Source organism: Mytilus galloprovincialis, chromosome 8 (assembly GCF_965363235.1).
Source record: "Mytilus galloprovincialis chromosome 8, xbMytGall1.hap1.1, whole genome shotgun sequence".
Classification (NCBI taxonomy): Eukaryota; Metazoa; Mollusca; class Bivalvia; order Mytilida; family Mytilidae; genus Mytilus; species Mytilus galloprovincialis.
The window spans coordinates 54736899-54847409 of NC_134845.1; the positions used below are offsets into that span (position 1 = coordinate 54736899).

At 31.9% G+C, this 110511-nt stretch overlaps 2 protein-coding genes and 4 long non-coding RNA genes across 7 annotated transcripts; 3 read left to right on the forward strand and 3 right to left on the reverse strand.

The window, feature by feature from the left end:
- Positions 1 to 525: 525 nt before the first annotated feature.
- LOC143043386 (uncharacterized) lies at positions 526 to 4573 on the reverse strand. The gene is made up of 4 exons (XR_012968355.1): positions 4495 to 4573; positions 1509 to 2830; positions 1089 to 1149; positions 526 to 597 (listed from the first exon to the last, which is right to left on the reverse strand). It is a non-coding gene; the product is annotated as an uncharacterized LOC143043386 (long non-coding RNA).
- A 12219-nt stretch (positions 4574 to 16792) lies between these two features.
- LOC143043387 (uncharacterized) lies at positions 16793 to 19377 on the forward strand. The gene is made up of 3 exons (XR_012968357.1): positions 16793 to 16896; positions 17602 to 17729; positions 18707 to 19377. It is a non-coding gene; the product is annotated as an uncharacterized LOC143043387 (long non-coding RNA).
- A 4592-nt stretch (positions 19378 to 23969) lies between these two features.
- LOC143043388 (uncharacterized) lies at positions 23970 to 26563 on the reverse strand. The gene is made up of 2 exons (XR_012968358.1): positions 26376 to 26563; positions 23970 to 25389 (listed from the first exon to the last, which is right to left on the reverse strand). It is a non-coding gene; the product is annotated as an uncharacterized LOC143043388 (long non-coding RNA).
- Positions 26564 to 29612: 3049 nt separating this feature from the next.
- LOC143042226 (uncharacterized) lies at positions 29613 to 49208 on the reverse strand. Its single transcript, XM_076214487.1, has 11 exons — positions 49020 to 49208; positions 47036 to 47179; positions 40227 to 40312; positions 39410 to 39521; positions 38040 to 38162; positions 36961 to 37410; positions 36488 to 36626; positions 34054 to 34190; positions 33407 to 33550; positions 31518 to 31646; positions 29613 to 30379 (listed from the first exon to the last, which is right to left on the reverse strand). The coding sequence occupies exons 1-11, from the start codon at positions 49033 to 49035 to the stop codon at positions 29667 to 29669; spliced, it is 2193 nt and encodes a 730-aa protein (XP_076070602.1). The 5' UTR covers positions 49036 to 49208; the 3' UTR covers positions 29613 to 29666.
- Positions 49209 to 51303: 2095 nt separating this feature from the next.
- Positions 51304 to 84196, forward strand: LOC143042227 (motile sperm domain-containing protein 2-like). 2 transcript variants are annotated; one of them, XM_076214488.1, is made up of 17 exons: positions 51304 to 51337; positions 64092 to 64146; positions 65094 to 65258; positions 65879 to 65965; positions 69213 to 69367; positions 70096 to 70156; positions 71582 to 71620; positions 72632 to 72756; positions 73793 to 73864; positions 76584 to 76661; positions 77279 to 77296; positions 78461 to 78549; positions 79278 to 79377; positions 79897 to 79993; positions 81276 to 81396; positions 82392 to 82485; positions 83856 to 84196. In XM_076214488.1, the coding sequence occupies exons 1-17, from the start codon at positions 51320 to 51322 to the stop codon at positions 84042 to 84044; spliced, it is 1563 nt and encodes a 520-aa protein (XP_076070603.1). In that variant the 5' UTR covers positions 51304 to 51319; the 3' UTR covers positions 84045 to 84196. The 2 variants fall into 2 exon arrangements, with proteins under 2 accessions (XP_076070603.1, XP_076070604.1); XM_076214489.1 differs by lacking the exon at positions 77279 to 77296.
- Positions 84197 to 100162: 15966 nt separating this feature from the next.
- On the forward strand, positions 100163 to 107936 carry LOC143043389 (uncharacterized). Its single transcript, XR_012968359.1, has 3 exons — positions 100163 to 100248; positions 106491 to 107508; positions 107808 to 107936. It is a non-coding gene; the product is annotated as an uncharacterized LOC143043389 (long non-coding RNA).
- The last annotated feature ends 2575 nt before the right edge of the window (positions 107937 to 110511 follow it).

Below are 110511 nucleotides of genomic sequence, written 5' to 3' on the forward strand. Positions count from 1 at the left end.
GAATTCAACGAATAGAATGGAATGGAAGTAATAAAGGTATGGATATAAAGCCGACATGCTCACATAATTGTAGAACAAACGAAATACGTATTTTGTACGAGGGGTTCTTCAATACTATAATACAGTACAAAGGTTACGTTGTAATGTACTATTTTATTATCCATTTGTGTGTTCCTTGTGCTGAGTGTTCTTGTGATTGGTTGTACTGTATTCCTGTATCGTAGTGTTGTTATTTTTTGTGGTATATTTTAACATTGTCATATAAGCTAAACAAACAAGTTCAACCTACCATTTTTTTCTTAAAATTTCCTGCCCCACATGAAGAATATGGCCGTTGCCACAACTCTCATTTTAATATAATTTGATATGTTTTTGACATAATGGTTAATCCTAATCGAAATGTTAAAAATATTTGCTAACTTTCTTTTCATACATAATGTACACACATCTTACCTTTAACATGTCATTATTTAAACCGAATTGTTTTTAAAAAAAATGTTTAGTTTAAATGTTAATTAACACACACTTGTTGGAACCGCTAAGTTATATTGATAGGCGTCAAAGTTTCCGTTTTTCACTATTTCATTCTTCTTTGGCCTGAAATCAATAAATTCGGTCATTTCAACAAGGTTGTTTTCAGAAAATATGATTGATGTTCTTTAACACATTTTATTTTGCATGAATGTATAAACATATACTATTGTATGTCTGTGATATTTTCAAAAATTTAAAACAAAAAAGGATGGCAAATCAAAGTTTCAGACATTTATGAAACTTATATTTTTCAGTGGCTCTAAAGGTTTCAAAATCTATGACATGGCTGAAGTTGATAAAGAAACAGAAAATGAGTAACCAATGAAAGCAATTGTTATTGTTTTTAATTTAGTAAGTTTCATGTTGAATCAGGGAGAGTTAGTATAATATTTGATACTTTCCTTTGCCTTACAAAGGAATAAATTATACTGATAAGTAAAAAGTGTGATCTTTAATCATGTTAATAGCTTCAAATAAGCAATTAAAATATATTTATCATGGTTCCTCACATCCATATACTTTAGATTATAAGTTATTCTTAGATAAACACTTACTTTGTTTCTACAATGAATGAGACAAATGAAGATGGCATCGGATCTTGTGTACATTCATAATCTACAAATAATGAGTAATTAGCATTATGTGATTCAGAGTGTCTTTAATTTTGAATTCGTAAACAACATGATCTAGAACACTCATTCACCGGAGAACAACTTACATGAAAACATATAGTTGTTTGTTAGTACTTCGGTAGTTTTAGCAATTGAAAATTAAAAAAACATTTAACTTCTTCAGGCAGTTATAAGGTGCACGTGTTCCTATATTTACCTTCATAATTATTGTTTAACAATTACGTCTAACACTGAGACCTCAATGATTTCGACATTACAACAATATTCTAATTTGCTAACATGTTCATGTTTTATTTATGTTTGTATAGTTGTCACAAGTGTGGCGAGTATGTTTGAGCTTACCAGCTGACAATCCATTGTTCGTCGGACAGTTGGTTACGTAACATGTGCAATCTTCCTGTTCTGGCATGCAAAACCGAATATTTCTAGGGCGTAATACAAAAGTGTAACCTCGTGTATAATCGCAGCCACATGTGCTATCTTCCTTTGTTGAGCCAGGAGAAAAAAGGAGTTGACCTTCTTCAATACATGATGATTTCACGAAGGCGCATTTGCTCAGTTTTGTCGAAAAAAATTTGAATGGTTGATATCTGTTCACAGTGCAGTTCATATTTCTTCTATTGCCTTTAATTACATACTTTTGACCTGAGAGGGAAAAAATGTTATACAACGTACGTACATGTATGAAATCTGTGTAAGCAATTGTATATAACTTGATTTCAAGAGATACGAGTTTTGTCATTTTGTTTAACAAAATCAGTTGATAGATGTACCATTATAAATCATTCATGTCATATATTCACGCATGCGTTTAAAGGAAGGGTTGTCTATGCATTGTGATGTATTTTGGGGTTAGTTATCCTTTGGCAATGTTTGTATGATAAGTTATCTGTAACATGCATAGGTGAATATATCACACTTTGGAGCAAACTGTTCATGTCCATTTTATCTAACGAATTTTTTGGTTCAATAGTTATCAAAGGTACCAGGATTATAATTAAATACTCCAGACGCGCGTTTCATCTTCATAAGAATCATCAGTGACGCTCAGATCAAAATAGATGTAAAGCCAAACAAGTACAAAGTTGAAGAGCATTGAGGATCCAAAATTCCAAAAAGTTATGCCAAAAACTTTGGTAATCTATTCCTGGGATAAAAAAATCCTTAGCTTTTCGAAAAATTTAAAGTTTTGTAACAGGGGATTTATAAAAATTGATTTTCATGTTAACACCGAAGTGCTGACTACTGGGCTGGTGATACAATACACAGATATACATATTTTCTGCATAGGTCGAATGTGAAAGGATTAGTACAATACTTCAAGAAGGTCAATTTAGATCATGTTGTGTGAATTCAGGTATTTTATAAAGACCATGTACATGTATTTGTTTTGTATTTCTCTAAATGAGTAATTTTCATTTCATTGTACATGTTATTGCAACCTACTTTCAATTTGATGACTATTTATACTTGCCCATTCTGACAAAATCAGATTTATATAAGCACGATTCTCTGTAAGAATCTTGCCGGACATCTTTTAAACAAGAATAATTTTCTTCTGTTATATTACAATACCAATGAGCACGTATCATTCTGTGTGATGCATGTGGACACTTGAAATCATATTCTGTAGCAACAAATGACACCAATATGAAGATAAAGATCTACAATATTAATAAATAAAACGCACATAAATGTATCAGCCATTAACATGATCAAATATTGAAATTATCTGCGACAGTTCATGGTTATTTTTTACAAATGACAAGCCAATGCATATAATGACAATTACTTTTTTAATAAAATTGAAAATGGAAATGGGGAATGTGTCAAAGAGACAACAACCCGACCAAATAAAAAACAACAGCAGAGGGTCACCAACAGGTCTTCAATGTAGCGAGAAATTCCCGCACCCGGAGGCGTCCTTCAGCTGGCCCCTAAACAAATATATACTAGTCCAGTGATAATGAACGCCATACTTATTTCCAAATTGTACACAAGAAACTAAAATTAAAATAATACAAGACTAACAAAGGCCAGGGCTCCTGACTTGGGACAGGCGCAAAAATGCGGCGGGGTTAAACATGTTTGTGAGATCTCAACCCTCCCCCTATACCTCTAACCAATGTAGTAAAGTAAACGCATAACAATACGCACATTAAAATTCAGTTCAATAGAAATCCGAGTCTGATGTCAGAAGATGTAACCAAAGAAAATAAACAAAATGACAAAAATACATAAATAACAACAGACTACTAGCAGTTAACTGACATGCCAGCTCCAGACTTCAATTAAACTGACTGAAAGATTATGATTTCATCATATGAACATCAGGCACAATCCTTCCCGTTAGGGGTTTAGTATCATACCATCATAACATATATGAAAAGAACATAACCCGTGTCATGCCAACAACTGTTTTTTTAAAAAAAATAATGTGTTTAGTTCCGATGCAAAGACCTTATCAGTGACTCAATATTAATGCCAAAATATGCAATCTTTAATGACTTGACAACAGTATCGTAATTATATCCCTTCTTTAAGTTTACTTTAACCAACACTTAAATTTTGTTCGAAGTGGAGGCCAAACAAAGATGTTACATGGTTTCCAACAATGTCGAGATGTTATCGATGAATCGTGAATCGATAGTACCAGAATTTTATACAAAAAAAGGCATTGCAAAGTATTTAAACATATTGAATACTGTATATGGGACAGTAGTGACATTTTTTTAATGTCATTGTAGACGAATGAATAATAAAGGAAAATACAAAAAAATATATGTTATGACAGAAATTAAATTTTGACTTGTGGAACTATGTATATCAAATATTTTAATTTTGATTGCTCAGGATCAATACGATTGACATTTTAGAAAACTAGTAACCAAACTATTTCTACAATAAGCTTTTTTCTCATAAATTAGTGTTTTAATCCTCTTCAGCTTTGTACTAAATTTGGCCTTTTTAACTTTTATTTGAGCGTCACTGGTGAGCCTTTTGAAAACAAAACGAGCGTCTAGCGCAAACACAAAATTGTAAACCTGGTATCACTGATGAGTTTTTTATTCAAATCAATCTGAACAAGTAACTGTCACCTCCTCATTTCATTTCTGTGGACAATATTCATTGTTATTGACAGATAGTGCACTTGCCTTAGATACAATTCTGATAAGGTGATGAATTTAACATGTTTAACCTACATATATTCATATCGCATAATGTAAATTGTAAGTAGTTAAATTATTTATTACACATAATGATTAAGTAGTAAGGTCTTTTTTCATATTTTCTTAGTGAGTGGAATGCTTATTTATGAATATCTTACTGTATGAATCACGAACTTAATTAAATCCATCTGTTATATGATGTTGTTATCCTTTTTCTGTCATTGAAATTGGTTTTTAAGTTTCTGAAATAAACGATTGAATAATTAGTCATATGCATACTAATGATTATAATTAACTCGGGGTCGAATTCCTTCATGCAATTTAAAAAGCTTGCATATATATTTAAACATGGTTCATTGAATCTATTAGTCGTCTATTTAAACTTTTCTGTGTTAACCCTTACACATATCTTGATATGCATATATTAATGTGTATACATCCCAAAGATTCAACTAAGTATTGCCCTATGTATGAGACGTTAGGTAATGATTCGTCAATAAGAACCCATTGATACAAGTGAACAAAGGACATTTAACTGTGTGGAATTCAGAAAAAAAACTGTTTCTCTGTAAACGTCGGTGGCCAATTTATTTCTGAAGTGTGACGACTTGATCAGTACAAAAATATATTTTCATTGAAACATACAAATATAGCCCTAGTATTGTTCCGCTGTACAACCATGAACACTTATTGTCTTACAGTCTGTCGGTATTGATATTCAGTCATTGAGCAAGGTCATGTTTTGTTCTCATACTGTTACAGCGTCTTCACAGGTCAATGTTCACTGATTATTATTTAATTCTTAGAGACCATAAATGTTTCATATGTTTTTTTAGCAAGATTCAGGACCTTGTGTATTTTTTTTTTATTTTTTTTTTGTATTTTTTTTTTTTTTTTTTTTGCGACGATTTTAAGCATCTAGCCTTTTCTACTACTTAAAAAATATAATAGTTTGTTCTCATGCTATTACATAACGTTATCGGGTAAGGAAAAGGATGAATCCTCGAAAGCATTTTTCATAACGTCATATTCGATGTGTGCATATCCAAAAGTCATAAGCATGTAAGTCAGTGATGATATGATATTCGTCGTCAGCTATTTGATTAAATTGTTTGAATTCTTTGTAAACATCTGGTCGTTTAAACTGTTTTAAAAGAGGGGTGAAAGATACCAGAGCAATAACCAAACACATAGATTAAAATTAAACTGACAACGACTTGGTTAAAATATAAAAAGACAAACAGACACATAATAGTAAACACGACACAACATAGACAACTGATGACTGAGCAACAAAAACCCCATCAAAAACTGGTGGTGATCTCTTGTGCTCCGGAAGCAGATCTGCTCCACATGTGGCACCTGTTGTTTTGCTCTTGTTGTAACAAACCCGGTAAATAGTCGAACTTAGTAGGTCACATTTGTGGTGAAAAGGAAAGTGGATTAGTTACGACATTAGGAACATATCCGACATCTTATTTTAAACTGTTATACAGTTTTGAACAGCGGTATACTACTGTTGCCTTTATTTATACCATAACGGTCAACCAACTCGTGATAGTGTCCGTAAAATTTACGAAGGAATGAATTCAAGTATAACAGTCATGTCGTGATGCTCAATAGCTAGATATACGATATTGATATTGTTGATTGTCAAAAGCTGAATGGTCACCGTTAGTTGTTATGTCTACGTCATTTCCATCTGTAATAATAATGCATTTTGTTTATATCTATATAAAAACTTTTTGATACACAAAATTGAAACAAATATAAAGAAAATTTACTCTTTATTTAGTGTTAAAATTGATAATTTGAATTTTTGCGTTACACCACAAACATAGAAAGGATCAAACATGTTCTACGATTAAAAAAAAAAATTAAAAAAAATTGATTTTAATCAAATGATACTGTTTTAATAACTAATTATTCTCTTCTTTTTCTAATATACGACAGTTCCATGGTATGGTTTATAGTGGAATCTGTCATAAGACTTCAATCACTACGTGACCAAAATGTATGCAATGTCAAATCCAACCCATGTTGAGGTAACGGATAAAAAAGTTGATTCTATACTGTACAAAATATTTGGGATATTAAAATCTAATATGACCCTACCCTTAATAGGGACGAATATAAAAGTGCTGGAAACTTAAATATAAACCATGGATACAGGTGCGCCTTCTATCTGGTAGAATGACGGCATAAAGGCGTGAGAAATTGACGATCTTTTCTCATGAAATAAATGATTCCAGAAACGACGTATTGAAATACCGACAAGTTTTATATCCGACATATATATATATCACGTATATCTTATAGTTGGAGTCAAACACTGTAAGCTTATTGTATACTTTATTATTCAGGTCAGATGGATTTCATTCATAAATTGACTGAATTCATAGCGTTCCGTTCTAGGTCAAAATCAACCTTTTAAATGCACATATTTGCCAAATAATGAATTGAAATAATCCATTGTGCTTACCTTTACAAATGTGATATACATTTATCTTAAACTATTTAACAATACTAAATGCCATTGAAGGTTTAAAGTAATGGAAATAAGTTGTAAATGAAAGACGAATACATATTTTATAATTAGTTAAAATCTAACACCAGATTTAATTAATCTATTTAAAATTTTTTCTAGAATGTAAAAGAAAATATACTAATGCTTGTAATTTAGTGGTTATAGTGTGACCTGTTTTTCATGTTTGTTTTTTTTTTTCATCATTTGGTACATAAATCAGGTTGTTAATTTCATCGTTTGAATTGTTTACAAAGTTGACTATGCAGTGAGGAATTTACTCATTTTGAAGGTGGTAAAATTACCTATAATTGGCAAGTTCCGTGTCTTTTGTTTTCTTGTAGAGATTTGTATATTTTTGGAATAAGAGAAAGGAGAACCATAAAGAAGGCATAGTCTGTCTTTGGTAATGACAATAGTCCATACTAACATACGCTTGTATATGCCTGAAAACATCACTTTATTATTGGTGCACCAAAAGCGCTTTTCCTGATGTACATTTCAATTAAAAGCCAAAGATGTATCAGTATTAAAGACGGTAAATAGCTGTATAGCTAAACGGGATTTAACAGAAAAGTCAAATCAATCAGTGCAATCAGAGATCTACTTTACAATTTAATACAGATGTCTGACAAATATCAACTACATTTATCGTATAACGGTCCATGTCTAGCTGTTGTAACATTACAGTTCTATATAGAATACCAGAATATTGACGCGTAACATTGATAGTTGAAGAAACAACTAAATGTTCATATCCTTTACTATCCCGTGTAAATGAAAGATAGAATTTTTTTCAAATCTCGACCAGTCGTTCTAAATTTGTAAATATTCAATAGTTTGAATATTTGTTAAAAATAAAAAGTAATACACTATATATAAACTAAACTTACTAATACACAACTGTATTTAAATACCTGCGATGTGTATTTTATCATTTTAAATATTTAAATATCTTGATTGTATTGTAAAAGTTTATCAATGGAAAGAAAATTACGTTATTTCAATGTGCAAGTTTAATCACGTTACATACAGTCAAAAGTATCAAATTCTTAGTAACTGATGGTTTCAAGATTCTTATTTTTGTATACGAATAACTTTAATATGTGCAGAAAACTAACAAATCGTTACTTCAAATTCAAACTTAGAATTCATATTAAAATTTCCATTATAGTTAATTACACCAACATTTGTATCTTTATTATGTGTTTTACATATTCAGTATGATGCATTCAATTGATATTCTAAATAGTGTTGTTCGTCCAATTAGAAGCAGGGCACATTTTGATTGCTTTTGAATACGTTGGTATTGTACATGTATGAATATTCAAATTACTGGTAGAAATAAGAATAATGGTATAATGCTTAGAGCGATTGTTTAATTTATTTCATATAAAATCGTATCAACACTGACAAACATTAAGTTTGATCTGAATTAAGCTACATTGTAACAGGTAATAATAAAACTATTACTTTATGAATTATAAGTACACACCTTTACACTAAATGCCAAAATGGTATACAATTTGTTTATAAATGTCATAAATCAAGAAATACATTCCAATCGTTGTGCACATAAAATGCGGCAATGTTTAATTCCTTTAAAATAAAAGGGTAGTTTTTACATAAAATAAAATGTTAGTAAAGTAACCATAACAAAATATGTACTTGTCTTACCTTGAGATATACCGGAAGTTAAATGTACTGTTAAATTTGTGTTATTAGATTTTAGGAGAATCCGATATCAATGATTTGGAACTACTTAAATTTCTTTGTAATGAAAATGATCAATTTTCTTCTGAATATCCACACTAAGTTCGTAATAAAATAAAATGATTGTATGTATGGAAGTTTGTAAACGACATTGACTGGCTATGCAGTAATTGCACGGTCGCTAAAGTATTGTATATGTAAACTTATAATAGTTCTTAAATGCTTACACATTTGTTTTAAACTGATAGGCGTGTGAATGGGTGTTACTTTAAATATATATAAAAAAAAAAAAGAATATGTGGTGTGATTGCCAATGAGACTACCCTCAACAAGAGACCAAAATGACACAGAAGTTAACAACTATAGGTCACCGTACGGCCTTCAACAATGAGCAAGGCCCATACCGCAAAGTCAGCTATAAGAGGCCCCGAAATGACAAATTCAAACAATTCAATCGAGAAATATAACGGCCTTATTCATATAAAATAAATGAACGAAAAACAAATATGTAACACATAAACAAAAGACAACCACTGAATTACAGGCTCCTGACTTGGGACAGGCACATACATAATGTGAAGGGGTTACACATGTTAGCAGGATTCCAACCCTCCCCCTAAACTGGGACAGTGGTATAACAGTACAACATAAGAACGAACTATAAAAATCAGTTTATAAAGGCTCAACTCATTAGATAGACAAAAATATAAGTGGACGTGGCCGGGTACTTGTACATCCAAACAAAAAAGGCACTTGTAAAAGATCTGATAGTACTCGCAGTTAACATGGTTAACTGACAGCCAGTTCAAAGCAACTAACAACTAATAAAAAAAATCATGCATCTAAGACTTAATTATCAATCTGTACACATCCAACATTCAATGGATTTAGTATTAAGACGTCATAAACAGTTAGATAAAAACATGACCTTGTGCAATGCCAAGATACAGGTATCGACAGATTGTAGATCCATGATTGTGTATATGTATAAAACATACTAGTAATATTAAGTTTGCTTTTAATTTACTAATAACAAAATCTTTATTTGTACCAATAAAAAAAATTTAATAATCTTATTACAGTGTTGAATTGGTAACCTTTTAGAACAAGGTTATTCAAAGGCGTGAAAAGTTTACAATGATCATTTCTAAATTGCGAAGCCAAGTTAACAACATTTCTGTAAAAATGCGGATGTGCTATCACGTTTGAAATAAGTTTTCTACAGGTACAACAAAACTTCAAAACCAAATCTTTATATGTATGGAAAAATTTAGTAAAGTAGTTTATGGTAACGATATCCCTGATTAATAATTTACCAGTAATACATAGATTTCGTTTGTTAAAATCAAAAACGTCACAACAGACACGGGCATAGCGAACGAGTTGTGAAATATAAATACCGTACATGAAAGATGGTGCGAAAGGAACATCACCATTTAAAAATCGTCCCTTTTGGCGGTAAATTTTAGTGTGGAGTTTCCCGTTTAAAACCAAAATATCTTAATCTAGGAAAGGACAGTTATTACAAATGTACCGTATAAATTTGATTTATTTATAGTAAGTTCCTTGGGGTAAATTTCAGTCGATTTCTTCTTCTTATATTCATTTTTATTCTCAGATACGAATACATCTATACGTACATCCCTGGCTGCCGTTTTATGTTTGAGGCATTCCTTTCGAGAGTAAACTTTAGAAAAACCAAGGTATTATAAAAAACTGGAAATCAACATCAAGTTTAGAAAACCTTTACTTCTTATTGCTTAATTTCATGATTTTAGTTCAACTATTTTTTACTTTGATGTTAAAATCATTTTTTTTCTTCCTAGTTGATTTTTTCATATTCAACCTATTTATTATGATTTTAAGACATATTGTGCAATATAACTTTGCAATTGCAAACACTTGATAGCATGATTAATCCTTTTCATGTTATGTTAACATTAAAACTTAGGAACATGCATAGACGAAGGCAACTAACGTTAACTTAGTCAATGCTTACATGGACTAAGTCTGCTTGAATAATTGAATGTTGTGTTAGTCCATTCAAGCATGGTAGAAGTTAACATTAGTGTCATCGTCCATGCATGCATGGATTAAGTATGTTGTATTAATCCATGAATATGTTTAAATTTTATGACTCTATTAAAAAGAATTATTAAGTTAACAAACTAAAACTGGTCAGGTAATCGCGTAAATTTCAAAAACGAAAGAGACCAGCGTTAATGACAAAGTTACTAGGAAATAGTGCATTTTATATGTTGGGGAAACATATTAAATGAACATTCTAATATGACGTGCGTCTTTCGCTTTGTAAATAAACTCATGCTCTAAATTAAAAAAAATTGTTTGCACATGCGTATATTGCCTATTGCAGAATAATGAATTTTATCAAATTGACATGCATTAAATAATTCGAAATTGACATATGTGATCAAGATACGACAACCCTTCATGATGGCTGTTCAAAACTCTTCCCTCTGAAAAATCACATTGCCAGACGTTTGCTTGTTTTCAAAAAAGGGAGGTTCATGGAAGAGCCTTCACAAACATTCTTCACTTTTACATCGGACATAGAAATTACCTTAATTGTTCTAATCAGAATCGAAATATCGCTCGGGCAAAAATAATCACGAATGTAATGCCTACCCATGTTAAAACTACAATAAAGTATAGCTTGCATCAATTATTTCTTAAATATCAGTTTTATTTGATTTAACATCTAACAGATATCAATTAAAGTTTGTTTTTTTTAAATTGAATTCAACTGTTATCACGGTCATCACTGAGAGTATATATTTATCGCTTAATCATAAACATAATGTACATGTACATAAACATTATCAGATAAGCAGCAGATGAAGCATAAAATGTGCCTCAAAATTTGTTCTATCGGCTCTATATTATAAGAGAAATTATGGGTTAGTGAACTGTGTCTTTTAATTCATTGCATTTCATGATCCGTCACCATTTAAACACTACATTTAGATTGTATCAACCAAGTTCTGAAATATAATGTTAACCAAGTTATGATTCTCGATTACGGTTTTTTAAGTGAATATTTCCCATAATCATAATATTTTCCTGAATATGTAGACAATAATATGTTATTGTTGTGAAACTTGACATATTGATTAGTTTTATGTATTGTTCAAAAGGATGTCCGAATGAATTTAATTATCAACGATTGTTGGGAATAGTGATTATTTCCTGTTAACAGAATACTGATGCTTTGTTCAATATTTGAAATTATTTCCTCATAAAATATAGCGAGTTTGTCAGGCAAGAACTATGATGATTCCATTGCTGATATACATATGTTCTCTCTATTGGTGTCAAGTTATTACAACTGAAGAAGGAAGATGCTATAAAGATTTACGGTAAAAGATTCATGTATTTTGAAAATGCAGGGAACAATTACGAATTGTACTGCGTGCTCCTGTATAGTTATATAGAATCCACCATGGCAAAAAGTGTCAAAATATTAAAACACATGAAACAGTTAGATATTGATATTTAAAGCGTAAGGTTTGTCACACATTTTCATTAGATAAAATTTAACAATTGAGAGTGGAGGAACATCGTTCTACATGAGTTATCAGATCACCCCTAGTTTTTTGGTGGGGTTCGTGTTGTTTATTCTTTAGTTTTCTATGTTGTGTCGTGTGTGCAGTGTTTGTTTGTCTTTTTCATTTTTAGCCATGGCGTTGTCAGTGTGTTTTAGATTTATGAGTTTGACTGTCCCTTTGTTATCTTTCGTCCCTCTTTTATGGTTGTTGAATCTGTTTCTTCAAGGATTTTGATCTTTCCTTTTCAATGATTTACAGACAGTTGTGTTCTTTATATGTGACGTCATCAGGTATGGTCTCCTCTTTCATTACGCCACAATAGGAATTTCAAAACCATGAAAATTTGACATCCTGATTAGAAAATGCAATTACCATGTTAGGAATATGACAGTTGTAATCCATTCGTTTGATGTGTTTGAGCTTTCGATTATGCATTTTGATTCGGGGCTTTCTTTTTAGAAATATTCCTCGGAGTTCAGTATTTTAGTGATTTTAGTTTTTTGCCGAGAATTTTTCACTAGTGAGGAGAACAATTCATTCACAATCAGTAGGGAAATGTGAAAATAGTGAAAAAAAATTTAAAAAAATACATGATTAAGAGCATTAATTTACTAATATATAGCTAGGTAATGAAAGTAACACTCTTTTTATCGTCAATTACCGTAAAATGAAATAAATTTGGTACCCGTGTTTAAAAAAAATAAGTATCTTGTCGTAGGGAGGGAGGAATAAATCCTACTTTGTTAAAAATCAATCTGATTAAAACGAAAAATTATGCAGATTTTATTGACAAAATACTTTTACGGTTGGAGGACGTGTTTTTCAACGGAATACCGGCATTCCTTAATGGAACCAATTGTGTCCCTCTTCTTGCCGACTTGTTTCTTTATAATAATGAGGCTGAATTCATACAGGATGAACAATAAGAATTTAGCAATATCCTTTAACTTTAATTTCCGCTATATAGATGATGTTCTCTCACCAAATAATTCAAAATTTGGTGACTATGTTGAACGCATCTATCCCATCGAACTTAAGATAAAGGACATAACAGATACAATTAGGTCTGCCTCATATCTAGAAATTGACAATGAGGGTCGATTGAAAACAAAACTTTAACGACAAACGAAATGATTTCAGCTTTCCAATGGTGAATTTTCCGTTTCTGTGTAGCAACATTCGAGCAGCGCCTGCATACGGAGTATATATCTCTAAATTGTGACGATATTCTCGCGCTTTTATTTCCTATCATGATTTCCTTGATAGAGGGTTGCTGATCACAAGGAAGCTATAAAACCAAGAGTTTCAAATGGTGAAGTTGAAATCATTCTTTCGTAAACTTTACGGACGCCATCACTAGTTGGTTGACCGTTATAGAATAACCGTTTCACATATGATATCGGATATGTTCATTACGTCGTTAATACAACCCTCTTCCCTTTTCATGAATGTGACTCCGATTTAGATTCCTTACCGGGTTTGTAAAAAATAAGCAACACAACGGTTGCCACATGAGGAGCAGGATCTGCTTACCCCTCTGGAGCACATGAGAGCACATGCACTCAGTTTTTGGTGTGGTTCTTGTTGTTTTAACAGTCTTTTGTTTTTAAGGGGTTTTTTGTGTACTATTGTTTGTCTGTTCGTCATTTTCATTATAAGGTGGTACCTAACACTACAGGGAGATAACTCTGTAATATCAGCTAAACGTTTTAATTACGTTGCGTTGTTAAGGCAATATAAAGCTTCTCAATGATCAAAATTAGTGTTTGTCAAACTGCTATATAACCAGTGTAATTTTTCTGATAAAACGCTTGGTTCAAATTATTTTAATTTTTTATATTTTTGTAAAAGGGTCAAAGTAAATACTTTGTCAAAATTTTATGAAAATTAAACGAGCCAAATTAATTTTAGTGAAAGTGTTGGGTACCACCTTAAGCCATGGCGTTGTTTATTTTCGATTTATGAATTTGACTGTTCCTCTGGTATCTGTTGACCCTCTTTGTAAGAAGTGTTTCAAAAAGACAACATAAAGGGGATATTGTAGCATAAGCCCGTGACTAATCTCACATAAATAAACAAATAAAAAGTGATCCGAATTTGAATGTTGCACATACATATTCTTATCCGCAATATCCGTATATTTATTTGGTTAATTTCCCCCTCTTTTTCGGTAATTGTAAACAATTAATGATTTTTGGATTTCATAACTAGTTGACGTGTAGAAGTAGCGCAACGCTGAGGCTGACAAATTATACTTTAATTGTGGGCATCATATAAAATCACAAATATGATTTCAAGATTTTGACCCTAACATCGGACAATGATTGCAGAAAAGAAATGAATCCCGAAAAGGAGGCAGGCGTGCAACTGCGGCAAACATAGCTTCGGGGATGAGAGAGAACATAAATATTGATAAGGAAACAAAAAAGATTTATCTATGCATCTATATGATAAATTTATCATGATTGTTATAATTTATTATGAATATGCTGTATTTTTATATTCAAACTTAGTAATGGAAAGACAAAATGGCATTGTTGTGATAATCGAGAGGAGAAAGATGGACAATGCACAGGTGAGATGTCTGATATAATTATTTGGTGGTTTAAACTTCTTACAAAGAAACGACCACATTAGTAGCAGAAAATGTTAGGGATTCCAAATATTGAATTATAGATAAAAATAAATGTGAAATATGCAAAAAACAAATGTTTACAAATGTCTTAAAATCAACCGGAAAATTTTGGGGAAATTATACAGCATTATGTAATTGGTGAAAAAAAAACATTTACTTCATTCTATGTGTTTTTATAAAGAATGTTATTCAATTAATATTCCTTTTTTTCAAGACAATACTTATATCTTTGTGTATCTGTTTCTGAAAGATCTTTCATGACATTAACGTTTTATATATTCCTAAAATCGAATATATGGACTTAGATATTTCAAGTAGAAAAATATATGTCAATTTTGTTCATACAATGCCGAAATATAGTTTCTCTGAAATAGCCATTATCAAATCCATGTGGTGACAAAAAGAAGCATCAGATAATATAATTTTTTTTTTTTGTAAAGATTCATACCAAGAGGATAGCCTAATATCTGATTTTTTTTTTTGGCGTATTGAGCAAACATTATTTTTGCTTTTGGAAATACTCAAAGGTACCAGGATTATAATTTAGTACGCCAGACGCGCGGTTCGTCTACATAAGACTCAACAGTGACGCTCAGTTAAACAAAAGTTGTAAAGCCAAACAATTACAAAGTTGAAGAGAATTGAGGACCAAACATTCCAAAATGTTTTACCAAATACGGCTACGGTAATCTATATTGGGATAAGAAAATCCTTAGTTTTTCGAAAAAAAATATAGTTTTGTAACAGAAAATTTTTAAACAAATGACAATATAATTGATATCCATGTCAACACCTAAGTGCTGACTACTGGGCTGGTGATGAAAGTCGGAAGAAAAGGGCAAATCATCCTCAAATAGAATACTAGTGTATAATTTTCTAGACATTATTACAGGTCAAGGGTTGATAGTTGTCCAAATCTTTCCCACTTTCTCCACAATTATATTGTAAACTATAAGTTGCGAGTCACAGCGAACGAGATCAAAAAGCCTTAGAAATTGTGTCGAGCAGCTGATATTTTACAATCTCAATATGCAAATACCCTAATAATCGAATTACGTCTTTTGGAAGTTTCATCTTTGTTTCGCAAGCAAACTGGAAGATGACTTGATAATTTCGGATCAAACTTATCAATGTCGGTTCAATCATTATGAGGTAAGACCGGGACAAAGTTCTATTAAGGCTATACGATATTCCATTTTTGTCATTGTCTATAGACGATTAGTGACCTATAACTGTCATTTCCACGATATTTGAATAGTTTTGTCATTGACATGTATACCATCTTTTTATTCTATATTCCTGTACTTGATGTAAGGCATTATTTTCTTCTTACGTTTACGTGTTAATACAGATTCTATTACATTATCGAGTGAGAAACGATAAACAAGACCGTTAAATTTAATTTTGACTGTCGAGATAAGAGTAATGACGTATTGCAAAAGATTTAGTCCTATGGTTACTATATGATAATTGTCTGCCTATATACACGAAATGTAGACAAACGTAATCTTTCTTTCCAATGACCTGTAAACAAATATGTCTTTCGACCTAGCGTGATCAGACATGGATGCCTTTCTCCATGACGTCACAATTGATTATTCCAAAACACCTAGAAAATTTAATGTCATAATTGAATTTTTACGAATTTATAACGAAGATTAAACGAACCACCAGTTTGACTAACGGAAATAGGCAACATGTTGTTGTGTAAAGTAAAGTAAATGCGTTGTGCATAATTTGTGTTTATTAAACGTCTAGTCATTGATATATAACATGTATAAGTAACATCATAATTACATAAGTGTCAGATAGAGACGTTAACATGTATATATTTGCGCTACATTCCCGACATTTGTAATAATAAGGGTTGAAGGGGTAAGGATTTAAAAAAATATATAATCTTGAATAATTATAACCAATAACAAAGATATCTGAATAAAGCAAAGATTTTATATATCCTTTCATCTTTTTTCGTACAAAATTTTATCCATATGGATGTTGTGATATTTATAGAATGCCTAGATGGATTTAAGTCAGATGAGGGCGAACCCTGTCATCCGTGTATACATGGAAACTATGGTCGTAAATGCGGAGAAGTTTGTAGATGCATGGCTTACCAGATGTAAGTGTCATAACTGCTTCAATACAATATCATAACTTAGTTTAGGGAACGTTTCTTGTTTTTTTATAATTCATGTTTCAAAATAATGTTTTAGAAAATGATTGTTATTCTTAGAATTTTATTTATGGACCTACCTTAACATTTGTTTGGGTTTTTTTTCTTAAACTCCTTTTTATATATCATCGTACCATATAATCTATGACTTGCGAAAGGCATTTATAAAGTTGTTTAATAAATTATGGCCGTATTATCATGCGTTGAAAATAACAAATTTGAAAGAGTTCGAGTTGTGTCGACACAACTTAACTCAATGAGATCAAGCTTGTCCTTAGCTTATCTAAAATATATGTTCAAGTTCCCTTTACCCGAAAGTGACCTACCAAATTCAGACTCTTTACCGGGTTTGTAATAACATGAGCAACACGCCGGGTGGACCATGTGGAAAATGGTCTGCTTCCCCTTACACAGCACCTCAGATCATCCCCAGTTTTAGGTGGGGTTTATGCTGATTAGTCTTTAGTTTTCTAATGTTTTGTAATGTGTATTATTGTTTTCCTTCTTTTTTGCCATGGCGTTGCCTGTTGGTTTTTGATCTATGATTTTGAATGTCCCTATTGTATCTTTCGCCCCTCTTTCCTAGAAAGCAAATTACAAACCCATTTCACCAAAACTGACTGCTGTTTTAATTTTGAGTTTCATTTACAGCTGTAATCATATAAAAGGTTGTTTGAATTACACTGAAAGTGTGACAGTATTATCAAACAATTCAACATACATTGAAACTGGAACTGTGTCTGGAACTGAAACTGAGACTGAGACTAAAAGTATTGAAAGTATGTATGAATTACACACACAAAAATGATATTATTCGGGTATTTGCATAAAGTTTATTTCCTGCATACAAATTTATATTTATGACATGTATAATAATATCAAACTGAACATGTGGTATAAATAACTGTAACCACAATTCCGGATATTTATTACTCTCCTATTGAATATGTGTTAGGTAAATGATAACTAGGAAATACAAATACACACTACTGTCCCTAAATAGAATAGGAGAGGAAATGACTGAAACAAAGGTCAATGGGGAAAACTAAAACACACCTAGTTATATACTTGTACTTTCTCATGTTACTATAGCATGTCTGTTATTATCACACAACAAAAACTTATTAGAAATGTTAGATTTGAAAGACAATAATTCGTCTGTATGTCACACCTGCTTCTCTTCGTTATATTTGTATGTAAGGTGGTTGCTCAGTTACATTCACTTTCAAAAGTTATCGTTAATACATCTGTAATTCTAATAAAAAACAGTTTTATAAATATGTCATTTTCAGTCTTTTGATTTTAATAACAGAATCATTGAAGAAACCTTAATTGGAATATGGTGTAAACACATATATTACCTTTGTTGGTGAAAATAGGTTTTACTAGTCATGTAGCAAGTTTAGCTGTCTTGCCATTTAATTGTTGGAATACGCAATACATTTCATTCAAAGGAGTAGCAGCATTAATTATAATAAAATTTACGAAATTATCTTAAAAATCACGGAATGTATCTCCCTTGTCCATAGTTCTGATTTACTGTCTGGAGTTTTCTTTTAGTCTTTTCCGGTTCTATACGCTTACAATTTTAGATTATACTAGCTTTGACAACCACTGAAAAAAAAACTTTACTTGTTGAATTGTGTAACAGATCTAGTAAAATGAATATTTCTATTTTTGATGTAATGTTGTTGTGTTAAAACACGATGAGTTATGTGTAGATTCGTATTCTTCATAGTACAAGCATTTTTTGTAGGAATTTTCAGTACAGAGATGATGATGGTAATAATAATTTGCACAGGCATTATTACGATTGCTATATTGATATGTATGATATGGTTCCGATATCACGTGACGAAAAAACGTGAATCAAAGGCTTCTCATCATGTCGTGAAAGAAAAAGAAGACGTTTTCATTTCCAATGGTATTTATGATTATATAGAGGAATCTGAAATTCGCGAAATGATGATCAAAACCCCAACTCCAATTGCTGAAAAAGAAAAACGAAAATCAAATGAATCATTCAACAGTACTGACACCAAAGTGCTTCTAGAAGACGGATACTTGAATCCATATCAACCAATTGTACCTGTACACGATAATCACGGGTATTGCGGAAAAGAGATTGCACTGGTAATTTTGTCTGACGGTAACCCGGATGATAATATCAAGGTCAAAGAAACAGATTCAGCGGACAAACATCCTAGCCAAGACTACATACCAATGGATCAGGAACGCCGTAATTGAATTTCCAAACTTTTTTTGTATTATGAAAATGTGAAAGGAGTCCATGCGCCATATAATCATAAATATCATAAGAACATTATATATTTTAGGTCCTACAAATGATTTAAAAAAACAGAGACTTATTTTCAATTATGGGAGATCATGGTTTATTTACAACATGTGATTGGCTTTGGACGATCTTTGAGTAGCATTGCGAGTACTCTTAAATAGGTCATTTCTTTTTGTCTTTGTAATACTTTAATCCATTTAATTTTATTATTACAGTGTGTTACTATATTGTGCAGCTATACTTGTGTCTTAGATTAGGGATATGAATGAGCGGTTCCTATCTTAATGTTTAACAGCACATTGTGTGTGTTCCTGTCCCAAGTTTGTTGTCTGTAATCAAATTGTTGCTGCATTTCAAGTCGTTTAATACTATTTATCAGACAGTTTGCCTCATGTGTACTCGTTTCAACTTTTTGTCATTTCGTCGCTTTCTATATCTGATTATATGGTTTGACTGATGTTAATAGTAAAAGTTGTACTGTGTCATATCATTTCTTAAATGCATACATGTCAATTGTACCCTAGCGGATATTTGTCGTATTGGTAATCATCGCACTGCTTTATATGTATTGCCTAGTTTATAAAGACAAAAGCCCCATACTAATAATAACAGTTGACCCACTTACATTGTAGTATAAGAGAGGGACGAAAGATACCAGAGGGACAGTCAAACTCATAGATTGAAAATAAACTTACAATGTCATGGCTAAAAATAAAAACAGACAAACAGACAAATAATGGTACAGAAGACACAACAAAGAAAACTGATGACTAAGCAACACGAATCCCACCAAAAACTGGGGGTGATATCAGGTGCTTCGGAAGTGTAAGCAGATCCTTCTACACATGAGGCACCCGTCGGGTTGCTTATGTTATTTCAAATCCATGCAATTTGTCTAATCCTGGATTGTTATTCAGACTTGGCTGCTAAATGCTTTCAAGATATCAATTATGTGCATAACATATGTCGGAAAAATGGACAAAACAGAATTTATTGGTTTTTGCATTTATGACTGTCGCCAACATCATTTAAATAATATTTATTTTTTCAAAAACTGTTGATCTTATGTCAGGGGTTTTTATTTATGATTAGGTAATAATTTCCTTCGCTATCAACAGCTAATCTTTTAAAAGTATAGTATTAGTAATGTCAATACCAAAGTATTGATTACTGACCACTGACAGATTGGGGATATGTGTTTCTTTCTTATTTTTTCGTTTATTAACGGACAGTTTATGTCTTTACCGAATCACTAACAACTGAGCTGTTTGTGGATATTCCCATTATTGTCCATATATATATTTTGGTTCTGCTTTTTGAAAAAGTAAAACGTTATTTGTATGTTAATACAATTTGTATACATATTTAACTACTTAGTATTTGAAGTTAATATTTGGTCGTTATCAGATAAACAAATTATAATATGGGCTCCGTCGGATAGAAATCGACCATAGGGAAGTGAATATCAATATATATGATATCATATTTCGGCTTGAAATAAAATATCTCTCAAAAGTTTGTAACAATTTGAAAATTGAGTTTTTATAAGAACCTTATAAAACAAACCAAATTTCATCTTTTTTATTTATCCTAAAACCAATCAAAGTTGTACACATGTACATGTAAATGTGCACTTGCATAAGGTCGGTTTCTTTCCGATGCAGCTCATATGATGCATTTTATCAGTCTTGTGGTTATTTTTTTGTAAAAGCTTATACTGTTGATGTACCCCGGTTACTATTGTTGAGAGAAATCTTTTAAATGGGACGTGTATATTTAAAATAAACATGTATACATTAGTCTTAGATGCATGATTTTGTTTATTAGTTGTAAGTGGCTTTGAACTATCTATCAGTAACTTAGAGTACTCTCAGATCATTACTTAATGTCTTTTGTTGGTGTTGTGATGTTCAAGTATCCGGTCACGCCCACTCTGTGTTTTTGTTTGATGTATTTCTATTTGTATCCATCTGATAAGTTAAGCTTTTTTTCAACTAATTTGGTATTTTTTATTACACCACTGTCACAGTTAGGGTGGGGGTTGTGATCCCGCTAACATGTTAAAACCGCTACATGATTAACGTATATGCCTGTTCCTGGTCAGGAGCCTGTAATTCAGTGGTTATCGTTTGTTGATGTGTTACATATTTGTTATTCGTTCATTGCTTGATACATACATTAGGCCGTTTGTTTTCTCATTTGAATAGGGCGCTTCATGGTTAGTTCGGCCATATTGGATAGGGGCAGATTTTCATAATGGAGGTAACAATAGTGTGAAAAATACGGGAAAAAGTCATTAAAACTAAGCAGTTGCTTGGAAACACACATAGGATTTCGCATACTTTCATACTATTTCCACCTCTTTCTAAAAATGCTGCCCCTATCCAATATGGCCCTATTATTTTACATTTGTCATTTCGGGGCCCTTTAAAGCTGACTATGCGGTATGGGTTTTGCTCATTGTTGAAGACCGTACGATGAATATAGTTGTAAATGTGCGTGTCATTTTGGTTTCTTGTGGAGAGTTGTCTCATTGGTAATCATACCTCATCTTCTTATAATATATACAACAATACATATTACAGTACATATAGAATACTTAAAACGAACCTCATAAAGCATGGAGTGGTCTTATGTACTACAGACAGGTAAGCAAATTCTGTAGCACATGTGTCATCCGTATATGTAATTTTTTTTTCTTTCCGTAAAATGTTTGAAAAAAAATTTATAAATATTTTTAATAAAAATGGAACCTTTATTATAAGATACTAATCGTTAAGGTTATATATTTTGCAAAATTAAATAATAATTAATTAATTGTTTGTCGAGATAACATGTATGATGAAAATGGTGCGAATAATTAAGACAAGGGAAAGGGAAAAAATGTTTTTCTTATTTCCAATATATCTTTTGAAATTTTCCAATAGAGATTAAAGAAAAATCTTGTTTTTCTTTTTTACAGAATTTTTTAAAATCATATTCAAACAACATATACGCTGTATTGCGTTAATGATAAGAAGATGTGACAGCAATTATACACCAGTGCATTTTTGCAAAGTACAGTTAAATTACTTTTTTGTATGATAATTAAGGTAGATATATGGTATACCGCAATCTTGGATTGAACAATCACAGTACTAAATCGGTCTAGCTATTTGCCCCAATCTGCAAATTTGGAGACAGATTTGCAATTTTATTGTTAGGCTGTTTATTTATATAATGAAAACTTTGAGATTTATTGTATTATTCAAAATATTTAAACAAATATCATTTTTGTTTGTTTTTAGAATGATTTTTTTTTAAATGAGCCATCTTTTAAAAAAAAAATATACTGTACTAATAGGTTTTTTTTTAATTTTTAGTTCGGTGACACCATGTTTTCTTTTTATTTTCTTAACACATATAATAAAACCTATCTTCTAACAATTTGTTTCAAAATTCTATCTTATAGACATTTTTTTATACACACAAATGTGGTTTTTCATGAACAATATAACCAAATTTTGGAAACTTTCAACGACTTATAGCTTGAAAAATAGTATGGTTACTCACACTTTTTATTATATTTTTGAAAAATGCATAGTAAGATCTTCATTTTGGCAAATTATAAGAAAATTCTCTAAAAGTCAATACTTATAATATACCGTAATATCAAACCAGAACACCGTTCGGTATAAGGTGTGCTAAAATACTATATTCTTACAAACTTTAATTTAAATAGCTCAGCCTGATCTAGATATATGTAGAGCTAAACTCTGTTTCTTTCTGGATATGTCTGCCGTTCATATCTTAAGCACATTTGTTAGAAAATTTGTGTAGTACGATTTGTTATTTTCGTTTGTATGTACATGCATTTACAGTCACATAAAAAAATTAAAACATATGTTCAAAACATTTCTTGTTTTCTCGTATTTAACGTTTTGGTTTGCCATTTAAAAGAATAATATTTAAATTTTAGTGCTGACCGAGGAACTGTCCAAAATTTGAGTTGTTTTGATAAAATAAAATTGTATATTTCGGTTTATAAAACAGCAATTAACCGACAACAGGCCAAGGACGAAGTATGAACTTCAACAATAGGACAAAATATAAACAATGTAGTGAGCTGAAAATGGTCTCACATTTTGCCATATTGGGAAAAAAAAGAAATTATTTTTTGAGATCTGTTATCGATATAAAATTTCTTAAATTACTACCAAATAACAAAATATGTAAAAGAGGGACGAAAGAAACCAAAGGAAAAGTCAAACTCATAAATCGAAAATAAACTGACAACGCCATGGCTAAATATGAAAAAAAGACAAACTGACAATCAATGGTACACATGACACAACATAAAAAAACTAAAGAATAAGCGATACGAACCCCCCCCCCCCCGAGAAACTAGGGGTGATCTCAGGTGCCCCGGAAGGGTAAGCATATGTAAACTGTACACATGGTTTCCAGATTTGGAAAGTTCCACGCTATTGACATACAGCAATCAAGGTACATCACTTCATACTATTCCCATTGCATTTTTGGAATTCAGTGCATAAACCCAGTGAAATAAGTACGCCAGCTGTCCGAAAATAAACAATGGAAAATAAAATTGTCAGAATCATTATTCTGAAGTGCAAGAATTAATTATTACGAACATATTAAATGAAAGCAAAATAAAACAACAGATATAGTAAAAGTGACTCAATTTTCTATCTTACAGAAAAACAAGATTTATAAAACTTTGTTACTGAATAAAACCCATTAATGTTTCTATTCATTGTCGCGCATGCCCTACATATTACTCCGACAAAACAGGGTTGAGATGAAGTTGGTTTGATTGGTATTTACCTTGTAGATTTATAAGATTTAAATATCAGATTTATAATGTATCCTAAATTATGGAAATATTATTTGTAGAATGTATTAGATATCCGAATGTAAAATAATATTCTGCAGGCAAACTGTAAGTACCCGAAGGTTTCACTAGCCTGTTATTTCGGTATACATTTATAGGCATGAAAATACGAATACATTTAGTTTTAATTAAAATGATAAGTTATGTTCAAGATATGAATACATTGTATAAAGAGATACTCGATTACTAATCTTTGATAAATTAATAAACCTTTTACATAACTATCTACGTTTCATATGATAACTTGGAGGTCAGAAAGAATTTTGTTGATTATTTGGCTTTCATATAATGAATAAAACAAAGATCAACAAAAAACGGACTTATCAATTTCTCATTATGCAGCCACACATCATAACATCCTTGTTTTTTAATAATTCTTCGTAAGAAGCTAATGAAACTTAGATATATCTTAATATCATTTTTCTAATATTCACTAACACATCATAACGACTTTGTTTTGTTATTTCTATTAATGCTGCGCAAAAATCTTGAAAGGTTTAGTCATTTTATTACTCTGAAAAATGTATTGGCAAAATGCCAAGCTGCTTTTTATATATCTTTGGCGTCATTTTAATCATCTGAAATTGATATCACTCTAAACCTTTATACACCTTTTCAATTTAACCATGCATTATTTTGTTCTTTAGTGCACAAGAACCAAGAAATGTATTTAATTTGAGGTATCAGAAAAAATTATAGGTTTCAACTTTGTGGTCTATGAAATATAATGTGAAATGATCATATCCGGATTAAATAAATGTAACGTTTGAAAACTGAAAAGGTATTAAAATCAATCAAAGTTTAAACGATTCACACTGATGTTAAGAAATTATTGTACGATTCGAATTATCTGTGGTCATATCTGCAAGCACATTTTACTGTACTTTAACTATTGAAAAAAATTTATATGGCCGAGGAGCGACTACCAAATTGTCTGCTTCTATCCACAGTTTATCTTTAATCCGTAGTCGAATTGATATTGCAGTTGTTCCAGTAATCCAGTGACCATTGCTTACGAGAGTATAGGAAATGTAATTTCCATTCAATACAACACGGATGTTCTTTTCAGCTATACTTGAAGCTGTTGATACAAATACTAAATATACTCCGCGTTTTTCACATATGAATATTCCAGAGATTTTAAATGCTGAAATGTCGTTTACTCCAACGCTGAAAACAATGTCATTGAATTTTACGACACCGTTTATATAAGTGTTTCCATTGAATGAAGGGCATGCCAATAAAGCAACTGAAATAGGATGAAATAGTTAAAAAAAAAATCAGCAAAATGATTATTTAAAAAAACTCAGATAATGATAAAAAAAAAAGAACAACAAAATGTACTGTAAAATATTTCACCGTCATGGCATGACATGTACATGTAATTTCTGATACAATACCAGTCTATAACTTGCATCAAAGATTGTCCACAAGTATAAATAATTCTTATTATTTTCTATCTGAGCGTTTATAAGCCAGTTATAGCTTTTATTATCTTGTACATCTATCACGCAAACTGCATCATTGCTTGACTTTAAAATTCTTTTGTCAGATTTTATTTTCATTTAAAGATATACTCAAATGACTTAATATCTTTAACACTACCTTTTAATAGAAATATAGATTTTTACATGATATCAGTAAAATATGTGAACGAACAAAAATACTAAGCTCCGAGGAAAATTCGAAACAGAATATCTCCCTATAGTTAATCAAATGACACAATCAAAAGCTTAATCTCATTAAACGAATGAATTACGACTGTCATATTCCTGACTTGGTAAAGACATTTTCTTGTGCAGAAAATGATGGGTTGAACCTAGTTTTTTAGCTAGCTAAACCTCTTTCTTTGTATATTGAATCTTGCAAAAAATCGCTAGCCATACATATATATCAAATCAGAAAATCAGAACCCTCTCATATATGTACTAGCTATCGACTTGATGTGCATGAAATGTCAATCAGACGTTGACCACAAGGGGTCATATTCATTTAAAAGATCAGTAACAGCTTAAAGACATCTTAGCAGAACATGAAGATGACTTACCAATTGACATGGAAAATCAAAACCCATTGTTTTTTTCATTTTTATTAAATTGCACCCCATTCATATTTGACATTTTTTAAATGACCTGTACCCAGAAGAATGTCTATGTTTACATTTAAGGTAAACAGCTCTATACTCAGATTAGTGACTGAAAATTGTATGGTTAATGTATGAGGACCTGTTCTTACCTGTTTCATTTTTTTCTAATGTATCGTTAATTTTTCGTTCCAAGTCATCAATTCTGCTTCCAATCTGTTTATCTATTTCGATAACTGAACGGTGCGAAGATATAGTCATATTGTACAAAGCAAGAAAATCCTGACTACGTGCATGTTCAGTCATGCTTAGAGTTTGTGTTTTACTAAGTATACAGTCTTTACTTAGTAAAACACAAACTCTAAGTAAGTTACTAATATCCTGTAAGGGTTTAATCGTTCCCAAGTGTTTCAAATCGGACAGTTCTTTACTCGTGTTATTACAAAAAATGTACTAACATTCTTAAGCAACAATAATTCGTGATGGAACAAAATGTTTTCGCGTTTCAGATGATTGTAATTATTTTGCAATATATTGTACTTCTGTTCCAAGGTAACATGTTTATGTTGTATAAGAGCAAGTTCCTTTTGTGTCTCGTTCAATTGTTTCACTTCCTCAAGTTGCTGTTCAAGCACATTGATTTTTTTAAGTAATTGCGACGACAAAACTGCAAGATTTGTATCCATATCATGACGTAGTTGGACATTGTTTTGTGAAATCCGTTCCGTTGCCTGTTGACGCCTATTTTTCTCATCAAGAAAAGTAGATGTTTTTAAGTACTGACTTGGTAGTGTTGTCTGTCCAGCGATAGAATGGTTGTTTTCAAGGAGAAATCCATGAATAACTGGTAATACAAGGATAAGAAGAATCAACATTTCTGTTTAATAGAATATGAATGCTTTTGTACTACCCTATGCAGTAAAAAGTATACTTCATGTACTACGAATTAATATTTATTTAAAAGAGATAACATAAGTATGTATCCAAGATATAGAAGAATTCAAGTCGGGAACAATAAAATGCCCTTCTCGAATTGCAGCGGTTTTTTTCTTAAAACATGTAACAAGCCAACCCAAAATATCATGTTATGATGGTGTCTTAGTGTTAAATAAAGAGATAACATAAGAATGTATCCAAGATATAGAAGAATTCAAGTCGGGAACAATAAAATGTCCCTCTCAAATTGCAGCGGTTTTTTTCTTTAAACATGTAACAAGCAAACCAAAAATATCATGTATGATGGTGTCTTCGTGTTAACTAAAGTATGGAGGTTTCAGCTTATAATTTATCTAATTGAAAAATATCATAAATTACGTTTTACAAATGTACATACCATTTCAACTATTTGAATGATTTTGGAATTATGTGATTTGAAATAAAGAATTGTTGTACTACATGTAGTACAATCAAGAGTAGGTCAAATGTTCCACACCTACATTAAGTGTTTCGTTAAGATCACAAGTTTGATAAATGTGTTTATCATATACTTAGCATTAATATGATAGCTTTTGCATATGTGTAATGGGCGGAAGTGCACAAGCCATATCTTCCCACCCGGGCTGATAACCCATATCAAGTGCCTCTCGTGCAAAAAACCCATATCAGTGCCTCTCGTGCAAGTTACTTCCGGTGTTTCCGGTATCGGTTGTTTACTTTTCCATTGTGACGTCAGATGTTTTTTATGACGACGTCAAAATTTACGGGAACTTTTGTGGGGATAGTTTAATACTTACTAACAAATGCCATTGACAATTATGAATCATTTTATAGTACAACAAACATGGAGTAGTAATGATCGTAAAACTCTTCCAAATTTTCAATGTTTCAAAATGCCTCTATAGGAAATGTTACCATAAATATATAAGGAGTATATATGCTGTTGTTGGACAACTATAGTATATTTGATTCATAATTTTAATTTTCTTTATAAAATGTTTGACTGTTTTAGCTATTGCATTAGTTTATTTGCCTTACATAAAACTATTGTCGGAAGTATATGATAAAGCGATTAATACATGGTCTTTTCCATATCAGCCTAGGTATCATCCCTCGACCCATATCAGCACCTTGACTCCGTCTCGGGCTGATATGGGGGTCTCGGGATGATACCCAGGCTGATATGGAAAAGGCCATGTATTAATCTCTATTTAAATCTCTGAATAGTTGATAAACTTAACATTGAAAGGTTCATGTGGCAGTGAGCATGGTGCAGGATATAGTCTTCGACTGGGTTTTTTTTATGGCTGTATGAAATACAGTTTTCTCTGTTACGTAATTTGTTCTTGCTTTTAGTAATTGTGATCGTTTTCTAATACTGTGAAAAACATAGGGCTTTGTATCTTTGTTTTAGTTTGTTAAATTAACTGTTGTGTCAAAATTTACTTAAGTTGAAACGAAATGAATACATTGCTCACTTGCATTTGTATTGATGATTTGTTACTGTTTCTTTCACACACATGCTACACTTCTATTAAAATCACGGATAACACAGATTTATAGACACCTTCATACACTGACATTCGATCAAAAATTAACAACGAAGGTCAACGAAGATCAAAAGGTTATAATGTTAAAACTGTAACAAACAGAGGTATCAAGTCTCTCAGTCAAGTAAACGTTGAATTCATTTTGCTACTATAAGGTCCTTTTCGTTCATATTGCCCTACAAATGTTTACTAGGTTATTATCATTGTCTTTCTAATTGTTTTGAGAGTTCATACGAAAAGCGATTCGAAAGCATGAAATTTATAATGTGCCATTCTCATTTTTTACAGCTATCAGTCCCCGAAGGTATCATCAGCTCAGTAGTCAGTTATCGATATTGACATGATTCATAATTTAAAACAAGAAAACCAACGGTCTAATCTATATAAAAAACGAGAAACGAGAAACACCTATGAACCACAACAACAAAGGAAAACCACTAAACAACAGGCTCCAGACTAAGTATGGGTTGTAAAAAACGGCTTTAAACGTTTGAACTGGCACCAACCTTTACCCTAACCTGCGACCAATAGTGTAATTTTACAAATCGAGAGACCAAATTCAAATATAAATTAAAATTGCTTAAAACGACCAATAAGACATTTGATTTAAAACAAGTATAATTTCCTGAACGAAAAAGTTTGATCTATGACTCAATATAAATACAATATCAAAACGTAGGTGCATATATGACATAAGATGTTTTTAACTGTTTCAGTTGAGCGTTCCTGGTGAAAGTAAATCCAGAAAACCTATTGGGAGGCATGAAAATTATAAAGTGTTGCTGTCATTTATTATGTCAGCTCTATGTTAATGCTTTATCGTTTTCAACTCAACGTTTGCATTTTGAATTTCCGTATTTATCTTCAATTAATGTTATATTTCGAAATTAATTCAAGTCAACAAGCATTTGATACAATTTAATAGCACCAGTTATACATGCAAAACAAGCTGCGTTATCATAAAGCCATAATGAGCGTTTTCATATAAGCTGCAGCGGCCATGGCACTATATGGTTGCCACTCTTTACGACTTCCATCTGCATAATCGGCAATCCCCCGTATGATTAAAAAACTTTCGTTTCTATTACCCTCAAGCGATTCTAATATTGCATCCGTGTCTAAATCATAGGCTTTGATGCCGTAGAGTCGTGCAAACGTTTTACGTAGTTTTCCATCTTTTGCTATATTCATTCCATTAGAAATAGCACCAAACCGGACATTAGTTCGACCTTCAATATAGTTTTTATCACCAGATGGGTGCTGCACTTCTACCACTGTGCCATCTGGATTGGTGTAATATAATCGATCGGTGTTTATAAATGGTCTATGGAAACTTGATTCTTCAGCTTTCAGTCTTTCACTGGCCTCTTCTAAATATATATCCCATGGTCTTTCCGTGTCTGATGACGAATCCGTAACCTTTCTGATTTTCTCTGCTACTTTTTGTAGTGAATCATCTGCACATGCCCAATGTTTCACGCTAAACTTGAATTCGTCAGTTCGCACAGTGTGTTCTACTTTTTGACAGTGTACGTACAAGCAAGACCGTTCCTTTGGCGGCAATGAAACAACAATGTCGCCCAATCTAACATGTTTGCTGGCATCATCGTAATCTGGTACAGATCCACCTACACCGACGAGAAAAACGTGCTGCACTTTGCTAAATGTACCTATAATGTAATAATAATTTGTAATTAAAACTGAACTTATCAAACATTTGGAATCGGTCTACTAACAAAGATTAAAGAAAGAGAACAATTGTTTTACCTTGATTGTTTATGAAAATGTTCGCAGTCGTGGCATAACGCAATAATGTCATATTATACTGATGGACTTAAAATGAATCTATGTAGTCGACATAAAAATGAACAATATACGTATTAATATAAGCTTAGTATAAATGATGAGCTTTTACAAAAACGTTGGTGGGCCTTTCTTCTCACCAACCCAGTGACTGGCTTTTTTGTGATTAATTATAATATCTCTGTTACGTTGATTTTCTGTACATTTCCTGTTGTTCTGAAATGTTGAATTATTAATTAACCCTTCAAATATGTGTTTTATCTAATGGTAAAGACTGCCTTAGTTGTATTTACTTTTTTGGAGTAGCTACTCAAATTGTAGTTCATGGTTTAGTCAAACGTTATGGTCAAATTAACATTTCATCTACATTTCAATACCCATAATAGGAAATACAGTGTACCAAACTTTACACCTGGTCCAATCCATCAACTTTCGCGAGAATCTAACTTAACTTAAAATACTAGAACTGTATCACAAACTGATTACAAATATATTATTAAATCTAAAAGTATGCATATGTAAATTATATGTAAACTATGTAATTCAATGGTTGTCGTTTGTTTATGTGTTACATATTTGTTTTGCGTTCATTTTTTTTATATAAATAAGGCCGTTAGTTTTCTCGTCTAAATTGTTTTACATTGTCATTTCGGGGCTTTTTATAGTTGACTATGCGGTATTGGCTTTGCTCATTGTTGAAGGCCGTACGGTGACCTATAGTTGTTCATGGTCTTTAACTTTTTTGGATTCGAGCGTCACTGATGAGTCTTTTGTAGACGAAACGCGCGTCTGGCGTATGTACAAAATTTAGTCCTGGTATCTATGATGAGTTTATTTATCATTTCTGTGTCAATTTGGTCTCTTGTGGAGAGTTGTCTCATTGGCAATCATACCACATCTTCTTTCTTATATGTACTTATCACAAACATCCTAATACTTGGTATGAATTGTCACATCCAATATCAACATTTCGACACTGACTTATGCAGTAATGTGTAACCATACCAAGAAGTCTTGTCACACTGTTTTCTGTGGATATTTTAGAGTTTTCTGGTGACGATGCGTCCTTTGACAGTTTTGTAGATACAATTTTGTGTCTTCCAATTCTCCCAACTGAATATACTTGTGATTCACCTAAAGACAAAGAGGATCCACATATCAACATTTATATTACTTTCAAGAATTTTCAGAAATTATATTTTTTCTTGTTAACTGATTAATATTTGACATGTTTGAAAAATGTTTGACACAAAATAATTGTAATGTAAATCTTATTTTACTGTGAGAAATACTTTTTAAAGGAGAATATCTCTAGTTATCGTTTTGTCAAAGACGAAATGTATTAAAAAACTAAATCATACATGTTCTGGTCATTTAAAAAAAATGCCTAGTCAATTACACAACATTCAAATACAAATAATGACAAATACGTGCACAACATGTAAAATTCAAATTACTGCCGGTTAAAAAAGTCAAAAGTAAAATAACAAAATAAAACGAACTCCATTGAAAAATCAAAACGGAAAATCAAAAGCTCAAACACATGAAACGAATGGAAAACAACTGTAATATTCCTGACTTGGTACGAGCATTTCATTGTGTAGAATTGCTAGATCAAATTCCTGGCATTATTCGCATACATCTCCATTGTATTGACAACAAAGTGTGGATAATACAAACAGATTTTACACTGTAGGAAAAAATATAAAAGAATAGGGGTACAGCAGTTAACATTGTGTTATAATCTTAATCTCTATAAAAACAAACAAATATGAAAACAAAGAAACACAGAAACATACTAATTGAAATGGCCAGGAAACTGCTAAGTACATGTATAAAGGTGCTGTCAACATTTTATGATTAAAACTTATTTGTTTTGGGTTAAAAAATTAATAAAAGACGCTGACAAAAACTAAAGCTGTTTTTCTGGACTATCGAAGGCAATGAAATCACAGAGACATAGTGTTATTGAAATATCATAAGCATATATATATAACAAACACAACATTGGTAACTTACTTCGAATATATCTCCTGGCTAGCATTTCGAAATCATGTAAAACTTATTATCTAATTGTTATTGAAGATATGATTTATGATAAATGAATCATTTATAAATCTTATTATAAATACTAGTATCCAAGTAAGTACGATTTATGAAATAATGAATTTTATTAACTGTTGGTTACATGTAAACTGTTGGTTAAATGTTGTATTTGATTTATGCTAGGTAAATTTTGTATATGGTATATGGTTATAACAATTTAAAATTAAGATATTAACCCTTTACATCTAAAACAGATTAACATTTGCATTTTCAACAAAATAAGTAGAATTAGTTACTAACTATGATATCAAATTAAAGTCCCAATTATTATTATTTTAATCAAATTAGATCACAATCATTATATTAAATTACAAATAGTTACTTTGACTAAACATTATATAATGGATTCCAATTACAGTCACTGCCGTGATATTGATTCTGGTAAACAATCAATTCCCTTTAATATCTTCCTCCCAATCCTAGCAACTAGTGTTGTTAGCATTATTCAAAGGAATTTTTTTTATTTTAAATTCCTCATTCCTAAAATTTAATTTCTTTATTGTTATTGCCACTATGGACGACAAAAAGAATAACATTTTAAGTTTTCGTTTCTGATTAGACCCTTTTATGTTTTGAGGTTTTACCATGTTAATTTATTCTGATTCCTACATTTTAGTCGCGAGTGCACACACATAGTAAAGTGTAATAAGTTTACCGAGCCGTGCGTAGTGAAACTGGTATTTATCACATGTTACAGAAGATTTAAATGAAAGGAAATATGTCGTTCCTCTATTCTTTGGTTGGAACTAAGGCAAATCCAAATTTAAGGTGAACATTTTAGTATTTACCTTCTGTTTTGTATTTGACAAACGTAGTTTTGTTGTCAATTAATGCATCCACCGCTAGCTTTTCGCAATAGAGTGACGTGATTACAGCTATAGTTGGCTGCTCTTGACTTGTCAGACGAGGAATGTTTTTAACAATCTGTACTTCTGTAAAATGAATATGAGATGTTCGTCAAACGATGAATTTTATACGTTCAACCAAATTAGGATAAAATAAGTTTTCAAAACTGCAACAATTGCTTGACGTATCAATATCAATAAACGTAAAGATATTTAAGAAGATAACTATATCAAAGCATCAAAGATACCGAGCTTATCATTGATACCGAGCGTATCATTTTGAACTTCAGACACACTTCGTCTACAATAAACTCATTAGTGACACCCGAATTAAAACAGTTCGGAGACCTAATTTAAGAGCATTATAAACAACAAATTTAGAAAAAAAAGTAGTGCCAAATTATTTACAGCAACAAAAGTATAACCGGCGGTATGCCATTTCATTTTAACACAAACTATATATTAGTCTGGTGATCTTTTTGGGGGAGAACAGGTAATAGTTTCCATTAGACTTATGTAAAACCGACTTAAAAAACTCACACACATTAAAATGAATAGTGTGATTCTTGATAATAGAAGATATTACTCACCGTCTTTTGCATCTGCTCCCCCACTTTGTATCCTCATCCAAAACCCCTTTTCTACTTCCTTGATAAACCCTTTATTTTGAAGATCATTCAACATTACAGCTGCTGTTGTCGTGTCAGCCAGTTTAACTTTGCATAACCTACAAAATCGAAAAGATTCCGTTTTTTAAAAGGGATTTATATAACTCACTTTTATGGTCACTTTTCAACAGTTTAAGATCGTGTATAGATTTTAAATATTGTGTTGCTTGGTGGCGCCTCCTTTTAATTCTAGACTGTTGAATATACTAAACTATTATACTGGGTAATAGACTGGGCCACATGCCTACCAGTTCATGTTTGCTAAAGTGCTCTGGTGCCTGTAAAAATCATATCTATTACTTGGTTTATTTTACTTGACTCGGCAGGGTTTAAGAAGTCTGCTTATTTTAGACCAGTCAATCTATAAACATGAGTTTTAGGATTAATTCATCAATGAAGTGTTCAGTTATTCGTGCCATATCATAAACTCAGTTCTTTTGAATTTGCGTTTGGTGACATTGATAGGTGATTAGAGTTCAATTATAATTATAATGGCAATCATCCTTATCACACACATCTTTGTAAAGACTGTCCTTATGCAAATTAAAACATAAGCTCCACCAGATCAGTTGAAATAATATTGGTATTACAAGGCAACAAAATATAACTAAGAGAGGGACGAAAAATACCAGAGAGAGAGTCAAACTCACAGATTGAAAATAAACTGACAACGCCATGGCTTTAAATAAAAAGACAAAACAGATAAATAATAGTGCAGAACCACAACATAGAACAATAAAGACTAAACGACACGAACCCCACCAATAACTAAGGGTGATCTCAGGTGCTCCGGAAGGTGCTCCACATGTGGCACCCGTCGTGTTGCTTATGTTATTACAAATCCGGTAAATAGTCTAATTCGGTAGGTCACATTCGTGAAAAGTGAAACGGTATTGTAAATACGACATAAGGAAGATATCCGATATCATCTGTAAAACGGTTATTTCATAACGGTCAACCAACTCGTGATGGCGTTCGTAAAATCTACGAAGGGATGATTTCAAATTCATCATTTGGAACTCTTAGTATAAGAGCGTATTTGTGTGTAGCAATCATCTATCAAGAAACTCATGATAGGAAATACAAGCCCGGGCATATCGTATCAATTAGGAGATATATACTCCATATACAGGCGCTGCTGGAATGCTGCTAAAATATTCAAAAACTAAACCCCAGGACTATAGATTGTTGAAATATATATATGTATATAATGTTTCTCTTACTGTTCTAGTATATAAAAAAATTAAAGTGCAAGAGTTTACGCTGTTCAATATTAGAACGGTTAATCAACTCTCGACACTTCTGGTTTGTTTCAAGTAATAATGAGTAAAACATAAAACCTGGAAAATTCATATTAGATTTACAGCTTTTTCTTCTCTAGTACAACCATTTAAATAGAATAGATATTTGAAGGGAGAACAGTTTCCTTTCGATTCGATAACAGTATTGAAAAGGGATATAGTTACGATACTGTTGTCAGTTCATTTAAGATTGCATATTTTGGCGTTAATATTGATTCACCTATAAGGTCTTTGCATCGGAACTAAACACATTTATTTAAAAACCAGTTGTTGGTATGACACGGGTGATGTTCTTCTCATATATTTTATGATGGTATATGATACTAAACCCCTAACAGTAAGAATTGTGCCTGATGTTCATATAATGAAGACATAATCTTTCAATCAGTTTGATTGAAGTCTGGAGCTGGCATATCAATTTACTGCTAGTAGTCTGTTGTTAAATTTATGTATTATTGTCATTTTGTTTATTTTCTGTGATAACATCTTCTGACATCAGACTCTGACTTCTCTTGAACTGAATTTTAATGTGCGTATTGTTATGCGTTTACTTTTCTACATTGGCTAGAGGTATAAGGAGAGGGTTGAGATCTCATAAACATGTTTAACCCCGCCGCATTGTTGCGCCTGTTGCAAGTCAGAAGCCTCTGGCCTTTGTTAGACTTATATCATTTTTAATTATAGTTTCTTGTGTACAATTTGGAGTTTAGTATGGCGTTCAATATCACTGAACTAGTATGTATATTTGTTTAGGGGGCTGCTGAAGGACGCCTCCGGGTGCGGGAATTTCTCGCTGCATTGAAGACATAGTCGGGTTGTCTCTTTGACACATTCCCCATTTCCATTCTCAATTTTAGAAATTAGACAGTATGAAAAATCGAATTCTTAAATACAATGTGAGAACGATATCTCGCAAAATCTTTATCTAAATAATATATTATTTTCTTTGTTCTATATCATTAAATCATTCGTAAAATGATAAAATATGGGCCAAAGTGATGCATGTTTAGGAAAAGACAATATTTTGATCACAACATTTACGAACAATAACCTACTTGAGTAAATTTGAAACAGGTATTGTATTAGGGTATGAATCTTCCAAACATTGTAATATTCGCTGTTTCTTTGCCAACCATATCAATGATTTCTTCAGTTTCTTTTTTCGCGCTTGTTTGCCAAATTCCTCCTCGGGATCTGTGAAAATAGAAAACAATCCAGTTAACATAGATACAAGTTACTATAATGCTACCACTTGCCTATCCTACCGAAAACATGATTAGATTCAGAAAATTTGACTAACATGCAAACAGACACAGAATAAAAGCATAATTTCGCAGACCTTTGTAATCATTGTTAAAACACATTTTTTAAAATAAGTATTATAGTTCATATGAAAATATAATATAAAAGAAATAACTTCTGTCAATTGTATTGACTTTTTTTATATTTTTGAATGCAACATCCATAAAAAACGATGTTGTATATATGTTAGATTGGCAAAATTATACTTATGATATATATAATGTACCTAATATTTCAGCGAATTCCCACTGTCCTCGTGATACCTTGTCTGTAGAAACACCAAGACAGTTTACATTGAACTGTTTATTCGGCGGAACATACCAGTGTAAAAATCTACCATATCCATATTGCGCACCACGCCCAACTTCGATATGGTTTTCGGCCCAACTTATCCAGAAATATCGGAAATCATCATTTGTTAGAATGTTTAGAGTCAATGCTTCTATTTTCACTTGTCCCATAGCACCTTCTTTGATTGTTGATTTTGTATTGTTTTCAGCGCCAATAGTTATCTCCCATGTTTTACGCTCAAGTTCACTATAAACTGCTGACAGTGCAATGTGTGCATCACCAGCGGCTTTTAACATGAAGGTTATAAATGTTTTATTTTGAATAGGTATTTCTGGGAGTAATTGATAGGTGTAAACTGCTGGGGTGAACACTGTGGTAAAACTTTCTAAAATGAAAAAAAGATATACAAATATAGATTATATAGATATACATGAACTGATCATAGATACCAAGTATAAATATTGTACGCCAGACGCGCGTTTCTTCCTTGTGTCTACAAAAAACTTATCAGTGATGCTCGAATAAAACATTACATTATATCTACACATAGCTAACACATCTGCTAATTTAAAGACATCAACCAGGGGGATCATTTACTGCTCTGACACATTTTTGTTCAGGGGTCACCTCCGACAGGCCTATTTTCTCGCTGTGTTAAAGACCACCGGCGGCATTCGGTTGTGTTTTACTCTTTGGTCGGGACGTTGTATCTTTCGCACATTTTCATTCTCTATTTTATAAATATGCCTCATATATTAATGTAAGTCAAAACTCAGTAACGTCATCAGTAGTGAGTGGTACGTTGTTTTAATTCATATATTAATGTGTTGTTCCTATCATGAAGCGAATTAGAACTTGGCATATGAACACTTTGTGATATATATATATTTTCTTAGGTAGCGGTTTTTCAGGGGGATGTTTAGTTGTTAAATTGTCTTCTAAATCTACTCGTTTTATTACTGGAAATGACCTTATATGGATGTTATGTTTTCTCGTTAAGACATTTCTACTTACTGATTGGAGGTAGAGATTCTTCAGGGGGAGGTTCTGTTGTTTGATTGACTTCTAAATCTACTCGTTTTATTACTGGATAAGACCTCAATACAACCAATGCTTTCTTGATAAAACCAATATAATCTGTAATTTTCATTAGACATAGCAAATGATATTGTGCTAACTACTTTCAAAATTCAAAATCAGCTCCGATTATGTTATTTAGGTGATATGCATTTGTTTGAGATGCAATTGTCTTTTTTTAAGTCTTGCATGACCGTTTTCTGTGGCAATTATTAAATTGTTGTATGAAGTCGTTGATTTGATAATTTAGGAAACCTTGTGCAAATTTCAAATGGAGTGCCAAGTAGAAAATTCTCCTTCCGAATCACAATTTGTAAAAGTAAATTATAGGTCAAAATATGGTCTCCAACACGGAGCCTTGGCTCACACCGAACAGCAAGCTATAAGGGAACCCAAAAATGACAAATGTAAAACCATTTAAACAAAAAAACAAAGGTCTAATATATAGAAAAAAAAAACAAAAATCGAGAAACAATAATGAACCACATCAACAACCGAAAACTACTGAACATCAGATTCCGGACTTAAAGACAGATGAAAATGAATGTAGCAAGTTTAAACGTTATAATAGGTACCAACCTTCACCCTTAGCTGAAACAATATTTGAACATCACAAAATAGAGAGACACAATATGAAATATCAATTGAAAAGGTTTAACTCAATCAAATAAATACAATTTTACACCATAAATATTATCTATAACACAATGTAAATACAAAATCAATAAAGTAAAGGGTTAGATTTGAGTCAATTATAAAAAAAGATCATAACCCTGAAAGAAAAATAAATGTGCATTGTTTTACATTGCGCCAGTCGTCCTAAACATTATGAAATATTTCCCACTGGACAATAAGCAAACACTCATTAAGTATATTGCATCAAAGTCTCTTATCCCATTTCTGATAAAATGGGCATTATATGAAAAAACTCTATTTTCTTTTACTATTTTTTCTTTGGTTATGATTATTGCTGCCACATCACATGTCATATAAATTATGCTATGTTGCTTTACAATAAATTGAAATGTATCTTATATGACAGTGTTAAAATTGTTCAAGCTTTTTTTGTTTTATTCTTTTGGTGTTATCATTTCTTTAGTTTTGTGCATTTTATTTTGGAGCTAGTTGTCATTTTTACACGACACAATAATGTATTGTCATATGTGTATACGTGTATGCAAAATAAAGACATATGTGTTATGTAAACTAGCTTTTTTTTTCCTTCTGGAAGTGTGTATATTTTTTTCAGATCATCATGACTTTTGTTTCAAATACTCAAATCATAACATATTTTCAACTTATTTTACTTTTTGGAAAATTTGTTGGATTCATGAGCTCCTGAAAATAGTCTGTAAAAGTCTTTTTCTTTGTCATTCCATCGGCATTTCCTTGAAACCAGAAACGTAGTGTCCAGTAATCCTGTAAAAGTAAAACAAAAATCAAAAAATAATTCAAACTACATACGTGTACTTTGCATTTATACTTTCTTTTTCTGAAACGGATATATGATGTAAATATTGTATAATATATTAAATAAGCTAAAGTTATACAGTTTCTTAAATAATGATGGCCGGAAATCATAGTTTGCCACTGTAAAACAGAATAGTGGCAAATGTTTTGACTTGCGACATTCAATCTTTAAATCCTTAAGGTTTTTAAAAAAACTAACTTGTGCGTGTCTCTTTTGATGTTTTAAGTTACCATTAAATTAAATATAAAACATTATCGCATCAACTAGAATAAAATAAAAGTATTCTTTTACCAAAACAGTACCTCATAGTTCATATTAGTCGGTTTATTTGATCGAGATTATATAATTGTGTATATGGTTTTCATATTAAGGTGGTACCTAACACTACAGGGAGATAACTCTGTAAAGTCAGCCAAACGTTTTAATTACGTTGTATTGTAAAAGGAATATTAAAGCTTCTCAATGATCAAAATTGGTGTTTGTCAAATTTCTATATAACCAGTGTAATTTTTCTGACAAAACGGTTGATTCAAAATTTTTAAAATTTTTATATTTTTGTTAAAGTGTCAAAGTAAATACTTTGGCAAAATTTTAAGAAAATTAAACGAGCCAAATTAATTTTAGTGAAAGTGTTGGGTACCACCTTAAATTACCTGTATAGCTTCATTGTTGTGGTCTTCGTCTACCATGTAAGCCAAAAACTCTAATCTTCCTTCTGATGCCTCAACAGTATTCAGATCTGTAAAAATCAAGAAACAAGAAATTCAAAATATGTCAATAGGAAATCATTCTAAATAACTCACATTCATTACATGTCAATACTGTGGATTCATTTATCTTCGTTGGTACCAATTTTCGTTGATTATGGAAAACGTACGTGTTCGTGGATATATAATTTTGTGGTTTTGTCGAAGTATGCATACAAGTCTATAGCAAATTTAAAATTTGTTGAATATTAAATTTCGTGGTTCACCTGTACTCACGAAATCCACGAAAATTGGTATCCAACAGTATAGGGCACAATGTCCCGCTCGTACTATCATATTTCCATGTTCCTGACATCTGGGTACTAAATTTAATTTGTATGTTCTAAAGTGTTCACATTATCATAAAAATCTGTACCTAGCTCGAGCTGATGTTATCACACTTTTATGGTCATCTGCCCTAGCGCAAAATGTCAGCGTGATGGGTGGATGCATGAACAAACGAGAGGATGCCTATTGGGAAGCATACTACATTGCTACTGTCGTAAGCCAGTCATAAAAAATCTATGAAAATTTCCCTGATTATGTACATGTATACTAGTATGATACATGCGAATCTTCTGAAATCAAGCTCATAACATAAACAAGTTTATTGTGTTTCTTCCATTTGTTACCTATGATGAATAGTGTTGCCCAAACCCTACCCGAAGGTTGATACAGTGGGTAGGTAGGTAGGCATTATCTTTTTTAATTCGGCAAAACAAAATGAAGTGTCAGATGTTGTTTTGTCTTCATCCCATTAAATTCCATTAAAAAAATACTTGTTCGCATGAGAACGACTAAAGATCTTGAGAAGCCAGGTATTTTTTGGGTAGGTAGGGTTAGGACAATCAAACGTATTCTTTTTAGGACCTTATGTATACTATATGGCAAGTAAATTGGAGTAAAGCAGACTGTTTTTTTCTATACAAAATTTCGCATCTTTTTCTGAATTGTTTTTTCCCTAATCGCCCAAATATCCTGTTAAAATACTACTTTTTACTCTATCTTCTTTCAGTTGCAATCTATAGAATCCCAACCGTACCATGAGTTTTTAAACATCCCGCACAGCCAAGTTTAATAGATACTCTTTTTCGGATGAGTTTTACAGTGTCAGTGGGAGTTAAAACTTCAGGTAATAATATTTCTAAACATTAACCCACTATTCAGTTAAAAGGAAAAACGAAAGTCAGTGATAAAAGACTTTTACAGAACTGATTGTAGCGCATAAATCAGAGAACGTATATTGGACAAAATTAACCAATAGTAAAATATTAATGAATTCCAGCTTAATTGTAAGATGCTGGAAAACCATTAGCGCTCTTGAATAATAAACGAAAACAAGGCTATTATTACAAGAGTAACAAATTAGACATTCATCCACTAAACAATATGTTACTGTCTAGATATATCGATAAGTAAAATACGATTATTATGGATAAGATGTATGATTTTTTAATTAAGATCCCCAAAGGAAGGGCAATATGCATTAAACAAATATGACCCTTCACATTTAGCAAATTTCCTGCATCTACTTGTTATTATTTTACTTTTGTCTGTAATTTATCTATTTGTATATATACTATTTATGCAAATATTTGGTTGCTTAGCTGCAACATGTACCAAGGGCAGTGCTATAGGATTGTGGACTTAAAAGCTTTCGAAAATCTCCACGTAATTGATGCAAAAAAAAATTACATAATATATAACATGTATAAAGCGTAATGCATTTCACTGCAAATAACGTGTTACTAGAATGTTGTATAGCACGAGGAAATAAAGTTTTAATCATTGTTGAAGATATATCGGTGACTCTAAATAATTCACCTTCATGTCGTTTGATATTTGTGTAGGAAGCTGTCTTATTGGCAATCATACAAAATCTTCTTATCAGTGTTATAAACTATCCATAATAAATCCAATTTTTCTTCTTCAAGTAGATTTGCATATTTCTCTAACATTCGAGTCTTAAAGACGATGACATGCAGAAGAAAATCGACCGCCAAAAATCTTATGTTTAGTGGGAATGTTTGTTTGGATGAAATCTTGCATCCTGACAGTGTTATATACATATGGATGTTAATTTTGTGTACAATTCAAAATTTAGATTTATTTCTCACCAGACGTTAAGATGTATCACTCAATCAAAATTGTTCACCAATGGTGTACTAAACCAAATATTTAAGTCTGATAATGTCAGATTGAATAGTACTGTAATAAAAACGAACAAACCTAAGAATTTTGTAGATTTTACATCTTTCAGTCAACAGGAAATATTTCCGAATCTAGGTAAACTCATAAAAAAACATAACTAATGGCTAGTATGCTTGCTCGAGAGACCCCAACTGAAAACCCGTCTTATGGTAACGTAAATAAGTACATGCATTAAGGTCTAGGTGGGGTATACAGAAAGGAGAATGAGCAAAAAGTACAGAGTAAAGTATAGAACTTCAACATAGCGTGGTTTTCAAATATAAAGCATGAAGACTATTGGGCTAATATATATATATAATATAGAAGTGAGGCCCTTTATCCACTTTCACTATTTCCACTTCCTTGTGCATTAGGGCGAGAAGGACAATAACAAATCTTTATTTTAATGCTTAACCCTCATTTGTTTTTATTAAATGCTATGATGTTAAAAATACAGTATACATATATATTATACATTAATGGATTCAAACAAATGCGGTTAAATGCCGAAATTTTTTTTTTACGAAATCACTGATAAGTTTGACATGTTTGATAAATGTAGAGTTTTTAGATAAATATTAGATTGCAATAAATAACTTTATCTAAATTGCTTTTTAATTCTGATTTATTAAAATAACCTGGTCTCCTAAATAGTTAAAACTTGAGCAGCCTTTATTGATTTGTCATGCAAAATGAGAAAAGTTGATATTTTATAAATTCACGTACTAGACTAAGTGTATTTGACTTAAGTCTGTCTTTGGTGTAAGAAAAGAGTAACTCTTTTGTGCATCCACACTAAGTATTGTGTGTGAGGGAGCAGTTGTGCAGTAAATTGTTTGATTCTAAATTTTTGATAACAAAAATGTGCTATAGAAAACTGGTTTCTTATGTCCTTTTCACTATAGTACAAAAGTTAAAAGATTCATTTAAAACACAACTGGATAGAACCTGTATGCAAGTTATTTGAAAAAAATAGCATCATTGGATATAGGTTAAAAAATACATTTTTCTCCAGAAAAAAAAACTGCGTTTGTCGCCACAAAAGATGAATGGTCGGTACTTGAACATTATTTACATAAATGAGAACATCTCACTATGTACATATTTGCTATTTAATCTTTCGTGCAAAATGAAATAATATAAGCATGATAAAATATTTTATTTTATCAAAATACGCCTACAAGAATCAGATACATTTTTTGCAATGGAATGTGTAACCCATGATGTTATCAGAAGGGAACAAAATGTGTATTGTAAAATTTAATGTTCTATCTTTCTTTGTTGTGATGTTACACTATTTTTCAGGTTATGGTGAAGGTTGGCGCCTATTAAAACGTTTAAACCCGCTGCATTTGTTTGCACTGTCTTGTAGGTCCGGAACCTGATGTTCAATGGTTGTCGCTTGTTGTTGTGGTTCATAGGTGTTTCTCCTTTCTTGTTGGTTTTTTTTTTATAGATTAGATCATTTGTTAATTTTTTCTGTTTAAATGGTTTTACAATAGTCATTTTTGGGGCCCTTTATTGCTTGCTGTTCTGTGTGATCTAAGGCTCCGTATTGAAGGTAAAGGCCGTACTTTAGCTTGTAATGGTTTACGTTTACGAAAAGTGATTTGGATGGATACGTGTCTCATTGGAACTCATAACGCATCTTCTAAGATCTCATACCACTGAGCAGATTAGACCAAGTTAAATGGTTTACGCACACCAAACTTATGTGTTATATATATATATATATAGCCATAGCATATATCGTATATTTGTAACAGGAGCATGTTAAGTGATAGTATATCGTATATTTTGTTAAGGGAGCATGTTATTTAAAAGATTGTTGACTCTCTAATTTTTTTAGGGAAAAAAAGGTGTTTCAGAAAGGAAGTGGGTATAATATAAGGGAGCTACCATTTGATTTTTATGGGGGGGGGGGGTGGCTAGGATGAAAAATTTTGTCATGCATTTTTTTTAGCTGTAATCTCTGTCCTGCCTTTTTATTTTTCACTCTATTCGGTCCTGCCTTTTTTTGTTTTTTAGTTTATCCTGACTTTTTTTTACCTAAATTGTCGTCCTGACTTTTTTTTTTGCAAGTGTCACATCCTGCCTTTTTTTTTACTCAAAACTCCTGTCCTGCCTTTTTTTCAAATTTCATCCTAGCAATTTAACTAAAAGATCTATCCTACTTTACTAAACTTCTTTCGGAGACATGTCTGACTGTCTGGGACTAGAGCAGTCAACAGAACAAGGTCTGACTGAATATTTTTACGATAAAATTAAATGTGTACAAATAAAACATTGCATCATGCAGCCATACATAATCCTTGGATTGTAATTTAGAGTATGTTCGACCCACAGTAAGCATGCCATTCTTCCCACTCAAAAGATAAAGTTCTACTTCAAACCGGTCGATATATGCATTCTACATGAGGGTCTGGATTGGGGAGGGGAGTACGTCTTCCTTTTTGTATTCTTCTTTTAATTGTTTTTCAAATGATGTTCTTCTCTTTGTATGTTTTTGCATCTCTTTATTTGGTCCATGCATTTTTTCTTTATTCTTTTGATTCCGCTAATAAGTATTCTATAAATCCCTCGTCAAAAGACGTTTAAAAGTCCAAATTGAATAACATCCCGTACAAGGCAACGAACATTTATAGTGAAAAGTATCATACTTGAAAAAACATAATATATTCGATGCGTTTGACCGGCTTACTATGTAAATACTATTTACTATAGTTTAAAGCTTGCAGTATTTAGGTGTCGAATACGTTGTGTGGGTGTTGTCTCAAATTTATCTTAATCTTTTAACATTTCGCTTAGTTTTTGACATTGATTTTGCATAAAATCTTTTAAATAACGTGAACCTTCGTGTACACATATTTGTGCAATGTCACATATAGATTTAATTGGTTTCTTTTTGGTAGTACTTTAAACGATTAATTTTTTTGTTGCTAAGCAGGAAGTCTTAGAATGGTTTTTGATATTTTTTCTATCTTCCTACGACTTTACTATAACTTAACCAGTCCAAGATGTAAAATTTATAAATATTGAGTATTTAATAACTATCCAAATTATAGTGTCCCATATATTTGTTTATTGGATCTTTATATAAAGGTCTGTTAAAGTCCGATATGATTGCTGTATCTATCTACATATTTTAACATGGTGCATACAACAAGAACTAGTCACTCTAGATCTGTCACACTTTTTATACGTGTATTTTAAACTGTTTATTACAAAAATACATGCAGGTGTATAATATCCAGATTGATGTGACCACTGACCATAAACTACATGAAACCAACCCGTCTTACAGCCGATTGCATTGAGTGTGTATGTAAAGGTAATATCTTTTGTTAGCGTGTTTGCTAGCTGAACTGTGACATCATTATTAGGTAAGGTATACTACGCTCCCTTCGAAGTATGCTAATCGCTAGGTTTCTTAGACTAGTATACTCTAGTAGGAGGGTTGTTTATCTAACATAATAATGACTTCACCGTTCAGCTAACAAGCAAGCTAACCACAGATATTACTTTTACATTCACACTCAATGCAATCGGATGTAAACCAATACGTTAATCAAAAGTTCTTGTTCAGTGAACTGTGATTCAGTTCATTGTATATTGCACACGGGAACAAAGTTTTCAAATCAATGTGACCTCAAACAAAACTCTTTGAGGGGTCCGTAGATCAGTGCCGTAGATGGAATAATGAAAAAAGGTGTCGGTCCGTTCCAACATGCCCTCAACTTCCAGTGGCAGCCCAAATTTCCTACTCTTCGAGACTCCTCGTGGGGTAATTGATTATCTGATTACTTGACCGTTTTTATAGCGATTATTTGAATACCAGACCAGATATTTCATGATATTTGATTATTTGATTATCTTTTATTAAAAAATAATCAATGATTATGTGATTAAATCCTATCATCACGTTATACAAAACAAGAAAGTGTCTATAGTACACGGATACCCAAACTCTAATTTGGCATTAAATTTGAAAGATCATATCATAGGGAACATGTGTACTAAGTTTTAAGTTGATTGGACTTCAACTTCATCAAAAACTACCTTAACAAAACACTTTTAACCTGAAGCGGGACAGACAGACGGAAGAACGAACGGACACACAGACAAACATAATGCCCCTACTACTATCGTAGGTGGGGCCTTACAACATAACGTTAAGATAACAGATACCCATTGACAAAGCTCGAAACAAGGTACAACCCAAACCACAAGTGACTTTACTGTTTAATACATGCACATGCCATCGTGATCTGAGGTCATGTGTTGTTGCTATTTACAAAAGTGATCATATGTAGTATGTTAAGGTCAAACTAGTTCTTGTGTTTAACGGTTCATAACCAGAAAAGTTCATAGCATGTATCAGAGGTAGACATTCAAATTTAGAGTAGGTAGAGCAACAGAAAACACACTATCTGAAAAAAATGATCTAACTACCTACATTGTACACACATATCCCTCTTTTTGGCAGGAAACAGGAAACAAATAAGTATATACAATATAATATTTACCAGTGGCTGCCTTATTAATGAGAATTCCTTTATACGGGCCACCAGCAACGTGATGCACTTTCTTGAAATCAATTTCACTATGATTCACTCTCTCCAACCTCATGATTGCGCTACCATTCCTCTTGGCCGCAGTCATCACTATCTCTACAACAAACATTTGGGGTTTCAGTTTCAAAAGTTAAAGAGGCTTTGCCAACCAACCTTCTCGAATCAAGTACATATAGCTGCTAGCCAAATTGATATTTTGTCTTTATCATACCCAGGTTTATAAGTCTTTTTGGAGACATGTCAACTGAACTACAGATTGTTTCCAATTTATTTAAGGATAACAATATATATAAGTTTACTGATTCGAACGACACTGCTGAGTCTAATTATCCTGCTGTTATGAAATCGTCCAGTTCTACACTCCAATGCCGATTTTTCTTCCCTTCTGAATAGTTTCATTTGCAAGTTTATGAACAGTTCAAAAAGAAGCGATCTTGAACAATGATAATTAACAAATAGTGGCGTATGATACCAAAGGGACATTAAAGTTGATTACTCATAAGTCGAAAATAAACTGACAACGCCATAGCAAAAAAAGTTTAGAAATAAGGTTAAAGCCGGGAAAAAATGATTTCATGATCATCCCTAAAAATAGCAGACGCAATTACAAACCTTTATCCTCATGTATATTCCGCTAAAAAAGGAACAGAAGTAAATCGCCACCCTTATGTTACAGAAAGGATATATCTTATTAATTTCACACAGTTCTTAGCAAAAATAATGATTGGCAAACGTTTGCGTACCATTATTCGATAAAACAAAAATATATGGTTACATGGTTTGAGGCAATTCATAGCTTACGAAGATATTTCGAAACTTCATCTGACGCCAAAAAAATATCTTGACATTCCATGCGTTTTTAATAAATTTAAATCAAACTATATCTATATATAAATGGGATAAAATGCACTACATCTTAAGTTCGCATTTCTTGATATTATAGTATTGAATCAACCACATGCTCGTGTTTTTAATTCTAATCATTGTTGACTTTTAACTTTAAATTTTACGATTTATTTACAAATTTATAGAACATGAAGATGAACCTTCAATAAAACGTACTCGAGACGATAAAATTCAGATAAGTGTTTACATTGAAATGTACAACCCAGTTTAATCGTCTTAGGATAATAAAATTTAAAAAAAAAAACCGGCACATACACTTATTTGTAAACATGAAGAGGACGAGACTCGGAGGGGATATTTCCATTAAGTCTTTTGATAATTTAAATATGTTTAAAGTATCAAAATAACAGTGGCTTAATATAGAAAAAATGAAAATTTTCATTACAACTATTGTAACCGCTAAAAATTAATATGAGTTTTTAAATCTTTTCCAACTTTCGTTCTTAAACACATGGCAACATGCATTTAAAAAACGAAATGGGGATTCCCTTACATCACAGACTGAAATTCTTAAAATATCGATTTATCATAAGTCTCCAAAAAGAATAATACTTTGGAGAACAGAGCGCTGGCTTGTGCGACATTAAACTATAGAATTAAAAAGAAAGATTGCATTCTGATTTTGGTATAAAAGTATGCTAGCATGTTCAATAATTTAGTTCCACATATAGCCAAATTATTTACTATACGTATCTGTAAAATGTATTGGTTGTTGAGACAAATAATACCATACTGCCGAGATTTGTAATGATTTACTTGCATATTCAGTTTTTTGCGCACATTTTTATTTCAAAGATCAACTAACGGAGTTTTAGTTGTTCTTTCCAATACCTGCAAAATTATCAAATATGATATAATTAATATTTCTATAATGAATGAAATCTAGATGCATTTTGACAATGATCGATTGTTATTGTACACAATTACATTAGCTAATTCAATTTCTGTAACTTCTAGATGCTGAAATCGATTTAGCAAATCTCAGAATATAGCATCAGAAAAATTATAACAACTTAAATCTTTCCCCTACCTTCTTCTGCTTCCATGGCTGCCACTTTCAAGCAGACGACAGTTTCTCTAGTGTCACGAGGAATGCCCTCCTACGTATCTTTTGCAATGTACATTTCCCGTATCACACCCTGTTTATTTAGTCCATATAATAGATTTATAGTCCTACCAAAAATGGAATTGACATGTAGGTAGACGCTTTCAAATCTTTATTGATTATGTCTAGTCTAAATATAGAATGTCCACAATATATCTGTTCTAACCTTTCCCGTCCGATTTGATGGATAACGCTGATGTATAAATGAATTCTAAAGCATACGAAGCATCGGAATTTGTGATTGTAAAGGTTAAAACATGCTGTGTCCAATTTGAATTTTGTATGCAACTATAATAGCATTTAAGTTTGTCCGTAGTGTGTAAAATATTCAAATTGTTCATAATTTTTTCAAGTAGATTAAACCTGTATAATGTAACATTTGATCCCTTTGATCATTGATGGTAGTATGATAAATGTATCAATGTAAATGGTCATCCATTTTTGTTATACAAATTACAAGTATTGAATAATTTTTCCTCATCTCAACTATCTAGATACATGTACTCAGTTCACTCGTTGTACATGATTGTGTAGATCTTGAGTCTTTTTTTTTTTTGGTCCATTGAAAATGTAAATTAGGTTTATATACTCTTTGTCTGATTCAAATCCAGTTGGTTTGATAAAATTCATCAAGACAAAATGTTACCAAACTATGAGAATTCGCTATAAACATCAAACCGCAAATAAGGCGCCGTATAACATTTTGGTTTTATGGACATCAAAATAAATATTATATATGGAACTTAAGCATTAGACTTGCAACATGGTCAAGCTACGGACCCCTCAAATAGATTTTTCAATTGTTCTGAAAGGTGCTAGGAGGTATTCATCCCGATTTCCCGCAAAATTATGGCCGTATTCTGATTTTCGCGGATATATAAATAGAGAACCTGAATTCTGAAAATGAAATCATCAATTTCCGAGTCCCAAAAAAATGTAAATTAAGACGTTTAAAAAATGGTCCTTTTGCCGCTCATCTTAACATAACTTGTGAGTGAAATTGTGTTTGGTACTACCATTACACGAGGCATTGGTTTTAACGTATGCGTTGTGACTGCATATAAAAGGACGAAGACTAAATTTTCTTCATTTACGGTACGAGCTTGTCTTTTTCGTAGGCACTCATTCAGTAACGGAACGAACATCAAGTTAATTTCAAAAAGGGGATATGTTTTTTTTCCTGAAAATGTATTCTGATCCCCTAGTTTGATGAAAATATAGTGTGGTCAAGCAGATGACAAAAAAAAAACATTCAGAATCGAGATTTTCACCATACCTTATAGAGTGAGTGACCCATATTCGCCACATAATTCGTTCCTTCCCACTTCCATTCGACCTGCATTCAAATATTTGGAATTTTTATGTAGGTTTCAGAAATTTAACTTTATGAAAAAAATGGTTGGTAAAGGAATTATCTTCTAAACATTGGTTAATTGTTCTAAAAATGGACACAAACTCAAGAGGAAATCAAGTTTTTCGTGTATCATGGTGGACACATTTTCGCCGCAATTTATGATATGACCATCCTAGTATATTATGAAAACAAATGTTTGTAATTACATAAATAAGTTTAAAAGATCATTCCTATACGATTTTTATCACTAATATTTACTGTAAGACTGCGCATAATTGCCATATAAATCTTACATAATAGCAAGAAATTGTTTTAAAACACCTGCGTATTTCTTTATAAGTGCGAAAAACCTTGGAAATGGGCTAGAGGACTAGCAACTGTTCAAACATTACAACAAAACTTTATCATCTATTTAGGCAAGTACTGGATAAAGGCACACACATTTTACAGAAAAAAATGCAAAACGGCGAATTTGTGTCCATGGCGAATATGCGCTCACCACCCTCTAATCCCCCGGTTATAATGTTAAATTTTGAAGAAAAACATATTTTGGTTGAGAGAATGAGGGGGTCGAAAATAAAAAAAAAAAATGAATCCATTTTTGTTATCTGGATTTGTATCATAAAAGGTTCGAGTTCACTTTATGGACGTTCCCAGTTGACTCATTCTCATTAGTTCAGTTTTGGTTGTCTGTTTTGCAGACGGTCCAAGTTATCTCTGGGCCGAGTTAACATCCGTGTAAACAAGAGTTATCGTCCCTGGAGGTCAGCAGCAATCGGAACAACTCGGCCTTTCTGGTTGCACGAAGCTATTGTACTGCGTAGCGAGAATGGCCGAGTAGTTACGATTGGGTCAGCAGACGACAACAACAATGGCGGATGGCGATAAGGTTTAAAAATATTTATTTTAAAATCCTCGCATGATGATAGTTTCATGTTTTTAAAAAACTATTTATGTAGGAAAATGAAAAGAACATTTAGAATTGTAGGGTTGTGAGAAAAAAAGCCGATCATGCTGTGATAATTCACCACGAAATGCATAATAAACAATGTTTCTTATCAACTGATCAGTCCACGGTCCATCAGTGTCATTTCATAACACAAATGACGCGAATCTCACAAAGTCAGATATCAAGCTAAATAAAAACATATGAAACCTATAATATAAAATGATCAAAAACATAAGGATCTCCTGTAGTTGGTGATCACAATACTGGTATACCAGTATTGTCCACAATACTGGTATAAGAGGGTGGTAAAGGGGGGTACTGAACACGGAAACACGTGAAATAAAAATCGCAAAAACGTAGCACGAAAAATAAAAATCGGGAAAAACGAAGCACGATAAATAAGATCGTAAATATGAAGGAAACAAGTGCCAGAAGTTATATCCAGTCGTTCTTGTAGATCATGCAGCCATTAGTAATGAACATTGAAGACCTTGCGGTCACCTTTTAGCGTCCGCTACTTGCATCTTACTTGATAAAAAATTGAATTCATAGACTAGCAATTTGATGGACTTAATACATATTGCAAAAGCAAAATTAGAATAATAACAATATATACATCAATTTCTATAAGTTTACACAAGTTTCAGAAGGTATTATAACATACTGACTTTTTAATCAAATTCGGGACCTGCACTAGAAATTAAGAGCACTGACACGAAACATGGAAAATAAATAAGGGGAAACACGAAGCACGTAAATCGAGCCAAACACGAGAACACGAGAAATAACACGTTAAAACACGAAAATACGTGAAATAAAAATGCCGAAGACGTTGCATGAGAATAACCCTTTACCACCCTCGTATAAAAATTTTGTACCAGTATTGTTACTTTTTATAAAAAAAAACAGCAATACTGGTACATTACTGATATACCAGTATTGTAGTTGTATTGTTGACTAGATTATATTGAAGATCAAAGGGAGATTAAATGGAACTCAAAAAGATTATAGAGGATAACAGTCTGCACGGTTAGCCACTAGTCCGATGCCCCAGACTAGTAAAATTTCATTCAGACTAGTAAGTTTTTGACAAAATTTGTTTGGACCAATAAGAGAAATGTCAGGATATTGGTCTTCGGACTAGTAGTTGAAAAAGTTTTTGGTGCAGACTGGATAATTGTGAAATCAATTAACAACCAGTTAAAAGTCATTACTATACTTGCACAAATAAACAAAGGATTATTGAAATTAACTCATATCAAGGATTTGTATAGTGAGACAAGGATTTGTATAGTGAGATATAGTCTCACGGGCGTATGACATTTGCGCCGATTTTTATGCAGTTAAGCTGCATTATGCGAGCACCCTAGATTTGTGTTCTACCCAATAAATCCTGAAATACTTGCCATTGTTATTATCTAGCTTGTTACCATGTTATATATAACTAATTGAACACTTTTTTAATACTTTTTATTCTGGATTACAAAAAAAATGACCAGAAAAACCTTAAATGATCGTCGATTTATTCAAAAGTTTTAAAGTTACACATAGGAAGTAGTGCTTATTAAAAATCCTTGTGTAGTTCATTATGACTTGTGCTTTTAGCTAAGATGTCAAAGAACAATTGTATGAAATATTTAATCGCCAAAAATGTCTTAAGACAAGCAGTTTAGATTTCCCAAATGACAAAAGTCGTAGGAATATTGTTTGTCATCAATACGTAGTACAACTACGTCAGTAGTCTATTATATTATTCAACTAAAATTGAGAAAGGAAATGGTGAATATGTCAAAGCGACAACCACCCGACCATAGAGCAAACAACAGCCGAAGGCAACCAATGGGTCTTCAATGTAGCGAGAATTCCCGCACCCGTAGGTGTCCCTCAGCTGGCCCCTAAAATATGCATAATAGTACAGTGATAATGGACGTCATACTAAACTCCGAATTATACACAAGAAACTAAAATTTAAAATCATACAAGACTAACAAAGGCCAGAGGCTCCTGACTTGGGACAGGCGCAAAATTGCGGCGGGGTTAAACATGTTTATGAGATCTCAACCCTCCCCCTATACCTCTAGCCAATGTAGAAAAGTAAAAGAATAACAATACGCACATTAAAATTCAGTTCAAGAGAAGTCCGAGTCCGATGTCAAAAGATGTAACAAAAGAAAATAAATAAAATGACAATAATACATAAATAACAACAGACTACTAGCAGTTAACTGACATGCCAGCTCCAGACCTCAATTAAACTGATTGAAAGATTATGTCTTCATCATATGAATATCAGGTACAATCCCTCCCGTTAGGGGTTTAGTATCATACTATCATAAAATATATGAGAAGAACATAACCCATGTCATGCCAACAACTGTTTTTTTAGAAATAAATGTGTTTAGTTCCGATGCAAAGACCCTATCAGTGAATCAATGTTAAAGCCAAGATATGCAATCTTTAATGACCTGACAACAGTATCGTAACTATATCCCCTTTTAATAAGTCTATTTAAAGGTTTTGTTAGTTTCTGAGGAGAATACTGACATTTTTGTGCTTTATAAAGAATATTTCCATAAAATTTTGGATGTGAAATACCTGAACGTATAAGATGTCTGCATGTTGAGTTATATTTACGAATTATTTCCTTATACCGGTGATAAAATTTAGTAAATGTTTTGACCAGTTTGTGATATCGAAAACCCTGGTGTAATAATTTTTCAGTAATACATAAATTTCTCTCGCTAAAATCTAATACATTGTTACATACACGAGCGAATCGCACAAGTTGAGATATATAAACACCATAAGATGGTGACAAGGGAACGTCACCATCTAAAAATGGATAATTAACAATAGGAAATGAAAAATCATCTCTTTTATCATAAATTTTTGTATTAAGCTTCCCGTTTATGATATAGATATCAAGATCGAGGAAAGGGCAGTGGTTGTTGTTATCATTAGCTTTATTTAAAGTAAGTTCTACAGGATAAATTTCTTTAGTATACATACTGAAGTCGTCATTATTTAGAGCCAATATATCATCCAAATATCTAAAAGAATTGTTAAATTTTTGTATCAAATGTTGTTTTGATGGGTCTTTGCTAATTTTAGTCATAAATTGTAACTCATAACAATACAAAAACAGGTCCGCAATAAGTGGTGCACAGTTAGTCCCCATTGGAATTCCAATAACTTGACGATATACGGAATCTCCAAAGCGAACAAAAATGTTATCAAGTAAAAATTCAAGTGCATAAATAGTATCAAAGCATGTCCAATTGACATAGTTCTTTTGTTTATTGCTACTAAAAAATGATCTAAAAGAGTTTGAACATATGTACTCGCATTCCGACTTTTTAAATGCCCAGTTAATTAGGGATGTGAATTTTTTCTTAATAAGAATATGAGGCAAATAGTGCGGTGACTGAAGGCAGATTTTTTTTAATTTAATCTCCCCACCGAACACACACCTATATAATATATCATTGGAAAGAGGAAATCGTGTAATAATATGCCTGTCGTCAAGACTTGATATGGTCACATTTTTTTAAAATTGAGGTCAAAGGTCATATGTAAAAATCTGTGAAAATTTGGGAGGGTTTCAATTTTGACATTTTTTTATATTTCTAAACTCTACCTAAATAAAAATGATATTGTTTTGGCTTTAGTAATGTTTGTTATTATACATAAACCTTAATCATTGAGATTTTTTTATCAAAAAAATGCATAAAACGACGTTTTATAAACAAAACTTCAAAAATCAAGTTTTCAACCTATAAAATGTTTAGAGCACCTTAACCTTATGACAAATTTCAAATTCAGGTAAACATCAAGTGTCATGCAGGACAATACTTTAAAATTATTTTTTAAACCATCATATTGGGTGAGGTATGAAACCAAAGCAATAGAACACTACAGTCAAATATGACCTCAAATTGAATTTGCGGATACTTTATTTTTTTTTAAAGACTACTCGTTGCTTTTGTTTTTTTTTCACAATTATTACTGCTTCCATAGTATTATCTGTTGTTGTGTATTTTACTCTGGTTAAAATCTATTACATTATAGGTTTTGTACCTATATATCCCCCTTTTTTCCTTGCAACGTACCAGAAACTTCAAAAGTATTCCATATAAAAAAAGAAGATGTGATATGATTGCAAATGAGACATAAATTAACTTACAATTATAGGTCCCGTACGGGTTTCAACAATGAGTAAAAAATTGAATTCATACTGCATAGTCTTCAATTCCCGAAACAAATAATGTAAAACAAACGAAAAATCTAACGGCCCGATTAATGTACAAAATGAATAAGAAACAAATAGAAACAAACGACAAACACTGCATTACCATCTCGTGACTTGAAACTGACACATGTATACAGAAAGTGGCCGGGTTAAACTTTTTTTAAGGGCGCACCAACACTACCCTAATCTGGGTATACCAGTGCAACAAGCTTTATACCAAATCAACCGTTATCTTCATCATCTTCATTTTCATAAACCGTCACAAGACATGTTTTAATATTTCTACTCATTTCACTCATGGCCACATGTCTGCACATGGAAGGTTCTGCTCACAGCAAACACGTTATTTTGAGTTTTTCTTTACAAGTATAGACAAGGTATTGTAGGAAGTCCGAAGACATTTGTTCCTAAAAAAATACCAGCTTCAAACCATCCCTATCAATTCATCCAAGATTTAACAGAGATCTAAAAGGGGGTTTAGGAAGGTGTGATGACATCCATATGCGTGTCTGTAAAGATGCTGAGGAAACATTATACGAGATGAACACACTATCTTGAATTCGCTCAATTTCATGGTTTGCAATACATTAGATAGCGTCGCACTTTACTTTAAGAAGCATAACGTCCATTGGCATTCAATGTTTCAACAAGGTGTTTTGAACTAAACTCATGGTACATTTGTAAAGCCAATCCTAAATAAAAAAGAGTAAAACAAAATTGGCCACACACACGATTGACTTAACAATTTCTTAGCATTTACGCAATTTCTCTGGTGCCATTTCCTGAGAATAGTCTTGGCTGTATGCAGTTTCATCGAGTAACTATAAAATAAATTGCAATAAATACGCAGGCATTGACTGAATTGAAGAAGGAAGAGACAATTCATCCGAAGTTGGGTATTCTTCTTTAGAGTTTCGATGTCTTTTCTAAGTATACTTGCAGCGGAAGGAAATATATGTCCGTTATGTGTGTCTATTACCGTTGACATTGAGATTTTGAGGTCAGTTTTCAATTGCCTAGCAGCTGATATTGCATCTCAAATAGTTATTTTGCTACTATATATTATGTTATATTTGCCTTGAACTTGTTGTTTGACAACTGAATTTCTATAGAAATCAATAAGTTTAGAACGCATGTTAAAAGTAGAATATTTTAAATTAGAGTAGATCTGTATTTATCAAGTAACGGTGTCACGAGGAATGACCATTAAATCGTTGTCAATAGCCAAAATAAAATTAGTAAAAGCAGTATCGTGATCTGAGATATCTGCTTCCACGGGTTTGGATTTTTTTGGGGTCTTTTCTCGTTTTTAGCAAATGATTTGTAATGCAACCAAAATGACAGAGTGCTTGAAGTTTAAAAGATGGACGGAAAAACTATTTCAATTTTAACTTTGTCTGACAAGGATAAAACATTCTTCATACGCTCATCTGATTCAAATTTGCGTAGTGTTTTTGATATTTCTAAAATGTTTTGTTGCAACAAAATGTACAAGCGCTCCAGTTGAACGACTGCATTCTAGAACGCATACAAATACTCGAAACTGTGGGACAACAGTCTGATAATTGTATGTCGTCATTAAATATCAGATAAGAAGCTTCCTAGCTCTAAAAGGGGGCACAAATATGTTAACTTTTGTAACTTTTGTAGCATGAACGATGGTAAACTGCCTGCACGGAGTTCTTCGAATTAACAGCTATCGCATGAAATCATAGGCACTTGTTTCTGTCAATATGGTGTTTGCTATCCATATCCGTACGGGTGATTTTTCGTACGGGTATGGATAGTAAACCCATATTGACAGAAACAAGTGCCTTTTCATGAAACATGTTCACCTCATCCAATCTTTTTTTCGATGCAGATACAAAAATCGACTTCCCTATATGGTAAAATTGACTCAAAATTCCAGTCGAGTTTTTTTTTTTTGCATATTAAGCACTGCATAAAATTGAACGACTTTATTCTTTTCTTTTGGACTTATTGGAGCAAGTTGCAACGGACTTCACATATCACGGAATATTTACTGAAACTATCCGTCAATTATTTTGATTTTACAATAAGACTTTTCTGACAAGTATATTTGATGTTTTGTAACAAAAAAACATAGAATATAAACATATACAAACAAAGTATGTGGCATATATGTGCACTTTAATTGAAAATATGTGTATATAATAGCGAAAAAGGTAGTAATTCCATCTATCAGTTGAGAGCAAATTATTGACTAATACACAAAATGTGACGGAAGGCAAGTGATTAAGTTCCGTGTTGAAGTTGAAGTTTTTAGTCCATTCTTTTTCCATTGATTTCTTGAGGTTTTTTTCATATTTTGGTTCCGAAAATTTTATCACTTATTAGTTTTATGAAATACTATATGCTTAAAATATCATGGGATAATTTTTATTACTGCTATGAAGAAGAAACCAAAGTTTGTGTCTGAATTTGCAATTAAAATTACCTCAATTTTAAACAGTCCAAACTTCGCAAATTTTATAGATTAGAAGAAAATAAAATACTAAATAGAATATTTTGACATATAAAAATGGCTTCAGGAAAAACTATTTCAATTAAATGTGAGAAAACATACACATTTTGTCAATTTGAAAAAGGGGGGTTGAAACTCTCCAATATACTACTAGTCATTAAAACGACTTTTTAGAAAAATGTGACCGTACGAAATTCTGACGACAGGGCAAAAACTAAAGAAGACATATTTGTCTTTAAGTTAAGACCATTTTTAGCCGTGTGTTATTTGGGGAGATTAAACTCGCGATCTAGACGACTTTTTACACTTCTGTCACCGCACTAAAAGTGGTATATAGGGTAGAAAAATCAAAACTTTGAACAGATTCAAAATCACCAATATATGCATGCAATTTATCAAGTACTTCCAACGAGTTTTTGACACTCCAAAAGTAATTAATTCCACTATTTTCAAAGGCCTTATTTGAACAATTTATTATCAGGTTTTTTATTGTACCAAGTGTACTAGTAAGTAAAACAGACAATTTAGTAGTTGAACAATGGCTAGAAGATGAAATAAATCTATATTTGTAAGGTTTTTTGTGCAGCTTCGGAAGCCAGTACATAGTTGGGACTTTCATTGTGTTTGGTTCTGCTTGTAAAGAAGTAGCTAAAAGTTTATGTTTGTTACAGATGTCGTTTTCTGAAAATGAAGTCAGTTGGAATGTTGGTGAATTCGTGATTTCCTTTTGCAGAACCTCTATATAAAATTTACGTCAAACAATAATGATATTATTAGCAGCTTTATCAGCCGGGACAAAAACAAATTCCTTGGCTAGTTCTGTTAGTTTATTTTTGATACGCGAAATAGGGTTTTTATAGTTTTTGTTGAGGGTAAAATGTTCTTTAAAATGTTGTATTCGAATATCAACTATCTTCATTACTGAATTAAAAAAAGAGTCCAGAGATTTTTTGTCAGCTTTTTCCCGTTTTACCCGTTTCAAACAGTAGGCACGGAGTGAGTCGTTGATGATATTACGACACTCATTCCAGTTAATAGTTGACGGGGGACGATATTTAGGTCCTTTACTGAGAAATGATTTTAACTCTCGGTCGCGAACGATGTTAAGGTCTCCTGTTATAACATGGGAAATTGGTCCATAGGTGTATTCTGAATTACTGCAATTACACGACATAGGTGTATTTTCAGTGATATTTACATCTTTACACAATTGGTTATAATTAAACACATATTTTCGGGTAGATTTCTTGTAAATATAACAAATGAGAGGGAGTTCAGTATTATCAAAATATCCAGGAATTTGGTCTTTAACAGAATGGTCGTTAAAAATACCGGCAATATTTACAAAATCAAAACCTTTATTGACATACTTTATTTTAATAAAATGTTTTTTATGATCTTCAGGGCGATCAATTTTTGGAAACAGTTTAGAATAACAATATGCCATTATAATTTGGACAATTTCATACTTAGGACTGTAATATGAAATTGTGTTGCAATCCTCTAAAATTTTATTTAATTTATTTATAGGTAAAGAACAAAGCTTGGTTAACAGATAATGTCTGCCGTTGTTTTTTGAAATGGAAATTAGGTCCGAAATATTTGTATGGTTGGTCCGAAATTTTCTTTGATTGCGATTTTTTCTGCGTCCATGAGAACGATTTTTACGAACAGTTTTAGAAACTATATCCAAAATGTTAACAGAATCGGTTCTTGATATATTGCCAATTCCCATGATATTATCATTAAGACCGAGAGGGTAGACTGTCTGTAATTTTTTAATCCAATTTAATTCATTTATTTTTCGTGATCGTACAAACTTGGAATGAGATTCACCAGGCTGCTTATTTACTACTTCTAAAGGTTGAACTGTTAAATATTTAATAGGATGACTGTGCTTCTTAAGATGTTGATAAATGATACTTTTGAATTTATTGGGTCTTTTAAAACGATACAGGTGTTCTTGCGTGCGTTTAGATAAATATCGCCCAGTTTCACCTACGTACTGAATACCGCATCCCGGTTTGTTTCATGTGAGTAAATAAATTATACTGTTTGTTTTTCAAGTAATATCAGTTTCAAAATTTAGAGAAAATGTGCGACCATTAAATGTGGACCTTACTGTATTGTTGGTGGAAAGACGGGGACACGTAAGTCATTTTTTGGCATGACACTTATCGATAGAAGGGTAAACTGTTCATGCTGTTGGCGGCAATTTCAAATTAGCAAAAGAAATTTTCGTAGCTTTTCAATTTGGAGGCAGGTGTGCAAATTAGCGGTGGTCCGAGACCTTCCACTTTTGCACGCGGAATTTCGACTAGGATAGTTGGTTTCTAGCTACGCCCGACGTAGTCGCCTTACATTTAAAAGAAAATAAGAAATTACTTTGCAAACCTTTTCACCATGTTCACCAAAGTCTCCAATTAAACGAGCTAAAAACTTATTTTTATCATTATTATTCATGACAGCGATGTTCATTTTGTTCAACCGCTAGCTTTATACAGAAAATCGCCGACAAATATTGTATAAATTCGAGTAAAATCGTATCTGATTGACAAAAACAACATTGTAAACACATAACAATGGCGGCCGTGAAGACAAAATTTTACAAAATCGGATCCAATTCCGGAAGCGGATAAGGGTAATTCCGGGTTTGAGGATCATTTACAAAATAAATCCAAGCAGGTGAAAAAATACATCTATGCATGGTAAATGAATATAAACACTAGTATTGTAAACCAAAAGATATATGTAAAAGAAAGGAAAAGCAGAAAAATACTTTATTCAGAAACTAAAAATTACTTTTTGATAAATTTTAATTTAAAAATCCAATACAACGTAACAGCTGGGAACAGTATATCTAACAATATACATGTTCATGGTCACAGTCTAAATTTTCTTTATAAATGATAAATGATGATAATGCATGTGAGATGCTTTTAAAGTGTAAACATATTACTGCAATTTCGAGGGGTTATTTGTTTTTTCTCAATTTTGAAGGGTCAATTAAAGTAGCTGAAAGTTTCATTCTTTATTTTCACAAACAATGCAACTATATTATATATACCTTAATGTAAGTAAATCTTATGATATATAGGTGGCATTCTTTGGGCCACTCTACCCCCTCCTGTTTGATAACTTGGAAACGGTCGAGCTCCCCACCCCTAAACCATATGAGGGGCAGATCCAGGATTTTAGGTTAGGAGGGGCGCAAACTTAAATTTTCGCAGAGCAGAGCGAGGCTAAAAAAAAATTGAGGTAAATTATCGGAATTTTCTTTATTAAGCTGAGAACAACCCATGCTTTGCAAATTTAAGGGGGTGCAAGCCCGCAACTCTCCCCCGTCCGAATCCGCCCCTGCATATATTCAAGTATAGGACAATATAATAAATAAAAAATGAAATATAGGGGGAGTCCCTGGAGTTACCCCACCCCCTCCTGTTTGAGAACTTGGAAACGGTCGAGATCCACACCCCTTAACCATATATATTCATGTTTGTGACAATATGAAAAATCAAATGAAATATAGGAAGAGTCGCTAGGGTTCACCCCACTGCTCCTGTTTTAGAATTTAAAAATGGTCGAGATCCCCATCCCTAAACCATATATATTCATGTATGGGACAGTATAACAAATCAGATGAAAGATAGGGGGAGTCCCTGAGGTCACTGTTCACCCTCCTGTTTGAGAACTTGGAAATGGTCAAGATCCTTACCCCTAAACCAAATATACTCATGTATGGGACAATATAACAAATCAAAGGAAATATAAGGGAAGTCCCTGTGGTCATCCCAACCCTCCTGTTTGAGAACTTGGAAACGGTCGAGATCCCACACCAAAACAATATATATTCATGTATGGATCAATATAACTAATTAAATGAAATATAGGGGGAGTCCCTTGGGTCACCCTACCCTTCCTGTTTGAGAACTTGGAAACCAATGAGATCCCCACCCCAAAACCATATATATTCATGTATGGGACAATATAACAAATAAAATGAAATGTAGGGGAAGTCCCTAGGGTCACCCTACCCCCAGTGGCGGATCCAGAAATTTTCATAAGTGGGGCCGCTCCAGTCACGCTTCAGTGATTCCCTATATAAGCAACCAAATTTTTTCCCAAAAAGGGGGGTCCAGGCCCCCTGCCCCCTAAATCCTCTGCCTACCCCTACCTGTTTGAGAACTTGAAAACCGTTGAGATCCCCACCCCTAAATTATATATATTCATATGTATGGGACAAAATAACAAATCATTTACATTTACTATGGGCAAGTCAGTCAGACCTCATCTTTAATCCCTGTTGTAGTGAACATTTGTCTGATTCGTGTCTCATAACTTTTGTACTATAGAACACACTCAGTTTTCTTTCCAGGGAAACCAGTCCATTCATACTATTACATGTTCATACTACGTCAAATTGAACTTCTAGCAGTCAAATAAAAACAAGGTTAACTACCAAGTAGAACAACTGCAATCATTGGGAACTTGTACCACTGCAGACTCACCATAAAAAATATACATTGATATATGCATTGCTTTTGAAACCTTGATAACATATAAATTATTTGCCTTAATAAATAAATCATTAGATAAACATGAGTTTACTATATATGAATGTTTAATGTTGAGGCAACATTGCCACAGTTTTCATAATTACGGTTGCCTTGGTTTTTGGTTAACTGCCTTCAGCGCTTACAGTGCTTTGATTAATATTTTGATTCTTTCATTTGCGCCGATTTCATTTTTTCATTTGCGCCGATGCTGAGACAGAAAGGTTCAGAAAAAAACATCAAAAGATTTAAAACTTTATTTGATGACAATCACAGTGTACCATCTATCATGTCTATGGCATCATCAGTTAAACACAATCATTCCTAATAAAATTGTCATGTCATATGTTAATTTCATTATGCATATATGTGACACCTTTAACAAAAGATTAATTACCTATATTGTTTATTTAAAAAAAGCACAATACTGGTACAATACTGGAATACAATACTGGTACAAAATTTTTATACCAGTATTGTGGACAATACTGGTATACCAGTATTGCGATCACCAACTACAGGAGATCCAAACATAAAGCCTATTATTTCTGTGTGACGTGTCACATAAAAAACTGTTCAGAGTGTATTGACTATAATTTGTCAAAATTTACAATAAAATTTACACCTTAGTGGTCTGGGGTTAGATTTACACAATAAATGGTACCGATTATTGAACATAATTGTTAAAAGAGAATCCTCAATCTTAAGGCCTGTTGGCACGTATTGTCCCAATGTGCAGTTTTTCTTGACATATTTTCTTCCCTGCGCTTTAACATGTTTAAGATGGTATGCGCTGGTTAAGATTGGTATTGAGGAACAGCAGTATTAAATCTGCCTGTTCCGTCAACATGGTCAATGTAATGTGCCACTGTTTGTAGTTTGGCTTTTGTTTCTTCTGTGTTCTCGCCGTCCAGTCTTGTTAGCATACAATGTAGTAGCTAAATTCAGGTTTCTGACCCAGACATGCCAGACCTCTTTGGATATTTGGTGTAACATATCTTCTTGTTCGTATTCATAGCAGGGACACTCCAGAAAGAAATGGTGAGAAAAGTGGGGTTCCTGGAGGTATGCTTGATTGGCAGAAGATATAATTAACTGATTAACAGGAACATGTTAGTTTGTTACCCGGAGCATTGGAGTGGGGCAGGAATGTCAGTCAAACCACAGACTTCACAATTAGTCTTTTCTGCTTCTACCCTAAGCACTCAGCAGTTAATGCGTAAGAGCAAATATGATGTATAGTAACAAATGACATTCTGATTCACTGACTTTCAAGTTACAGGCTCAAGAGTTGTGACAGACCTATTACATTTGTATTAAGAAAGAGATGAGTTAAACCCTCCCCTTACCAGCATATATTGTTTATATATATTTCCATTCTAAATTTGATATTCAATTTATTTGTAGGCCATAGAGAATGAAGCTGACAAATTGAGAGTAGCTTTTCATGCCAAATACAGTGGTGAGTAAATTTACTAAGTTACATTGTCATGATTTAATTTCTTCCATTGCCAGCTGTTTCAAATCAGAAAAAAAAACAAAGGGAAGCAACTTATTAGTAACAAAGTTCTATTTCCCAGTAAATTCAAAGCCAATCAGAGTTGAACCAGCATTTTTATGCAGAATCTTACAACAAATTTGACTTTACAAGTGCTTTAATTTGCAGTTACACACTTGATAAAAATTTGCCAAAAAAAAACATAAAAAGAAATGATATACACAAAGAAAACCATAACAATTGACGAAATTCAAACATTTTCTTTCCACATACATGACATAAGATACATTGTACAGTTAAATTAAAGAGATTTGGTATGATGCCAATGGAACAACTATTTGAAGTGAATGTAAGAAATTATCTATGGAAAGACCTTCAACAATGAGAAAAACCCTAACTTAATATAGTCATCTGTAAAAAAAAACCTAGCATGAAAAATGTGAAACATTCAATTTCAACGTGTTCAAAGAAGAAAGCTAATGACCTGATTTATAACAAAACAATATGGAAAAACAAATATGACAGACATGAATAAATGACATATACTAAACTAAAGGCTCCTGCGTGGGACAGGCACAAAACAGAGAATCAAAAGATACCAAAGGGATATTCAAACTTATAAAATATAAGTAAAAAAAAAAACTGACAATCCCATGGCCTAAATACATGAAATAGAAAAAGACTGTCAGACAAACAGTCACACACCATGGAAAGACTGAGCAACACAGACCCCACAGCCACCAAAAACTGATATAAGGTGCTCCAGAAGGGTAAGCAGATACTGCTCCATATGTGGCACTCATTGTGTTGCTCATGAAACACCTCACATAAAGAATGTGGCTCAACCCTCCCTCTAATCTGGGACAATGGTGTAACTGCATATTCAATTGGTCAGTCATTCTTTTTTGTAGTGTCAGATTTTGTTGAGAAGAAGTTGTATGATCAAAGAGATATTGACAATATAAAAAGTAATGATTTGTATGTGCAACAGTTCATTAGGAAAACAGAGCCTATATCTGAGGCTGCAGACAGATTACATGAAGCATTGAAATGGAGGAAAGAATGTGGGATCAGAGGTAATGAAAATTGTTGATAAAATCCAAACCCTATCATCATACATTTTGCTTATCAACATGATAAATTTACCACACATTATATTTACTTACCTTATCTTACCAATCTGATTCCGCTGATAATTTTTTTATCGCACGTTGACATAATTGATTCATTTCTGATAAAATACATTTAAATACCATAGTTGACAGCTTTATTACCCAAATTTTAAAACGCCATAACCACAAACAAAAAGTTATATTTGCGGTTCAACTTGCCCAAATCAGTGACAGAATTGTTTCCAGAAATATTAGTGTTTAAATCAACAGGAGAATCATATAAATATTGATCATGTTTTTAAGAACTTTGTTTTTTTAGATATTAACACGATTAACACAATCCTCTACAAACAATTTTAAAAATGAAAGTATTTAACAACTAGACATGCTAGACGAATGCTTATTCTTTACAATTAACATCCCCTTACTCCTAAATGTACTTCGTTCTGTTCATTTTCTATTATTTACAACATTATCATAGCTAGATATGTATATAATTATATAAATGTTTTGAATGTGATTGCAAAGCCATGAATTAAGTTTCTTGCATCATATTATTAATTATTTAAAATGTTTATTTTAAGATGCCACAGAAGAATCATTTCCTCGTTGGGCTTTAGAGAGAGGTGCAATATATTTTCATAATGTAGATAAAGATGGTAAAAAGTTGTGTAAGTGTTGTATATCTTCAAAGTCATGCTTAAATTCCTTTACCCAGTAATTTTTATGCAGTTAAGCTGCATTATGCGAGCACCCTAGATTTGTGTCCTACCCAATAAATGCTGAAATACTTGCCATTGTTATTATCTAGCTCGCTACTATGTTATATATAACTAATTGAACACTTTTTTAATACTTTTTATTCTGGATTACAAAAAATATGACCAGAAAAACCTTAAATGATCGTCGATTTATCCAAAAGTTTTGAAGTTACACATAGGAAGTAGTGCTTATTAAGAATCCTTGTGTAGTTCATTATGACTTGTGCTTTTAGCTAAGATGCCAAGGAACAATTGTATGAAATATTTAATCGCCGAAAATCTCTTAAGACAAGTAGTTTAGATTTCCCAAATGGCAAAAGTCGTAGGGATATTGTTTGTCATCAATACGTAGTACAATTACGTCAGTAGTCTATTATATAATAAGTTCAACTGTTCATGCTGTTGGCGGCAATTTCAAATTAGAAAAAAGAAATTTTCGTAGAGTTTCAATTTGGAGGCAGGTGTGCAAATTAGCGGTGGTCCGAGGTCCGCGACCTTCCACTTTTGCAAGCGGAATTTCGACTAGGATAGTTGGTTTTCTAGCTACGCCCGACGTAGTTACCTTCCACTTGAAAGAAAATAAGAAATTTCTTTGCAAACCTTCCATGCAAGTCACCAAAGTCTCCAATTAAACGAGCTAAAAACTTATTTTTATCATTATTATTCATGACAGCGATGTTCATTTTGTTCAACCGCTAGCTTTATACAGAAAATCGCCGACAAATATTGTATAAATTCGAGTAAAATCGTATCTGATTGACAAAAACAACATTGTAAACACTTAACAATGGCGGCCGTGAAGACAAAATTTTACAATATCGGATCCGATTCCGGAAGCGGATAAGGATAATTCCGGGTTTGGCGATCAATTACAAAATAAATCAAAGCAGGTGAAAAAATAAATCTATGCATGGTAAATGAATATAAACACTAGAATTGTAAACCAAAAGATATATGTAAAAGAAAGAAAAAGCAGAATAATATTTTATACAGAAAATCAAAATTACTTTTTGACAAATTTTAATTTAAAAATCCAATACAAAGTGACAGCTGGGAACAGTATATCTAACAATATACATGTTCATGGTCACAGTTTAAATTTTCTTTATCAGTGATAAATGATGATAATGCATATGAGATGCTTTTAACATACCTGCCAACTGTCACTATTTGCGGGGGATTTCCCCCATGGAGGCTCCAAAATTGAAATTTTGAAAGAGCAATTTTGTCCACAATTTAAACAAAACAATTAATTTTGCAATGACTTAAGGCTTATAAAAGTATGAAGAAGCAAAAAAAAACAACATTAAAAGGTATTTGAAGCCCCCCTAGAAGGTTTTTTTAGGACTCTGACATCCATCTTGCACGCAAAACCCCCATGGGGATTTTGAAAAATTGGCAGGTATGTTTTAAAGTGTAACATATTACTGCAATTTCGAAGGGTTATTTGTTTTTCTCAATTTTGAAGGGTCAATTAAAGTAGCTGAAAGTTTCTTTATTTTCACAAATAATGCAACTATATTATGTATACCTAAATGTAAGTAAATCATATGATATATAGGTGGCATTCTTTGGGCCACTCTACCCCTCCTGTTTGATAACTTGGAAACGGTCGAGCTACCCACCCCTAAACCATATGAGGGGCAGATCCAGGATTTTAGGTAAGGAGGGCACAAACTTAAATTTTCGCCGAGCAGAGCGAGGCTAAAAAAAAGTTGAGGTAAAATTATCGGAATATTCTTTATTAAGCTGAGAACAACCCATGCTTTGCAAATTTAAGGAGGGTGCAAGCCCGCAACACCCCCCCCCCCCTGAATCCGCCCCTGCATATATTCAAGTATAGGACAATATAATAAATAAAATGAAATATAGGGGGAGTCCCTGGAGTTACCCCACCCCCTCCTGTTTGAGAACTTGGAAACGGTCGAGATCCACACCCCTTAACCATATATATTCATGTTTGTTACAATATGAAAAATCAAATGAAATATAGGAAGAGTCGCTGGGGCTACCCCACCCTTCCTGTTTTAGAATTTAAAAATGGTCCAGATCCCCACCCCTAAACCATATATATTCATGTATGGGACAATATAACAAATCCTAACCTCCCTCATATATGCATTGCTTTTGAAACCTTGATAACATATAAATTATTTGCCTTTTAAAATAAATAAATCATTAGATAAACATGAATGTACTATATATGAATGTTTAATGTTGAGGCAACATTGCCAGTTTTCATAATTACGGTTGCCTTGGTTTTTGGTTAACTGCCTTCAGCGCTTACAGCGCTTTGATTATTTTATTCTGAATACACATCAGATCAATATATTAACTTAAGGAACATATGGAAGATCAACGTTAAAAAAAATATTTGAAAGATTTTTTCCTGAAATTAGATTTTAAAATGTGTTTGACATTTAATTCAAATAAAATAGGACACTTTATATGTACTTTTGATTGGAGAAAAATTGTGTTCTAAATTAAATTTTCTTAGATAGATATATACAGGAACTGATTCTAACGTTAAAAACAAAAAAAGGGTTACTAATTAATAAAAATAATATATATATTTATCATTGTTTATCATGATTATATATGATCTTGTTTCCTTTAATTTACAAACAATGCAAAAACCATTTCATATCCAGTAATATGCAGTGATAGGCTGTTTTCTGCTAACATGTTGGGTTGTTGTTTCTTTGAGGGCTATTCCAGAAAAAAATGTATGGGGGGGGGGGGGGGTTGGAAGGCACATTGTATTAATAATAAATGGGTAATGGGTATCAGAGCAACTTTTCACACTATAATGCACTACAAGTCTCAATTACAATTGTCTGGGTGGCGGGTGCTGACAAAAAGTGCCTTCCAACCCCCCCCCCCCCTACATTTTTTTCTGGAATAGCCCTGACATAAATTCTCATTTCCGTTCTTAATTTTAATTATCTCCCCTTCAATTTTCATTCCAGATCAAATAACAAATTAAATGTGTAAGAAATTCTGAATTATATAGATCTGGATAAGACAAAAAGTTAAAATAGGCAATTATAATTATTTAAGTTAATGTAAGAATATCTAATACCACTTTGCCAAAATAGTTTATTCTGATTGTAAGTCTTTCACTGAATGTTATTTTACTGATTCTTGTATCTTTTAGTATTTGTGAGAGTGAAAGAACATAAGAAAGATGCCAGCGTTTTACCAGATGTTAAGAGGTTCTTTGCCTACCACCTAGAAACACAGTATAATGAAGATCCCCATTCACAGATTACTCTTGTGTTTGATATGGCTGATGCAGGGTTATCTAATTTAGTAAGTTTTACTATAAAAAGGATAAACATGAAGTATACTATTTTATCCACTGCATTTAGTATGATTCTATATTTCTCAATTTCAAGCTCTTAAACTTTCAGAAGAGAAATTACAATTTAGGACCTATCATCAATGATTATAAAATATATTTCAATTTTTCTATTTTCAGAATTAAATAATGAATTTATGGACTTTGATAAAAACAACGCTGTTTTTGTTTAAAATATACCTTTTTTCGTGACTTTTACATGCATGACACGACAGTAAAATAATGTAATAATGCAAGAAATTAACAAATTACAAAGAGCACAACTGTCACCCAAACAAATTGTCAAGCAATAAATTTATTATGAGTTATCTTTTCATTGCCAAAATTTTATCATACTTAATATCAGGCAATGTTTTATTACTTTGTTCACTTGCAGGGCCAAATAAGCCCAAAAATACCTTGCCCTTTAAAATCTAATTGACAGGAAGACTAAAAAAAGTGAAGAATCTTTTATTGCCTGAGATCAAGTAATTGATTCTGGTAATCTAAACTACATATTACATAAACAAATGTATTCCTTATATAGAGTTGAATTCTCTCTTACGAAATCCTCGTCATTTTCTCAGAAAAATTTCACTGATAACCATCATGACCATCGTTTTACACAGTGACTGCGTAGGACGATGTGTCTTTCATTGATTGACAATGATATATTATCCAAATTTGTGGTTTCTTTCAGGATATGGACCTGATTAAGTTTGTTATTACATGTTTCAAGGTTTATTATCCATCTCTTTTAAGTAAGTAAATAATTACTTCAAGTTTAGTTAAATATCACACGAGTTAACGGGGGCCATGGTGGCCGTGTGGTCTAAGTAGTTTAATCACTTGCCAGTCAACACTGAGGTTGTGAGTTCCAACCCAGTCTTCATGCTGAACTGCTAAATCTACAGGCCCGCAGCTTAATTTTTGAAATTTTTTAGTTAGATTCTGTTGGCCTGTAGGTCTGAATTTTACAGGCCCGAGAGCAATTTTACCTGCCTGGGCTGCCACTCAGTGTGAAGACTGCGAACCCCTCTCGTGCAGGTGCACTTGACTCCAATCTCAATTGATTAGGATTGTCAGTTTTCCTAAGGAAGGTTGGTTGTTTTCTCCGGACACTCCGGCTTCCTGCACCTATAAAAATTTGATGCCACGAAATACCTAAATGCGGTGCTTAAAAGTGGCATTAAAACATCAAAAATCAAATCATAGTTAACAAAAATATCTTACATGTTATACAGCAATACATCAACTAATGATAAAAGTTATAATAATCAGTCTTCACGCCGAGTGGCAGCCCAGGTTGGTAAAATTGCTCTCGGGCCTGTAAAAATCAGACCTACAGGCCAACAGAATCTAACTAAAAATTTTCAAAAATTAAGCTGCTGGCCTGTAGATTTAGCAGTTCAGCGTGAAGACTGAATAATGTATTCTTTGTTTAAAGCAGATAAAACTGTATTTAAAGTAACAATTGTACAAAGGCGCTCAGATAGCTGTAGAAGGGCAATCAATACAACTATAAAACTTCTACAGATGAGCATGCAATCTTTAGCATCGTATTTGGCCAGCAGCTTGACATTAATGAGTTGCATTAATCTGTACAATATCTACTCCTTATTATTCCTCTACTTTGAATTTGTGAAGAGAGGATGGAGAACACCAAAGTGATATTCAAACAAAAGCCCAAAATAAACAACAATGCATGGTGTCAAAAGAAAAACACAATGTTTTGTAAAACAGACGAAAGTTCACAACACAACTAGAAAAGACTGATCAACTCCGACCACATCAAACCAAAGGGTCATCTTAGGTACTCCGGAAAGATAACTAGATGTTGAATGAAAACATATGTATGTGTCACACTCTTTTCATGAATAACTTAATAGAATTTCAATCCATGAATTTGGTTTCACAACTTGACAGTAAAGAGTAATGTTCTAGTTGGTTTGACATAATATTTACATATAATGTTCATATCTTTTACATTTGATTTCAATTTGTTAAGAGTATTTTATATACCTAAGGTTAACTTGTTCATACAAAGCAGATTTTTTCTCAATTGCTAATGAAACTAACACAGATATTCATATTGCTATGGAAACTCAATTCAAGAATTTATCTCTTTGGCCTACTACAAGCATTCATTGTATTGTTATATTTTAAAATGTTTTTTTTTTCTTCAGATGTTATGTTAATTTATGAAATGCCTTGGTTGTTTAATGGTAAGTAGATTGATTGTGAACAATGCTGTGTAATATGAAATATTGAAATGAACCATTTTTGATTATTGATTAAATCACTTGAAAAATAAAGACCTTATGGGTCACAATAACCATATTTAACAAACTATATGTGGTTTTATTTCTCTGCTTTTTGGTGGTGTTGTTGTCCCTTTGACACATTCCCAATTTCCATTTTTCCAAATTTTATTTGTCCTTTATTTTGAATACAAAAGCATATTATATACATGTATGCAAATAGATATTAATTGAATACATTTTAAAACTGGGATGTAATTTACTGATATTTTAATCTTCCAAAAAAAGTTTCATATCAATGCAAAACATAACATGTAAAGTATCCAAATTACTATCAAGGGGGAAATTTTTGTTGAGGACTTTTATTTTCTTTTTCTTTTATTTATTAAGATAATATACATTATTACATTGGTTGCAATAAATTACATTGATTTCCCAGTTAAATAAAAACCGATAATTTCACATGTGAAATAAACGTGGTTATTTCACTCTCTGACGTCATACAACAATAGGCGTTGTCAAGACGTCGATAACGTCGGATCAAAACAAATTGTAAATGCGTAGGAAAAACATATAGTCCCTTACATTTTCTACATTAATTTCATAAAAAAAAGCCATTTGACAATGTAATAAAAAGTATAGCTAATCGCTGATTTGAATATCAAAAATAAGACAACTTGTGATCAAACGCCACTATGGATTAAACTCGTGCTGCGCACTCGTTTAATCCATGCGTCGTTCGGTCACGCGTTGTCTTATTTTTTTATATTCAAATACGGCAATTAGTTATACTATAAGTAATTACTCTACAGTAATTTAGAAAAGCTGTCATGTAAACACATGTCAAAGATTAGAAAAATGTGAAAATGAAACCTCAAAAACTGCCACCGATTTGGCCCTCCAAATGGTGCAATTCAACTATGCTAAAGAAAAACACAAAGCGATACTTCATAATATATTATAATTCTTTTGTAGCTGCTTGGAAAATTATAAAGACATGGTTAAGTGCTGAGGCTGTGAAAAAGATAAAGTTTATAACCAGAAGTGATGCACAAGCATATATTAACAAAGATCAACTTTTAGAACACATGGGTGGAACAGTTGAGTGTTATTTAACATATAGACTTTACCAAATTTAGAATCTTAATGTGGATAAGAATATATGTGGTATGAGTACCAATAAGATAACTCTCCATCCAAATCATAATGATAAAAAGTTAATAATCTTTGGTGAATGTATGACCTACAACACGGGAGTCTTGGATCACACTTAACCGCAATCTACAAGGTGCCCAAGAACTAGTCTTAATGCCTATTGATTTACTGTTTTCTCTTCATATATAATTATAAGTCTAAATTATATTAACTTGCACTTTGCTTTCAAGTTGATTTTTTTAAACGTAAGATAATGTATCAATAATTTATACTTTTTAATGCAATTATTTTTTGTTAAGATGATATTGTTTAACAATAGGGGTGATGATAACCTATATCATACATGGGGAGCTATAGTTAAGTACTACTCAGAATGATTTTTCAGAAAGCTGTGTATAAATAAACATGGTAACATAATTATATGTGATACATCATTTTTGTTTAGAGACAGTGTAATTACCATGATCCATCTTTCTTGCATACATTGGTACAGTTTTGCATTCAGGTTGTTTGTCATTTATTTTTTACCAGCTTATACTCCTTTTGTGCTTTGCATTTTTTAATAAAAAAAATAAAAGGGTAAAGGCATATATATAACTTTATGAATAAAAATCGAGAGATTTTACTTTGCATGAAACTGGACATTACTGTAAACAAACTTATTTACGAGTGTGATTTATTATTGTGACTTTCGCGAGTAGAAAAAAACGTGAATTATAAATCGTCGCTTATATGTAAAACTTTCCTTATTAAACTATATATCTACATAGAGAAAATAGGAAAATCGTCAAATGAAATAGCCTTGAAGTGGTATAGAAAGGGTAAAACACGAAAGTATTTGTGAAAATTAGTTGGTTTATAGTATATTAGGGAAAAGTACTATTGTAACTATTTTATAATCTTTAAGTTAAGCAAGTATAAACAATTATTTAAGTAACTGGTTAATCCTGTTTAAATAATACAAATGATTTACTTTTTTAGGATAAATTCCAATTCCGTTATTTAACTCCAGAGGAAAGATTAGAGGAAGAAAATAAAGCAAATAGAAAGAAGGTAATACTCACCGGCCTTTGAAGATTTTGTTAATCTATACATCAATTATGCAAAAAATGCTCTCCAAAAAAAAACAGTACCCAAAGAGTCATCATGACAGAGAAAAAATTGCAAAAAAATACCAACAGTTTAAGATTATATTCAACAGCTTGTCTCATTCGATGAAGCAGAATGTTAATATAGTTGTAATTATAATATTCTTTGCAAATTTTCATTGATTGAAAGAAGCACTCAACTTACTGACTCAGTCTTTTTTTATAAAAAAAGTATTTCATATAAATTTTGTATGCCCCCACCTACTAATTAGCAGTGAGGTCATTAAGGTTTACCCCCAATTCTTCTGTACATTGGTCCGTACACCTTAAGATTTGTTTCCTTTCTCCAACTAGTTTACCTGGAACAAATGAAACTTCAACACAAAGCTTCTAGCCACAGATCATGTTTGAATTTGGATGGTGTTGCTTTTACCGTTTCTTAGTTAATTAGGTCCCTTTATAAATTTAAAAATTGCTGAAATTTTCGCGTCCATTTTGTATAAATGAAATTTATACACAATACTCATAACCATTTATATTATAAAACACACATCAAGTTTCAATTGGGTGGCATCAGTTTAACAGTTCTCTAGTTATGTCCCTTTATACCATTGTATCGAAGGGAGCATCATCTTTGTCCCATGAACACATTCTCCTTTTATTGGTTTATTAATAAAGTCCATCATGATCATGTTTAAACATAAAGAAACAAACAAAAAACATACCTATGAATCATATTAAATGTATTGTATGTGTTGAAGGCCATACATTGACCTATAATGTTTTACTTTTATAAATTGTTATTTGGATGGAGAGTTACAAGTCTCATTGGCACTCACACCACATCTTCCTATATCTATATAACAAACAAAAATTCCAACAAATCAGACCTCTTAATAAGTCTGGTTAAAAGTATTGTCATGTAATTCAAATGATTATATCTTTTTGTTTTACATAAATATTCCGTGTATGTTATCTACAAAAAATAAAGTGCTTAAGAGACACACTATTTTTATATTGAATCATTTGTACCAAAGCAACAACCAAATAAGTTTGTTTTAAAATGCACAGGTCCTTGTTTTCTCTCTTTTCAATATACAGGTATGCTTTAAACCCTGTAATCAATGGTTCCAGTGAAATAAATTTTATAGTGCATCCCTAAAATTATTAATTGACCCCCAAATGCAGCTCCATTAGGTCATATTAACCCTTACAGATTTTTAATGATGCACTTGATCAGTTACACTAGCACTGAATTATGATAGTTTTATGAATTAGTCAGCAACCAAACAACACAAAATATAAAAAAATAACATTTGGCCTGGTTTAACCCTTTCACCGATTGCTGCCCAGACAGAAGCTACTCTGAGACGATGGCTTCCCTGGCTACTATTACTCAAGTGGGAGATCTTCATAATAAATGTCAATAAAAACTTATTTGTAGTTATTTGTGTATTTATTTCATTCACTAACACCATGTTCACAGTTTTATTCATGTTTTAATAATTTTTTCTTCTTAAAATATTCAAATTTTCAAATTTTCGGCATTTTCTAGGTGAAATTCTCAAAATTCTGCTCTTTGACCCCAAATCGTAATTTTTTAACCAAAAACGGCAAAATTTTGAAAATTTTTATGAGGCTGTACAAATTCATCACACTGAACGATGTCCATTCCAAGTGTTTTGTACTTAAAACGACATCTTATGTCAAAAAAGTATACTAGTTTGGCTTCAATTCTTCCATATTCTTTCAAAAAAAATGTTCCCTCATTTCAAATTCTCGTAAATTCCGTAAATTTCCTCTGATTTTGACACTGTTTTCAACAAACAGAAGCGCCATGTTTACACTTTCATTCGGGTATTCATCAAAGAAAGATAACTCATGTTTGCACTGTTTTAAGCGGGACACATAAAAGAGGTATTCCGATCCCGGTAAAACAGGACTCATCGTCAGCTGTCTGAAGTGTGAATCCCGGTAAACCGGGAGTCATCGGCGAAAGGGTTAACTAGTATTTTGTAATCTAAAGAAGTTTGCTTACTCTTTAGCAATGAAATATCAATAAGGTATAGGTAAAGATCAATTCAGAAAAAAAAATAGTAACAAAAAGTACTCAACTCTACCTGAACTATTATATACTGTGGAATAATTTATTCTTTGAATACCAATTTTATGGTTTAAGGAAACTTACAATTCAATGTTTTATTAAAGTCTCATCATGTTCATGGATTTTTAATTTCTTGGATTTGCAGAAGTCTTCATAACAGCCTAAAGAAAAGTTGTCATTCTTTGAACATTCAATTTAGTGTGTTTACGTGTACCCACAGTATCCAGGAAAATTGATATCCAATGAATAATAATGATTAACAGTATATGAAAAATATAAGTCCAAGCTGTTACTTGTTAATGATTGTTTACATATACTGACGGCAAGCACATACATTTTTTGATGTGATGATATCAAATCATGCCATCCTATACTGTAAAGTTGCAGCTTTACTTTATAGAAGATTTCATACAGTAACATGGTGTCATGAAAAGGATCTTGTGCATTGACCAGATATAAAAAAGGCTGATATTTTTAGTTACCTGTACATACTTATCAGATGTCTTGGTTATAAGTGAATTCCTTATAGGAAGGATTTAACACTCTTATTTATTTTATACATGGTTTTCTATTTTGTCAGGTTACGTTTGCTGATGTGGATAAATCACCAGTAGATTCTTCCCCAGATAATCTTAATAATTCTGCACCAACCAAGCAGGTTTGTTTATAATATAGAATTCAATGGTTTTAATTGGTTGAATGAAAATGAACCAAATATTAGAAAAAAATCAATAAGTACATGGGTATGTTAAAACCAGTTTTCTTTCCAGCTTAGTAATTTGGCACGAAGATATATCAGTTTTAAAACTTTGTGTGTTTGAAGCACTTTTCTGGATTAATCTTCCATCAGCTCAAACCCTTGCAAAAATACCAGTGATGCATACAGGTGAATAGGTGAGAAGATATATGAACCAAAAGGTCTGGTATAATAGAGAAGAACATAAACGCTGACTATTTAGTCAAGTTTACAATGCTATATGGGTTGAACTCATTGTTGAAGGCTGTACTGGGAAATATAGTTGTAAATTTCTGTGCTATTGGTGTCTTGTTGAGAGTTGTCTCTTTCTTATTTATATAACACCTGAAAACTCTACAGCCCTCATAACAAAACATCTTAAAAATAATACAATATCTTGTAGGGTTCTAAATTGAAAGATGAAAACAAACAACCACAATATGTTAATTTGAGTGTCTCCCATCTCCCTACCATAATACATTTTAGAACAGCTCTTTGCATTGAACTTTTTCTCTTAGTATAATTTTTATTTGTTTCAGATAACTTTGAAGATAACGGTAATTGTTTGTGTAGCTTATCTATTTTTGAGCATTCTTACATTAATAAAAACTTATTATTCTTTCAATAAAAATATAAAAAAAAATTCAAATATGATCATTAGGCATGCTTGTCTTAGTTAAGTCTTTGTGCCTAGATAAGCTTTTCCAATTATGATATAAAACAAAAAGAAGTGTGAATTTCCAGAATTTCCAGAATTTTTTTCTTATTCCTCCCCCTAAATGACAATATATGTAAATTCAATGAAAATTATAAAACACTAATATACTTGTGTTGGAAATTATATAATTACTTTGTTAACAATTTGGCACAATTGCTACTTTTATAGATAGTAACATTTATATATGAAATAACTTATTTGGTTCTTATTTATTGAAAAATATTTAATTATATGCAACAAGATTTGCAGATCTATGAAAATGACTTTAGTTGTTTAAAATAAATTTGATTTTTATTGTTAATTAAATTTGTTGGCTGTTATTTGTTCTCATATTGTTATACACATGTTCCACACATTTTAAAATAATTTAATTTTGGATGTAACGCGTCTTCTGATTGGCTGACGTTATTTTGTTATGAACCCATAGACATAATTTAGTCATGTGACTGTGACGTCATCAACGTTTTTCATGGTTTTCTACGGTTTAAAATGGAATTTAGAATTAAATTATAAGAAATGACTGTAATATTTTTTCTGTCTATTCGAAAAAAATGTGGTGTACACTGTAAATAACCCGCTACGCGCGTTATTCAGTGTGCACCAAATTTTTAATGTTATTTCTTCATAGACAGAAAAATTATTACAGTCATTCCTTAAATGTTTTAGTGTTCCTTTTCATATTTTTTCCGGATTCAGATTGTCAAAAAAACCCAAATAATTAACTATGTTACCTGTGATTAAGGTTAAATTCATTATTTTGTTTGTTGGCGTTGATTGAATTCTCAACTCATATAATTTGCCAGGGTTGTTATTTATTTTAAAAAGTTAATAATCTTGAGGTATGAAACCCATTATCTGAAAATAGAAATAGAATAGAAATAGATAAAGAAATGTTTTTGTATCCTTTAAAATTGATGTTGATCAGAATATAAAAAAAGAGTATCATTTGTGCAATTTAATTTAAGAAATATCATTTGTGATTTCTATGATATATATTTTGCAGCAAACTAGTCCAAATAAATCCAGTTTTAAAAGTCCCCACCAAAGAAGAACAGAAGACAATAGTTTTATTGGTCGACTGTTAACCATAAGGTAAGTAGAATTTGGTTTGAGTAGAAATATTAGTCAAAGAGTTCATGAGGATAACATGAATGAGACAGCAACTTAACAATGTAAAAATTGTTGCTAGTGAATAATGGATACTCTTGAACAGAATTCAGGGTTTTTACATTTTGCTAAGCTATGTATAATTACGCAAAGAGTTGAGACTTGCTGTTAAAAAAAACCCAACATGACTACCATAATGTGCATAGATAACAGATCTTTCTTAAGTCAGTTACTATAAGAAATACCATTCATTGCAAAATAATCTTTTTAAAGAGTAAAATCACTAAAATACTGAACTCTGAGGAAAATTCAAAACGGAATGTCCCTAATCAAATGGCAAAATCAAATGATAAAAGTAGTTAAGTTTTGTCAATATTATTTTCATGCATAATTTATCTGCATTGGGGAAAATGTGACAGTTTCAGATTTGCTATAATAAAAACTTGGAATTACAATATCAGTTGTCCTTCTTCAAATTTTTGCAATCACATTGTACATTGTTATACAGATTTTTACATTTTTGCCATTTGTCAAGGATTTGGTGATGATGATAAATAGCATGCATTAATTTCTAAATTTACAGAAGTAGCCATCTAGAAATGTTGTGCACTCTCCATTCATCTTCATAATGGACAAACTAATTTTATGAAATAACGTCAGCTGTAGTAGTGTAGTTTATGGAGTTGATAATTCTCTAATTATTTATTTTGTAGTCCTGGTGATGAACTATTATTCACAACAGATGAAACAGGAAAAGAAACATTTGATGTCATTTCACTGAAAAATACTCTTCCATATGCAATTGCATACAAGGTAATATATATGAATTAAAAAGATGTGCCAATGGGGTGACTATCCACCAGAGACCAATCGATGTAAATGTTGTCAACTGCAGGCTACCATAGGGCCTTCACTAATGAGCAAAACCCATACCACATATCAAGCCAACAAGCGATGACCACTGAAATACAGGTTCATGACTTTGGACAGGCATATACATATGTGTGAATAGATTTCAGTTCAAGTATAATGACTGGTCAAAGTGAGAGCAGCTATAATAGAAATTTGTAAGTAAAAACAAAAAACACACACACACACACTATCTTGATTTTATCATCTGTATTCTATTATGATTGCTTTCCAGGTTACAAACTTTGAAGAAAAAACAAATCCATAAAGTGTTGAGTTTTTCACATTTATATGCAAATTAAATTATTTGGTTGACTACAGGAAAATTAATTAGTTTGATAGATTTTGATTTGTTTATGGTATTATGCATTTAGCCAACAAACCAAACATACCTTCCTGTTACATACATTCTAAATTTTGCAGGTAAAAACCACCTCTCCAGAGAAATACAGAGTGAGACCAAGTGCTGGAATTGTCAAGGCTGGTTCAACTGTTGATGTTCATGTATATCTACAGCAAGGTATTTAAATGTTCTTAATAATCAGAGTCAGTATAAGGTCAGTATGAGGTGTGGAACTGTAATTCTAATGGTCCTTATTATGTTTTTTGATTTGTGTAAACCATATATAGTGTCTGCAAATTATCAAAAATATCTTACAGACCTAAGAGCTATTGTTCTGCAGCTTGGTCGGTATGTTCTGATCATTCCAAGAAGGTTGTAATATAAACATTTACCTCTTTGATTTATCAATATTTTTAACTTGGATAAGTTGACATATCACCCCCCAAAATTGGGTTGCTATTACAGTTTATACTTTCTTCAAAGGTTCCTTTGACCACTGAAAAAAGTGTATCATGCCATTAAATTCAATAACACAAATTTAATAAGTACACAGTTTTGAATCTTTATTTTTAAAGCCATGTCCATACTTGTTTGCAGTATGAGAAATCATATGGGATATTGACCCATATGCTGTCTGTTCGACAAATTCAATGTGTAGAATAAAAACTTGTATAAGAAGAGTATTTCATGATTGTTTTACATCAGAATGTTCTACAGAAAAGAAACTTGGTTGACTAGAAATTTCGAATGAGTTGAAGTTTTCCAGTGGTCTCAAACTTTTTTCCATATGAATATAATTTGACTCCTGATGAGTATTCCAGAACTACTCTCTTGGCTAAAAACTAAATTAAAAAATTGTAACTGTACAAAGAATATTGATCCCTACCCATATTCATCAGGATTTATTTAACCTCACCAAGCTTAGCAAGAGTTGTGTCCCTTGGACTGTCAAACTTTCAGTTTTTAATAGAGTCGAACTGCAGGTATCTATAAATATTTCCTTGTTCTTGCTGATTCTATTTAATGAAAGTAACTGATTCTATTTAATGAAAGTAACTGTATTTATGACTCTCCTGAGTATGCATGAAAAATTTGTCAGTAGACATCAAGCAAGCAATTTTCAACGAATTGAACTGTTTTTCCACGGTCACTATTTTTCCTGGGTAGGATCCTGTTTGCTGCCTTGTGGAAAGCTATGACAGAATACTACAGCATAAATTTATTGAGTAGTATGTACTGCTATATACTAATAGGTATCAGAACCATGTAACCTTATAGACATTTTGAAAGCAATGCATATCAATTTAAAACCAGTAAGATGGGGAAGAAAAACAAGGTCTGTTAGGCGACCTCTGATCAAGCAGAATGAAACACAATAAGGAAGATTTTGAACATAATTTTAAACTCAATCTAATTATATTATATGTTTATAAAATGTACTTTCTATCGTATTTGTCAGGTTATAACACAGTATCAAAAGACAAGTTCCTTATCATGGCTATGGAGTTAACCAGTGATTCTGCTGATAATTTACAACAGCTTTGGAAAACAGTTCCTAGAGAAAATATTATGGAACATAGGTATTGTTAACTATAGAAATATACCTCACTTGATCTTGAATACAGACAGTACTGTGGATTCATTTATTTTCTTGGGTACCAATTTTCTTAGTTATGGGAAAACTTGCATATTTGTTGATATTTAAAAACTTAATAGTTTTTTTGCAAAGTTTTCATACATTCTTTTAGAAAAATTTTAATTGGATGAAACTTTAAATTAGTCTTTCCCCTGTACCCTAGAAATCTATGAAAATTAGTATCCACCATATATTCATGAATCCACAGTATCCTATATAGAAGCCTATCAGAAAATCCAGACTATTCTATATGGAATGATCCTCCATTTTGTGTGCTTATCCAAACAAAATATAAAAAGGGGAATGTATTATGATTTCCAATAAGAAAACTATCCACCAAAGTTCAAATGTACAAAAAGTAAAATGTTCAGACATGCATCATTGACAACCACTAAACCACAGCTTCTTGACCTGGGACAGGCACATATGAATGTAGCAGGGTTAAACATGTTTGTGATCGCTCAAAAACATCTAACCAAAATACAGGCCAGATATGGCAGGGTATTTATACATTCAATCCTTAACAAAAAAGCAGACATAGAGTATAGATTGTATATGTTAATTTCCTGCCAACCCTAAATCATTATCTTGCCTTTCAAAAAGAAAAATATAATAAGAATACTGTTGCAATGCAAAATCTTTCTACTAATCTATTATTTTTTTTAACTGGAAAATAAAACAAATTTAGTACATTTATAGTGTTTAATACATTATCTACTTTTTAACAATTTAATTAAATTTGAGTTGTCTTTCTTGTATTACTGCTATACAATGTGATCAATGCATACAGCTTATTTAACATTGATCCATTTATTGCTGATGTTTAACACCATTTTCAAAGTCATTTTGTTATATCATGTGGTCGCCAAGACGCCAACTAAGGGTTGGTCTCAAAGCTATATGTATGGCCTATTACATTTATCATTTCTTTCAATGCAGATTAAAGTGTAGTCAAGTACACAAGAATGGATCACAGGACAGTATAGCTTCAAGTGCTTCATCCCTAGACCAAATAGACAAACTTAATACTAAGGTATGGTTTAAGTAAAAAATATAAATTAGTTTTAGGTCAGTGTATTTTGACCTGCCATCAATTTCGGATTGGAGCATTGATTTTTCTAAAAGAATCAAATGGATTGAAAGAAAGTCTTTGACATTCAAATATATACCACTTTAAGAATAAGAAGACGTGTTATGATGAGCCAACTCTCCTTTAGAGACCAAATGATGTAGAAGTTATGAACTATATGTCACTTTATGGCCTTCAACAATAAGCAAATGCCATACCCAATAGTGAGAGATATAAGACCACAAAACGAAAAAATGTAAAACTATTCAACCGAGAAAACTAGAGATCTAAGTTAGACTTTGAAATAAAATATATCTTTTTCAAGAGTTAGTATCAATGATTATGAATGTGTTGATCAAGCTTGTATTTAGCAGTCATTGAGAATCAGTTGTAATTATTTGAACAGAATCATTTGAAGTAATTGCTTAATTTATTTCAATGCATTTTTGGAATTGTACGAAATTTCAGTAATACAGAGTGGATTGCATCTGCTATTTTTTTTAAAAGAAATTTCCTGTGTCCAAAATTATGCATAATTAGTTGACAGTTTTTAAATTGCTGTACACAGTTTGAAAAACTAGGCAGTTACATATCTGGTGATGATTTCTGACTATTTGAATCCAATCCTTTTTTGGTATTTAGCTCTTTACCTGTTTTGGTTCTTGACTTTCTAATATTGAAACTAGAGATCTAAGTTAGACTTTGAAATAAAATATATCTTTTTCAAGAGTTAGTATCAATGATTATGAATGTGTTGATCAAGCTTGTATTTAGCAGTCATTGAGAATCAGTTGTAATTATTTGAACAGAATCATTTGAAGTAATTGCTTAATTTATTTCAATGCATTTTTGGAATTGTACGAAATTTCAGTAATACAGAGTGGATTGCATCTGCTATTTTTTTTAAAAGAAATTTCCTGTGTCCAAAATTATGCATAATTAGTTGACAGTTTTTAAATTGCTGTACACAGTTTGAAAAACTAGGCAGTTACATATCTGGTGATGATTTCTGACTATTTGAATCCAATCCTTTTTTGGTATTTAGCTCTTTACCTGTTTTGGTTCTTGACTTTCTAATATTGGGTTTTGGGCTTTCTTGACAATGCTTGATAAGAGTAAATTAAGAAAACCTATGAAATTAAAAAAGTTTGGGTTTTCATGATTTTTTTGGGTTAAAAAATAGTTATTTGAGAGTAAAAAGAGTTTGATATATGTTTGTTGTATAGAAGTAATTTTATTGATTACAAGATGTTTTGAATGATCATGTTTAGTGATTTGGTTCCAGTCTGAAAGATGGCTTTTTGTTCATATGCAATTTATTTTTATTATTTCAGATGGACCAGTTAATGGAAAGTAACAGAAAGTTGGAACAAACTGTTAAAATGATGTTTATAGTACAAATATTATTTCTAATGCTCATCCTGATGTATTATGTTATTTCATATTTCTTTCCATCATCTTTGCCCCCACCAAATCCAAAGGGCAATATTTCAGATTATTGTGCTGGAAGCAATTTATTTTAGTTTAAATGTTATTTTTTTATTATGAATATATTTGCTATAAAAAGAAACAAAAGACAAAATAACATTATGACAAATTGAATTATATATATTCAAAGTTTTATTTTTTTTTTTAATTAAAGAAGACATTTTATTTTAAATATTGATAGAAATGACTCGTTTTGTGCTTATGGCCATGTTGGATCGAATGCTTGCCAATTTACTCAAAGAACAGTGTTAGTTGCTGGAGTATTTCAAAAGATTCTACCTTCTCTCCTATATTGTTTTAAAGGACTAGCCCTTACAGACAATACACAATTCTAACCAGAGATCAAGATTGCATGCTTACTGGGTGTGTATTTCCAGATTTATCTCATTCTGTATTAGTAGAGGATTCTCTTGAATATACATTTCTGTTCTTATTTTGTAGTTATCAGAATAATTGTTATAAGGGTAAGTGCTTCTTTAATCAGAGATCCAGTAGCACAAATACAATGAAATGAAAAGTTATTTGAAAGATAATTTGCATTGCAAGGTTATTGTTTTGATAATATGTACTAAAATATCCCTTTATTTTTTTTTAAATTAAAGTGTGTTCTATATTTGGCTTCTGTTATAATGTATATAGAATTGATTAAAAAAAAAACTACATAGAAATGTTTCTGCAGCATATAAGATGGTTTTTTTTCTCTATTTTTTGGTCAGATATGTTGTTGTCTCTTTGACACATTCCCCATTTCTATTACTATTTTATTTTTAATTTTGTAATGTTCATTGACCTAATAAATGTATTATTTAACATGACTGTATTATTCAAAGTTTTTTACTTATCTAGATTTGTAAGCTCTTGTCTGTGATACATTTTTTTATGCATTAGATGATTGTATATGTATGTTTTATTGTGAATTTGTTGTTTTAACTTTATGTACTTCTATGTATTATATTTTAGAAATAAGTATGATGATTAATCTGTTGTAGGCTCAAATGAAATTTCCAGGTAATTTATAGAGAATTTTTAAATTCAGGAGGAAATCAAATTACAAGTTATTATAAGATTTGCATTAAAAAAGGATCTAAAATACAAAGAGTTCAAAGTCATAAATGGAAGAGGGAGTCAAAAGCTATAGTCGGGGAAAACATCAATGTTTAAAGCACTTTACAGAAGAAAGACTAGAGAAAAGACATCAAAAGTCAGTCAGAAACTGTTTCATTAACAGAAAAAAAACAAGACCACAGAACAATTCTAAGAATAAGCAACACAAATTCAACCAAAACCTGGGTTTACTTGGGGGTGTTTAGGAAGGGTTAACACATCCTTCTCCACTAGTGGCATACAACATATCCGTCTCCCACAACATATATAGTTTAACAACTTAATAGACATCACTTTACTTATTCACAATTATTAAATTAGTACTACTATTATTGGTCCAATAGCCTGTATGGCTGTCAGGTATGTCATTATAAATTTGTGCATATTTTTTTTAGAACTATACATCTAATTGATATGATTTAGCTAGTGTTTGATGATTTGTTTATGATTTATACATGCTTCACAGATTGAGCAGAAGTTGCAATATGTAAATGTGTTCATATATGTAATAGAGTTAGTTCCATGATACTAAAATTTTAAAATGCTGCTCTGAAATAAACTGTTTGCAAATTGTTTCAAACTTTTTGTTTATTTTAGCTAATTAAAGATGTGAAGATAAATATCTCATATTTTTCATTACATGCCACTCTAAAGCACTAGTTTTTATACGACCACAAACAATTTTGGGATTGATTTTGGGAGTTTTAAGTCCCAACAGTTTAGGAATTAGGGGCCAAAAAAGGGCCCAAATAAGCATTTGCTTGGTTTTCGCACAATAACTTTGGTATAAGTGAATAAACACAAGGTTTATGTACACAAAAGGAAGGTTGGGATTGATTTTGGGAATTTTGGTCCCAACAGTTTAGGAATTAGGGGCCAAAAAGGGGCCCAAATAAGCATATTTCTTGGTTTTCGCACCATATCTTTAGTAGAAGTAAATAGAAATCTATGACATTTAAACACAAGGTTTATGACCATAAAAGGAAGGTTGGGATTGGTTTTGGGAGTTTTGGTCCCAACAGTTTAGGAATTGGGGGCCCAAATGGTCCAAAATTAATCTTTGTTTGATTTCATCAAACATTGAATAATTGGGGTTCTTTGATATGCCAAATCTAACTGTGTATGTAGATTCTTAATTTATGGTCCCGTTTTAAAATTGGTCTACATTAAGGTTCAAAGGGTCCTAAATTAAACTTTGTTTGATTTTAACAAAAATCTCCTTGAATTCTTAAAGTTCTTTGATATGCTGAATCTAAACATGGACTTAGATTTTTGATTATAGGCCCAGTTTTCAAGTTGTCCAAATTTGGGGTCCAAAATTAAATCGTGTTTGATTTCAACAAAAATAGAATCTTTGGGTTCTTTGATATATGCTGAATCAAACCATGTATTTAGATTTTTAACCGGATTTTTGTGACAAAAATGTCGGTTATTGATTTGGGGATGTACGGCGGGCGGGCGAGCAGGCGGCAATCAAATGTTGTCCGTGCATTAACTCATGAACCGTTCAACCAAAGCTTTTAAAATTTTAATATGTTGTTACTGACAACTAAATGAAGGTCAAGTTCAATAATGGCGATTTTGACTTTTACCGTTCAGGAGTTATGGTTCTTGAAAGATTGAAAAATGAAGTTTCCAGTTGTGTCCGTGCATTTACGCATGAACTGTTCTACCAAAGCTTCCCAAATTTTAATATGTTGTTACTGATGACAAAATAGAGGTCAACTTCAATAAAGACGATTTGGACTTTTACCGTTCAGGAGTTATGGTTCTTGAAAGATTGAAAAATGGTGTTTCCAGTCGTGTCCGTGCATTTTCTCATGAACCATTCAACCAAAGCTTTTGAAATTTTTATATGTTGTTACTGATGGCAAAATAGAGGTCAAGTTCAATAATGACGATTTTGACTTCTACCGTTCAGGAGTTATGGTTCTTGAAAGATTGTAAAATGGCGTTTCCATTCACGTTGTTGCATTTACTCATGAACCATTCAATCTAAGCTTTTCAAATTTTAATATGTTGATACTGATGACAAAATGGAGGTCAAATTTGATATTGACGATTTTCACTTTCACCATTCATCAGTAATAGTTCTTGTGATATTGCCAGGACACAAATAAATATTAATAAATCCGGTTTGCTGTCGTTGTGACAGCCTCTTGTTGATATTTGGGCCTGGTTATCAAATTGGTCCACATTGAGGTCTAAAGGGTCCAAAATTGAATCTTTTTTTTATTTGATTTCATCAAAAATTGAATTCTTGGGGTTCTTGATATGCTGAATCTAACCATGTATTTAGATTTTGGATATTGGACCATAATAGGTAAATGTCCAATTTAACATTTTTAAGTTTTTAAGTTTAAGTTCTTAGACCACATTCATTCTGTTTCAAAACCTATGTTGTGTCAACTATTTAATCACAATCCAAATTCAAAGCTGTATCAAGCTTGAATGTTGTTTCCATACTTGCCCCAACTGTTCAGAGTTTTCAAACTCTGCGGTCATATAAAGCTGCGCCCTGCTGAGCATCTGGTTTTAATATATTATGGGGTGTATTTACATACATGATAATACATTGTTGCTAAATATACATTTTTCAAATAATGGAATGGTATTTGTTTGGGAATATTTTTTTTTTGATTGGGCTACTTATATGTGTTACTGAAAGATAATTTAGATGTGGACATTAGATGTGAAATTTAAAATTGCCAAACAGGTACCATTATAGCTGAGAGGGTGATAGAGCAGATTGGTACTCATTGAAAACATAATGAACTGTGGAGAAGCCAATTTTACTAGAAGCATTCAATTCTTAAATAATTTTTGTTTTATTTTATGTCAATTTTTTTTTTATCTCTGGTAGGACATATTATTTCAGTGTCCCATACATTTTTGCTTGAAAAATATTTTTATTTGCCTAATGAAAACAGTTACTCAATGATTTCGGAAAATTTATTGTGACATTTTTTTTCATTTAGATTTCATTCAAATTTAAGTTTGATATTTAAATGAACAAAAGTCATATTTGATCCTTTGATTCCACAAATAAATTCTTAAGCCAAAAAAAATTGTAATAAATCTCTCTCAGTTTACAATGCTGTGAAACATTTGTATGATGAGTTGTGTCTCTTTAAGTGTAACTTTTCTGCACTGTTTTAAGTCTTTAAAAATAATTTGTTAACCAACCCCCTTTTGCGCCACCTCTTTCTTTAGTTTGCCTCAACCCAATGTTATGAAACTTAAAAACAATGCTTATTACCATATAATACAGATATGGGCCTGGGTGGCGTCACTTTAACCGTTCTTGAGTAATGCTCCTTTATAAACATAATTGCTAAATTTTTCATTTCCAATTTCTTACTTAAGTTTGCCTCAACTAAGTTTACCTCAACTAAGTTTGCCTCAACCAACTGTTATGAAACTTATACACAATGCTTATTACCACATAATACAGATCAAGTACGAAATTGGGTGATGTCACTTTTTCCATTCTTGTGTTATGCCCCTTTATAATCATAAAAATTGCTGATTTATTGGTTTCTGATCTCTACTATAGTTTTCCTCAACCAAATGTTATCAGACTTTTACAGAAAGCTTATTAACTTAAAAATGCAGATCAAATTTGAATTATAGTTTTACCGTTCTAGAGTTATGTTTGTTTACAGATGGAAAAATTGCTGAATTTTTTGTTGCTGTTCTCTAACCTAAGTCAACCAAATGTCATGAGACTTTGTCACAATACTTATTGCCGCAAAAATCAAGTACAAATTTTGGAAGCATCACTTTTACTATTTTTCAGTTATGTCTCTTGCCAACTTTATATGATATACAAGCAGGGGCATCATCTGTGTTGCATGGACACATTCCCTATTTATTACCCACAGTATTGGCCCATTATTATCTATTCTGTTAACCCCACCCCCTTTTTTACTCTAATGAGTTATATTATAAAAATAATTTGATATATGATGCCATATCTTTTAGAAGTGATACTTGTTACTGATAGGCTAACCTATGTTATTTTTTCTTACAAGGTGAGTGCTTCCATTTCTTCTCATCTTGAGATGTTTCCACTCGACAAAGTCTTCAACACTTTTAATAAAACCTAGCATCTCATATGAGTATTATTTCCTTAGAACGACCATGTAATGTAAGAATATCTATTAGCTGTTATTGTGACTCAAGGGGATATTAATATGAAAGTTTTTGAAATTGAAAACCTAGGAAAATATTCGTAATTGACAAAGTCTTAATTCTTTGATATAGGCATTGATGACAGCATTATTAAGGTAATTGATTACTTTGTGAAACTTTCATTTAGTTTCACAAAATATAAAAAGGTTGTTTAAAGATCAGGAAATATCACACATATGGGTCATTTTCAAAAAATGTTGAATTTTCAGTACACCCATGCTAATTTTTTTATTTCTAAGGGAAATTTCAGTTGTAATGGTTTAAATGAAAGCTTGTCGGATTTGTGATTCAGAACATTAATAATAAACACACTTTACATCTATTTTGATAAGATTAAACTGCATTTAACCATCTAATTGGTAACGTAAAACAAGCTTAACATTTTATCTAAACCTTTTCTTAATAACCCAAAATTTCTTTTGAAAATGGTAACAGGATAGACAAAATATTGTACCACCGATCAAAAAATGTTTCAAGATATTCTTGTATGACATCATTAAGATTGCATCTTTTAATATGTTGTTCTTATAGTACTGTTTGTTTTGATTTGCTTATGTAAAGGGTTGTTTGAATAAGTAACTTTTAATAAATTTTTCAATTTCAAAATTCGACATTTTTTGAAAATGATCCATATCACAATTTTGAAGATATTTGTTTTTCTACGACCGGTAATTGATTACTTTGTGAAACTTTCATTTAGTTTCACAAAATATAAAAAGGTTGTTTAAAGATCATGAAATATCACACATATCACAATTTTGAAGATATTTGTTTTTCTACGACTGCAAACATTAAAAATGTTTTGGTGGTATATTGGTATCACATCGTCGTCTTCCTCAGCGTCATCCGAAACTAGATAAAAACTAGAGTCTAACCCATCTTGTAAGCTTAGGCTTCTGCTGCAATTGTAAATCTTACTACACGTTTGATTTTGTTTGCTTGCAATTACTGTCATTATCAAATTACATGAGATTCTGTACTTCCAGTTCCATTACTGAGGGCCCTCATGGGGTTTTTGATTATGTGATTACTTGGCCGTTTTTTTAATGATTATTTGATTATTAAGCCAAATATTTCATGATTATTTGATTACCTAGGACTGTATTTTTAGTTTATGATTATTTGATTACTAAAGATAGCAAATATTTAATGATTATGTGATTATATTGGCAAAAAAATGGTGATTATGTGATTACTAGGACCCCCCATGAGGGGCCTCATTACTAATATTTCCTAGAGAGGCGTCTTAAAACCATAATTTTTCCATTCTTGTATATCTTTATTCATTTTTGGAAATGAAATTATTGATTTAATTTCAAACTTTATTTGACCTTTAAACATTTTTTGATTCAAGCCTCACTGGTATGTCTTTTGTAGTCGAAACACGCGTCTGGCGTAAATATGAAATTTTAATCCTGGTATCAATTAAGTCTATTACTTGCTTTGATTGCTCTTATCAAATATGCCTCTGTCCCTTCTTTGAGTTTAGTATTCATGTCTATCATTTCAAAAGCCATATCAGATCTTGAAACTTGGACAGCCCAATTTATTTGGCCAATTAACTTCCTTTACAAGGTTTGCTCACTTGTATTAAGGACATCCTGTTTCATAGCAGCTCTTGATGTTTTTATAGTTATCTATTTTCTTCATATATGCAGAATGATCCAGACATGCCTTTTTTAGCTCACCTGTCCCGAAGGGACAAGTGAGCTTATGCCATCACTTGGTGTCCGTCGTCGTCCGTCGTCTGTCGTCCGTCGTCTGTCGTCGTCTGTCGTCGTAAACTATTTCAAGAATCTTCTCCTCTGAAACTACTGGGCCAAATACTTTCAAACTTTAACTGAATGTTCCTTAGGGTATCTAATTTATAAATTGTATCCGAAGTTTTGATCTATCAACAAACATGGTCGCCATTGCTAAAAATAGAACATAGGGGTCAAATGCAGTTTTTGGCTTATAACTCAAAAACCAAAGCATTTAGAGCAAATCTGACATGGGGTAATATTGTTTATCAGGTCAAGATCTATTTGCCCTGAAATAATTTTCAGATGAATCAGACAACCCGTTGTTGGGTTGCTGCCCCTGAATTGGTAATTTTAAGGAAATTTTGCTGTTTTTGGTTATTATCTTGAATATTATTATAGATAGAGATAAACTGTAAACAGGAATAATGTTCAGCAAAGTAAGATTTACAAATAAGTCAATATGACGGAAATGGTCAGTTGACCCCTTTAGGAGTTATTGCCCTTTATAGTCAATTTTTAACCATTTTTCGTAAATCTTAGTAATCTTTTACAAAAATCTTCTCCTCTGAAACTACTGGGCCAAATACTTCCAAACTTTAATTGAATGTTCCTTAGGGTATCTAATTTGTAAATTGTATCCGAAGTTTTGATCTATCAACAAACATGGTCGCCATTGCTAAAAATAGAACATAGGGGTCAAATGCAGTTTTTGGCTTATAACTCAAAAACCAAAGCATTTAGAGCAAATCTGACATGGGGTAATATTGTTTATCAGGTCAAGATCTATTTGCCCTGAAATAATTTTCAGATGAATCAGACAACCCGTTGTTGGGTTGCTGCCCCTGAATTGGTAATTTTAAGGAAATTTTGCTGTTTTTGGTTATTATCTTGAATATTATTATAGATAGAGATAAACTGTAAACAGGAATAATGTTCAGCAAAGTAAGATTTACAAATAAGTCAATATGACGGAAATGGTCAGTTGACCCCTTTAGGAGTTATTGCCCTTTATAGTCAATTTTTAACCATTTTTCGTAAATCTTAGTAATCTTTTACAAAAATCTTCTCCTCTGAAACTACTGGGCCAAATACTTCCAAACTTTAATTGAATGTTCCTTAGGGTATCTAATTTGTAAATTGTATCCGAAGTTATGATCTATCAACAAACATGGTCGCCATTGCTAAAAATAGAACATAGGGGTCAAATGCAGTTTTTGGCTTATAACTCAAAAACCAAAGCATTTAGAGCAAATCTGACATGGCATAATATTGTTTATCAGGTCAAGATCTATCTGCCCTGAAATTTTCAGATGAATCAGACAACCTGTTGTTGGGTTGCTGCCCCTGAATTGGTAATTTTAAGGAAATTTTGCTGTTTTTGGTTATTATCTTGAATATTATTATAGATAGAGATAAACTGTAAACAGGAATAATGTTCAGCAAAGTAAGATTTACAAATAAGTCAACATGACGGAAATGGTCAGTTGACCCCTTTAGGAGTTATTGCCCTTTATAGTCAATTTTTAACAATTTTTCGTAAATCTTAGTAATCTTTTACAAAAATCTTCTCCTCTAAAACTACTGGGCCAAATACTTCCAAACTTTAACTGAATGTTCCTTAGGGTATCTAGTTTGTAAATTGTATCCGAAGTTATGATCTATCAACAAACATGGTCGCCATTGCTAAAAATAGAACATAGGGGTCAAATGCAGTTTTTGGCTTATAACTCAAAAACCAAAGCATTTAGAGCAAATCTGACGTGGGTAATATTGTTTATCAGGTCAATTTCTATCTGCCCTGAAATTTTCAGATGAATCAGACAACCTGTTGTTGGGTTGCTGCCCCTGAATTGGTAATTTTAAGGAAATTTTGCTGTTTTTGTTTATTATCTTGAATATAATTATAGATAGAAATAAACTGTAAACAGCAATTATGTTCAGCAAAGTAAGATCTTCAATTAAGTCAATTTGACCAAAATTGTCAATTGACCCCTTAAGGAGTTATTGCCCTTTAAAGACTTTTTTCACAATTTGTTCATCATGTTGACTTACTTTAAAAAATCTTCTCCTTTGAAACTGCTGTATCAATTTCAGCCAAACTTGGGCTAAATGAGTTTCAGAGTATCTAGTATAAATTTTATATTTTATTTCCTTGTCAAGAAACATAGCTCCTATGGCTAAAATAGAACATAGGAGAAAATGATTATTTTTTTGGGCTTTTGAAGAAAATAGGACGATCCAAATAACATTTAAATAAATTGAAAAGCCAAAATAATCATTGATGAGAGATTTAACCAAAAGAATTAAGGTGAGCGATTCAGGCTCTTGAGAGCCTCTTGTTATTCGTATAAATTTGAAATCCTACATTTCTTTTTTCAATTTCTCCAACAAATCTTGTCTGCAGTTTTCTCATAACTTCTTCTTCAAATTTTCATCCCCAGAATGAACATGATGAAGAAAGTCAACAACATGACTATAAATTATTCCACGTAAACGTTGGTCAGTATGTTTAACAAACACTGCAGGGACCAGACTACATTGTTTACGCCTAAAACTTATAAGCTCTTCCCTTTAACTAAAATAGAATTGTCTAGCTCTATCTTCAACATGTTTAAGTCCATACAAGCAGTGTTTTAATCTCCATCTTTTTACCTTTCTTAGAATTGATTTCTGTTGGTGGATTCAGAAAACATCTCTATCTAATATCTTCCCCTTGAAGAAAAGCTGACTTAAAATACGTTGTTTTATCGATCCAATTCATGCTAGCAGTAATCGAAAGGAATATTTTTGTCATTCCTTTTCCTACTGTTGGACTGTCTCTCTGCATGGTAGATTCTTCTTCAAAACCTCGCACAAAAATTCTTGCTTTTGTTTGATTATCCTTGGTTGTAATAACCTATCTTGTAGAAAGAGCGTTCTGACTTATGTCATCACATTCTTCATAAGTGTCAAAAATTATGGAGTTTTGAAAGTTTTGTTTGTTTAGCAATTTACTCATCATTGTCATATTTACACCAATTTCATTCTCATCACTGTCACCTGTGACCTTTTCCAACTAAACTTAATCTAAATCGACACTTTTTTTTTTATCTTCATCATCTTTCCATTATACCAATTTTTTTTCCCCTGTTATTTTTCTGCTTTACTTAGTACAGTAGCTTTAGTCCATATTTTTGAACTAGGCAGTTTGTACTGCATTTTGTCATTTTCTTTTAGATTAGGAATTATTTTTGCCTGAATGTTCTCCATCTGAGGAATTGTTTCTTTTGTTGTTGATAATAAATCAGAAAAAACAATCTTTCTTTTTCTATGCAAGAAACTTCATTATTTTTGATAGTATATCTACTTTTACGAATGCCTGTTTTATTTGTATCAGGTGTTTCAAGATTGTCATTTTTTCTCGAAAATTAATTTCTTTAGTTTTAGTTAATCTGTTTGTTAAAACTCTCACAAATACTCCTCAATGTCGAACAAAAATTACTTTTTTATCCTGGAGTCGAATGCGTTCATCTGTCTCATCATGTAAAAGATTCAAGTAGGAAACAATGTTATTAATTTTCCTCCTGAAACATGAGAAAGAAATATGTTTTTAATTTTAAAATTCAGAATAAAGAAAATTGAAAAAAAGCAATGCTACCTCAAAATATGGTTGATCGTCACTTTGGAAAAGTACTTACACATTTGACATAATGTTTTCTATTCTTCCCTTTGTACGTTAGATTTGAGACTATTTTAGCATGTGTTATAATAGTCCGAGATGATAAACAAATTTTGATATAGGACATGTTAATCGATAGATCTATAACCATGAACTGTATAACAAAAATATTTCAAATTTGAATGTTTTTATTCAATCTGAAACAGCGACTGCTATTTAAAATTTGTAAGTTATTATTAACATTATAAAAATGGATAATGAGGTATTACTAGACAAAAAGTTTACAGTGTAGGTATTTAAATTTCAAATGTATCTAAGTTAACCCATATAAAAACGAAAAATAGAATTAAAATGAAATGTTTTTTCTGTATGAGTGTATTCTATTTATAAATTGACCTTCATGTTAATTGAATACTACTAAGATCAGTTAGTATTCACTACTTCAAGAACATAGTCTAGGTAAGACCATTAACATTCTTTTTAATACAATTTTAGTGGAAGATTTTCCTAGCAAACATCATTGAAATTTTGCTTTTTGGCATGTAAAAACGGACTATTTGCTTTTAAAATTTTCTACAAAGGATCCATTTCTATGAATATGTATTTAGAGTTTCCTAGAATTCAGGTTTACTCAAAGTATGATTATTTTTTGTTATGGAATTCAAAAGTTTTTCAGCATTTTTCGGGCTGTTTTTAAAGAACTAACGTGTGCTTGTAGTAAATTTGTGTGTGTATTCCTAAAAAAAATTACAGAGATGAGTATGTGTTCCTTATTGTATAAAATTTATACAATACGAAACACAGACTCAGCCCTGTTCATATGCTGTTTAAAATGGTGTTTCTGTTAATGTCGTATGAAATTAGGCTGATTCTCATAGTGTATCCCTGACATGTGTTTCTTTTTTGTTATATGAAAAAATTTTCGATAGTGTTTTACACATATATACATCGTGAAAATGTTTCCTGATTCCCAATATATATAAATGTTAAATTCGAAGTATTCTCAATAATACAAAAAGAAAAACATATGGCCACTATATCATATGATCATTATTGTCATATAAACATAACTATCATGTGACAAAAAAACAAAAACAAACATAATACAGCAAAGACATGAACACAAGGATAACAAATATATAGCTAAACATGTTTTTTTTCTTGCTTTTTTTTGCTAGGTCTTCTAAACTTAAAATAAGATTACAATTGCTTCTCATAAGAGTCATGAGTTTAAATTATAATTCATTTTGTATCATTTTACCATTGTAGTTAAGAAATGAAACAACACTTTTGGCAATATGTTGCTTTGAAATCATGATTTTTAGTTTTATTTCTATTTATAGTAAGTTACCAATTTTCATAGAAACTACTAAATTTAATTATACTGTTATGTAGACCTATTTTACTCATATACAAAAGATAGTGATCCAAGGGTTAAGTCTAATCTTAAAAACATGTTGATATATCAATATTTTTATAGAAAATGGAAGTGGTTTTAATGTGTTATAGCAAAGTGAAACACCTCTTGGACTATGCCCCTAAAGTTAACGTAAATACACTCCCTTTTTATACCTTTAAGTACTTGTAAATAGACCTCAATAAACAAAAAACTGTATCAATAAATAATATTTCGCATAACCGTATAAACCGTAAAAAATAGATGAGGATTAATGTCATAGAGACAGCAACCCAAATAACACGAATAACCAAAAACATAAATAGGTTATCTTTACGGCTGATTTGTTCTCATAGCTGTTGCTTATTTATCCTGGTCATTGAAAAATGACACCTGAACACCGAAGGAAAATTGAATACGTTTATTCCGTTTGAATGCCTTACCATGGCTTACTTCATTGTTTTTACTTTTGTTTTTTACTTTTTTCTCAATTCCGTTCTTTTTGGTAATGCCCGTTTACATGTTAACAGATTTTAGCCTTCAACGTGTAGAATAAGACTTTTAAACTGAAAATTTGGACATCCGTCTCTCATTAAAGACAATAAAATTATAATTGTCAAATTTTTTTTCTCGGTATTGTCATTTCTTCCTAAGGTAAGGGAAAAAATAATCTATGCTGTAACAAAAACTACAGTTGATTGTTATTCGTCTGTTTTTTTTAAATCATCATACACAATGCAATATGATACATCTCAATATTAAGTGTAGAAGGTATTTAAATCATTCAAACGCAGCGAACAAAATCAACACTGATCCGAATAATAACTAAACAATGAGTGTATGTTATTTATAAACTGGCCGTCATTGGATGTAAAATTACAAAGTATTTGTTTACAAGTCTATAGTTACAATCAATAGCACCTTTGAAATGAGACATCACGTAAGTTGCACATCAAGCGGAACACCACGTAAAGTTATAAAAAAATCCTTATAAGGATGTAATCAACATTTAGACTAAAATAGATTTGGCTCGTTTAATTTTCATAAAATGATGAAACAATATTTACTTCGACCTGTTAATCAAGAAATTTAAACCAAATAATTTACAGGTATAAATTCATTTGTAAATAATGTCAGTATCACCCTTTTGATCCTTTACTGAATATCTGGTCGAGAACACAAATTCAAAATATGAAAGATGTATATTTACTTATATGCATCGTTATTTATAAAGTCATAATGCTGTAAGTAAAAGTCGGTGGAGATATCAGGTGCTAGTTAACAGATCGGAAAGTGCACTTTTAGGAATTCTGCTTTTTAACACACACACAAAATATATAAATAAGGAATTATTACAAGCACATTTTAAATTTTGTATATATACACCAGTTTGATTTCCAGACATAAATATGCAAACATTAAGATAAAAAAAATAGTACATTTTTTTATAGATTTTTTTATATGGGCAAGGACTTTTTTCAGAATTTAAAAGGATGGGCATTAACTTTTTTAATGTAATAATATTAAGAATGCACCAGCCCATCTATCTGGTAAATAATGAACGATCAATTAGATACATGTAGTAGCAATCAATGTTGATTATGTTTCAGCTTCCTTAACAAAAAAACAACAGTTGGATATTCTCATCACTTAATTTGTGTTCTTTGTTGTCTGATAACTTCTTAAGAAAAGTTCTTCTTTGAAAGCTCTTCCACTATTATCAATATAGTTGCCCAGTTTATAAAATATGTCCGCTGATCCTGCCTCCTAAACATCATGACCAATATTGATATTTATAGAACATAAAGATAAAATGCAAGTTTGGTTAAACATACTCCCTTTTATGGATACCTTAAAGTACTTGTAAACAGACCTCCATAAACAAAATATTTTATAAATTAAAAATATTTCGCTAACCGTATAAACCGTATTAAAATAGATGGGGGTTAATGTCATAGAGACATCAATCCAAATAACACACACGAATAACCAAAAAACATAAATAGGTTATCTATACGTTTGATTTGTTCTGATACCTGTTGCTAACTTGTCCTGGTCATCGAAAAAGGACGCCAGAACCACGAAGGATAATTGGATACGTTTATCTCGTTTGAATGCCTTACCATTGCTTACTTCACTATTTTTACTTCTTTTTTTTAACTTTTTTTTTCAATTCCGTTCCTTTTGGCAATACCCGTTTACATTTTAACAGATTTAAGCCTTCAACATGTAGAATAAGAATTTAAAACTGAAATTTTGGACATGTGTCTCTCAATAAAGAACATAACATTATAATTGTAAAAAAAGAAGTTTCGAGTTTTTCATATTTGTTTTAATTATAAACATAGATAATCTGTAAAAAGAATGTATTTTCACTTCTTCCTAATGTATGTTATCATGGTGAGGGAAATATTAATCTATGCTGTAACAAAAACCACACTTTGATTGTTTTACATCTGTTTTTCAAATCAACATACACAATTCAATATGATACATCTCAATATCAAGTGTAGAAGGTATTTAAATCATTCAAACGCAGCGTACAAATATCAACACTGATCCGAATAATAACTTAACAATGAGTGTCTGTTATTTATAAACTGACCGTCATTGGATGTAAAATTACAAAGCATCTGTTTACAAGTCAATAGTAACAATCAATAGAACCTTTGAAATGTGACATCACGTAAGCTGCACATCAAGCTGAATACCTTGTAAAGTTATAAAAAAAATTCCTTAAGAGTGTAATCAACACTTAGACTAAAATAGATTTGGCTCGTTTAGTTTTCATAAAATTACGAAACAATATTTACTTCGACTTGTTAATCAAGAAATTTAAACCACATAATTTACAAGAATAAATTCATTTGTAAATAATGTCAGTCTCACCCTTTTGATCCTTTACTAAATATCTGGTCGAGAACACAAATTCAAAATATGAAAGATGTATATTAACAATTATCTTACCTCCTATACATTTCTAGGAATGTGATTGGTTAAAAGCGCCCTCGTGGAGACCCTGTATATTCAATATGAGGTTAGTAGGGAGGCGGGGCTTATCTAATACACGGTTAGTAGTGGTGTTACGTCCCTTTATATGCCATATGAGGTAGTAGGGAGTCTGGGATTATTTCATACACGGTTAGTAGTGGTGTTAAGTCCCTTTATAAAAACGAAACGGTACTGAGAAAAAATCGTAAATGTTTTAACAGACAAAGAAATTGATGATTAAGATTGAAATAAATTCATAAAACGCATTTAAACCTAACAAGATGTTATTGTTGGTATCTGTTTTTGTAGTATCAATGGAAGTAGTTTCTTAATGCTAACAGTATTGAAGACTTGCTCATTTTGCTAGGTCACTAGTCTAAATTTCACACGTTAAGATAGTCGGTAAGATAAATTCGTTACATAGTGTGCTAGTGACCTAATACGGTATATATGGGGTCAGTAAATTCCAAAGGGGGATTCGAGCTTCGCTCTCACCCCATATGGAATCTACTGACCCCATATATACCGTATTAGGTCACTAGCACACTATGTAACTAATATTATGCATCGTTATTTATAAAGTCATGATGCTGTAAGTAAAAGTTGGTTGAGATATCAGGTGCTAGTTAACAGATCGGAAAGTGCACTTTTGGGAATTCTGCTTTTTATCTCAAAATTACTCAAATAATGGACTTGGTTATTTATCGATCTTGAATATAAAAAAAAGGCAACAGCAGTATACCGCTGTTCAAAAGTTATAAATCGATTGAGAGAAAACAATCCGGGTTACAAATTAAAACCAAGGGAAACACATCAATTATAAGCCATGGAGTTGTCAGCTTATTTTCGATCTTTGAGTTTGAATGTCCTTCTTGTATCTTTGGCCCCTCTTTTATAAGAGGAAAACAACGGAACAATAGAAGCACTGTAGTGCAACAAAGATGAGGTCGACAGAGATTGAATTTAAACAAAGACATCTCTTACCGATTGAAAATTATTATTTATTTGTGATATTTTGTAGACCTCAGCAAACGCCTTTTAATATAGTTAGTCTGCATTTCTTTCAGATCATTAGTTTTTGCAAAATGGTGATCTAATTGTACATATAGGTGTTATGCATATTATACTGTATAGACGGACAGACATCTAAGGTATGTGTAATTTGTATCTCAAGAATTAGAATTTAATATATAACGTGTTCTTACGGGCAACAAAATACTTTAGTATAAACGTCAATGCATAGCTGAGCGGATGACAATTGTTTTGAATGTTACCCTCTCGTCTAGACCAATCAAAAATCAACAATATAAAGAAAAATGAATTGAAGATACATCAAGTTATTAAAGACAATGATTAAGTTGTACATTTTGGCTCAGATTCTATTATTTGACTCAAAATTAAAAAACACATCTTGCTTCACTTCTTTTGAGATTTCTAATATCCGTAACGTTGTTATGTACGTGACGTCATAGACAATACTTTTAAATAAACTTCATCTGCAAAAGGCAATAATGATAGGACATTCAGTATAACAAATTAAATAACAGATAGCTGAGAGGGTGATAGAGCAGATTGTTACCCCGAGAAAACATTGTCAACCGCGACGAAGCTATGTGTTATTTATATATTATTGCAAGTGTTACAATGAATACAAATGTTGTTTTGTTCAATATTATATTACAACACCGATACAATAAACTTAAGCAAAGTCTGTATCAGTAACAATAAAACAGTTACAAAGAGTCTTTCCAAAGGTGTTCCTTGTTGACCAGACCAATTTAAATCATACTCGTGTATTTACATTAGGAATAAATTCATTGGATATAGCAGTTTCACAAACACTAATTTTGACCATTGTGAAGCTTCATTTTTCTTTACCAATAATATGAGATAAAAACGTTCAGCCAATCTTTAAAAAGTTAACTACCCTAGGTGTTTTGTACCGGCCGACAAAGCAGCCAACAATGTGGTGGTGGTATGCCGTAAATACTACACGGACGTTCTTAAAAATGAAATTTTAAATTCATATACATTCAAGTCCATCCGCTCCACAGAGAGTCATATAGTAAACAAGCATATCACAACCACATCAAAGCTTAGGGCTTTTTCTGAACATTTGAAGGTCCCTACTATATATTGGCTACCTAAACTACACAAAAAAACCATTAAAATATCGTTTCATCTCGGCCTCTAGTAAGTGTTCTACAACTAATCTTTCAGTGCTCTTAACTAGTTCATTAACTACTATTTAAAAGCTTATCATAAACTATTGTAATAAAATATATGAACATAGTGGTATAAACCATTTTTGGATGTTTTAGATAAATTACGTGCTTTTGATGGTCCTTTTGATTCCGTTAATAGTTTTGATTTTTCTACTCTTTACACTACACTTCCACACTATCTTATTAAACAAAAGTTTTCCTATTTAATTAAATGGTCGTTTGGTAAAGCTGAATGTAGATATATCTGCTGCAACTCATTTAAAGCCTTCTTCTCTAATGAGAAAGGTAAATATGCTAGATATACTTACTGGGGGTGTGATGAGATGATTGAAGCTGTTAATTTTCTCCTTGGAAATATTTATGTACGTTTCGGCAACAAAGTTTATCGACAGGTTATAGGTATCCCCATGGGCACAAATTGTGCCCCTTTAATAGCAGACTTGTTTTTGTACTGTTACGAATCACAGTTCATGACTAAACTCAGTAAAGACCCGTCGAAATTGCATTTAATTGATAAATTCAACAACACTTACCGTTATATTGATGATATTTTTTCGTTAAATAAACAAGAATTTTCTCAATATACTGCTGGAATTTACCCCAAGGAACTTACTTTAAAGAAATCAAATTTATTTGGTAATAACTGTCCTTTCCTGGATTTAGATATTTCAGTTTTAAACGGGAAACTCCACACTAAAATTTACGACAAAAGAGACGATTTTTTCGTTTCCTATTGTTAATTTTCCATTTTTAGATGGTGATGTTTCTTTGGCACCATCTTACGGTGTTCATATTTCACAACTTGTTCGCTATGCCCGTGTCTGTTGTTACGTTTTTGATTTTAACGAACGCAACCTATGTATTACTGGCAGGGTTTCCCCTGGGTCAAGTATTTTTTTCGCCACGTCTTTCACCAAAACAATATATTTTTCGCCACTTTATTATTTTTTTCGCCAAGGAACATATATATATTTTTCGTTTAAAATTTTTCTTTTTTCCACCACCCAACCCCTAAATAAGATGAGTTTGCCCCCTTGTTGTCTATGATTATACTCTCAAACTTATCTCAAGCGTCTTCATTGTAAGTAATACACACTAAACATTTACTTTGAAAAAGAAGAACTTTATTTTCAACTTAAAAGGGGGAAAATTTATTACATTTTGAACAACTTTAAAGGATATAAGTACCGGATTATAACAAAATTCTTGGACATGTTTTAACCAATTACTACCAGAAAGATGTACAGTTCTTTGGGAATGTTTATTCAAAATAACAATATGTGCCTTTTTGTACTAAGAAGTGGTTTTTACAACAAAACAAAAAGTGTTTATCACTAGAAATTGATCCCTCATTGCAGGTGAAGTCATTACATTGAAGGGTTACTCTCATTCGAGGGGTTGTTCCCAGATCTTCCACTCTTCTCAACCTTTTGAATAGATTTCTTCATAACAACAGTTTTCTTTTCTAGGCCATTATAAACTAAAAAGTTGAGAAGTAAAACTATGCTTGAAACACGTGTGTCACTGAAACGACTTTAAACTTTAATACTCACTCAAACCAATTATCTACTGTAAACCAACTTTTTTTCGCGGATCCATACTTTATTTTGCGTTTATACCCAGCTAGTCAACTTCGCGGCGATTTAATTTCGCGATTTTCTTATTTATTTAATGTAGTTTGATAGGGAAAGATCCAAGTTATTCCTTTTCGCGACGATTTAATTTCGCGTTATTTTTCTACTCGCGAAAGTCGCGAAAATAAATCGCTCGCGAAATTTAGTTGGTTTACAGTATATCAAAGTCAAAGGATAAAGTTTTAAATCGTAGATTTTTCTTCCTTTTGAACATTTAACGTCATATTAACAGTTTTTTTTCCTTGACTATCATTAAAAGAAGGAGAGGAGACGTCAAAATGTTGCTTCAAACACGTGCGTCGCAAAATGGTTATAAATTCTTTATGTGACATGTGACGGACGCCATTTAACCATATCATTTTGTCATTGAACAATACAATTAACGCCTTTATTAATTAGTCCTTTGTTGTCGATAGCTATAAAATGCAATCAGCTGATTATTGATTTTCTGTCAAAAACTGAACGAGTTAAAGGTAAATTCCGAGTATTGTCCGATCAGGTAAAATCCGAGAAACCCGAAAAAAGTAAATAAACAAGATGATTGAAAATAAATCGTTATCTATATTTTTTTCGCCAAATACTTTCGACAATGACGAATTTTAATCGTCACAATTATTATTTTTTCGCAAATTGCGAAAATGGTGACCGCCAGCCGAAACCCTGATTACTGGTAAATTATTAAACCAGGGATATCGTTACCATAAATTACTTAAAACCTTTACTAAATCTTTCCATAGATATAAAGATTTGGTTTTGAAGTTTAGTTGTACCTGTAGAAAAATTATTTCAAACGGGATAGCACATCCTCATTTTTACGGAAATGTTGTTTACCGTGCCCGGAAATTTAGAAATGATCCATGTAAACTTGTCGCTCCTTTAAATAAACTTATTCTAAAAGGTTACCTATTGAACACTGTAATAAGATCATTGAATATTGTTTTTATTGGTATAAATATTGATTTTGTTATCAGTAAATTAAAAGCTAACTAAATATTACTAGTATGTTATATGCATATACATATCCATGGATCTACAATCTGTCGATACCTGTAACTTGGCATTGCACAAGGTCATGTTTTTCTCTGGCTGTTTATGAGGTCTTTACACTAAATCCATTGGATGTTGGATGTGTACGGATTGATAGTTTAGTCTTAGATGCATGATTTTTTTATTAGTTGTTAGTGGCTTTGAACTAGCTGTCAGACAACTGCGAGTACTCTCAGATCTGTTTATTGTGTCTTTTTGTGTCGGGATGTATAAGTGCCGGGCCAAGTCCACTTGTATTTTTGTCCATCTGATGAGTTAAGCCTTTTTCAACTGATTTTTATAGTTCGTTCTTATGTTGTACTGTTATACCATTGTCCCAGGTTAGGGTGAGGGTTGGGATCCCGCTAACATGTTTAATCCCGCCACTTTATTTATGTATGTGCCTGTCCCAAGTTAGGAGCCTGTAATTCAGTGGTTGTCGTTTGTTTATGTGTTACATATTTGTTTTTCGTTCAAATTTTTTACATAAATAAGACCGTTACTTTTCTTGTTTGAATTGTTTTACATTGTCTTATAGGGGCCTTTAATAGCTGACTATGCGGTATGGGCTTTGCTCATTGTGGAATGCCATACGGTGACCTATAGTTGTTAATGTCTGTGTCATTTTGGTCTTTTGTGGATAGTTGTCTCATTGGCAATCATACCACATCTTTTATTTCATAAGTGTTCTACCTTTCTAATAGTCATAACAACTGTGTTGGTGTGTTTGAATAACAAATGTATACTAAAACCCTTGTCGACTGATTTTATAAGTGGATCTACAAAATGAACTACTTAAACAAAATCCATTTTTTGTATGAATTATTTAGGGTAATTAGTCTATAACCTCTGACAAATTTTAGTCTGCCCTCCTCTGAAATATTTAATTAGATTTTATGTTTTGGTGTTTTTGAACTTCCGAAAAATTCCTCCTGACAAACGGTCAGACAGTATAAAGCATAAAAGTACATTAAACTATACTTAATATCTAGTAGACATATTTGTCTTTTAAAATACAACTGGCATATACGGATCTTAATGATGCAATATGGATAAATTTATCTGTTTTCAAGACCTAAATTGACAGCGCGTCATCCCTACATTGGCTTCCATTTTTACAATTGAAATCAATTAGGTAGTGTGATAGTTAAAGTAGAATCCTGACTTCATGTAGAAAAAGGGATTATAATGACAAATACTCTTTCTTGCTAATCATTCTAATTGAATTTTGTATTCTCTTGAAATTGTATGGACGTCATTAATCGGCCTACAATTTTATGTTGCTGTATTTGTTTTAAATCTTTTATTAAATGCTCAATATGCTGACTTAGTTCCGCTGTAACTAGAAATAGTATACATTATTCAGAGATTAAAAGTATTTAAATGTGTGTATCAGTGACAATGTCGCATGATTGTCTGACCTGTCTCTGTCCTGTCATATTTTCTTATATACAAAACCCTTTTAGAATGAAACTTTTCCTATTAAATGTCCCAATAAATACAGTAGGTCACATTTCTTTATGTACTACATCAAGTGGAACAAGATTAAAACCTGTTGAAATATTTTTAAATGACACAAAAACATTCAAATTGTTTGTTATCGTTAATGTCAAGGATGGCTAGTTTTATATATTTTATTGTAATATTCCGTAAAGCATGCAACGAACCATAATGTAACATAGAATAGCTCGATAGATAGTAAAACATTTGCAGCTTTTGACTTAGATTTAAGATTTGTTTCATATTCAATTTAGTGAAATTAGTGAAACTTGTCTTATTTTGGTTGTTCAACAACGACAATGTTTTGTAAACATCAGTCATGTCATTTTGACATGGAAGAATAAGTCATTGAGATAATATTGTGTAAACTTTAAGTAGTCCAGTATTTTTCTTGGTGACCTCGTTCTTGTCTAGGTACATGTAAATGTCGTGGTCCTTGATGTATACCATGCAACAGATGGTTACCAGACACCGTTACGTTTGGTTCTGGTTTAAATTTGTATAAAACCACTCCACTATTCCAACCTATAGTTCCATATGACAAACAAGACGTGTAGTACTTATTTATCAATCATACAACATCGACGATTATTTCGTACGGAGTTACAATATGAGAATAATTTCCGTGTGCTTAATACATATTCTTGGAACGATATTCGTCAGGTATGGTTATGAACAAAGTAACGAATAAGAAAGTGAAACAAGACTTAAAGAAAGCAGACAACCCGAAAACTGTCTATGTTAAAAATAATAATACATATGGATTACTTTGACATACGTTTTTCCTCTTTTCCTGATCATGATATCAACGTGTTCGAGTTAAAATCATGTTTCATGATTTTGTCTTCTGTTCTTCTTTGACTGTTGTATTTTAAGTATCCTCTTCAACTTGTTTATATAAGTCTATACAATGTATATATAAACATTTAATCGGTATGAATCTTTACTTTTGCGATTTTTTTTTAGATTTAGGTTAGATTTAGGTTAGATTTAAATTTTATTTTATAGAGCCGTATTCAGCAGTATGTCTCTGTCAACTTTGAGAATGAACTTTTATCGCATAGCTTCATTGATTATCGACCATGGGGCTGAATCAATGAGATGTTTGTTAGATCAGTTTATTCAGAAAAAATACAGAAGTTCCTTTAGAGACTATGTGTCAAATCATCAACATGAAATTTATCACCACTTTAACAATGGAATATGTTGTTTGTGCTCAAAAAATCAACGTCGGCCTTACCAGACTGTTATTAGCGCATGGCAAATGGAAAAGCTTTTTGACAAAAATAGTCAAAAACTTTCAAAGCATAAATATAGTAGTAAATGTGACTATTGTTGCAGTGCAGTCAAATCTACTTTGCTACTTCAAGACATAGATATAACATTGTTGAGATTCTTCCTAGTAACATACTTCGAAGAGGAATTTTGGCAAAGTTGTTTTACAAGTGGAATTGTATTTCATGATTTTCTGAACACCCATAAGCACGATATTTTTCATTTACTTCAATTAAATACTCCATGCTGCATTTGTATAGCTACTCCAGGATATACGACTATGGTTTTAAATGAAAAGGATCGACTGAATAAAACTCAATGGGAAACAATGTTTCATACTTCCGAATTTCCTTGTATTCAACACAGAAATTACTGTCCAAATGGCTACACATTAAATCCATGTTCCGTGTCTGCAACAATTGGAATTCGTCATTCAGATTTGGATGGCCGTGCACGAATGATAATTTTGTCAAAATTCTGTACCATGATGAGACATATTGATGGACTGGTAAATGCTAGGAACACATCGTATGCCCATGCTATCAAGGGAGAACTCTCCAACGAGGAATTCAGACAATTATGGGATGAAATAGAAAATTCTATTGTGTATATTTCTAATATAACCAGCACAGTCGACAGTCGAAAATTGTGCATATTGGAGCTAAGAGAAAAATCACTAGAGGAATCAATGTGTTTGGAATTACAATGTTTTATACTGAAACATATACACGGAGATGAACAGGTTCTCCAGGTAACGGTCCAAATTTCATATTGTGTATATTTTCATGTTATAAATGCATGTATCTTCAGTCTATCTGATGGAAAGTTTAAAAGCAGATATAAGATATCCAGATAAGATCAATAAAAATATTACTTAACCTTTCCATTTTCATGCGGTTAATTTGAATGTCCCTTATCAGTTAATGAGCAAGACTGTAACGTAGAAAAGTATCGAGAATCAAACTTTTTATAAACTTGATTTGCACAGATTCAATATGTTTCAATTTTGTATATATTTATGTATCGTTAATAAGTTTTGTTTATTTGTAGGCATGTGGCAAAATACAGGACACATTTGAAATGGTAAAAGAGGTCATTGCCCAAAAACTTCAGCAAATTAATTTACAAATAACAGCATTTACATCGAGCATTTCAGATGTTGTGAGAAATGAGCTTTCAGTGCAGCTGAATGAGTACTCAGGTAAGGAATAGTTTATAATTATATATTGGTTTACAAAAAAAATGTATTGAACCATTGTAGAAATGTCGCAATGAATTAGATATCACACAAATGTATTTCTAGATTAACATTAAGATCAATGTGCATTTCTCATAGTTTTATTACAGAAATCTCAGTCTTAATATTCATCACATTCTCCCGAACAATAATCAACTACAGGTATGTTTTTGTGAGCATGACGCTGGATGGTAAATAACTGTGGTAACGTTCAAAAGTTTGCAAAGCCTAATGATGTTTGTCAATACAATTAAAAGCAGTTGTTTGCTCTACCAATGTTCTTCGTTAAAACAAGTGTGTTGTTCAGACCAATTCTTCCTAAAAAAATGATGGTTCGAATACATCAATCGTAAGCTTAAATCATGCAATAGTTTAAACCGGACTATGGAAGTCACGTGTATGTTACCTCGGCCTACATTATCAATTTAAAGTGCAATTTCAACTGTTAATGAGATAACGACGAGCAACATCCAAATACCATTACAAATGCATTTTACCGTAGTGTCCATATTTATAAAAGGTAATAGGCACGATACAACACCAGAAACATATTGACATTTTACCCACGTGAACGCAGGGTTGAAAGCTATGACAGGATGTAACAATTCCTCACCAGCAATTACTACACTTATTTGCCAAAAACAACATATATTACACAAACGACTACTGTAACTAATTGAAGCTCGGTACCGTCGGGTTCTTGTTTCAGCACAAACAAAATTGCATTTCAGTTTTTCCACGGTGAAATGAGACATTTTTGGCGCAAACTATTGGCTTTAAAAGTCTTTTGTACAGAAAAATAAATGTTTATGTGTGACTGACTATCGACTTTAGTTTCAATTTCAATATTCATTTACCAATTATTAGACATACACACATATGTTCCAACTTGAAATTAACCGAACGTTTCTTTTGAAGTTCATTTTTTATATATAAATTTAGTAACGTTATTCTTTAAGGAAAATTTAGCATGCAGTATTATATTGACATGCATGCAACAATGGCATATATTATTTGATTTGTTTCACAGTTTTTTTTAACTGTGAACTAGTTCGATATTATACCGGAAGACGCTATCAATGTTTGTGAGGAAGGGATAATACAACACGACCAGAAGGTTTTTCTGATGAGTAAATACTATTAAATATAGAATTTCAGATGTACTAACATATTAAGTAAAAATTTCGTAAAAAAATTCATCATTATTAAAAATGATACAAAAAATATCATAGGAACCATTGTCCTTTGCTTGAATAATATTTGTCATTTCAATTAAAAAATAGTTTTGATGTGGTAAGAGCGAAACAAATGTAGTTTATATCATGCTTTTTGTCGAGCCTGCAACTTTTGTTGCAGAAAGCTTGTCATAAGAATAGTGATACGGCGGTGGCGTCGTTAGCTAACTTCTTAAAAACTTTATATTTTAGAAGGTAGAAGACCTGGATGCTTCATACTTTGTATATAGATGCCTCATGTTACGAACTTTCCGTCAGTCACATGTCCAATGTCCTTGACCTCATTTTCATGGTTCAGTGACTACTTCAAAAAAAATTATGATTTTTTGTAATGTTAAATTCTCTCTTATTATAAGTAATTGGATAACTATATTTGGTATGTGCGTACTTTGCAAGGTCCTCATGCCCTTCAGACAGTTTTCACTTGACCTCGACCTCATTTCATTGATCAGTGAACAAGGTTAAGTTTTGGTGGTCAAGTCCATATCTCAGATACTATAAATAATAGGTCTAGTATATTCGGTGTATGGAAGGACTGTAAGGTGTACATTTCCAACTGGCAGGTGTCATCTGACCTTGACCTCATTTTCATGGTTCAGTGGTTATAGTTAAGTTTTTGTGTTTTGGTCTGTTTTTCTTATATTATATGCAATATGTCTACTATATTTGGTGTATGGAATGATTTTAAGGTGTACATGTCTAGCTCGCAGGTGTCATCTGACCATGACCTCATTTTCCTGGTTTAGTGGTCAAAGTTAAGTTTTTGAGTTTTGGTCTATTTTTCTAATATATGCATTAGGTCAACTATATTTGGTGTATGGAAATATTTTATGATCTACATGTATATGTCTGTTACGCAGGTTTTATTTGACTGGACCTCATTTTCACGGTCCATTGCTAAGTGTTAAGTGTTTGTGTTTTGGTCTGTGTTTCTTAATTTATAAGCAATAAGTCAACTATATTTGTTGTATTGAAGAATTGTTAGCTGTACATGTCTGCCTGGCATGGTTCATCTGACCTTGACCTCATTTTCATGGTTCATTGATCAATGTTTCGTTTTCTTTGTTAATGTTAAGTTTTGTGACAGTTGTAATAAAGCTTTATATTGAGGTCTATCAATATAATATCAATGATTAGTAAAGAAGGCAAGATATTTCAGCGTGTGCACTCTTGTTAAAAAAACATATTAAAAAGAATTGGTCACGGGGCTTATTTTCACGCGACAGGTTGTCCAAAATTGACAGATTTTGGATAGATTATGCATGGAAAACCCAATTTCCTG

Excerpts from the sequence above, each read along its gene's own strand:
- LOC143042226 (XM_076214487.1), bottom strand. Across the intron at positions 38,163-39,409 it reads TCCAACAAATTTTCCAAAAA|ATTATATTGGTTTTATCAAG; the intron begins GTAAAATAAGTT and ends TGAAAATTACAG. Across the intron at positions 37,411-38,039 it reads AGAATCTCTACCTCCAATCA|AAAGTTTTACCACAGTGTTC; the intron begins GTAAGTAGAAAT and ends TTTTCATTTTAG.
- LOC143042227 (XM_076214488.1), top strand. Across the intron at positions 65,966-69,212 it reads TAAAGATGGTAAAAAGTTGT|TATTTGTGAGAGTGAAAGAA; the intron begins GTAAGTGTTGTA and ends TGTATCTTTTAG. Across the intron at positions 78,550-79,277 it reads GGTCGACTGTTAACCATAAG|TCCTGGTGATGAACTATTAT; the intron begins GTAAGTAGAATT and ends TTTATTTTGTAG.